Source organism: Zosterops lateralis (assembly GCF_965231275.1).
Source record: "Zosterops lateralis genome assembly, chromosome: 13".
In the NCBI taxonomy this organism is placed as follows: domain Eukaryota; kingdom Metazoa; phylum Chordata; class Aves; order Passeriformes; family Zosteropidae; genus Zosterops; species Zosterops lateralis.
Genome location: NC_139773.1, coordinates 2,285,545 through 2,407,440, shown reverse-complemented (window position 1 = coordinate 2,407,440; position 121,896 = coordinate 2,285,545). Strand labels below are relative to the sequence as shown.

Here is a 121,896-nt window from a genome sequence, read left to right as displayed (position 1 = left end):
TTCAGTTCCCCCAGCAGGGGACAAGCACAGACCATGGCTGGCCAAATTTCTGGGCTGATCTGGTTTTAACGATAAAAACAGAGTTGTAAATGTGGGCTGGGCACCAGAACTGTCCTGGTGCCTCACACTGCCCTGGGCTAAGGAGGAGGAGGGCTGGGGACTGCACCCCACTGCTCAGTCCTTTCTAGCTCTCTCAGAGCAATCACCCACGGACACTGAGACACTGAATTGACAGAGGGGATGTTAAAACGCTGCCTCTTCCCTCATCTCTCCTGTGCTTTGCACACACCATGGAGAGGGTGAAGCTTGGGGCCTTCTGCCTGGTGTGCTGGCAGAGCCAGGGCTTCTCCCACTGCCCACATGCCAAACTACAGAGGGACCACCCCTGCCCTCCCTGCCTTACAAGGGATTGCTCCTTGTTCCCACTGGACCACCAGTGGAGGAAGAAAAGGACAATCTGCAGCGAGGCCCCTCCATCTGCTGGTCACTTTCATCTTCCTCAGCTGGAGTCCGACCCAAACCTCAGGCCTTCCCAGCTCCTGCTGAGCACAGGGAGGGAGGGACACTTATGGTGTGCATTGGGCCACCCATGTCCCCAGCCCCAGGATGACGGCTGGGGCAAAGCTGAGGCCAACCAGGGCTGCTCCACAAACACCAGCTCCAGGCCTGACCCCACAGCCCCTTCTGTGTCAACCTGGGATCTTTGTCTCAACAGGAAAACCTTTTTTGGTGGCTTCTATGGCTGCTCATTCACTGTTCCAGCTCAGGCACACGCCCCGGCTGTGCGTTACCTCGTTGGATTAAATTTGCTCATATCCTTTTTTTCCTGTGTATTAAAATATTCTATAAAATCAAGTGACCAAAAATCTATAGCTCTAAGAATACCCGGTTATCTTCTTTTTTTTTCCTGTTGTTTTTCATGTGTTTTTTTTTTCTTTGTTTCTAAGCACAGTTAAACCTAAACAAAAGAAATGGAGGGAAAAAAAAAAAAAAAGCAGGAGTGGCGCAGGGGGGAAGAAAAGGAAAAAATTGCTCGGTGAACTCATCAGGAGCTGAAGGGCAGAGCTGGCACGGGCAGCTCCTCCAGGAGTCCTCACAAATTTGAGGGCAGTTTGGACCTGACAGGCTCCAGATCCCCCGTGAGCACTATGGACTCCTTGCGCCCGCCGGCCCCGAACACCAGCGGGTGCGGCAGAGAACCTGAGGACATCTGGCGCGGCAGAGTCACCCGCCCGGGAATGGAGCTGCAAGGCCTCCCCAGGAGTCCGCTCCCACCGCCGGGGAAAGGGGAGAAGCTGGAAACAGATTCTCTAGAGGAATGAGGAGAGCTGTGGTGGCCCAGCGTCTGAGCCAGCTCTTGGGGCAGAGAGGGCTGGGACGCAGAAATCAGCTTGATGTCCTGGTTGAGGCGGCCCGGTGGCACCGCACTGCGCACCGGCAGCGCCTGGGCCGGGGGGCTGGAGGGCTGCGGCAGCAGCAAAGAGCTGTGGGAGCCCGAGGCCCCCGCCGGGCCACTCTGGAAAGTTCTGGTGGCCACCGGGCTCTGAGTGGGAGGACTAAGGCCAGAAGGGGTGTAACAGGGAGAGGCGATGCCGGGCTGCTGGAGCGGGGAGGCAGAAGAGAAGGGAGGCCGCTCTTGGTGGAGCTGGGCTATCGTTCCAGTCAGAGATCCTAAAGCACTTGGATGTGTTTGGCACAGGCCCGAGGACGGCCCGCTTGAGGCCTGCACCAGCTGGCTGAGGCTGGAGGATGGAGAGTTGGAAGAAGGAGGGGGTTGGAAGTGGTTCATTGCCCCCAGGGTCCCACTGCCCGAGAGCTGCTGCGACTGTCCCCCCTGCAGTGGTCTCGTGGTGGGCTGGAACTGGTTCAGGAGACTGGGGGGCGAGTTTGATGAGAGCTGGGTGAGGGATGTCGATGGGGAGCTGGCTGTGGCTTGCTGGAAGTGCCCAAATCCACTGCTGGAGAGGGATGGCTGCTGCTGCTGTTGTTGCTGTTGCTGTTGCTGCTGCTGCTGCAGGGGCTGAGCCGCACCCAAGGGTGACCCAGAGGGTGCACTCTGCAGCTGGCTCAGCCCCACCGAGGAGGCGCTGCCCAGCCCCGGCTGGCCCGAGCCGCCCAGAGGCGACCCCACCTGGAACTGGCCCAGGCCGGCGGCGGCCGAGAAGCCGGCGAGCTGCTGGATGTGGAAGGACGAGGACGAGGGCGTCTCCGCGCCCGGCGTGTGCAGCTGGGACGGCGTGCTGGACGGGGAGCCCACGGCCGAGGGGCCGGCCGACGGGATCAGCGACTGGAACCGCTTGAGCTGGCGCGGGGTCTGGTTGGGCTGCTGGCCCAGCGAGCCCAGCACGGAGACGGGCGGCCTGAAGATGGCGGTGGGCAGGCGCGGGTGGTGCGTCAGGGCGATGGCCACCGAGGTGGTGGCGGCGGCGGCCTGCAGCGGGGCCTGGATCAGCGGCGTCCAGATCACCGGCGTGGGCGTGGAGGCGGCGGCCGCCGCGGCCTGCACGTTGTGCGCGCAGTGAGCCATCTCCCGGTCGTGCTGCACGATCTGCTGGATGATCTCGTTCTCCTGGTAGTTGAACACTCCCGAGTTGAGGTCGTGCTGCACTTTGTGCAGCAGGATGGAGTTCTTCTTGCCTGTAGGGGAAAGGGAGGACAGCAGGGGTCAGTGTGGGTGGCAGGGCGCTGTGGGGCTCCCTCAGAGTTCCTGCTCCTCTCCCCTGGAGCGCCTCCCCTGCCTGCCCTGCGCGGCCCTCGGGGGAGCCTCTGCCACAGCGGCACGACGGCACATTGAGACATGGATTTGTAGAGAATTTCAAATTCTCTGACTAAAAGCTCACATAGTCTTGTACACCTGTATGCCAACTCTGAGGTAAGGTGTGCTGAGTTAGAAATGAGAAGACATTGCTGAGAGAGAAATTGAACTAAAGACAAGTTTCAAACTTGCAAACAGAGCAGATATTCTGGAGAATTAGAGCTGTGAAAGATGCATTGTAGCAAGACCACGTGGGGTAAAATAATAAGTGATTTGTGTTAGAAGTATCAGCAGTGTTGTGTGGCAAAAGCTGATAGGCTGAAAAACATTTATAAGGAATTGTAACAAAGAAATAGTTTGGCTTCTGATAGAATGCCATTGAGTTTTCCATCTCTTGTGTCTCACCCTTCTACGAGATTGATAATGGAATAAAATTTTTAAAAACACCTCTCAGTTGCCCTGTCTCTGCAGAGCTCAGTTTTCCCAACAAACACCACACCTGCTCCTGTGGAACAATCAGCCTCAGCCCCCACAGAACTGTGTCCAGCAGGACACCTGTCCTTACACAGTAACAACACTTCTGGTGAGTGTGGCAGACTGGCAGCAAAAAGCTGATGGGTTTGGAAGATTCTCATTTGCCACCTGAGCCTCCATTAGAAAAAGAGAATAAAACCTCACAAATGCAAATCCAGTGAAGCCTTCAGCCACTCTCCTTCAGCTTCACCTTTTCCTCACCTGTCTCAGGTGCCTTGGTCACTTTGGAGTCAAACACAGGGGTTCACTTGAAAGGAAATTTCTCTCTGAGTCAGGACTTGATGACCTTGGAGTCTTTTCCAACCTGAATGATTCTGTGGTTCTGTTCTATGACTTAATGAGCTGGAAAAGCTCAGCTGGGCCAGGTAGGACCCTCAGGCATCCTGTAGCTCCGGTCTGTGCCCTTGGAAGCCCAACTTTAGGGAATGTTCCAGCTGGATTCCCAGCCTGCAGCCAGAGGTTAACTCAGCTCTTTGCCCTTGCAATGGGCTGGAAAATGTGGTGGAATGATTTGTCCAGCCTGGGAGTGCAGCTGGCACTGGAGGGATGCACTCCTGGGCTTAGGGACAGAGCCAGCCAGGGCAGGGCCTGGCACCAGAGGAATTTCCTTTTGATCCCACCCAGCCAGCTCTCAGATCTGTATGATCTGAAGCACATCTAGATGACATCCAGATGGTTGTTTGGTTTTTCTAGTGCATGATGTAGCTTTTAAATGTGCAGCAGATAAAAGACTTTAAGGACATACCTCTTACTCCAGCCAAATGGAAAATCAAACATCTGGCAGGAGAGAGCTGGAATGACACTGAAGAGAGACAGTGGCACCCTGGGCTCCTAAAAAGCCTCTCTGAGACAGCAGAGTCCTGGATATAACTCACTGAATTCCAAATCCATCACCAGAAAGAGGTGAAACAATTCTTGCACCAGTAAAGAGGAAAATGTGAAATAGGAGGGAGATTCCAGTCACCACCACCATGATGCTGGGAAGGTAAAATGTGTTTAGTTCTTGCTGCAAAGCATGGAAAGTACAGAAAACAGCCCCATGAAAAGCATCAGTGAGTAAGTACAGAACATTGAGAATAGAGGTGATTTCACAGCAGCTGAGGAGGGAGCTCAGGACAAAGGAAGCTGTTCCCAAACGCTCCCTTCCCTTGCAGGAGGAACCAGCAGACACGGATTTGAGCCAAGCCCATAAAAAAGGAAGGAGCAATCTGGCTGTAATTGCAGATACTGCAAGAACACACTGAGGGCTTTCCCTTCTCTTCCTTCTTTCAAATCAAGCCTTTGTCACCCCACAAAGGACAGGGGTGGCTCTGTGGGTAAAGCTGCAGTGGGCTGAGCTGCACTGAAATGCTGCCAGAGTTCTGATCCTGGATGTGTACCCGGGATGTGGCTGCTGTGGGGAATGGCATGGGATGCTCAATGCTCTGCTGTTTTACCTACTGCCAATCACTCCCTGCAAGGAAAAAGCAGAAAGGCTTTTGTTTCCCATTCAGAGCAAGATCCTAGCCCGGGAAGGATGTGATCCTGAAGGCAAACAGAGTCTGGAGCTGCTGAAGTCATTCCAGGGGCTGAAGGGTGTAGGAATGGGTGTAGGAATGGGTGTTTGTTGTGTGCTGGACTGGAACAGCTCTGGATACCCCCAAAGAGACAGATCCCAGCCCAGTCCTTCCCATGGCCAGGCACAGCAGGGGCAGCACCAGGGTCACCTTTCAACGGGGTTTGGCAGTGACTGGCACAGGAGGTCACTGAACACACACACACAGTCAGTCCCACCTGGATCTGCTAAAATCACAGAAAATGAGCTCCCAAAGAGCTGCTGAAACACACTCAGAGACACAGACTGTGGGCGAGGGCGAGGGCGAGGACGAGGGGGAGGGCAGGGGAGAGGAGAGGAGAGGAGAGGAGAGGAGAGGAGAGGAGAGGAGAGGAGAGGAGAGGAGAGGAGAGGAGAGGAGAGGAGAGGAGAGGAGAGGAGAGGAGAGGAGAGGAGAGGAGAGGAGAGGAGAGGAGAGGAGAGGAGAGGAGAGGAGAGGAGAGGAGAGGAGAGGAGAGGAGAGGAGAGGAACTGTCTGATACCCGCTGACAGGTGAGGGAGGTGCTGGCCAGCACTCTGGAATTCCAGAGGGATTCAGACTGCAGCATTCCAGAGTCACAGAGGGACTGGGACTGCAGCTTTGCAATACTGCCCTTCCTGGAGCTGAAGGGACAAATCCCAGCATGGGCAGTGTGCAGCTCCTGCAGCACTGCAAGGTCAGGCTGTGGCTGGGGACACAAAGCAGCCGGGGGACAAAGCTGCTGTCCCCAGATAAAATCGGGCTCAGGGAAGGGCCAGAGCACGGGAATGAGGAGCAGCTTTCCAAAGCTCCACAGCAGCTCTGTGCAGGTGTCACCACAGCTCATCCCACCCCTCTAGTGCCCTGTCAGCTGGCTGTGGCTCTGGGGGTGCTCTCTGGGCTGATTCCCAGGAGAAGCACGGGATAAACCACCCTGGATGTCTCCCAGGCTGAGCTCCCAGCTGCACTCAAGGAGCTCCAGAGCCCCCACTTTCCCTGGCGCAGCTGAACAGACCATGCTGAGGCTTTCCAAACGTGCCTGATATTTACTGGAAATGGTTTCATCCAAGCTCCTTAGGTTTGTGTCAAGCTGATGAAGTAATACCAGTAAAAACCTTGGAATGATTCTTTTTGTTGTTTTTTGAACCAGAACACTCCATTTTCCCTTTGAAATCACATTACACTTCACTGTTTTCCTGAGTCCAGCTTGCCTCTATTAACTGTTTCATTAGATCACATTTTTCTCTTCTGTTTTGCCAAGAAAATATCACATTTCTCCTCCAGAACACTGCAGAAGATTACTGAAAACATTCTTCCAGCCATGGAAGGGGTGAGGAATTTTTCAAAATCATTTTTCAAAATTGTAGCTGGTTGGCAAACTGAAAAATTAATTGACTTCTCCATTCTAATGAATTGCCTCATTTACACGATGTTTGTAAATGCCAATAGAAGCCCTGGGGGTTGGTTCTGGAGAAAATCCTGCTTCCCACCAGCCCCAGATGGGAAGAGGCCCAGAGCAGAGTCCTGCTGGCACAAACATTCCCTGGCAGGGCTGACTGAGGTGCTGGAGTGGGACAAGGAGTGGGACTGACTTTGCTTGGGCCAGGATTGGTGCTGGGATTATTCCTTCTCTTCATGGGATTGAGGAAACAGTTCCCAACCCCCTTCCCTGCTCTGGATTGTTTGTCCCAGCCCCTGCCCAGGAGGAGGGGGATGCAGCTGATGAGTTTGACTCTGGGGAGCCCCCTGAGATGAGATTGTGTCCCCAGCCATGCTCAGTGACCTGTAGGGAGTCAGTCCCTTGTTCCTGCTCAGCCACAGGGAAGCTTCATCAGCAGAAGGCCAAAGGGCTCCTGGTGCCCTGCAATCCAATCAGAGATGCTGAGTTTGTCCTCTGGGATGTTTATCCCACAGAAATTAAAGTTCTGGGCAGAATGAAGCCCTGAGATAAACAGTCCACCCAAAATCACTGCTAAAGGCTCCACACACACTCACTGAGACACCCCAGAGCAAAGGAACCATCTGCAGCCACCCTAGCCCCAGCCCCAGCTCCCCTCCCTGCCTTTAGAACATCCTCTGGGCTCTGAAAACTCCCCGTTTGCCTCACTGCAACAATGGGCTAAATATAGGGGGGAAAGGAAGATATTTAGAGCCTTGAAGATGTTCAGAGCAAAGCTCCTGGTGCTTTGAAGTGGAGTGAGGTATGTAAAATTATGGAAACTAAGCAAACAGATGTTGCTCCCCTAATTATGAACTGCAAAGTCAGATTTTCCTCAACTGTAGATAGCACACAAAAGAACAGGGAGAAAGGCTCATGTGATTTCACAAAAGGAGCCAGCACTCAACAATAATTCTTCTATCAAACAATCAAAATTAGCTTTCTGTTGTTAAAATTCTGCCCAGACACAGGGGAAATTAGCTGTGACTTTCCGTTCCTTTCTCCTTTCAGTTCTCTCTGAGCCCACTGGCTGCACTTTAAGAATTCAGGTCATTAAACTACTTTCCGAATTTGCATGTATTTGAAATAATCTCATTTTATTAGGCTGCCTTCTGCCCTGGCCTGCTGTCAGCGTGCTGCTCCCACCACACGGGTGCTTCTCTCAGGTCTGCACTGATCATTCCTGGCACCAAGGGCTGCATTTAGATCCTGGCTGCACATTCCAGCTCTGCCCTGGGGCTGTGCCTCCCTTGCCAAGGGTATCCTGAGCTGTGTCCTGCAGGAATTCAGCCCCAGAGGGACAATCCAGTGGTAGCTGCAGGCAGAGACCCTGCCCACGCTCCGTGTCTGGGTGTGCCGGGGCTGCTGCCCTGCCCAGGAGTTTCCTGGATGGGAGGAGCTGCTCCAGCTCCATGTGTGCAGGGAAATGAGCTGCAACAGGGAATTCAAAAGGATTCTTAACCCTCAGAGCATGGGCTCTTTCCCTCTTGGAAAAATGCATTCTGAGCTGCATTCCCAAATGCAGGTGAACCTGCACTGAGCTGCGTTCCCAAATGCAGGTGAACCTGCACTGACCTGTGTTCCCTGCTGTGGGAAGGTTTCTGCTCAGCATTAAGGAGCCCTCAGCAGAGGCAGCAGGATCAGCTCTAAGAGCACCCTCAGAACACTTCCCAACCCTGCTCTGGGAACTCGGAGTGACTTCCCTGAGAGCTGCCTGTGTAAATCCATGGAGGTGTGAGTTCTGACATCTGCCAGGGCAGCTCCCTCTGCATCCTGGCCTTGCCTTTCTCCTTGCTGCATCCTCTTGACTCTGGGGCTGCCTTTGAAATGGACAATTCCCTCTCTTCCCTAGTGGAAGCCTTCCCTCCCTCTACAGCTCAGGCCTGCCTCTGATTGCTTCCCCTCTTCCATTATCCCCAAAATACATGGTATCCCTGTGCACAGCCACATTGCTGCAGGTCCAATACACACTGAATGATGTTATCTGATGAGTCTCAGCACAGATAAATGATGCTCTTCCCTCCCACTCTTTACACAGAGCTTTGCAGGATGAAAAAAAAGAGGAATATCTAGAGCTGGGTAGGCTGTGACTCTCCATGGATGGGTGGCATTCCTAAGGCTGGGACACCCTCAGGGCTCCTGGCTCTCACTCATCACTGCAGACTGAAGCCAAGAGGTGCCTTCTCCTCGAGTGGTAGCAGTGCCCTGCCCAGAGCCCTGCTGGGCTGACAGCTGTGACAGGACACGCTCTGGGACACTCTGGACACACTGGCACTGTCTGCTGCTGCTCTGAAGTGTGGGCTGCCTGCAGACAGCTCCTGGAGTGCCTTCAAGGCAGGGAGAGGCCCCCAAGGAGAGAGGTGGCACTGGTGAGCATCTCCATCTTCATGTGATTAAAAAGAGGGTTGAAAATTATTTATAAAGGTGCTGGAATGGTAAAATGTTACCTGAACAGATGTTTTATCTGGATGCAGACAGCAAAGAGCTTTGTGGACAGCAAAGAGCAAGGTCAAGAGCAAGATCTCCTCAGCACCCCACATTGCTCCTTTTCCTGGGGTGTCTGTGGTTGTGTTTTCCTCTGCAGCCACAGGAGAAATGGCACCTCATATTCAGGTGAACAGGGCTGCCAGGTCCCCTTCATTAAGCTGATGTAATTTCCATTCCCCCATGGCTGGTGAATTACTGACCCCTTTCCTTAGGCTAACACAAAATACTCTGAGTCTGGGCCTTGGCTCCAAAGAAGAGGAAATTCAGATACTCAGTTCCTGCTCAAGTCCAAGCTCCCACCCTGTGCTAAGGAGGCCTTCCAGGTGTGATTCACCTGAGCCCTCTCAGGAGAGACCAACCACAGCCTGAGTGCCCTTTTCTGTCTGTGAGCAAACCCAGATCCCCACACTGTGGTGTTGAAGGGAGAGGGTTTCCAGACAGAGAAATGCACAAGTGGCACTTGAACTTTGATTCCTCACAGACAGTTCCATTTGTGGTTATTGGAGTGATGAGAGAGGACACCACAGGAGCACTGGTGCTCCCTCTCAGGACTGGGATAAGAAACCCCAGCTGTGCCAAGGGCTGGGAATTTGAAAGAAAGCTTTATGCCAAAGCACACACCCTCTACCACTGCACACCCGGGCCATGGGCACTTTCCTCCTTGCACCACTGGCTCAGCAGCCTCACATAAGAACTATTCCTGTATCTCTAGCTGTATTTATCTCCTGATGGCCAGATCATCCTGCTCCTCTCACCTGTGCAGATCTGTGGGGATTACTCACCTGTCCATTGAACAAACCTGGGACTTCATGTGGTTCAAGTGTAAAGCTGGTGCTGAGCACACATTGCTGGAGCTATTTGCATTCAGTGTCATCTATTCCCAAGGGAGCAGCCCCAAAACATCCTAGCTCCCTCTTTGTGAGCATCACTGTCCCTGCAGAAGGGATGAGGAACTGAGGCTGGGAGCAGCAGCAGCACAAGGACAAGCAGGAATCTGTGGCAGAGCTTGGCACTGCTCCCAGCTGCTCTCCTCCCTGGCTCACCTGGCCCAGGCCAGCCCTGCCTGGAGGCAGCACAGCCCAGGGGATTAGTCAGGACTAGACAAGCAGGGCTGCAAACCCAAGAGCATCTCAGCTGCACGAGTGTAGTCATGAGCTGCCACGCCAAGAGTTTGGGAACAGCTATTTTTGTGGTTTGTTTATAGACAAAGCTTTTAAAATGTTTACCACTGTAGTATGTTGGACAGACCCTCTCATTCTGCAATAATATCATAAATTATATTTAGAGGCTGGAATTGTGTTGTCTTGGGTTTTCTTTGGTTTTTTAGCATCTGCAGTGCCTGGAGGAAACTCAAGGCATCTTTAATCCTGACTTAACTGGGATCCTTGTATCAAAACATATTCAAGTGGCATTCAGAGTCTATGCATTTCAAACCACATGGCAAAAAATTCCCAAGGAAAATGAGAACAAGAACTTCCTCTGGCTCCTGGGAAGCTTTCAGCTCTCACCAGTGACTGTGCCGTGGGTGGGGAGGACCTGGTGAGGGGCATTTCTGGGGTGTATCACAGCACATGGAGCAGTGGGAAAGCATCATCCCCAGGCTCCTGCAGCCCTGAGTCTGACAGCATTCATCACCTGTGCTGGGCTCACTCTCAATGAACGTTTAAGTGGTGGTGTTTTACAAGTGCAAATACTTGTGGAAATCTAATTTTAAGCTCCAGTGGTCATTGAAAGCCAGCTTCAGAGGCAGGCAGGAAGAGAATGGTGTGAGTTACATAACGGGGCACGGCAAACTGGGGCGCTTCCCCAGCGCTGCCACACAGAGAATCACTCGCTGCAGAGAGCACACAGCACTGCAAACACTACACGCAGCTTCACACAGCCTGGGCAGCAACAGGGAACAGGGGCTGATTTCATCAGGGATAAAATGATCATTAATCAGTGATCAGCCCAGTTTCTCTGAGTGGCAGCCTTCCAGCCCTGGGGAGGCTCACGTGTGTGACATTCTGCAGGTTGAGGAGTTCTCAGAGCCTGGAGTTACTCAGACTTAAGCAGGGCCACAAATCTTTGTGGCATCCCAGGATCTGTCAAGTCATGGAGATTAATCCCTTCCTGCCCAATCTGGGATCAATTCCCAGTGAGAGCAGAAGTTCAAGGATACACCTCAGCTCTTTGCCCAGGGCTCTGTGTGCCTGACAGCTCCATGCACAGCCCACGTTCCTGCAGGAAGCCACAGGAGCACAGGCTGGGGGGCTCTGGCCCCTCTCCTCCCCTCCCCTCTGCCCACCCACTACTTCCAAACTGCTCAACCCTGCCGTGGGACTGCCTCATTCCACCTCAATCAACCAATCCTGCTCCTGTTGCTGCATGGGCTGAGCCCCTGCCTGCTCATTCTGCTACCCACACAGCTCACTCCACGCTTTCCAACCCCCTGAGTGGCCAGAAATCCCATCAACATCTCTCCATGGGACTGCATGGGCTGAGATTTTCCTCTCTGCTCCCTCAATGCACAGGGGGAATACTGGATGGATCTTATCCTGGTACCAGAACAGTGACTGGGCCTTTTGAATCATCTTCTGTACTCACTGTGGCCTAGATCTCCCAAGGACATTGTCACCCTGGGCCTCTCAAGGACACTGTCACCTGGGCAGAAGGGAGCCAGTGAATGCACCACTGACTTGGAAAGAGGCTTCCATTTGCTTCCTCCTTGTGCACAGATCCTGAACTGGATGGGACAGGAACAAAAATGCTCCTGCTTCTGTTCATCCCTGCTTTTCAACAACTGCTGTTCTTCAGTTTCAGTCCTCCAGAATGATTCCTGCACTTCCAGAGCATCTCAGCAGAATGCAGTAACCTTGAATTCCTTCAAAAGTCACAGAACTACTGCACTGCTCCTTCTGGATGGCGCACATTCCAGAGGAAGGGAAGAAATGCCTTATTTATAAAGACAGAGAATTCCATGGGATCTGCAAGCTCTGGGACCATGCCCAGAGCTCCCCTGGGCTCTGTGGGGCAATGACAACTGAGGAGAGCTGGGCACCACAAAGGGCTGTGGAGGAGCCCTGTCACAGGAGTGAAGATGTGGTCCCAGAGTCAAGAGGATCCAGCAAGGGAGAAAGGAGAGGACTGGATGCAAAGAGAGCTGCCCTGGCAGGTGTCAGAGTTAAGGGAGCAGGCAGCTCTGGAGGGTGACTGCCAGCGAAACCAGGGCACAGCAGGGCTTTCAGTGGCACAGGGACCAAGGCTGTGACAGGCCAGCAGAACAGCAGAAGGAAGGGGGGCCATGGCAGAGCCCTGCAGCAAAGGGCCTGTTGTTCCACTTGCTCTGTATCACCTTCTGACCTTCTGCTGACATTTGCAGCTGTCTGTGGAAGGGGAGTTCTCCCTGGGGAAGAAGCACGTGAGGTTCTCTGTGCTGGCTCAGAATTTTCCACGGATTTCAGTTAGATGTGCAGAGGACAGGAAACACAGGATGCTCTGCCCACCTGATCCCACGGGCCCAGAGAGCATCAGGCTGGAAAACTGAGCAGCACTGAGCACCCAGACCAGCAGAACTTTACATATAGCCCAGCTGGCCCATCCCTGCATTAATCTTACATTTTCTCTGTGGTTTGTACAGCCTCATTGAAATGACCCAAGTGTTGGGCCTAATGCCACTTCCACCAGGGCCTCATTTTAGCCTGGGCTTTGCCAAACCATGTCTTCAGCTCAGAGCCTTTTCCTCAGGGGTCACACTCTGATTTGCAGCAGGTAATCAGATGCACAGAATCAAATGTTCCTGGCAGGAAAAGCCCCAGAGGCACTGCACCCCTTGCTGGTGTACCAGCTTAGTCCTTACCCCCCTCACCTCATCACCCTCCTACCCTCTGCATTGTGCTCAGAGTTCCACTGAGCTCTCCATGTGGGAAGCAGTGGGAATGCAAGCACTGTAAAGGGATGGATAAGGAGATAAAGGAGTTAGACTGGAACTCCAAAATGTTCCTCAGCTCTGCAGCCTTCTTGCATGACCTTGCATCAGTTACTTCATCTCTCTCTGTTAAACACCTCTGGCTGTGACCAAAGAATATTATCCTGGTCTTTAACTGGGGAAGAGACACCTGGATGTTTGCAGCACAGGTTTTATCTCCCACAGGACAGGGAGCATCCTGGGGAGGGTTACACTGTGAGCTGTCACAATCACAGAATCCCAGAATAGTTTGGGTTGGAATGGACCTTAAAGGTGATCTAGTCCAGGCCCCCTGCCATGGGCAGGGACACCTTCCATTGTCACAGGCTGCTCCAAGCCCCAGGGTCCAACCTGGCCTTCGGCACTTCCAGGGATCCAGGGGCAGCCACAGCTGCTCTGGGCTACCCACCCTCACAGGGAAGGATTTCTCCCTAATATCCAACCTAAACTTACCTCCAGTAGGTTTAAATTGGGATCCTTGTGGGAGCTAAAGCTGGACAAGGAGGAGCAGGCTGGGATCTCCTTCACTTCCCACCTCCAGCACAGAACTGAGCACCAAGCCTAGAGAAGGGCTGCCAGGGCAGCAGGTAAGGAAGGAAACTCTCCCCCCTGTACTCACCAATCCTGTCCAGCCTGTCCAGAGCCACAGTCTCGAAGGCTCTCCTCATCATGGGGTATTCCTCCAGGACCTCATTGAAGTTGTCCACGGACAGGGAGTAGAGGCGGCAGTAGGTGTCGGCGCGCACACTGGCCGTACGCCGGCCACGGGTCAGCAGGCAGATCTCTGCAGGCAGAGAGAGGCTGAGACAGGGCATGGGCAGCACCACCACCACCCCCCTGCAACCCTCCCTGCCCTGCCCTCACAGCCTCCAGCACTGCTCTGCCCTCACAGCCTCCAGCCCTGCTCTGCCCTCACAGCCTCCCTCCAGCCTGCCCTCACACAGAAAATGCAGCTGGAGTTAACATTCTGTGTGTGGACCAATGTTTCAAAGAACCAAGGGCTCACTTAGGGCAGCTGCCACACTCAGCTGCCCCTCAGGAGTTCTGCTGCTCCAGTCAGGCAGACAAGGTTTGTTCTGGGGGATTATCAAAGGCAGCATTGTGTGTTCACATTGGAGGAGTTGTGTTTCTCCAGCTCCTTGTGGGCACTGGGAGCAGAAGGTCAAGCCGTGCTCGCATTGAAGCCAATTCTCTCTAGATTTGTAGAGAGGCTCTGTGCTGATCTGTGCCTTTGGTGCTTGGCTGTAATTTTGATCCCTGTACCTGGAACACAGTTGTCTTTCCACAGCTTTCAGAGGTTTTCATGCCTATGCCACAGGCACTGTCAGGGAAAGCCACATCAGTGGCACCTCCCAGCTCTGGGTGTATTTACACTGCTGTCATGCACTCCTCACTGCTCAACTGCTTACAGAACACAAAGCCCTGCATTCAACCACAGCTCCTTGAACACTCAACAGAGAGCTCCCAAATCCTGCTTTTCCTCTGCTTACACAGAGTCTGGGCAGCAGAGACAGGCCCTTCAGGACAGATGGTGTGAGCTGCAGAGTGACAGCACTCTGCTCCCTGTGTGTGTTGGGTGCCAATCCTCCTGCACCATTCCTTGGATTCATGCTGAGCCTACCCTGGTAGAGCAGCACCACAAGGTTATGAGTGTGTTCCTAGGCTGCTTTCCCAAGGAAATGATGCTTAAGAGACAGTGCCACATGTGTGAGGAGTTGTGATGGGATGTCATGGGCAAGTCCAATCCCATCTGTCAGTCAGGGTATCCTGACTCCAACCCTCCAGCTCCAAATGCCAGGCTGAAAAATCCCTGTATCCAAGTGAGGTGCAGACAGGTTGTTCCACATGAACCAGGAATTACAGGAGTGTGGGAAATGCATAATAGGAATTTTTAAGAGGAAAGGCCTCCCAAAAGGGAAGACAAGGCAGGTTTTCCTCTGCCTCCCCTCAGGAGATCATCAAAGGTGGTGCAGTCAGAGCCTGTCCTGCAATCTGCCTGTCTGGGGCTGAGCTCTGCACAGGCTCTGACAGGAGAGGGGGCTTTGTGTTTCTCATGAGAGCAATGCCCTAAATCCTTCCCAGCCTCCTGGTCCCACTGCTCCAGAGCTCTGCTGCTCATACATTTCACCTGCCTGCTGAACCCCAGAGCACTCTGCTGAGCCACAGGCAGGGCAGATGAGGGGCTGGTTTTCCCTCTGTGTTCATCCAGCCCCTTCTGTGGTAGAAGCCAGACAGCAGAAGGAATGTGCCTGCAGAACTAGAACAGGCCATTTTTTACCTTTAGGTTCTCAGCTTCACCCACCTGTCAGACAGAAATGAACCTGCAAGAAGCAAGTTTCCCTGCTGTTTTTTCCTGTTATTTCTGACCTGGGTTCTGCAGTGCCCACCAGTCACCTCCCCCTGCATCATCCCCTCTCTGGGAAGATGCCCAGAGATGGAGGAGGAGGTGCTGGGGGTCAGTCCCACATGGATCCAGGAATGCCGGAGTGTGGGAAATGGGTTTGCAGAGAATTCTCAAAGCCTTACAGAAGGCTCACATAGTCTTGTACATCTGTATGCAAATTTTGAGATAGAAAATGCTGACTTAGAAAGGCCATGGAATAGGACAGACATTGCTAAGAGAGAAATGGAACTGGAAAGAAGTTTCAAATTATGACCTTGCAAATAGTCCAGATATTTTGGAGAAATGGAACAATGAAAGGTGTATTGTAGGAAGATCCATGTGGGGTATTTTAAGAGATGATTGGCTTAACAGCATTAGCAGCATTGTGTGGCAAAATCTGATAGGCCAAAAAACGCTTTTAATGGATTGTAATTAGGAAATAGTTTGGCTCCTGGTTGTAACATCTGTACCATCTCACCCTTCTCATGAGACTGAAAATGGAATAAAAGTCTTTAAACCTCTCAAGACCCTGTTTCTGAGTCAGAAAAAGGCTTTTCCCAGCACCTGAGCATAGCAGTGGTGTGGCTGACTGTTACCCTAATTTTTTCAGCCTTCTGATGTTTACATTCTTGTACTGGAGTTTCTCACACATTGTAACATAAACCAAGTGGATTGTTTTCGCATTCCTCTCTGTGAGGGACTTCTGGTTTGACCAGTGGAGTCAGAGAGGTGTCAGCCTCATGGCCCAATCGCTGATCAAACCCCAAACCCTAAACTCAAAATAAACTTCCTTCTTTCTCATCTCACAACCTGACAGTGTGACTGTGATCTTTTTGTGTCTGTCTGGCAGCTGAGGGAGGCTGAATGAGCAGCACTCACCTCCAAAGTAGGAGCCGTCAGCCAGCTTGGTCTCCTTGTTGCCCTTGGTGAGCACACTGACCACGCCGTGCTGGATGAAGTACATCTTCTTGCCGATGGTGCCCTCCCTGATGATGTAGTCCCCGGGCTGGAACACCTCGAACTTCAGCTTGGTCAGCATGGAGGTCACAAAGTTGGGGTCGGCGTTGGCAAACAGGGGCATGGAGGCCACCAGCTTGCGGCAGTTGAAGTTGATGATTTCCTGACCACGTGTGGTGTGAGGGAGAGAGGAAGAGGAGGGACAGGGAGAGGAGAGGACACACATATGGTTAGTTGTGGGCCTGAGAGATTTTAGCCTGCTAGGAGCTGCAAACTTTTTCTCAAGGAAACGTTTCTCAAGAAAGCTTTTTCTCAAAACAATCTTGGCAAACAACTCCTCTTTCTCAAAACAATCTTTCTCCAGGTGGTGTTTTGCTGTTTCTCTGGTTTAACCAATGGCATTAGAGAGGTGTCGTTCCTATTCACCAACCATGTTGAGTCTGTATTGGAACACCTTATAAAAGGTAGTAAGAATTTGGAAAATAAAGCCTCTTTTTCTATACTTTTTGCCTTCTGCAATATTTGGAGTCTTTCATGTCCTACAGTGACAGTTAGTCAACACCTAATGAGCTGTGAAGATCCCCACCTGATGTGTGCATTTAAAGTGGGATAAAGTGGCTGTGCCTTGGTCTGGCTCCCCTGGTGCTGGCTCTGGATGCTCAGGGCATGGAGCAGAGCTGTAGCCACGCTCACTGCCTTCACCGTCTGCCTCCCCGCAGCAGGCACAACACCCAAGCCTCCAAATACAGCTCCAAATACACAAATACAGCATTTCTGTTTGTGCAGGAAACCCTGGGCTGTGAGGGAGCACAGCACTGGTGAAATGCTGTCTGACAAAGCCCAGGGCTCCTCTCTGGGCAGGTGTCAGAACTCACCTTGGCAGCCCCTCGTTCTCTGCTGCCCTTGTTTGTCAATGAGCTGTTAAACAGCACAAATGTGCTCAGGAGAAGAATGAGCCTGGGCAGATGGGAACAGTGTCAGGAGAGGAGGGAGAGGTGCTCACCACGCACTGGGTAGAGGCTGGAACACCAACTTGGCCGCAGAAAGCCTAGCTCAGCTACTCAGCTGTCACCTCCCCTGGGGCTCCGTGTCACTGCCGGGGGTGACAGCTCAGGAGCTGCTCTGTGCCCTGGCAGCTCCCACTCAGGACATGGTGCTGAGCCCATCACCCCAGCACAGCACTCCATGGGAATGGGATAACTGGAGCGGGAAGAAAGAGAGCTGGGGAAGCATCTGCCTCCCCCCACGGGGGTTTTCAGAGGGCTGCCCTTTGAGACTTCAACAAAACCGGTTTTAAATTCTGGCTGGCATTTGCTCAGCTCTTGTGTCCCCCATGGAGGGACATTGCTGGGGGACAAAGACAGAAGGCAGGCCCCTTCTGGAGCTGGTAGGTGACACACTGGTGACATACCAGGGACAACCTGGCTTCAGCTGGGAAGGAATGGGAGCTTCTCTGAAGGCTCCTTCTTCCTGTGACTCCCCCTCTTACAGCTGGTGGATGGGGCACGGACGAGGCCAGCACTCCATGCTGAGTTTTACCCAAACACAGGAGGTGGGAGCTCCCTGAGCCCTACCCCAGGAGCTGCACAGCTGCCAGAGGTGCTGGGAGTGTGCCCTGCCCGTTTTGTGCCCTCTTACCTCTCTCAGGGGCTCGCTCAGCTCTCCCAGGATGCTCTCCTCATCAAACATCTTGCCCTGGTAGCGGTGCTCGTAGTAGTCGTGGATGCGCTGCCGCATGTCGGCAGGCAGCTTGTGGAAGGACATGTACTGCTCCACCTGTTTGTACTGGGCACGAGACACAGGGACAGCAGTTACCATGACGTGCCACACACAGGGCTGCTCATGGCAGCATGAGCTGGCCCTGCTGCCTTCACCTCGAGCAGGGAAGGACTGTCCAATCCATGCAGATTACCCCGCTGCGTTCCCCAAACGTTTTAACTTTTAAACTCATCCTCAGCCATGTGCCCTGTGGAGACACCTGCTCATTTCCTGGGTGCTGAGCAGCCTGTGCTCCCCTCCACACAGCCCCAGCTGGCAGCAGGGCTGAGGAAGGAGTGTTCTCCCCAAACAGACTGGGCAGGATGGGAGCAGGAGAGTCCAAGTGTCCCCAAGGAAGGTTTTTACATGGCACATGGCAGGACAGTGGCCAGCTGGGCTCCAGAGCTGTCACAGAAGTGCAGCCCCAGGGCCTGTACCAGGGGAAGCACAGGACCTGCCCTGGCTGTGCCTCACAGCCAGAGGGACACACCTGGGATCAACATCCCGGTTATTTGGCTGAAGCTGCAGTGTCCAGCCTGCTGCTTCTCCCCTCTGTGCTCCTGCCTGCTCTGCCACGATGGAACCTTTGCTTTCCTAGGACTCTCTTCCTCTTTTCTTTGCTCCCCATGCACTCACCCTAATCCATCCACATTTTTACCTGATGGTTCCCATTACCATGGTGTCAGTTCCAGTGAAATACAAGTGCACACTCTGGCTGATGGCAGAGGAGCTTTGGGGATGAGAGATGATTTCTGTGAGTAAAGGACACCTCCCCAAGGGCCAGGGCTTTGCCAGGGTCCTGCTGCCCTGCAGGTGCTTCAGGCCAAGGTGTGTGCAGGGAATGCTCCTTTCACTGGTGGCAGTACAGCACACAACCCTTAGTGTGCACTGCACTAACTGCTGACAAAAGGGTTGTGCTGCTCCTTTCCTGGCCCTGTTTCCCCTCTTCTCCCTGACAAGTATGTCCCTGAACATCCCTTCAGTGCAGTCTGAGCTCTTGGAGAGGCTGATTGTGGAGCTGTGCTGGTTACAGCCCCGGGTACTGCTGCACGGACAGCCTGTGCTGGCACTGGCAGCTCCATCTGCACCACCCAGGAGAGGGCATCCCTCCAAGGAGCCAAGGTGGCAGAGGGGACACTCGGGGCTTCCTGGCATTCCCAAAGCACTGGAGATGTTTCTGATCCTTCCAGCCTGACCAAAGGCAGGGCAGTCACCACCTCCCTGCCCTTCATCACCTGTGTGGCTCAGGCTCTGCAGGGACTGGCTGTGACAGCACAGGATGTGCTGGGACCCCAGAGGAAATGAGGGAGGGAAAGGAAGTGGAAAACAGCAGTTCCCTTGTGGGCGACTCACCCAAAGAGAATTTTGGAGGTTATGGTGTTCCAAGTAGAAAGTTTCAGGGTTTTTTAGCTCATCTAACCATAGATGTCTCCTGTCAATGGAGAGGCACTTAAACCTGAGACACCCATGGGCCCTGGCAAAGCAGGCACAGGATATGTGGGACTCACTTTGGAAAGGGAAATCATTAAAGCTTCTGCTGACTCGGGTTTATTAAATTCATCTAAAATCCACCAAGAGCTCTGCTTGCTTTAATGCTGCATTTTTGTTGAATAAAATTTGCCAAAAATATCTCCTTACGCTCTCAGCTTTAGTGCAATGATTGAGCTGGAGCAGTGACCAGTGTCACCAGGTGCCTCTCCTCACCTGCTGCAGCCACCTGCCCCTGCTCCTGTCCCCTGTCCTCCACTGGCATTTGCTGTCCATCTTCAACTGCCCTTTGCTCCCTGGGAAAAAACATCCCCACGCTCCAAAAATCCACCAGCACGGGCTGCATGGGGTGACTGGGACTCTGCTTATTCGCCACTGAACGTGGATTTATGGCTTTGCAACAAAGAGCAATAAATTACTGCTCTGCAGTGTCCCCAGAGCTTGTCAGAGTCCCCTGCCACAGCTGTCCCCAGATAAGGCTCCCAGGGAAAACAGGACAAATTTACTTCCCCATGAATAAAGGTGCTGCTTCCGATTGCAAATGAGAATCAGGGTCATAAAAGCAAACTGTGAAATGAGGAACTATCATTCTCTGTCATGGTTAAGGAGAGAGAGATCTTGTGTCTCCTGCCTCTGCTGGTGCTCCCTCCTCTCACCCATGAGGGTTTTTGGGGGCCCTCAGCTCTCCCTTGTGCAGAGATGGAGTCAGAAATGAAAGCATCACCCCCTTCTTTCCATGTCTGAGAAAATAAAGATTCACTGGGGTTTTCCCCCTTTCCTTGGAGCTGCTGAAGGCCCCACTCTCCTGGGGTCAGGCAGGTGATGCCAGGCTCAGCTGGCCCACTCTAAAGCCACTTGGTGTCCCTTTGCTGCCTTCCAGCCTGGCCAGGCCTCCCCTGACAGCCCCTTCCCCTCCTCCTCCTCAGTGCTCAGCCTCCCACTTGTCTCCCTGTCCCCAGCCTGACCTGTGCTCAGAGCTTAGTGGCCTCTCTGAGTCCAACTAAAAACACTCATTTAGGAATTATTTAAATCTCTCTGAAGACAATTGAGCCCATTTAAATCCCAGCTCATTTTCTTAAGTCTGTTTTTCCTCAAATAGCCCTTGAAGGAGGTATTAATATATCAAAAGGAAGCCATTTAGCTGAGTATTTTTGCTTCTTATAGCTGGCCACTTTCCCTCCTCTCTCACCACTTCCCTTCTACCAAAGCTCAGATCACTCACAGCCCAAAGGGAATTAAATCTTTTTAACTCCTTCCATGCACTCAAGATCCATCAGGAACCCTCCTCTCTCTGGCAGGGATAAATTTCTGAACTGGCTCAACCCTTTCCTTGCCCCAGTTCTGAAGATGGAAACCACCAGGCACAGGGAGGGATTGTTGGGGTGTCCTGTGAGGGCTCCATGATCCCTGAGGGTCCCTTCCAACCCAGCACATTCTATGATTCTGGCACTGCTTGGATCCTTCCAGGATTAGGCTGAGATCACTGTGGCACTGTGTGTTTAATTCCAGTCACAAATCTCTCCATATCTGCAGCCCATGGAGGTCACCAGAGATGCACCTGTGGAAGGACAAGGAGGCTCCAGGGGAGCATTTCATCTCAGGGAAGGGTTGTGGTGCTCTGCCAGCAGGATATCCCTGGAGGAAAGGCTAAGAGCCACCTTGTCCAGATCCTCTCCAAGAGGATCAGTGCTCTACAGGGGAAAGATCAGCTCATGGCATTCACCACGTGGAGGGTTCTGGCAGGACACAGTGGAATCTTTGTTTTATTTTCCCTGATCTCTGATCAGGAGTCAAACAGTGCAGCTCCTCAGCATTCAGGAATCATCAGACCCAAGAAAATGCTGACTTTCTTTTCTCTCTTAAGTCATCCATATTGCCACCCTCAGGATCTATTCTATGCTACATCTTACTCCACATGGTCATCCTCATGGAGTCACAGGACTGCAGGAGGGGTTTAAGGGAAGAGCAGAAGTTCTGTGACAAAAATCTGGGAGCTACCTCCATTCTTCAAGAGCTTTCTGTGATGTCCTGGTTGGGAGCCTTTCCAAAGGCTGGATTAATTGATTCCTGTACCATGGCACTCGCTCATTTTGCCAGCAGGAAATGAGTTCTAAGTGTCATCTCCTGGAAAACCTGGAACAGTTTTTCCCTTACAAAAGGAGAAAATGTACCTTGGGGAATTCTCTTACCCAGAGTCAGATCTCTTGCTGTGGTACAGACAATTCCTGGAGCTTTTCTCCCACTTTGTGTCCAGCATTCCTTGCACTGGGAATGGCTGTGAGTTGCCTCCCCTGGCTGTGCATCAGCTCCTGCTCAGGCAGGGATTTTGGACAATCCCATTCCTGGGCAGGATCATTAATGAGCCTGATGAAACCCTTGTTTGCCTCTGACCATCTCTGCTGCTCAGGGCTCTGAGGAAAGCAGATCCAGGAGCTGGGGGACAAATCTGTATGAAATGCTGTGGGTGCTGAGCCTAATCCTGTACATCCCATAGGGAATGCAATATGGACAAACCTGCACATCATGGCTGTGGGAACTGCCTGATTTCCCTGGGACTGGCCCTGAAGGGAATGCCTGGCTGGGCTGGAGAGGTCCATCCTGCCATAGGCCAGCACAGGCCACTTTTGGCCATGGTCAATCCATCTTTGGGAATATCACAGGACACTGTGGAAATGTCAGGTCACTGGATCCACACATCCAGAATGGGACAGGGAAAAGGGAGCAGCAGTGCTCTCCCAGAAGAGCAGCAGGGGCGAGATGAGGTGAAATGTGCCCCCAAATGCTGGAGATGGGGACAGGGCAGCAGGGAGGGACCAGCACTGCTGGGAGCAGCAGGACAGGCAGCTCTGGGGAGGCTCTATGCTGCAGCATCAGCTCTTCATTTATTTCTGTATTTATGTACAGCTCGAGTGCCAGCATGAACTCCCAGACTGATAATGAAGTTGGAAACCCCTCCCTGGGATGGGAAGAGCTGCTGGGGCAGGGACATTCCCTTGCCATGACAACCCCAGCTGGCAGCAGGTGTCACCGTGGTGGTCACAGAATGACCTGTCTGCCTTCCAGGCCATGGATGGGGATGTCACAATCCCATTGTTTGTGTAGCTGTAACCCCATTGTTTGTGACATTGTTTTACAGCTTCAGAATGAGCCTTCTCTCAGCAATGGGTAAATCAGTTTAAGTCCACCAATGACATATTTTCCTGCCAGAGCAGGAACTACTTGACCCCAGCCTGGTTAAGGCAGTTTGCACCACAAGACATTCTGAAAAGAAACCCTTAGGTTTTCATGAAACAAACATTTCTGTTTTATAACCAACCCAGGAGTCTTTTAGGGAAAGGATTAAATAAACCTAAACCAACTGACAAAATTCTGACTTTCTGGCTGAGACGAACAGCCCATTACCTGTTTCTTACATTCTTTTTACTCTGCAAAGCAACCAGAGCCCCCTGATTGCAGAAAAGCAAAGCTGCCCCGGGGCAGTGCTGGGCCCCAGGGCATACCAGAGGCCACTGAAGGCCATCATTTATCAGCCTTGTTATCAACCTTGGCTGGTTTGATTGACAGGAACGTGGGACACAACACTGCTCAGGCCATCTCTCCCCAGAGGGAAGGAAAACCCAGTGCTGGCACGACAGGATGAAGGCAGGCTCTCCAAACTTTTTCCAATTAGGAAATTTGATTACATTTTGCATTTGATTAAGTGCTGCAAACACCTTTAATTTCGGGAGTGCTGCACTCCCTGCCCTCTCCTTCACACACATTACCCAAGGAGTGAGGGAGCTCTGCAGCTTCCCTGACCTCCACCACGGCTGCTGCCTCAGGAGGAGACTTCTGTGAGCTCAAGGAATGTGGGAACAGTCCCCGAGAACCTGCTGGTGACTAATCCTACGGGAATGTATCTGCCAATCCTGCCCACACTGGGGAAGGATGTGAAGTTTTCCCCCTTGCAGCTCCGTGGGCAAGGGGTGCTCATAAGCACAGGCATTTTCCATGGATTTGGGGTTTTGGGGACACCCAGGAACCTTCCATCCCAAAATAAACCCTTCATTTTCCATGGATTTGGGTTTTTTTGGCACTGTCCGAGTGCTGGATCCTAGGAAAGAGGGAATGAAACCTAAGATATAAATCTGTCCCTTTTCCATGGATTTGAGGTTTTTGGGACCCCCACCCCGAACTTTCCATCCCCAAATAAATCCCTTTATTTTCCATGGATTTGGGTTTTTTTGGGTGTTCCTGGTGCTGTCCAAGTGTCAAATTCTGGGAATGGGGGGCAATGGGACCCCCCCTGGGACCCCCTCCCCAAAATAAAATCATCCATTTTCCCTGGGTTTGGGGATTTTGGTGCCACACTGGTGGCATTATCCAGGAGCCCAGGTAGGATCTGTGACCTCAATTCCCTGCACAAGCTCTTGGGGAGGCAGCTGAGAGCAGCTCAAACCCCCAGAGGGCAGTGAGGACTCCTCTGCCCTGGGTCTGCTCCAGGTGTCTGGGGGAGGAAGATTCCAGTTCCTGCTCACTGCCAGTGCAGATCTGGGATTCCCATTGCCAGGGGCTGGACCTGCATCTGGGCACTCAGCAACACCTGAAAGCTTCTCCTCAAGTCAATTTGTCTAAATATCCTGAGGTTAATGAGACTCTGGAGCTCTGCAGCACGCTGGAGCTGGGAGTTCCACAGTTTCCTCATGGACCATAAAAAAGCCCAAATCACCCTTTAAACTTGTTTCCTATAAAACTCCAAGAATGAGCAGGGACTGCCTGAGCCCCAGGACAGCTCTCAGAGCAGTGGACAGGCTGAGACACTGTCTGGATTTCCCTCCAATAAATACTGCTCCAACATCCCCAAGAGGGATAGAACAATCCTGTTGTTTTATTTCAGCCTTTCCCCTGACTAAACTTTCCCTGGTTTCTCTTTGCTGAATTCAGGGCGCTGGCAGAAGGGCTGGAATGTTAAAGCTGCACAATGAAGTGCTTGGATGGGCAGAGCAGGGGATAAACTGTGGGCAGAAGGGCTGTGCAGGAGTGTGAGGAGCTGAGGGGTGATGTCAGTGCTCTCTCTGCAGGGTTTCTGAAGTGATTCTCTCCTCAGTGTTACCTGCTTGTCCCCCTGCAATGGTGCTGCAGCACGTGCTGTTCAGGATAATGACAAGGGAAAGTGCAAGTTCCTACCCAGAGTCAAGAGGTATTTTAAGAACAAGAGGCACTGGATGGACTGCTCAGGGAGGAGGAGGAGCGAGGAAGGAGTGTGGAGAGCAGATCCTGAGGGGAGATGAGGCTCTGGGAGGAGAGATTAGAGCTTTACTGCACTCTGCAGTGCTCCCAGCAGCAATCCCTGCCTCTCACAGCCCCTCCTCGGGGTGTACCTGGGGAGCTGAGCCTCCCTGCACCTGCTGGGATGGGAGAGTGAGCCCAGAGTGTCCCCGCCCTGCTCCAGGGAGCTGCAGTGAGCAGCACCAGCACCTCCCCTGCCCTCAAGGTTACAGAGCGCTGGGGAGGAGGAGAGGGTGTGCATGGTGACTTGACAGAAATACTAATCCAGTTGAGCTGCAGGATTAGGGAAAGAAATTAATAGAACCTGCAAAAAGCATGAAAATAACAGGAATATGTGGCTAGTTTGCTCCTCTCCTGGGCAGGGAAGAGTCTGCCTCTGATGTGAGCCACAGCTACACAGGCTGGGGGTAATTCTGTAGTCAGTGATGAAGTTAAGGCTTGGGCTGATCCATGAACCGCTGCAGAGGGTCTTGTAGCCCTGCTCCTGTCCTTGACCCCCTCCACCAGCACCTGCACCAGCTCTGGCACCCACTGGGCTCAAAAATAAGCTCCTTCAACCCACTAATGTGGCATAAAACTAACGTGGGAGAAGAAATTATCTCAGTGGGGGTCTGGGAAGCCAGCAAGGCATGCCCAGCTGAGCACAGTGGCAGGAGCTCAGGGTGTGTTGCTGGTCAGAGCTGTCACATCCAGTCAGTTACACTGCACAGCAGCACCTTGGGAAATGCCAGAAGCCCTCAGGAAGGACCTGGGGTGGTGTTGTCTCACATGCAGGGAACCACTGCCAGTCTTGGGTGCAAGGATACTGTGGAGTTAAACTCCACACTGAGGTTAAGAGAGATCAGCTCCTGATGCTGCCACTGACTCTGTGACCATGGGAAACTCTGATGGCACAGACAGATCCCTTCTCACTTTGTCTCTGGGGCTGGAGGTCCAACAGTCCCCTCAGAGAGCCCCATCCAAAGAGCTGTTCCCATCTGAAGGGAGGCCAGGGCCAGCCTTGCACCATGGCTGTGCTCTCTCCATGTGCTGGGAGTGCTCTGTGCCACAGGGAACTCTGCCCTCAGCACCTCCCTGGCCTGGAGGGGGCAATTCCCTCTGAATTCTCCATGGCTCCTGCCACCCCATGGATCCCATCCAGCTTCCCTGCCCTGCACAACCAGCACAGCATGAAGTGAGAGGCTCTGGAAGGAGATCTTGGCAGGACAGGGGTTGAAAGTCCCAGTGTTCAGAGAATCCAAGGCAGAGTGAGACAAGCCTGCTCCTGAAGCCAGCAGAGCTTGGCTTTTATTCCTCTTTTCCAAAGCCCTGCTTGTCCAAGGGAAGAACCAGTGGGTTGGCAGAGGTGTGGACAATCTGAAACCTCCCCAAAAACCAGCTCCTGGACCTTGTCCTGAGGGTCCCACACAGCAGAGCCTCCCAGGGCAGTTCCAGCTGTAACCTCTCCTGTTTGTGTCTGTGCTGTTCCTCTCCCTCACTGTATCCCTTTCCTTGGCCATTCCCAGCACAGCCCCTGCAGGCTGAGCTGTGCTGAGGGACAGACAGAGCCCACAGCATGCTCAGCAGAGGTCTCTCAATTGCTGCTGGCTTCTACCAATCGACCTCCAAACTTGTTGAGATTCTCTCTCTAATCTGCTTCACCAGACACTTTGTCCCAGGAGGACTGAACTAAATTGAGTTGCAGGGCTGCAAATCACGCAGCAGCCTCATTTTAATCATGGCTATTCAAGTGCTAAGGAATGCAGAAAGTAAATACATATTTGTTTTTAGGCCATCACTTGTCCCATTTGCCAGAGGAAAATGAACGTGCTCAATCCCTGAGGCTTTGATCCTCGGAGGATAACTTGGGAAATGAACCTGCCGTAGGAAATACAGCCTTGGTTCAATCCTCTCCCTGCTGCCTTTGTGTGTTAACCCTCTCACATCCCCACATTCTAACAAGGCTTTAACACTTCCACTGTCCCTGCCATGCCTGCACAGTCCCTGCTGGCTTCCTGGCAGCTGATTTCCCTGAGCCCTGACTGAAATCCAAGTGCCGGGCTCGAGCTGTGCCCTTGTGGGGAGCGCAGGCTGGAGGCAGAGCCCGGAGTGCCCAGTGCTGCAGGTGCACTCTTGGCTCAGCCAGGCTGGCCAGGTGGTTGGGTCTGCAGATCAGTCCTTGACTTCTGTGCTACTTCAAACACATTTGAATAAATACTCTGCATCCTGAGATTTGATCAGCCTGCATTCCCAGTGCTGCAGTGTCCTTCTCTTTGGCATGCCCTGCTCTCTGTTGGGATCAGCTCGGCTCAGCTGTAACACAGAGCTAAAACTCTGGATGCATCTCAGGCCTCCACACTCTTCTCCTGGGCATTCCCCCTCCTTTAGCTCTAGCTGTGGTTTGGGATCTTCCCTATGCTCCAAGCATGAGTCAGCCTCTGGTCTTCTTTGCTCTCCCTCTCTGCCCTGCTCTCGTCCCACTGTAATCCCTGTGTCTCAAACCTGTTCCAAGGTCATCCCACCTTCTCCCTGAACTTAAAATTCACCTGGTTGGTGCCTGCTGGTCACAGTTTCCCCACCTGAATCACAGCTTCCCTCTCACCTAAACTGCACCTGGCAGGATCAGAATAGGAGCAATTCCTCTTCTTAATCTCCATATCAAATGTACCCACAAGTCTCTGGCCATAAAACCTCCCCAGCCCCACCAACTGAGGGCAGCTGCTTTTTTTTGGATGCCCTGCCCAGCTCACAAATTCAGTGATTGTGGCAGTGGCAACCCGATCAGATGTGACATTTCTGGCTGTGCCCTCCATTCTGCAATCCAACAATGGTGCCATTAATTCCACAGCTACCTGGGGAGCCTGCTCTGAGCTCCTGAGCCTTCATCTGGGCTTTGGGGGTTGTTCTGCAGCTTCACTCAGGAGCACCGGAGTGAATAATCTGGATACTTTTAAAGAGAGCACTTGCTAAACAAAAGCTGAACATTCTGGAACGTTCACTTGGGGTTTGAAACAAGATGTGGGAAAGAAAGAAGTGGTGTACAATTTTAGGTACTGGTGACATTGGTAACGCTGGTGTACAAAGACAGGCAGACACAACAGCAATCATCTCCTTGCCCTGCTGTGAACTCATCCTGCTGCTGTTTCTTCCTGAGGGGTGTTGGAGTGGATGGATAAGGATGGATTGCCAGGAACAGCAGCCTTGGCCTCTCACACTGACAGTCCTGGACAGCACAGAGACCACCCTGAGCTCTCTCCAGTCAGCACAGAGATCACCCCAGGCTCCCTGCAGCCAGCACAGAGACCACCCCAGACTCCCACTGGACAGCACAGAGACCACCCCAGGCTCCCTGCTGACAGCACAGAGAGCACTGGGCTCCCTCTGGACAGCACAGAGACCACCCCAGCTTCCCTGCAGTCAGCACAGAGACCACCCCGGGCTCCCTCTGGACAGCACAGAGACCACCCCAGCTTCCCTGCAGTCAGCACAGAGACCACCCCGGGCTCCCTCTGGACAGCACAGAGACCACCCCAGTGTCCCTGCAGCCAGCACAGAGACCACCCCAGCCCAGCAAGGCTGTCCTTACCTTCTCCTGGTACTGGCGGCGCGAGGAGTCCAGGGACTGGATGAGGGCGGTGGCGTGGCCAATGAACATGGCGTAGCAGGTGGCCCCCACGATCATGCTGAGCATGGTGAGCCACACGTCTGACATGCCCACGGGCGCCTGCTGCCCGTAGCCGATGCACAGCATGTGGCTCATGGCCTTGAACAGGGCGTACGAGTACTGCTTCCCCCACGAGTCGTTCTGCAGGGACACAGGGCACAGCTTCAGCACGGGGACACGGCATGCTGGACAGGGATATGGGGCAGGAAGGCACCCCTGGTACTGCACACAAAAATCCCTGCTGGAGGCACCTTGACACACAAAGAATTTAGTTCTTTGGTGGCTTGGAGGGCTGGAGGGGTCTTTGAAAGATAGGAGAGCTATGGAGTCTCAATCCCCAAATCCCTCAGAGCCCTCATAACTCCCATGTCCCCCACTGAGACCCTACCCCTCAATGCCGTCAGAGCCCCCATAACTCCCATATCCCTCATTGACCCTATCCCTCAATGCCCCCATAGTCCCTATAACTCCCTCTCTGAGACCCTACACCTTGATGCCCTCCAAGCTCTCACTGCCCTACAAGCCCAGCTCACTCCATTTGGAAAAACAAGCCCAGATTCCTTGATCTGAGCTCAACACTTTGGCCCCGGTTTTTGGAGACTCCATGTGCCTTTTCCAGGCAGTCTGCCCCACTGGTGACCTGGGATAAACCAAGATGACGCACTGGGAGATTTTCACAATGACCCTCGTGTGGGAGAGGGAACTGAAGCAAATAATTTCCTCCCCTGGGAAATGGACTAAGTGAGAACTGTAAGAGAGAGCCTGAGCAAGGCTGCCAGCAGTGGGATCTGAGAGTGGGGAAAATCACTGCCCAGCAATTTGGGAAATGGCCAGGGTCTCCGCTCATTACCTGCAGAGATGAGAAGGGCAGAAAATGAAGTTGATAATGTCTGGACAGCAAGTCCTTCTCAGTGCAAAACTGGGCTTTTTTCAGAGAGCTGAGGAATTACAAATGATCTCATTTGAGAGCAGCAATGTCCTGCCAGGAGAGGTGTGCTGAGACACCTTGTGCTCTTCACTACAGCTCACACAGGCAGGACCTCAGCACTGACATCATGACACAGGGAAAAAAAAAAAAAACAGCACAAGTTTCCTAGTGATTCTGATCAGCCTGAGCTCATGGAACAGCTCGAGGTGCATTTGCCATCCTGTGGGTATTATCTGCCAGCGAGTTCTTGCTGTGAAACCCTGACGAGGAACTGCTCTGTCATCACACATGGCTCTTACAAGGATGTGAAAATGCCTCTGCTGGGTGACACTTGTGGCAGCACTGGGCATTCCTCAGCTGCTCTCTGTTCCTGGGAAGGGACCAAGGTTATGGATGAAGCTCTGCACACACATGTGTTGTGGCACCTTGGGAGGTCACTGCACAGGCCTGCTGGTGGCTTGTCAATAAACAAAGATTTTTCCTGTGGCCTCCATCCAGAGCACCATGGCCAGCAGTCCTGGGAGCTCTGGAGTTCACTGGACACCTCCTGGAGGTATCTCATCACAGTCAGGTGGTTGGCTGGTGACCTCTGCAAGCAGCTCTCAGTGCCACTGATGCCCATGGAAACTTTTCACTGATCTTATGGGGAGTAAGTGACAAAGTGACAGTGACAGAGCTGGCTGGGAGCTGCGGCACAGGGCTGGAACCTCTGCTGAGATCTGATGCTTGGTTAGGAGATAAGCACATGGACAAAGCCAGCTGATTGCATTACCTGGGCAGATTCAGTTTCATTATGCAACAAAGGCCTGATTCCCACTGCAACAAGAAGGGCAAAGCCTCACAAGTGACAGCAGAGCTGACACGGGAGCAGTGGCACAGCCACAGCCCAGGAGAGACTGCTCCTGCTCTCTGCCAGCACGGGCCTGTCTGAGCTCACCTTCCAACAGAGCAGGAACCTGGGAAACCCCCCCCTGGAGCCAAGAGAGAGGGGCAAGAGACAAAGTGGCCATTGGTGACTGCTGCTGGCTGTGCCCTTGGCTCGAGTGTGAGGAGCCAGAGGAGCAAAGGACAGGGCAGGACAGGGCAAAGGGAGATTGTCCCCTGGCCAGGGCACGGGAGGGATCAGGCCATGGGGTGAGGTGTGAGGCCAAAGCAGTGACCCCTCCTGCTCCTCTGCCTCCAGGCCTGTGCTGTGGCTCTGAGAAGTGGTGGGTGCATTTTGCACCTCCAGGTTTTGTGGCATTGTGCACACACACTTGTGCTCTGTGGGCCTCTCACACAGCTCCCACAGGCATCCTGCCCTTCCAGGAGCTTCCTTTCCACAGCCCTCCAGTCCTGGCAGCCTGAAGCCAGGGCCCTGCACTCAGGGCATGGAGCTGCTGTGACCTCCATCTATTGTCCCTCCTCCCGAGACAGCAGCAGGGAGCTGTGACACTCAGATCTCTGCAATCCCTGCAAAGGTGGGAGGCATATTCCCAGCAGTACTGGGGCACAGGGAGCAGTGCAGCTGCCCTGTCCCATCCCTTGTAGAATGAAATCCTTCCCCATTCCTCTCTGAGTGTTGCAGGAATGCTGCTGCCCTCGGGTTCAGTATGGCAGTAGTTTAACAGAGCAGCACATCTCCACCACAGACCTAAGAGCAGGAACAAAGGAAGCTGAGCTGCAATTCCAAAGGGAATCTGGGCAGACAGAGCAGTAACAGCTGAGCTAGAAAACTGGCAGCCAGGGTCTTTAGTGGCTGTGAACATCTGGGTACCAGGCAGGCTGGAGGTTTAAAAGCCATTCTTCCAGCGACTTGCTGCTCAGGGGTGCTGTTTACAAGGAAGCTTGCCACTGTTTTGTAGGAATTAGTCATCCAAAACTCTTTAACATCCAACATGCCGAGCCCCTGCAGCCTGCACAAACACTGCTGGCTCGCTGGGAATTGCACAGCTCCAAGTCCCAGCCCAATTCCCAGCAGCAGCAGCAACAGGGCTCCTCTGAGGACAGGCTGAGGGTGCCAGACGGAGGAGACAGCTCAGGGATGACAGACTAGGGGGCCAGAGCTGCAGGAAAACATGGAGCTTTCCAAACAAACCCCGAGCACTGATCTCTGCTGAGAGAGAACATCAAGGACTGTTCAGAGAGAGGCACTTCTGTGAAGGGGAAGCCTTTCACAGCAATTACCTTTAGGATACCAAGTGTGAAGAGCACTGGATGCTCTGTGATGATTCTTCACTTACAGGTCTCAGTACCTCTTTAGTTTTCAGGCTTTTTGTTTTCCACAGGCTGAGCAGACAGGTCAAGCCCACAGTGCTTTAGGCCAGCCTAGAAGAGGCTCCACATGCAGTGTGGACATGGGTTTATCAGCACCAGGTGCCTCATGCTGCCACAGCTCATTCTCACAAAAGCCATACCCTATCCAGTACCCAACTACATCAGTCTCCACAGATACTGGAGTGGCTAAAATGGCCCATTAGGGGAGGGAAATGAGCCCTTAAACTGCAGGGGGAAAATGACTCCTCGTTAAGCAAATCCCAAAGCAAGCAAAAGCAGAGTTACAGATCTGTGCCTACTCACAGTCAAGAGGGGGTTATCTCAGAGGCACAAAGAGACTTTGCAAAAGGGAGTGAAATGACTTTGAAGCAGTTTCTCAGACTGGTTTGTTTTTAACTGCCACACTGGCAGTGCTGGAAGGGCTTCTCTGGCATTAGAGTCTGGCCTGCTCAGATCCACCTTTGAATACTTGGAGATACTTCCCTGGAACACTTCAAAGGCACTGCTGGGTTCTGTAGTACCTTGCAGAGGCACCTGAAGGCAAACTGTGGTGTCTGACAGGGTATTTTGGATCTGGTGTACATGTGAGTGTGTCTGGTTGAATCCTCGCTGGAGAGGAGAAGTGAGATGAGTAAAGACACAGAGAAGTACTGGAAGTTCTTGGGATAGGGGCACAGTCCTGGGGAACAATGTTATGCCTGACTTACACCATTAACACTTGGAGAACTCAGGAACTGTCTCTGACTATCCCTGGACACCTCTGGAACTGCTGGGCTGGGAAAACAAACTTCCAGATCCGGTTTAAAGGATTGGAATAGCATGGGAATACATGGAGATGAGACAGGTCAAACTTCACCTTGGACAGAACCTGCCTGTTCTGGGCTTGTCTCCAAGGGAAGCCTTCACCTGACAGCAGGGATCTTCTCAGGGCTCTGAGTGCCCCTGTCCCAGTTGTCCCAGACAGCCTTTCCTGGGAGCCCTCCCAAGCACCCTGTGCTCCTGGAAATCCAGACTGGGGCACCCACATCTTGTCCAGACACCCACACCTTATCCAGGCACTCACATCTTGTCCAGACACCCACACCCTGCCTGGGGTCATGGTACCTGTACCCAGCCCTGTGTGAGGAGTGTTTTGTCTCCTTTCCAGCCCTGCTGCTGTCCCATCTCATGGTGTTCCCAGCTGGCCTCCCTGGACAGCCCCTGGGGGTGCCTGTCCCCATGCCTTCCCTGGAAAGATCAATATTAGCAGTTATGGGCCATTCTGCCCTGCCCACCCTGCTCTGGACTGGTTTTGGCCCCAGCTGGGGTGGGCACTTCCTGTGCCTGTCACCCTCAGCTCCAGGTTCCCACCCCACTGGATCAGCCCTGCTCCTGCTGCTCCTTTACAGAGCTTATAGAACATCCTGCAGAGATTCCTGTGCCTGCTGAGGGAGGGCAGGAGGGATGTGTCAGCCCAGAGGCTTGGGGAGAATTGGGAATCACAGCAGATCCATGCAGGATTGCTCTCTTGCACCCATTGCAGCCGTTCCTCTTCCCCCTTTCCATCAGCAACCCTCAGCGAGGTGCTGTGAGCAGGAGGGGCTGAGCCCCACGGGGATGTGCTGCCCTTGTTCTGGTGGAGGGGAGGCTGATCAGAGTTTGCAGGGCGAGTGGCTGCACTCAGGATCTCTGCCCTCCCTGCAGGGTTCACGGGCACAGCACCCAGGGGAGGAGGCCACATGTTCCCAGCAGCTTTCAGGGCTCAGCAGAGCTGGGCTCTCTGGGAGAGGAGCTGCCAGGCTGGCTCTGGGGGAGCAGCACACACTCTGCAGCTGACTCACCAGTGTTTCCCGTTTTTAATAAAGTGCACTGCGGGAAAGCTAATGCTGAAGCCCCTGGGAGTGGGGCTCAGCAATTAATACTGCAAACATCCTGCCCTGCTGCTTCAGGAGTCAGCAGACACCCACTGCTTCCAAGGCTGCTGAACATGGAGCACGAGGCATGTGGAAAACACCAGACTCGGGGATTTATCGAGGCCCTGAGATGGTTTTGGCAACACCAGACCCTTCGCAAATCCCCTGGATGAGGATCAAACCTTTAGGAAACAGATGGGAGGTGATGAATCTTCTTTCCCTGGAGCATGGAAATCAGGGCTAGTTTTAAGGAGTGCCAAGTGGTGGGAAACCCCAGAGCAGAGGAAGAGCAGCACCAGCACAGTCATGGACAAAGCCTCCAAAGCATCTGGACCTCAATTCCAGCTCCCCTTGGCTGTAGCAGCTTCAGAAGATTCCTTTTTTTCCCAGATTTGTGGCTCCTGTGTGTAATCAGGGCAGCCATGCACCAGGGATATTTATTTATCTCCTCAGAGCTCCAACCAGGCTGGTACAGAATGTCCCAAAATCCCTGGCACAGAGGCTAGCCTGGCCTCTTCCCTCCCAGCTGTGTCCATCACACAAAGCCATGCTGGAACCTTCCTTCCACAGCCTGGCACCAAAGCCTGACAAGAGCCTGGAGCTCCAGTTTCTTGTTTCCTGACTCTATGGCCTTTCTCAATACTCCCCTCTGGATTAGATGTAAATTGTTTCACTGATAATGCCATCCACATCCACTGCTGGTCCCAGTGACACACCTGAAAATCTTCTCAGGAGATTAAAGGACATTATTGGGAGAAAAAAACCTCTCTGGTTCCCAAAGAACTACTGCACTCTCTGTTAAATATTCTAACCCCGGGTTATTTTGTGGTTGGCTTATTGCTGCACAGCTTCTGGAGTGGAAGCCCCCTGAACTGTAGGTGAGGCATCTCTCCAGTTCTTCATCTCACTTTCCTGAGGCTCCATTTTCAGAGATAATGATTTTTTTTTTTTTCATTTCTTTTAAGTGGAAAAAAGAAAAAAAGCAAGTGATTTAGCTGCAGGGAAGAAGGAGAAAAAAAATCCCCCAAGGCAAGTTTAATTCCCAGCTTCAGAGGCTCTCAAGGCTGGGAAGACAAGGCTGCAGCATGAGGAAAGCTCTGCTCTGGATAGGAACTCCCTCCCCTGCCCTCCTGGAGCCTGCTGAGCCTTCCTGCCTCTGGAACTCATCCTTCCCTCTCTCCCTAGCCTTGCTGCTAAGATTTGCCTTGGCTAAATCTTTTTTTCTCCCTCTGTCCCATGTCCTGCCACTTTTGCAGACCCTTCCCCTTGACTACAGCTGGCAGCTTTAACTCCAGCTGGGACCTCTTCCCCGAGGGATGGATGGGGAGAGCCAGGAGCAACGAAACTGTAGTCCAAACCTGCTTCTCTGAAGCCTCCTGCAAGGGCTCCATGGCCAAGTCACCCCTGGGATGGAGCTGAGGCCACCTGCACCTCAGAGCTCCCTGGCATGAGGAGCTGAGCATCCTCTTGGCCCTGAGCCACACAATGGGGCCCCAATCTCTGACTGCTACTGCCACATAAATAATAAAAAGGCAGCAGGGGGAAGCCCAGGCAGCTGCTGCACAGGTTGTTGTTCTGCTGGAGATTAGCAGAGGGTTCCAGGCTCCAGAAGTGGCAGTCTGGCACCTTGCAGCAGCAGGAAGCAAACCATTATTGCAGAGAGGAGAAATGAATAAATAAACAGCAAACAGATGACTTTTCCATGGATGCTCACTCCTGCAGGCACGGGCAGCCTGTGCCCACAGCCCTACACGTGGGAGGCACGGCAGGCTGGCACATCTTTGATACATTTTACATTTGTTCTGTTCTGCCCCAGTGCCTGATTATTTCCTTTATTCAAGAAGAAATTGGCTGGGGGAATCTGGAGGTTAAGAGCTGCAGTAAGAGGCAATTTTTTAAGCTTTGTCAGTTTTTGCTGCTTAATCAACTGGACATTGTCCCTTTGAATAAAAGCTCCTGAATTCTCAGCAAGATGGTTAAAAGGTACCATGAATTCACCGTGCCTTTGCCATATGGTGTCAAACTCCCTCCCAGCAAGAGCAGGGCACAGCTTTGGATGGCACTGGGCAGTCTGGCTCCTCATCTCATGACCATGGCTCACTCTGGTGTGGGTGGGTGCTCACACCGACCCTTCCAGGGGGTTTGGTGCAAAGGGGCCAGCAATGGGAATTACGGACCAGTCCCAGACCTGTCTCTGGAACTCCAGATACTCAGATTCCAGCGGGAAGTAGTTTCCATGCCTGCTGCTTGCTGCTCGGTGCCAGGAGAGGGAGCCTGGCTCCTGCCTTCTGCAGGATCTGCCGGGGCTGGTCCTGCTCCCAGCCCCGGGGCTGTGTCCTTGTAGGATCTGCCTCCAAACCCTGGGACTGTGTCCCTGTTCTGGGTTTGTATCTCTGCAGGATCTTCCTCCAAACCCCGGGGCTGTGTCCCTGCAGGATCTGCCTCCAAACCCCGGGGCTGTGTCCCTGCCCTGGGACTGTGCCCCTGCAGGATCTGCCTCAGTGTCCACAGCTCTGGGAAGCAGTGGGATGGCCCCAAGGGATGTAAGGAGGAACAGGAAGCTGGGGGATGGCTGTGGGTGCTGCAGGGGTGTCACCCAGGGGCTGGGTTTAAACCATGGGCACCATGAGAGATGGGGTGGGGAGCACTGCACATGGGATGCTCCAGAGAGGAGACCCTGCCCACCATCTCTGAGCTGGTTATTTATAATTATTTATTATGAGCTCGTCAAAGGGGTGAAAAACACAACACCTGGTGAAGGCTCTCCTCATTGGCCTCACTCTTTGGAAAGAGGCAGTGGGAAGAAACAGGAGGAAAAGATAAAATAGGGAAGAAAGGAAGGAGCACAAGCAGGCCCAGGTGTTGTGTCCCAGCACTCACCACCATGCGGTTGAGGGACACCCAGCAGTCGTCGGGGAAGTCCTGCAGCATGGGCACCAGGAACTGCAGGCAGCCGTCCCAGTGGCACAGCAGCAGCATCATCCCGATGAGGTTGACGATCCTCACCACGGCGCTGGCCAGGTCGTAGGTCATGTGGAAGATCTGCGGGCCCATAGGAGCAGGTTAGATGGCAGCTCCCCCAAACAGCCCCCAGTGGAATTACACACAGTGTCAGTGTCCCCTGCTGAAGGGACAGAAAAGCTGCACCAGCTCAGGTCAGGCACTGTGTGTGAGCAGAACCAGCTGAAAAACAGCTTACAAACCAAAATACAAATTCATCATCAGTCACCCCTCCTGCCCTGCGACTTTGCCTTCTCATTTACCATTAAAAGGTAAATAACTCCTATAAAATAAGCTGGTTGCAAATATTTCTGGACCATCAGGCACTCCTCAGGAATCAACTCTATCATTCCATCTTTTAGCTGCAATGCCCTTCTTTGATTTCTGTTCTTGCTGGATATGTGTTCCACAGTGACCCATGGTGGCAGCTGCCTTTGTGCTGGATGTCAGCTGCAGTCTCTGCACGTCTCTAATGCAACAAGGAATGGCCTCCAACTCAGCAGAGGCTTCTGGAAGAGGATCTGATTCATCTCTTTCCTTGTGTTCCTTGTATTCTGCTGCTACACCCCTGCCCAGGTGGGCAAGGAAAAGAGAACTATGGCAGAGAGGGCTGGTTTTCCTCCCATGGAAAACAAAGCTGCAAACACAACTTTCTTACAGGCACAATGAAGAAAGACACAACCCCTGATCCAGGGGGTTCAAGTGCCTCACCTGGGCATCACCTTCCAAGGGACGTGAGTGTCAGGGAGGTTTGTGACACAGGGGACAGGCTGTGTGATGTGTGGCCAGATCCCTACACCTCCTGGCTGCTCCAACAGGATAATCCTGCTCCTCCCACCACCACCCATCGTGTGCCTGCCACCTTTGCCCACACCAGAGATCGGCTTCTCATCCCACAGGAAGGCAGGTCAATAACTAAAACAGCAGAACACTTTTGTTATCAGGCAAAGGAATCCCATTTTTCCAGCTGGGATTGCTGCTGTTGGAGCTGGCTGTCCAGCTGGAATGCCTGTTTCCACACCAGCCATCCCCACCTCAGGGTCACACACCCACAGCGATGCCCACGTGCCCAACCCGTGCCAGGAGGGAGCACAAAGGATGCTGGAATCCAGAGGATGAATGATTTGGATAACTGCTGCTAACTCCATTATTTCCCTGCATCCAGGCTGGAGCCCACACTGCCAGTGTGAGAAAGGCCATTTGAGTGATCTTTCAGGGCTGAAAAGAAGAATATCTCCAAAATCCAGCATGAAAGGCTGTTCTAGGAAATCCAGCTCTCGCTGCTGACTCAATAGGTCAGTATGAAAGCTGAACACATAATTCATACAGAATAATTCCTCCTGGCTTCCTCTTTTTTTCCTCCCCCTGCAGAAATGATCATTCTCATTTAGATAACCCAGAGCCAATCCATCCTGTTGGAATGAGAGCCCGGGGCTGTGCTTTTAATGAAGCTGGAGCAGCAGTTTGCAGAAGGATCTTTCTTTCCTGCCACCAGGGTTTTTCTGTGCTAATGACTTTTCCTCTCACACCTTCGGGTGTTTTTCAAAGAGCTCCAGCCCTGCTGTAACCCAGGGAACTCCAGCCAGGGGCAGGGAGAAGCCCTGTCAGATTGAGGAAGTGCCTTCTTTCCTGTGACAGATGAAAAGCAGGCAGCGAAGAGCCCGAGGGCATGGATGGCTCAGGGACCAGGTGATGGATATGGAGCTTCTGAGAGGAGCGTTGGGATCTGTCTCAGTCAGGGTAGGGCAGGGAACATTTATTTTGGTGCAGGCAGAGAGAGGAGAAGGGGGATTCAGCTCCTACTCTGCACCTGGGATCTGCACTGTGACACTGGATGGGAACATACCCCCTGAAGGGGACACACCTGTGCTGGGGCACTGAGGAGCTGCACCAAGGCTCAGGGATTCCCAGGAGAAATTGTGATTATGAACTGCAAATGTCTGAGCTGCAGGTGAGACAACTCCAGTTCCAAATGTCTCAGGAGTTGCCAGCTCCTGCCCACTCCTTGGAATACATTTGCATTCCCATGCAAGAGAAAAGCAGGAAGCAGTCCTGGTGCAGCACACGGGGATAACTGAAGGGCTGGGAACAAACACCTTCGACTGAGAAGATCCTACTGCCAAGAGGTGCTGGTGTGGCAGGGAATTCTGATCCAGTAAAGTAACTTCCTTGGCTCACCAGGGAGAGAAGGGCCAGGAACATTCCAGAAGAGCTGGTCCATGCACGAGCACAGGAACGTGAGTGAGAACTGCAGCTTCTCTGGTTTCCATCAGGAACACTGGGGACTTTGTGTCCTGTTGTAACATAACCCAGGCTGGGTCCCAGAGCACCACAGCTCCTTCCACCCCAGCACTGCCTGTGCTTCCTGCCTTTCTGCAGCCTGCACTGGGGAAAAGGAGCCAGCATGGATTCACATTTAAAGGATATTCTTGGATAGAGTGAAAATCCCTGGTTTTTGACAGACCAAAACAAGCTCTGGCTTCAGCATCTCTCCTACAAAATCAGCATTGTCCTTCCAGCCAAAGGACACCTTGCAATTCTTGTGGAAAGGACAGCTTGAGAAAGTGGGAGGACCAAAACTTCCCTCAAAAAGTGATTTCTGGTTATGTAAGAGCTCCATCTTGGAAACTCCACTTATACAGAAGGAGCTATCGGGATCCTATCAGAAGGAATCTGAAATCCTGTCAGCCCCAAATAACTGTGCAGCCTTCCTCCATCCTGGACTGCTCAGCATTCCTCCAACCCCAGCACCTGAGCTGGAGAGAATCAAGGACACCTTGGAGAAGTAGGGGGGGGGAGTGGGGGGGGGGGGAAGCTGTCTCTGGCAGTGCCTCCAATCAAGGCTGTGTGTTTAATTAGGAGTGCTGGTCTGTGCTGGCACAAGGCTTGGGTGCTGTCCAAACCATGGGCACCATAATCCTCCTGCTCCAACTGAAGCCACCACAATCCCTCTGCTCCAGCCTGACCACCACAATCCCTCTGCTCCACTGTGTAGCCATCACAACCCCTCTGCTCCACTGTGGAGCCATCACAACCCCTCTGCTCCACTGTGGAGCCATCACAATCCCTCTGCTCCACTGTGGAGCCATCACAACCCCTCTGCTCCACTCTGGAGCCACCACAATCCCTCTGTTCCACTGTGGAGCCACCACAATCCCTCTGCTCCACTCTGGAGCCACCACAATCCCTCTGCTCCACTGTGGAGCCATCACAATCCGTCTGCTCCACTGTGGAGCCATCACAACCCCTCTGCTCCACTCTGGGGCCACCACAATCCGTCTGCTCCACTGTGGAGCCATCACAATCCCTCTGCTCCACTCTGGAGCCACCACAATCCGTCTGCTCCACTGTGGAGCCATCACAACCCCTCTGCTCCACTCTGGGGCCACCACAATCCTTATGCTCTGGCTGGAGCCACCACAGTCCCTCTGCTCCAGGATGGGGCTCTGGGGCTGTGCTATCCATGGGGACATCCTGGGGCAGCTCTGGGCAGGGCAGCAGCTGCTCCAGGCACATCCTGCCAGGCCCAGCCCTCAGCACAGCCCCTGTCTCCAGCTCTGCTGGCACAGCTGGGCTGGGATCTGACTGCATATCCCTGCTCTGGAGGGATGTGCCTGGAATTTCACACCCTGGAGGTGCTGTGCCTGGAACCAAGGGGCTCTGGGAGCCCTGATGCACAGCACCCAAATGATCCTGGCTGAGGCAGGGCTTACTGCCATCCAGAGGGCTCCTGAACAGATTCTGCTCCACAGGAAAGCACTGAAACTGCTTGTTACCCTTCAGTGCCAACGTGGCAGGAATTCTGTAGCTCCACATCCTGCTGGTCCCGAGCCAGTGCTGGTGTCTGTGCCCACACCATGGTTAATATACAACTGTGATAAATCCCCTGGGGATAATCAAGGAGCTGTGACACTGCTCCAGCTTAATAGAAAGCAAAAGAATTTACTCTTCATTTTTGGCTTAAAAAACCCACAGACCTGAGAAGGAAATACAAATCTCAAAAGAGAATCAAAACAGTCTCATATGCTGTTGTGAGTGCTCCAGGGTCAGAGTTAAGGTTGTTCTGCTATGAGGAAAAATGTGTTTACTTACATTTAAGAAGAGTATTTGTGGGCTGTGGGGAAGAAAGTTGACATGTCTTCCAGTGTGCCTTTCTCTCCTTGCTTTTGAAGATAACAGAGGTAAAGATGCATTTTCCTCACAGAGGCATTAGCTGCCTTTTGAAACCTCAGTGTTAATCTCCCGATAGAATGGGATAGGTGGGTGCTGCGAAGAGCTTTTCTGAGCCTAAAATCCAGTTTAGCCAGATTACTGAGGGTGCCTGTGCTGAGGTACTGCAGCAGCAGCAGCTTTGGCTCTGGATCACCCAAAACCACTCATCCTGTTTAGTCCGAAGACCAGCCTGGACAAGGAGCTCATTGCAGCCAATGTGCAAAGTGAAGGCAGCACACTGAAAAACCAGTGCTTTGGGTGATTTGGGGATCAGGGCCAGTTCTTGTGGCAAATGTCACCTTCTCCACACCCAGGGTGAGCCCTGACACAACCCACATCAGGGAAGGGTTTGGGAGCCCTGATGTGCAGACACATCCTGAGAGGCTGCAGCGAGGAGAGACAAAGAACACAGAACTGGCAGGGTGGGCTTCCCCAGGAGGACAAACCTGCCCAGGCACACACAGAGCACTGGGGCATGGGAGCCCTGAGCCTGGCCAGGCACAGAGCCAGAAACAGGCACACAGAGCATCTCTGAGCACAGCCAGGGCATACAGAGCCAGCCATAAGAACAGCCAGGGCACATAGAGCAGCCCTGAGCACACAGAGCAGCTCTGAACACACACAGGGCACACAGATTCAGCCCTGAACACACACAGGCACACACAGCCAGCCCTGAGCACACAGAGCAGCCCTGAGCATACACAGGACACACAGAGCCAGCCCTGAGCCACTCTGAGCAATCAGGGCTGGCAGGGGAAGGGCAGCTCCCACAGGAATTCCACCTGTGGAGCGAACCCACCCCACTGGCACACATGGTGCTTCAGCAAGGCAAAGCAACACCTCAGCTGGTCCTTTCCCTCTCCTGATGCTGCTCTGGGACATGCATCATTCCCCGCTCCTTGCTCCTTCCTCACTCTCTCCAACTTCCTATTTATTCTCCCAGTGATGTCACGCTTAAGTTACATCAAAATATAATCCAGTTTGACTCCAAGAGGTTTCCTGTCCTGAGGAACTCCTCAGGTTTTGCTCTTTAGGGAGAATGGACACATTTTTACACTTTTTTTTTTTCTTTGAAGAAAAGACAAAATGCTGTTCCAGCCATGAAATTATACAAAGATAGAAACTCCAAATTTCCAAGGCAACTGTTGCTGCAAATAGGCTGAGCTGGGGCAGAAGAAGGATCAGGTTAAGAAACACAGTTGGGTTCATTGACACCTTGGGAGTAAGATCCCTTCAGAAGGAGCAAGCCTGGGTCAGGCAGCTCTGGGAACACAACTGGGTTTATCTTGGGAAGCAGGATGGATCCCTTTGGAAGGAGCAGCTGGGTCAGAGCTCTGGGAACACAGTTGGGTTCATTGACACCTTGGGAAGCGGGATGGATCCCTTCAGAAGGAGCAGGGCTGGGTCACACAGCTCTGGGAACACAGTTGGGTTCATTGACACCTTGGGAAGCGGGATGGATCCCTTCAGAAGGAGCAGGGCTGGGTCACACAGCTCTGGGAACACAGTTGGGTTCATTGACACCTTGGGAAAGGATCCCTTCAGAAGGAGCAGCGCTGGGTCAGGCAGCTCTGGGAACACAGCTGGGTTCATTGCCACCTTGGGAAGCAGGATGGATCCCTTTGGAAGGAGCAGGGCTGGGTCAGGCAGCTCTGAGCTGTGCCCATCCCAGCGTGCCTGGCAGGAGGATCCAGCTGGGATCCAGACTGTCTGGGCAGGGCTGGGAGCAGCACAGCAGATGGGCTGGAGCTGGGACGGGCTGTGGAGCACAGCTACATCTGCAGGCTGTGTGCACACTCCAGCACAGGCTGGGGCTGAGCCTCGCCTGCTTTCTGCTGTGCCAGCACCGACAGCCACAAGATCAAGTTTTAGACGAAGGCGAGAGTTTGGGGTTGATTCTCTTTTTCTGCTTGCTTTGCACCGAATGACATAAGCAATGTCAGCAGAGTTGCTGATGCTGCCTTGAGTCAGGGCCGTGATTCACCGGGGGAAGGGCCCGGGCCGTGCCGCCGGCAGGGGAGGGAGGGCGGGGAGCGCTCCAGCCCCAGGTGTTAGCACAGATAGCCAAGCGCATTTTACACTCCAAATACTATCAGCCTTTGTGCTGCCCTGGCACTTCTCCTCTGCAGCTCTCGGGGGGCTGTGCTGACATCCAGCTGCTGTGCTCCCAATCTCCAAGGAACACCGGAGCTCTGTTGCTCCAGAGGGGCCAACAGGGCACAGAACAGGGAAAAGCCTCTTGCACTGGAAGATGAGAGGAAAGTTTTCAGCCAAACCTCAGGCTGGCAGCTCTGATCTGCTCATGGAGTGTGTGTGAGCCAGGCCCAAGTGTGTGTGTGCAGGCAGGGCAGCACAGGCAGTGCTCCTGCCACAGCCCGGGGCTGGAAGGCTCTGTAAGGGACCATGCAAGCCTCCACCTCATCCTCAGATCGTTAAACTCTTCCCCAGGAAACTTGCTCCTGGCCACTGGAAGTTCTTCCCCTGGAGCTCAGGGAACAGAGAGAGAGAACAGCACAAAGCCTGTGCAAAAGGGAAAGGGGAAAAATGGCATTGCCTTCTCCCTCTCTGAGACCTGTGTCTACTGGAAAATATTTACAGCAGGGAAAGGTGAAATAGCAGGACTAATTAGCACTGAGAAGGCTGGCATGGCTGGCAGATGTTTATGGATATATATAAACCCCAAAGATCCTGCCACCACCGTGTGTTTTGCCTCTTGCACTCTCGGAGTTGAGGTTGTCATGACAGCAGCCCCCCTTCCTCTCCCCATGCCACCATTCCCAGCCTAGACTTTAATCTTCATCATTTTAAGAACTTTTGTCACCACGGCAACGTGACACAGACTTTTAAAAATATTTTCTAGCACAACTCAAACGACTGTCTTTGCTGCACGGTTCCCTTTAAACCTCCAGGAAAAAACATTTGGGGCTGGGTTGTGCTACCTCAGAACCAAGTGTGAGACTGCCCTGGGTGTGAGACAGCAGGAGCTGGTGGCACTCTCACCTCCAGGAACAGCAACACAAGCACTGGGGCCAGGGCTTTTTCCAGCAGCTCTGTGACTTTGGAGGAAGCTCTCCTTTGCTTTTCCATGGGGTTTATGTTCCCACACACCCCCACCAGCTCAGGTTTTCCACAAGATCTCCCAGTCCAGTTTGGAAAAGGGAAGGAAAACAAACCCCCAGAGCTGTAAACAGGTTGGGTGTCTCTTTCTCAAGGGGAATTAGATATCTTACCTGCTCAGGCTGCCTCTAATCTCTGAGGGCTCTTATCTGCATCTTTGGGAATTGTAGTCCTTCTGAGAGGCTTGCAATGAATCACTGCTGGAAATAGGTCATGGGCTTTTTTGGACGTTTAAGAATGACCACAGTCATCAGACAAAAGGTCTGCCTCGCTCAGGAGCTATACATAGATGTGCCCAGGGAAAGGAATATCCGGGATGCTGAGGGGAAAGGAGGTTTAAATCCCTGAGAAAGGGACAAGATACACAAGTGGTTGGAAACTGGGGCCCGCAGGCCTGGAAATGGCTCCAGAAGGGGCACGGAGAGGTGCAGAGTGGTCCCAGGTCTGTGCTGGCTCAGGGCAGGATTGTCCCTGGAGCAGCAGCATGGGCAGGTGATGGATGCCTGACCCAGGGGCTGTGGGTGAGGCTGCAGCCTCTGCCAGGAGGGCTCTGCTGGGCTCTGAGCAAAACCTACCTGGGCTGAGTGGGAAAACAGCCGGGAATGCACTGAGCTCCCAGGCTGAGAGTCAGTGCAGGCAGCTGGCCTGGAGCAGCACCCAGCAAACACTGCTGGGAGCACTGCCCAGGCTGTGCCAGTGCCTGGGGCAGTGCCAGCCTTGCCCCTTGTCCCCTGCTCAGGCAGTGCAGTGCCCAGGGCAGCGTCAGCCTTGCTCCCAATCCAGCTGTGCCAGTGCCCAGGGCAGTGCCAGCCTTGCCCCTTGTCCCTTGCTCAGGCAGTGCAGTGCCCAGGGCAGCGTCAGCCTTGCTCCCAATCCAGCTGTGCCAGTGCCCAGGGCAGTGCCAGCCTTGCTCCCAATCCAGCTGTGCCAGTGCCCAGGGCAGTGCCAGCCTTGCCCCTGGACCTGTTTCAGTGAGGACATTCTGAAGCTGTGCCAAGGAAGGGGATCCCAACCCTTTTCCTCCCAGCTCCCAAAGCTGGGCAGTGCCAGGCTCTTTGGAGTGACATGAAGTGACAGCTTCAGCACAGCCTGAAGGTCCCTGATCAGGAGGTAGAAGTTCAACACCAGTAAATTAAATCACTTCTTGTTTTAGAGCTGTTGTCTTGGAGCTCGTCTGATGCTCCCTGTGCAGCATTTGAGAGCGGATTCAGTGAACGTCTGGTGTGCCACAGGTGCCTCCCTGTCCCCATGCCAGAGCCTGACCTCAAACCAAGGACTGCCAGCTCTGTTTGTATCCATAAACACACCACAGGACGTGCCAGAGACACAGTCTCATCAACAGGACAGACTCCTAAATGAGAAAGGGAATTGTCTTCTCAAAGTTCTGACTGCCTGTAGAACAGCTCTTGTTCCCAATTTCAGAAAAAAATCAGCAGTGACCTTTGTTTCCTCATTCCTTTCAGTCCCACCTGATTTTTTTTGTTTAAAATTCAGAACAGATTTTTTAAAATCCAAGCTTGATCCCTAGAGATCCATACAATTAACAGCTGAGATTGAATATGAACTCATTAGGTCCCGCCCTGGAACTGCAAACTTGCTGAAGAACCAAAGAACTCCTGCAGTTTCCTCTTGATCAATTAACATTATTTCTTTAATGCTACCTACATTTCAAACAAGACAGCAAAGCACACACTTGTGATCCCTCTGCTAACTGAGTTTGGGTTTCTGTAGGAGCACAGGGAAGAAGAGAGGCAAAAATGCACTCCCCAAAAGGAGTTTGGGGAGTTTGTTTGTCTGTGAAAGGTTCTCTGTGCTGGGGCAGCGTGGGCAGGTGAGGCCCTGGCACAGCCCTGGGGTTTTATTGGATTATCTTCTGTCCCAAAGCAGGAGCTGTGGCTGCTCCAGCCTGGCACAGGATGCTCTGTGCTCTGCAGGGACACTGAGCAGTCTCACCTAACTCAATCCTGCTCTCTAATCCCATTACAACCCCGGCAACCAGGCACAACTTCCAGCCTGGGCTCCTGGGATGCTGCCAGGGGCTGGAAGGTGCAGGGAGGAAGCTCCTGGCAGGCCTGGAGCTGGGAATGTTTCCTGTGGCATGGGGCAGGGTGTGGGCACAGCTCAGGGGAGCAGGGGATGCTCAGCACCACGGCCTGGCTGTCACAGGGCTGAGCAAGGGGATCCATCTGGGCAGTCTCTGCTTTTCCTGCATTTCAGAAGAAAGGACTGGGGCACTTCCCACCCCAGGGCCAGAATCCCTGGCTGCAGCCCTGGAGGAATTGGGGAGAGCTGTGCTGTGAGCACAGGGAGCACAAACTCCAATGGCTTTGTCAGTGCTGGGTTTTTCCTAACTTGCTCTGACAGAGAACACCCAGCAAGGATTCAATCATCTCTGGGGGACCTCAGCAGTGACAATGTCCCTGCCCAGACTGACACAAATGTATTTTAATGCAGTGTCACACATCACAGGTGGCCCAGGACAAGTGACAGGGACACAAATGTCCTCTCACTCTGCTGGGGCAACAACAGCAATGCAACCTTTTCCTGCTGCACCTGAGAGGGGACAAATCCCACGGGAACAGCACCAGTGAGTCCTGAGGAACTGCACCTCCCACAACCTTGGGATGCACACCGGAGGCTGCTCCAATCCCAGCAGAAGAGCAAAGGGGGAAGTGCTGAGTGAATTCCTTATTTCCTTGACGAATCTAGGGCAGAGAAAACTGGTTGTTAACTAAGAAGCAGCCTAGATGATATTTATGAAAGTATGAGGGATTAATTCCTGCTGTGGTTGTACATAGATTTCATAGATTATATAAAAAATGTACTCGGGGACAACAAAGACATTGAAAAGCAGTATTTAAACTTTACCTAAAATATTCTAACCCCTCCATTAATATATGCTGGGCAGGAAGAGAGTCCCCAAAGGCTGCCATTTTAATTAGAAATCCAACAGGAAATGCTGCCTGATGACAGCTATCAGGGCAAGAATCCCAGGAGACACAGCCAGGGAGAAGGAGGAGATCTTTGAGGGGTGTAACACACAAAGATCCCAATAATCACAGAAAAAGCAAGAATAACAGCTGGGCAGGGGTGTTGTAGGGTCAGGCAGAATTCAAGGGTTATAAACCATCCCTGTGACTGCAGCTGTGACTCAGAGCCAGGACTGGGAAAGGGCAGAGTCCCCTCCAAATTTCCAAGATTTCTGTCCTTGAGCTCCTCTTCCAGCTGGGCCACCCTATTATTGTAGCAAAGCTATAGATCCCTCCCAAACCTACAATGTCCTCCCAAACCTACTGCTCCATCCCAAACCTCCAGCTCCATCCCAAACCTCCAGCTCCATCTCACACCTACAGCTCCATCCCAAACCTACAACTCCATCCCAAACCTACAACTCCATCCCAAACCTATAGCTTCATCCCAAACCTACAGCTCCCTGCCACCCCAAAAGCCCAAGCTGGAGGAAGTGCTTTGCAAAGGCCACAGCCCTCCACAGGCAGGTTTTCATCCTTTCCCCCAAATGAAATAAGAATTCTCTAGCATGTCTGTGTGTGCTGGAACAGACCCAGCCACAACCAGAGCACAGCAGGATGTTCCCACAAATGGGAATAAAATCCCAATCAAATCTTCTCTTCTGGCTGCACTATGTGAGCAAAAGCATTTATTGGAGTTTCTGTCCAAAAAGCACCTTGTGGGACAGAGTTACTGCACCAAAGCTGCTCCCTTCCACCCAGTCTTTGCTATTTTCCTTCTAAAATCCCTTTGCTGCTGCATCTCTTGGAGTTTTCCTTTTAACCCTGCTGGGAATGGGGTCCTGACTCACTCCTCTCCCGGCCTGACCTCCCCACCCACTGCAACCATGGAATAATTTCTGTCTCCCTGATAGTCCTGACACCTCCCAGGAGCCCCCAAAGTGCCCTTGGAAGGAGCTCCCTGTGAAAGGAGCTCCAGGAACCCCCAAAGTGTCCCTGGAAGGGGTTCCCTACAGAAGGAGCTCCCAGGAACCCCCCAAGTGCCCCTGGAAGGAGCTCCCATGGCTGAACAGCTGCTGTCTCAAGAAGCATTTCCTGGACTGCTTTGGGAATTTGCTGCCTTTTCAGTTTTATTGGCTGCCCCTATCTTTGCTGAATATAGCAGGAAAAATTAATACAGAACTCATCTTTTTCTAGCTGACTTACTGATTTACAGGGTGTTTTTTTTTTTCTTTTCATCTCTTCCCTTTAAAGGAAAGAATGCCAAGCTTTTCCTTTCTTCCAGGTTGTTCTCATCAGATTTCTCTGAATTCGCTTTACTCTCTGGTGTAGAAGTAGCCCAAGTAACTAAAATTGGAATATTTTTAGACTCAGGTAACCTACAATGGCCATTTATATTATTTTTAGTGCCTGTCTCCACCCTGTGCTCCCTCAATCCCTGTTCTCTTTTCATCCTCTCCAGCAGAGGAGCAGAAGGGAAGAAGTTATAGAGAAGCAGCTTCTATAGAGAAGCTCCACCACAACACACAAATGGAGCAACTTTGTGTACTCGTGTTTACTCTGCTTGGTTCTTGTTCAGGTTAAAGGAAACTCAGTCCTGTGGGAATTCAAAACCTGCTCACGGCACCTGTCCTGCCATGCCCTCTATGGTCTGGATCATTCTCCAACTTCAAGCCTTTTTAATTAATAATCCTAATCAAACCTTCTTTTCTCTCACATGGTGAGCAGAAAACATTTTATTGGTGTGAGCCCCCAGGCCAGCAGCAGAAAACTTTGCCCTCATCAGAAAAAAAAAAAAAAAAAAAAAAAAAAAAAAGGTAGCAGTATTGAGAAATGACCAGGGGGAATGAATTCCCCAAAGATGGCAGCACTGATTCTTCCTGACAGCCCCCAGACCCAGCCTCCCCCCTCAGCACCTCTAGGGGTTTATTCACAGATATTTTGGGGAGACAGGCTGTGCCCACGTGGCTGCACCTGCTCTGGAACACAGCAAAGGGCTCCACTGAGCCCTGGGGATGTGCAGCACACCCCCTTCCAGCCCTGGCACTGCCTGCAGCACTGGCTCACAGAGGCAGCACTGGATTTATCTCGGAGGGCTCAGGTCTCAGGGAATCATTCCTGGCTGCAGCAGCCCTGGATTTATTTGGGAGGGCTCAGGGAATGGCTCCTGGCTGCAGCACTGGCTCACAGAGGCAGCACTGGATTTATCTCGGAGGGCCCAGGGTCTCAGGGAATCATTCCTGGCTGCTGCAGCCCTGGATTTATTTGGGGGGGCTCAGGGAATGGCTCCTGGCTGCAGCACTGGCTCACAGAGGCAGCACTGGATTTATCTCGGAGGGCCCAGGGTCTCAGGGAATTGCTCCTAGCAGCAGCAGTGGATTTGGGAGGGCTCAGGGTCTCAGCAGCCTCAGTGCTGACCTCTCCAGACCCGTGAATGAGAGCTGTGCTAAGGAAAGCACTCTGCCCACTCACCATGGGAGTGCAGGTGTCCTGCCCGTGGCAGAGGGGTTAGACCTGGATGATCTTTAAGGTCCTGTCCAACACAAGCATTCTGTGATTCCATAATTCCATGAAGGCTGTGGGCTGCTCCATGTCTGGGTTTGTACTGGCACACAGTACAAACAAGATCCCACACAAACTGAGACTCCAGTAGAGGTTCACACCCACAGCAGGAATTGAGGAAGGCTGACACTGCCTTTTCTCCCCAGAAAGTCCTACTGGTGTGGTCAAAGTGCAGCAGGGCTGGATCTGTGCCCTTGAGAGCAAGCCCTGCTGGAAGAGGGATGGAGAAGGCACCAGTGCAGTGCTCCAGTGCTTTGCATTTCCCATAATGGGTGTCTTTTCCAAGAGCACTCTAAGCCAAAGTGGAATTATATATAATTCAGTGTCAGATGGTTATGAATGAATCCCTGACCCTGGAAAGCTTTGGCAAGGCAAGAAATGGGAGCAGCTGCACCCTATGGGATAAGGGAACCAGCAGGGCATGAGGGACACCTCGTAGGCAACATTAAATACTCCTTTGGGAAAGCTCTGGCAATGATTTCCTGTTTCAAATAACACCACCAAGTTCTTTCTTTGTACTTATGGCCCTCCACAAACGGAACCAGGACTGGAGTTCTGCCAGAGCAACACAGGGTGAGCAAGTTGGGCTGTTCCAAAAGCCAGAACTTCAGTGTTTCTCAGCAGCCTGTGAAGGCTCTGAACATCAAAAAATGTTAAACTGTGCATGGGGTGAGGAAAATGCAGAGCACTAAATTTGACCTCTTCAGATTTCCAGGCCTGGATGGGAGACCCCAGATGTGAGTCTGCCCTGACAGTTTAGGACTCAGAACCCTGAGATCCCAGCTCTGTATCCCATACCCTTGAAATGTCACAGAATGTAAGTTTGCCTTCTTCCATTAAACCTGGATTCACATCACCAGCATACTCCAGAGTTTAGTGTCCATGGTGGGTGAGACCTGGGCATTCAGTGAAGTTTCTCTTCATGACCACCTAGGAACTGGCGACTTCCTCCAGAGAATTTGCTCAGAAGCAGATGGATGGGTGTGGGACTCCCAAGGGCAGTAAACAAAATAATCTGAGGGATGAAATTGCACAGCCCCCAGTGGGAAGACTGCAAATGGAGTCAGGAACAGATGTCTGATATCCCAGTTATTGTTCTGGATCTCTCTAAACCAGCAGGACTCTCAAGCTCTGGAAGGACTGGAGTGGTGTTCAAATGTTTAATGAGTGATTGGTGTTTGAAGCTGAGCTTTGTAACTCCCTAGCACAAAGACAAGAGATTATCTGAACATCAGGATTTCATTATGTATTTCAGCTGTGCTCCAGATATCATGGAGAATATCATGGACTTCTGACAAGACAAAGAATTTGGTGATTGTCTCTTCTTCAGATCTGCTGGACGGTGAAAGGGAGGTGAGGAGGGAAGTGTTGAGAAACATAAGGGATGAGGTGAAGGAGCAGAATGTATTAGGATGCAATGAGAGAAAACCCTAAACTGAACCTCAAGGGAGAAAACTGTCTAGAAGGGTCTTTGCCCCCTCCCTGGCAGTGCCCAAGGCCAGGCTGGAGCAACCTGGAGAGTGGAAAGTGTCCCTGCCCATGGGAGGGGTGGCAGTGGATGGGTTTTAAGGTCCCTTCCAACCCAAACCAGTCTGGAATTCCATGATTCTGTGACAAGCAGCACCACCTTGCTAATGGAAAGGCAGGAGCCCATACTTGGGGCATTGGGAATCAGGCTGATGGGGAGCACAGGAGGCTCCTGGGGGCAGCTGATGCTGTTGTACACCACAACAACACAAACACTCCAACTTCAGAAGGCTGAAAATGACTCCTCTGTTGTTGGAATGTGTCTCCCTTTTTACACTATTCTACACAGACCAATTGGATTGGTGAAGCAAAGACAAACCTGTTCAATCACATTGGTCAGACCAGAGGGACAACAAGAAGTCCCTCCTAGGGAAAAAATGTAAACCAAGTTACAGTTACCAAAACATGTCTTTTGTTTACAGAAAATTCCCTGGGAAAGGACTTTCAGATAACCAAGATATCTCAGGCACAATACAGGGCTACAAGCAGCTGTGGCTGCACCTGGATCTGCCCAACCCAGCACGTCCTGGCTGTGACTCAGAGCAGTGACCTGGCAAAGTCACCAAGGGAAGGCTAGCAGTGACAGGCAGGGCCAGCACACAACTGAGGGTGGCCAGTCCGTGCTGTCCCCTGCAGCAGGGCCAGCAGGGCTGTGCTGAGGGCTCGGCCCCTCAGCAGGCACAGCATGTCCTGCTCTCAGCAGTGACCACGACTCCAGGAAGCAGCAGGATCTCTTCTGGCCATGCCGGGAAGCGGTGGCTGTGGGAGCTCAGCCTGGCACACCTGGCTCCCAGCAGGAAGCAGGGGAGGGCACAGCTTTGCGGTCCCACTCCCAGGAGGCTCCAACAGTGCTGCCCTTGCAGGGTGACCTCGCAGGCAGCCACCGGGGCTGCCACATTCCCAGGCTGCCAGCAGGAGTCAGGCACTACCCGCTCCCATGGGGTTGTCCCAGGCTCTGCCCCCGTCTGTTCCTGGCCCCGTGTCCTGTCACTTCTCTGCTGCCAGCGCTGGCATCTGAAGCTGGCAGCTGCCTCCCATCCATCAGCACATCCCCTGCTCCGTGCCAACTGTCAATGAAGCTGGCACAGGGGTGCAGCCTTCCCACCTTCCTGGCTCCACAGAGCACGGAAGCAGCAGCCTCAGGCAAGGAGCTGGGTGTTGGCCTGGAGGCACAGCGAGCTCTGCACCAGCTGCAAGCCAGAGATGGCAGCAGGAAGAAGTCCCTGTGTGGGGTGCTGATGTCCAGCCCTCCTGCTGAGGAAATGCCTTGGCTGGGATAAAATATTCTCCAGCCCTTTGAGCTTGGGCTTTCCACTTCAATCACTGGGGAAATAGAACCATAAGCAGCTTCTCCCCCCAACCATAGAACTCACCCCATAGAACAGCTTCTCCCCACTTCTCAAACAGCAGAGGGAGTTCTGGGGTGGTATCCAACAGCTCATGTCTCCCCTGGGAAGGAGGGAGCACGAGGGAGCACAGGCAGGCAAATTTTGTTCTCCAAATGACCAGAAAAATTGCTGGCTAATCAAAACAGGCACTGCTTCACTGATTGTAGCACCGGCTCCTCTCCCTTCCCAATCCCACATTAGCTGATCAGGGTCAACTGCTGGGCTCTGCAGCTCTTCCCCTCTGCCTGGAGAGCCTGCAGAGGAGGGAAGGGAGGGCTGGAGGAGCAGCCCATCCTGGGGAACCGCTCCTCAGAGCCCTCCAGTGCTGTCACCCTCAGGAGCTCCCCCTCTGCTCCTGGAGCCCAGGGTGTGCTGGCAGCCAGGAGCAGGAGGATGCAGGAGGGTGCAGGAGGGTGCAGGAGAGTGCAGGAGGGTGCAGGAGAATGCAGGAGGGTGCAGGAGGGTGCAGGGGGGTGCAGGAGGGTGCAGGGGGGTGCAGGATGCAGGAGGGTGCAGGAGGCCCTGGCTTTACACGAGGGGGTGAGATGTTTAAGGTCTGTGCTCTGTGATGCCACTGACACCCAAAGGGACACACATCAGCCTCGTTTTCTGCAGTGCTGGGGGAGCTCCAAAGGCAGCAGGGATCCCTGTGCCCTGGCCATGCAGCTGCACACGGGATGGGAGCAGGGTCCAGCGAGCTCCCACTTCCCAGCAGCAGATGGGAACTGCTGCCAGCAGCTGCAGGTCCCCAGTCAGCACTCCGTGCAGCACGGCCAGGCTGAAGGCTGCAGATAAGGGGAGAGTGCTCTGAGATAAGGCTCCTTCCAAAGGCAGGGGCTCCTGGAGGAGTTTGCTGTGTGCTGTGGCTCAGGGAGGGGAGGAGGGAGAGGCTAAAGGCCACAGGAACATGTTCCAGCCTGGCTCCAGACCTCACTGCCTGCATTCCCAGCACTCACAGCCAGCCAGGATGGAATTGAAGGGTTTTTTTCCATCTTCCCAAAGTGGGCTGTGTTCTTCCTTCCCTGCCAGTTGCTCAAATGACCTTGAAGAGGAAAAGGAGAGGGGCAGAAAGTCTGTGCATGAGAAGCATCATCCTGGTGTGCTTGTCCCTCATGTCCAGCAATGGGACTGCCATGGGACAAGAGAGGAGATCCGGGGAGGATCACTCCAGTTCCCTGGAGTGTAGCTGCACTCTTCCCACCACATTGTGGGGTGAACTGCTGGATGGACAACCCAAAAAACAGGACAAATATTGCTGCTTGGAATGTCTGACAACAGCCCCTAAAGAACAAACTATCCTATGCCAGGACAGACTGGGGGGTGCCACAGGCCTTCCCCAGCTCTCCCTTCCCCTGGCTCCTTTCACAGGAGTCCCCCTCATCCTGCTGCCCTCCCTTCCTGCATCTCTTTCCCACTCCAGAGCTGGACTGGCTCTGCCTTCTGCTCAACACAAAATACCAATGTGTCTTTCAAGTCTGGGGGGAAGAGAGCTAAAGTGGAAGTTCTTATCTGTCCTTCCCACAAGCCTGAGGTGATTTATCAGCTGAAGAGGCTCCTGGTGGGATGTCTGTGACTGCTGGCAGGGAACAGACCTGGGGAGGGAGCTCAGAGGGACAAGGCTCACCCCCAGTCCTGTGGGGAGGAACACTGGAGAAGGAACAACCACCCTGGATCACAGATTTTTTTCACTTGAATCATGATTTTTTTTCTCCTCTCTCCACCTGTATGCAAAGGACAGCCCTTGTCATCCTTCCTGTGTGTGCAAGAGTAGGTGGGAACAGAGAAGAAGGTGCTGGCTCCACTTTGCACCTCCCATGGGTGCTTCAGCACAGGACAGGGACATGGGGAGACTCAGGGAAGTGCTGGGCTCACAGGACACCCAGAGTTCAGATGCATTCATCTGCTCCAGAGGAACATCCCCTCCAGCTGGGCACGGGGCCTGACAGAAGCCTCTGGACTTTGGCTGCCCCAAGTTAGTGTAATTAACTGCACAATTCCAGCCTAATTCCCTGCAGCCTCAGCAAGAGGCACACAGTTGGGATAAAGTGTGATTAGTGGCTGTTTGGGTGATGCACACTGGAGAGGAGGCTAATCAGCCCTATTGCAGGGACAGCCTCTCCAAACTGGGCTGCACTGAGCAAATCAAGAGGAATTAACACCCGGCACTTTGCTGGGTGAAAAAAATATATAAATGAAGAAAAAAAACAAACACAGCTGCTGCGTCTTAACTGCTCTCTGCCCTCTCCAGGGACTTGAGGAAAAGCAGGCCTGTCAGTTACTTGCAGGGACATTATCCTCAGTGTTTCTCTCCCGTGGTTACAAGGAAGCACTGCTGCTGCTTGTTTGAGTGCTTGTCAGTGCCAGCACAGAGAGAGGCTCTCCCAGAGTTCAGCCTCTGGAGCAGAGCTCAGGTGATCCTAGGGGAGGGCAGACTCCAGCTGCTCCAAGGCATGCTGTCTTCAGCCATCTTCAGCTCCTGACTCACCCCTTACCTCCAGATCCCCCCTCAGACCAGCCTCCTGCTGCTCCAAGTCCATTTACACACACACAGACCCTGATTCTTCCTTGATGACCCATCCTGGCTGGATCTGAACCTCAGAAACATCCTCCCCAAATTTCTGCCTCTCTCCAGAGCTGCAGGCATTGGACTTGTAGAGAAACTACAATCCCATCCTCACTCTGCTCAAGTCCCCAGATGACCCCAAGCCCACGGGATACATCCCAGACTGATGAGCTGAGGTAAAGATAAAGATGTGAATGTCCCACCCTGGCTCTGGGCTCTGTTTCTAGCAGGGAGAGCAAAGAGTGTCCCCCAGCCCAGGGGCACCCTGCAGAGAGCTGTGTGGGTGTCACAGCTCGGTGGGGTGGCTCAGGGTGCCTGGTGGCTCCTTGGGGGTTCACTGAACTGCAGCTGATACCTGTGAGGTTGTTATTGCCTTCATTCCCTGGCAGGGAACATTGTGGCACTCCCAGGGCTGTGGCTCAGAAGGGAGCCAGAGAATTCTGGTGTTTCTGTTTTCAGATCACATCTCTCACTTTCTCTTTCCAGCTGTCACCAAAGGCAGAATGTTTCCCCTGACGAGGCCTTCCCTGATTCCTGGCTTCTCCCTCATAAATACTGGATGAGCAAATGGCAAAGATACCATCACCAGCAGCTCAGCAGGGACAGGGCTGTGCATGTGTCACTGACACACTCCCTGGGAGCTGCCACCCACACCAGGCAGGGCCAGGGGTTGGACAGTTCATGAAAAGCAGGGCAATTACCCTGCTCTCTTCAATTTTATGGCACAGTCCTGTTGGGGAGCTTCTGGACAGGAATTACCCAGCTCTGGCAGCTGCTGCTCTGCAGGATTTCTGGCTTGGCAAGGGAAGGAGACACAAGAGAGAACAAGTACCAAAATCCCCCTGACCATGTGGGAGCAGAGGGTGAGAGGCACTGGCATAACAGAGAACAGGGGCCAGGCACTTCTTGGAGTGAAAAACTGGGGGAAGATCAGCAGTGTTAGAATCCTTCCCAGCTGAAGTAGTGCTTGGATGAAATTGATGAAAAAGTGATTGTATTGAAGTTCTAAATGCACTTCCGAGTCCTTTTCCAAAAGGGAAATTTTTTTCATGCATTGCAAAGAGATTTCAGAAACATTTTCCATTCTAATGTGACTCTGGGAATGTGGAAATTGCCTCACTCTTTCCTCTAGCCCTTGGAGTATTCCTGCTTAAGCAAAAGTGGGAGAGGGAGGAGTTACAGCACAAAATGAAGCTTAAAAATATGCCTCCTTATGAGAGAAGCAAGAATAAAATGTCATCTCTTAGCCCTGAAAAAGTTACCACATTGATTTCTGCTTCATAAAAATGAGGTTAAGTTGAATGCATTAAGCTGGCAAACTGGATAATTGCATGTCCTGAAACTGTCTTCCAAACAGCTCTTTTCACAGCAGGGCTCAGAAAATAACTTCATCAATGAGGCTGCTGCCCATTAAACCCTCACACACCTCTCTGGGTCGGGCTCTTGTCCTTCCTGAGACAGATTTCTCCTTCCTTCACCTCAGGCTGGTGGGGAAAGCAAGGCTGTTTTCTTCCATTGCCAGGTTTCTGGCCAGGAGAAAAGTGGGTCAGGAGCAAAGCTGTCCTCAGGGCTGGGGGTTTCCAGCTCTGACTCCCCAAACACACACAAATGGCAAATTGGAGTGGGAGCCAGAGCTGCTCAGAGGCAAAGCTTGGCCTCTGACCAAATCTGAGGGGGTTTGGTGCCCTGTGGAAGAGCATCCCTTCCCTTTCTGCAGGGCTGGCACTGCCCTGTGCCCCTTCCCCTGCCCACAGCACAGCAGGATGCTCTGAGGGGACAGGAAGGAACTGCCTTCAGTGTCTCCTGGCAGAAAGCAGCTCTCCACTGCCACGCTTCTCAAAATCCCCTTCTCCTCCACCAAAGCCAATTTGATTTTTGTCCACGGTGCTATCTGGGCCAAGCTCCTGCCTCATTCACACAACTTAGAGATTTGGCACGTTCCTCTCCAGCCCTGCCTTGCTGAACACAACAAGTGAGGCAGGGAAATGCTGTTCTCTCTGGCTGTCTCATTAAAGTTTCCCACTTGATATGAATGCAATCAATAGTGCCTTCCTGGAAAAGGCTTTGAAGAGGAGCCATTAATTTGCACCCACTTGCCAGGGCTAATGTGCCTCAGACAAACTGGCCTCCAAGTCTGGGCTGAGGCTGGCAGAACACGACTCTGTGGGACAAAACCAGACTTGGCACTGGATCAGGAGCCCAAGTGGTAACAGGAATGCCCCTGTGGAAGGCTCAAAAGCTGCCTCAGCTGTCCCCAGCAGCAGCATTGTCTGTGTATCACAGATGATGTGCTGGCAGCAGGCTGTGTGGGCTGGGGGGCACAGACACACCCTGGGGGGCTCAGCTCCAGCTCCAGGGAGGGTGCAGCCCTTCCAGAGGCATCACAGTGCCTTTTCTACAGAGCACAGCCCTGCTGAGGGGTCACAGCCCTGCTGAGGGGTCAGTCTGTGCCCCACACGTTCCAGGGAGCAGGCACTGCCCTTGCTGCCCCTGAGCTCACAGCATCTGGATGGAGTTTAGAAGTTCCCTTAAACTTTGCCATTGGAATACAGGATTGTCAAGACCCTGTTACAGCTGCTGCCCCTCTGCTCAGCCCTGGAGGGCTGTGTCCAGCTCTGGGCTCCTCAGGACAAGAGGAACATGAAGCTTTGGAGGCTTTGGACATGAGGAAGGGCCTAGAGCACCTCCCTGCTGAGGAGGGGCTGAGGGGACTGGGGCTGCTCAGCCTGGAGAGGAGCCCCATCTGAGAGGGGCCTTCAGCCCTGCATGTCCCTGAGTGTCCCTGGGTGTCCCTGGGTGTCCCTGTGTGTTCCTGTGTGCAGGGAGAATCAGAGCAGGCCCAGACTCTGCTCCAGGCTCAGCAATGGCACCAGAGGAACAGTCAGGGACTGAGCCCAGCAATTTCCCTGCACAGGAGGTAGAAATTGTGCCCTGGGCAGTGCCCAGCCCTGAGCAGAGCCCAGAGAGGCCGTGGGGTCTCCTCCCTGGGGTTATCCCAGAGCCCCCAGACACAATCCTGTGCCTGGGTGGTGCCTTCCAGGCTGACCCACCCTGTGACAACTCCTCAGCTGTCCCCTGTGTGCCAGCCCCAGGGCAGGTTGGGCTCCTGCAGGGCTGCAGCTGGAACAAAGCCCATCAGTAAAGCCCCATCAAACCTTGGGAAGTGACAGTGACAGTGGCAGGAGTGGTCTGGTGCCAGGGTGCAGCACATCCCCTCTGTTATTGTAAGACAGCAGTGATAATGAAGCCTCCAAACACAATGGCCCGAGGCAAATGCCAGGCAGCTGGCACTGTGGGCACAGAGCTGAGGCAGCTGCTGCTGGCAGAGCACAGGGGTGTGAGCAAACCTACAGAGGCAGGGCCCCAGCTCTCCCGGGGATTAGGGATCATCAGGACATTAGGGATCATCCACAAGCCCAGCCCAGCAGGAAAGCCCAGACATGGGGACCCTGTGACCCCAAGACACAGCCTGGGCACAGAGGCCCTGTCATCCCACCCATCACCCCAGGTCAGTGGGGATTCACTGCAGAAGGGAGGCTTTAACCCCACTGCTGCTGTCACACCTCTGTGGTGACAACACACCAGGGCAAAACTATCCCTGAGACAGTCAACAGCTTTCATTGCCCTCAGACTGGCTCTGGACTCCTGTCCTACAGACAGCTCTGTGCCCTAATCCCAAACCCCAAACCAGGTATTCCTATAGACAGCTCTGTGCCCTAATCCCAAACCCCAAACCAGATATTCCTACAGACAGCTCTGTGCCCTAATCCCAAACCCCAAACCAGGTATTCCTACAGACAGACACACTGTGCCCTAATCCCAAACCTCAAACCAGGTATTCCTACAGACAGCTCTGTGCCCTAATCCCAAACCCCAAACCAGGTATTCCCTGCTCACACCCTGCTGTTGCCACAAGACACTTTAAGCACTGCCAGAAAGTGACTGTAGAAAAATTAAAAGCTTTTTTCTTTTCATGGCATCCTCTGTGGGTGCACAGCTATTCAAATATTTGCCTGGCTCCTTATAATTCATTAGAAGCCATTTTTGATGATATTCTCTTTGAAACTGTATTCCCAGTGCCCAGGTGGGGAGTTAGATTTGCATTAGAGCAGTTGAACTTCCTGCCACAGACCAACTCCTCCAAAAAAACTTTTCTGGGTGCCTTTCTCCTGGCAGAGGACAGGGGATAGAAAATTCAATGTACAGGAATAAAGAACATCATCTCCTTGTGTTGTCTGCTCTCCCCCCAAAAGGATGTTGTGCTGCACAAGTGACAACAGTTCCATGTGAAAGGCTGTGGTAAAATCCTGAAAAACCTCTGATAATATTCCAACAAGAGGGTTTTGCCATTTGTTTCAGGGCAGCCAGGATTTTCTATGAGAAGAAAAGATGTCTCAAATTTGGGGTCACTTTGTGCAGTGAGAATGAAAATTCCTGTAGCTTGCATTGTGGTTTTAATAGGCACATTAGAGACCAGTGCTTAATAAAGCTTCAGACATGAGGTAATGCAAATTTGGGAGGAAGCCCAGCCCCCAATGCCCGTCCTGGACACATTGCTGGTGTTTGTTGAGTCTGATTTTACCCCAGGCTGGCCAGAGGTTTAATGAGTTTCTCTCCTGGGCCTGCCTTGCTGTTTAAGGGGACAGAATTGCAAATCCTATCGATAAAGGATCTGCCTGAGCCCTGGACCCTGCTGTGCTGCCTGGGAACAGTCACTGCCTGGCTCCTCCCCTTCCCTCCTGGGATCCACTTATGGATTTGGCCTAACATTCCATCCCCCGGGCCACTGGCCACTTTATTGTAATTGAATTTAATTGAGTTTAGGAAAGGCTACCGCTAGGTCAGAAGAAACCAAGGGAATTAGCAAATCAAAAGGAGAATCAGTTGGGAGCCATATTCTCACAGCCACTGGAAGCTCTGTCCTGGTCCTTCCACACAGACCCTCCAGCTTGGGTCCATTTTATGAACAGCTGAATCTTCTGAAAAGTGACATCATCTCTTAGAGGGTCTGGTCTGTGCCCAGCTTTTACTGGGAAGTTGTTACTGGCACCTGAGAGAATCCATTCCCTCCCTCTTAAAGCTTCTCTGTAATATGGAAACTCGAGGGAAGTTTGCAAGGTTTCAATAACATAATAGCCTGAAAATCACCAAATTGTCCTTTGCTTCAGATTTCAGCTGCAAAAACCAAAAGATGTATTTTTCTTCCTGAAAAATATCTGAAAAAAAATCCTCACTTATGATGATATTATCATTGTGATATATATCAAACCCAGATAGCTCCTTTCCTTCCCATCATAATCCCTCCCACAGAGTCTGCAATCAAAACATTTTGGTTATCTTGGCCTATGTGCTATTTGGAAACCAATTTCTGGGAGCAGGATTGTGCTGTTGTCCCAATGAATGTTCACAAGTCAAAATAGTTTGATGTTAAATACAGATTACTGCACCCCAGCACCAACCATGGGGTAGATGTTGCGCATACAACAGGGAAAGCTCAGAAAATTGAGAGGTTTTTGACTCCCAATCTGACCTGGATGGTTCATCCTGTTGGAATTCATGGGTTCATGGTGTTTCTTTCTGCTGGGAGACCTTGGGATGAGATATGTAGGATGTTCATGTTTGGATCTCCTTTCCCAGGACAGCTCAGCAGCAGGGAGGCCCAACTCCCTAACCCTGGGACAGTGGGACAATGGGACAACTGACCCTGGGACAATGTGCTGCAGGCCCAGGAACCACTGACCAAGCAGCTGGAGCAGCTCAAAGGCTGAGATAAGGAGTTTCTCTGAGAGAGGACAAGGCCTGGCTGGAGTAGCCCTGTTTGCTCTGTCTCTCCTGGCCTGGGGAGCTCCCAGACAGACACTGGGGCTGGTGATAGGGATGTGAGGCAAGCCAGGACCCAGCCAGGTGAGTGCAGCTGCCTACATTGCAATCAAGCTCCCAACTGCAGGGGAGACACGGCAGACACTTCAAAAAGACTCTATTTATATTCTGCCCTTCTGGTAAATTCATTGGTGGGACCACTCATGCAAAATGCATCATGCAAATGAAACCGCTACATTTGGAATTAAGCTTATTTTCATACTCCAGTGAACACGAGTGCATTAGATTGTTATTCTTGCCTTTTGCCTTCTTTTTCTCTTCAGGTTGTTTGCCCAGCTGTATCCCCAGAGCACCTCTCTGGGATGTGGGGAGGATGGCAGAGGCAGCTCACAGCCAGGCCAGTGCAGGCACTTGCAGCCCCAGCTCGGGAGCCCACAGACTCCTGAGCAGCTGATGTGGAACTGATGAGTGCCTGGCTGCTTTACAGCACTGCAGCCCTCGAGAAGGCTGCTCCTGCTCACTGCAGCCTCAGTGATAAATTCATGCAGAGCATGGACAATTGCAGGGGAACGAAGGGAGAGGCTTCTGGCAGCTGGGGAAGTGCCTCCTTATCCCTGCTGAGGAGGGCACTGCCCCAGCTCTGTGCAGTGAGGGGACGCTCTGCACACACACAGTGGCACAGTGATCCCTCTCTGTCCATGCAGCTCGGTTAACTCTGCCCTGCACACACTCCCCTGGTGCACACACTACTCTCCAGAGGCCTAGTGTGTCCTGCTCACACCTCCTTTCCAGCTCATCTGGCCATAAGCAAACAGCTAAAGAGACACTGCCAGCTGATGAGGCATGGAGTGGGACAGGGGAGGAACCACAGAGATCAGACCAGCACCCCCTCCCCTTCTTTTGCTGTGCACAGCAACCTTTTGCACACCCAGAGTAAGTCTGGTGCAGCCCTGCTCTGCCCTGGCACACCCAGATCAGCACTGATGGGTGCAGGAAGGAAAGATGAATGTGGCCTTTCAGACAGGGATCATCTGTAGGCACTTCAGAGGAAGAGAGAGCTGCCAGTGTGGCTGCAGGGAGCACAACTCCCACGCAAGGATAAAGCAGCACTCCCCTTCCCTGTGTCCACGCTGCTTTGTGGCAGGCACTGCAGCAGTGACAGGGGATCAGCCCTTCCCTCTGCTCCCTCCCTGGTGTGGAAGGAGGAGAAGCTCCCGGTGTCAAACTCTCTCCAGGAACTGCAGCTTGGGCCGAGCCCTGTCTGACACAGGCAGTGGTGTTTGGTGTCTGGGCTCTGCAGTGCACAGCAGAGTCTGCATTGCAGTCCCAAACTGCAACCAGCCCCTGCCCTGCTCTGCCCTGGCTGCACTGCCTCACTCTGGGGAGCCTGTGCCCCAGCTGTGCTGTCCCAGGGCCCAGGACATCCCAGGAATGGCATTTGAGACAAGCAAGGAATGGCTGCTTGGTCAAACTAGGATAAGGGAGAGAGGGAAAAACACTGATCTGCTTTCGTCTCATCGTTTTTAAAACAAATTCAGTACAATCAACAGCAAATATCCTTCAGTCCTCTTCAAGCACCTCCTGGAAGGGAAGTCGAGGAGCAGGGGAAACAAGCAGGGAGCTGGGCTCTGCTGTGGGTGCCTGTGAATGTGGGTGAAGAGCCTGAGCCACCATCTCACCTTTGCTGAGGTGCTCAGATTAGAGGAGAGGGAAGCAAAGCAACCACGGGACAGGCCAACACACCTGGAGAGATTTCAGTGCCCTGCTCAGTCCCTGACTCACTGAGTCACCCCAGAAGGACACTTCTGCTTTATTCATCTCCACCTCTCTGTGCACTCCTGCCTGCACCATGAAGCATGAACACAGCAGTGAATTCTGAGAGCTGTGGCTGCCTCTTCCCAGCACCTGGCCAGCGCCTTGCCCAATGCCCTCAACGAGGCTCTGCTGTGCTCTAAGTGAAGCCCTCACAAATGATAACAGCGCAAGGATGAAGCCTGAGATTCGTGAAGCATGTCCCAGTGCTCTCGCTGTGAGTGTGGGCTGCTTGGAGGAGGGAAGGGCTCAGCTCTATCATGAATTAGTGTTGTGACAGCTCGCTGCAATCAAGCCATGACTTGCATGGCTGCTTCCCCTTCACATTCCCAGGAGCACGCTCTGCATTAGATCATGCTCTGCAGCAGGCTCTGCTCCAAAGCACAGCACAGAGTATGGGGACGAAGATGAAATTGCCCTGACCAGCTTTCCTTGTCCTGAAAATATGCCCCTGACATGTGGAGAGAGATGCAGGGAGCTTTCTTTCTGCTTTGGAGAGCATGGAGACAGGAGAAAAATAACTGATTTTTGAGCTACTTGCAAGGTTGTGGCTTCACCCACATTATTCTTGACAGCTCACCCTGCATCCTGGAATTCCCCCTGGGAGCAGCACAGGGTCCTGGGCTTGTGGGGATCTTGCTTTTCACCAGACCTTTGTCTGCAGATTGCTCCTCCTTCCTTTTTCCCTTAGCACAGTGTCAGAGAATATAGAAAGCAAGAGGGTTCTAACACATGCCCATGCTTATCTCTTTATTCAAGAGATAAGCACAGAGAAGCAGCAGATGGCAAACAGATGCCACAGGTTTTGCAAATCAGCTGTCTCCAGCCCTTTCCTCGGAGCTGTTCCTGGACCTTTGGGGGCTCTGAGAGGGCAAGCCCTCTCTGTCTTCCTGATTGCTCTGTTCACCAGCTACACAATTCCTGCAAGGGGCTCATCTGTGCCCTCCCTCCTGCCTGCCCACGCAGCATCTCCACAGCTCACATGGATGCTGATCCCGGAACCCACAGCACTGCCCCAACAACCTGCAGAATTCCCTTGGGAACCCGCTCCAACAAAGCCTTAGGGGAGGAAGGGGAAGGGGCACTGAAGGAAAGCCCTGTGGGGGAGCAGAGCAGGGCAGAGGCCGGGCTGTCTCACCTCCTCCCACTGGTGGATGTAGCGGATGAGGCGGGAGAGGCGCAGGAGGCGCAGCAGGCTCAGGATCTTGGTGAAGCGCACGATGCGCAGGGCCCGCGCCGTCTTGTACACCTCGGAGTCGATGCGAGTCTCCACGATCAGAAAGATGTAGTCCACAGGGATGGAGGAGATAAAATCCACCACAAACCAGCTCTTCAGGTACTTCATCTTGATCCTCTGCGGGTCCAGGATGATCTCGGTGTTGTCCTCCACCACGATGCCTGTCCGGAAGTTGAGGACAAGGTCGATGAGGAAGAAGGTGTCCGAAACCACATTGAAGACAATCCAAGGGGTGGTGTTCTCATCCTTGAAGAAAGTGATGCCCACAGGGATGATGATCAGGTTCCCTACCATCAGCAGCAGCATGGTCAGATCCCAGTAAAACCTGGACAGCAAGACAGAGACATGTGAGATCAGGCCCAGAGCAGGAGGTCGGGAAGCCCGGGTCAGCTGCACTGATGAACTCATCCATCTCTGCTGTCAGTCATCCCCCAGGCCCTGGGCTCTGCCTGAGCACACACACTGCACAAACTGCTAATTGACTAATTAATATCAGAGGAACACTCCTGCTCTGCCTTCAAGGGCTCACAAAGGAGCTGAGCAGGGCTGGGCATGCCTGCTCGAGCACTTTCCTGGGACCTGGGAGCTGCCTGGGGAGAGACTGACAAACCTGTGGTTACTGCAGGGACTGCTGGAGAATGAGAGGGTTTGGGAGGCCTCAGAGTGTGTGTCAATAAAGCCATTTGGGGTTAAACCATCAGGCTTTGCTCCTGCTGTCTGATCCTTCTTTAGAAGCAGCCAGCACTGACAGCTTTGGGATCAGGATGGAAATGAAGCCTGTGCTCTCATCTCCAGCCTTCAGTTGAGATTCCTGCCGAGCCTGGACTCCAGGAGTTTAGCCCATACTCTACAGGCTCCTGTGTTGTACAGAAACAATCAATAAAACCTTGGAGACACGTGCCTGGAAACACCTATTCCATTTCTAAGGACAGTAACACCAACACTTAACTCCTGTTCCATGAAGCACAGTCTCCAGGAAACGTATCTTCACTCCAGTAGCAGCTCAGTGTTATCCAGTGGACCTAACTGTAACCCTCAGTTTTGTTTTGAAGGCACACACAGTCTGAGTAGAACCCCTAATTTATTTGTGTGGGATTTTTAAAAGATTTTCCACAGATGCACAACCAGACAATGTGTCACAACTCCCCCAGAGTGAAGACTAAAACCCTTCCCAGTGTCAGAGCTGGCTGAGGAGCCTCATTGCCCAGCAGAGTGGTGCTCCAATCCCCTTCAAATGTGTCTCATGTAGATGCTGATGCACTGTGGGCTCACACTGCCAAGATTCCACCAGCCCCACATGGTGCACCATGGGTCAGCTACTCTAATATTGTTAGTTATTAATAAAATAATCACCACTTTGTCACAGGAGAGGAGCAATCACCTCAACAGCAGTGAGAGCATCAGTGTGACCCTGGATTGACACTGATTTATCAGAGGGAAGTGTTGGGCTGCTGAAGGACGTGCACATGCTGCTCCTCTGTCTAACCCTTTACAGCCAAAATCCCTGAAATGCTTCAGGAGAGCTGGATTTGCTTTAGAGGTCCTCAAGCTCTACCTTGCTTAGTGGCTCTTTGGCTGGAACCTGGACCAGGCTGAGCTGCTGCAGATCAGGACTTCCAAAGCAAGCCAACTACATGATTTGTTAAACCCTCAGCAGGGAAACCAAAAGGGCAGAATGTGTCTTAAAAGCTTTCTCTGTCTAGAGCCTCTCTCTCTTGGTAAGAACACTTTAAAGCACCTAAAAGCATCTTTAAGATTCCAGCCCTTGCCCATGTACAGACAGGGTCAGGAGCCAGCAGCACCCCACAATCACTCAGCAGAGGCTGAGGGGAACTGATTTTAGAATAAGCAAAGTTTCTCACTAACAAGCTTTCTAAAAACAACCTCAACTCTCTCTTCCTTGCTCTCAAGGTGCCGTGAGGGAAAGTGCCAGGAACCCTCCCCTCAGCCTGCAGGTACAGGGGTCCTGGCAGCACTCAGCAGTGGGATTTGTCCATCTGCCTCCAAGAGCAAGGCTATGGCACCCAGCAATATGCATTAATACAAATCCGTGTTGTGAGCTTCCTTAATAAGGGCCTGAGATGATGCTGCAGCTTTCCCAGGCAATTAATCTGGATAATCGCACAATAGCAGGAAGTCTGGAAGCAGTGTGTGCATTATTACCGAAAATAAATAACCTCCCAGCCATCTTTCATTTGCCTTAGGGAATACACAAGGAGATAGGCACAAAGAAAATGAGTTTTCTTAAGTTTCAAATTAATGGCATGAGCCTGGCACGGCCAGGTTTGCAGTGCTGGGAAGGGAAGTGCCTTTCTTTGGAGATCTTTGCATTTTTGTGCTTGTTTTTTAGGCTGGGTGGTGATTTCTACACTGGCTGTAACTGGGGACACTGCCAGCAGTGGCAGGATGGCTCCCAGTTTGAGGAAGATATTTTGCACACACATAAGGCCAGTGAAATGCGTATTCCTGACTGCAGCACCCCCTGCTAGCCCAGCATGTCCCTGTCTAGTGTGGTCAGCTGTCCTGCATCCTGACTTCCAGCAATTCCTGAGCTCCTCCAGCTCTTCCCTCCCAGCTGAGCTGCCCCTGGAGAAGCAGGGTGTGCAGGGTGGGCAGCAGAGTCAAGTGCTGAACCCCTTACAGCACAGCTCTCCTCAGGCCTGCACTGCTGACTCCAGATCATTGTCATGGCCCCTCAGTTCTGACCTTTAAAGCCAGCACTTTAAACCACAGAAGGGAAACTTCTGTATCCAGGGATCCCTCTAATGAAGGTGTCAGGGAGGAGACAACCTTGGGGCTCCATGAAGGAAGCAGAAAAAGCTGTAACACACCAAGAATTTGGCCAGCACACCAACTCCAGCACCTGCCTTTCCAGTGTGAACTGCCTGGGAGTTAAAATTCCCTTGTTAAGATTTGCAGAGCTCCTGCACATTTTCATTTCACCCACATAGGAAGCAGGATCTGCTCAGGCTGCCATCAGTGCATTTAGACTTAATTAGACTCTCTGGGCCCGCAACACCTCAGAGGTCTGATACCATCCAAGTGTCATTTTGCATTTGCTCCGAGAAACATCTTTTCCCTCCCTGTAAATTACTGGCCACAATGACTAACGGTGCATGTGATGTATGTAAGGGCAAGCACCAGCTATTAATAAACCATGTTTTCTGGATTTCTGTTGTTCCTTTCACCCAGGGATTCCACGGAGCTGACAGTGATGAAATTGGCTCCGCTGCACCCAGGAGAGGCAGAGTTATTATCCCTGCCTTGCACACAGAGGAGCCACATGGCAGAGTGAAGAGTGTGGGGTTTGTCCATGGAAGGCTGAGGCTAAGCAAGGACCTGAACCTGAGGTTTGAGTCTAACCAGATCTGAAGCCATTCGTATGGCTTGCAACAGAGATGCATCTCTGGGACGTCTCCCTCTGATACCCTGCCTTCTTCTCACTTCTCTTCCTGTTTCCAAAAGCCTACATAAAAAATTAATAAATATGAATGTATTGTTTTATTACAGTTGACTCAGTGCAACTGAACAGCTCAGAGCACAGGGAACAGGCAGCACTATATAAACCAGATGTCTTGTTCAAACACCCTTGGTTTTTATACCCCAGCCTACTCTCTACACAGTCCATGGATCTGAAAATCACATTTTAACATGCACTACTGCCTCGGATCTCTTAATTCCTGATATATTATTTAAACAGAACGTATCTGAGAATTATTGTGGCACAGACACTCCAGGAATATGTTCTCCTTAAGCACTGCTGTGTCACTCAGCTGATGTGACAGCCTGTACACACTGCAGGTATTGGTTTGTGGGCTTGGAATGCTGGACCATCTTTCTGCTCTGCCTAGAGCACACTGTGACAGCAGGCTGGGAATATTGCTTTTGGAAGGAATTTTTTACAGTTAAATGAAATTTCCTTTTTCAAGACCATTCCATGGTGCAGTGTGGGCAATTCTAGAGCATGAGCTCAGGAAGTGAGGAATTGGAGAGAAAGCAGTGAGTCCCAGAGGTGACAGACTCAGCAGCATCACTGGGCCACAACAGCACTGAAACCCTGTGCATTTGTGGCTTCTGAACTTCTGTTCTGGCTTCATAATGCTTGCACAGTCCAGAGAAAATGGACTTGAGCAGCTTCACCTCTAAATTAACAAAACTTTTTGGGTTTTTCAGCTCCTGCAGAAGGGCAGCCAGCTGTGAGCTGAAGCAAGGCGCTGCCTCCAAGTGAAGCACAAATAACAACACACCTGCCTGGCAGTGTCAGGGCCCAGGAGAGTCTCCCCAGCAGTGGAACTGAGCTCTCAGCCCGTGGCCAGCCCTACTGACCTCCCAAGAACAGCTCTTTAATGAGCACAGTTCGCTCAAACCATGCCCAAAGCCAAAGGCAGCCGCTGTCCCAAGGCTCGGTGCTGACTCCAGAAGCAGAGTGCCACCTACTGAGTCCCACACGGAATCTCCATCCCTGCCTGCTGGGGAGGAACTGCTCCTTAATTCCCTCTGAGCTGAAGGAAACCTGTGCCTGTATCCAGGGTGGCAGCTGCCTTTCCTCTCTCTGGTCTGCACTGGAGCAGGTGGCCTGGCAGGAAAGACGTTGTGCTGCAATTCCCAGGAGCACCGTGGGGCTGGAAATAGAACTCACCTTTTGGAAAGAGCATTAGCTCAAGAGGAGCTCAGGGTGGCTGGAGCCCCAGTGGGAGCAAAGTTTACTCCAGAAACAGCCATTCACAGAGACAGCTGAACACAGAGAGAGCAAGAAGGAAAGCAGGAGGAGATCCTTCCCTGCCTCTGGAAGCATTACTTCTCCCAGATAGGAGCAGGCTGTTTCTACCAGAGAATTACAGACTTTGCTCTGCCCCAGAGATAAAAGGAGGAACACAGTGATTCACTGCTCCTAAACACACTAAATGACATTTCACCAATCCAGCAATTCCCTTGTGGGAAGAATTAATTTATTTACAGGTTACTCAAAGACCTGTGCACTTGGAAGCCTCTTTGCCATGAATACTCACCAGAAAAAGAGTCAAGTGAGTTACAAAAATATTCTGAGTGCTGTTTAATGGGAAAGGACCCGGCTAAAGGGAAAGACAAACAGTTTTAATTCCTTCTGACCGATCTATGCAAATACTCTGCCATCCTGACTAAAGCCCCTGGGAGCACTGCTAATTAGCCATGCGTTCTGACAGCACAGGAGAGCCTGCTGGGTGCCAGCCTCCTCCAGAATTCCCTGGATGCCTGCTTCTCCTGGATGCCTGCATGTCCTGGCTTCCCCTGCTCCTGGAGCCAGGGACACCAAATCCAGCGGCACTGCCAGGCGTGGAAAACCAACAGTGGGGACCCGGGTGGCCGGGAAAGGGCTGCACCCACAGCTCCACCCCCAGGGATGCTCCAGCACCTCCTCGGGTGACAGCAGGGAACACTCCGTGGTCACCGAGGAGCTCCAGGGTGAGTGAGAAGGGACAGGATTCCCCCTGGGATTCAGTGCCCTGCCAGGAGCACAGGGCTGTGAGAGTGATGGGTGGAATGCTGACACAAGCAGTGAGTGATGGGGAGAGCTCCCAGCACACAGGAGGTGTGGGCCCGGCAGCACTTTGCATCTGGATTCCTTAAAGCTCCTGTGCTGTCCCTGACAGAGCTGCCATCCAATTCAGCTGGCAGTTTTACCCGAGGCAAGATATTCTCCAAGGTTTGCACTTCGCCTTTGACTTAGATTATCTTCAATCTACATAATTGCTCACCTAATCTCCTCTGAGCAGTGCCCAATTCCAAACCATGTTTCAAGTTTAGAACATATGCTCATATTATTACCTTAAAATATAATTACATGGATTTTGGTAAGTGGAAAATTAAGGAAGCTATTGCTTATGTAATACTTGGAGATGGCATTTGCAGTCCAAGCAAGGAAGTATTTTCATTGCTTCTCTATCATTAATTTTAAAATCTAACACTACATTATTAAACAATAATCAACACCCTACATTTTTCAAACTAATGTCCAAACATTAATTAATCTCAGCAGATATAATTAGGAAGGTATTATCATCCTATATTACAGATAGACTACGAGATACTAAAGATTAAAGAAATGTATTCAGAGGTACAAGTACCACCCAGTAAATGTGGTTGTCTAGACTCAGGAGAGGCTTCCAGCCATGTTATAATCTCTAATTTGATCAGTAGCAGCAGAGGGGAAATTTCTTCTCTTTTCTACTTTAAAAATATAAATATACACATTACTTAGAGGTATTTTTATTCCAGCAGTAATAGCTGACAATCTGCAAACACCACGTTTGAGGCACTGATGGATTTAAGCAATTATAAGCAGGTACATTGTGACTGCTGCCCTTTCTTTAACTCACAAAACACAGGGCACTCTACAAATCTGAGAGGCTGTCTCTCTGCTCTGCACCCCCTGCTGCCCCAGGCTTCCTGCAGAGATGGACACCTGGGTGACATCAGGGGACCTGGGCAGGCTGCAGAGGTGGCTCCGTGTGAGCCTCAGGAAACCTCATCAGCCAAGGCTGGAGCTGCACCTGGGTCAGGATAAGCCTCAGGATCAATCCAGGCTGGGGATGGAGGGATCCAGAGCAGCCCTAGGAGAAGGAACGGGGGGTGCTGGGGGTGGGAGCTGGAAATGGCCCAGTCCTGAATCCCCCCCTGCCCTGGGCTGAACCCCAGTGTGGGCAGCAGGGGAGGGGAGGATTCTGCCCCTCTGTCCCCTCAGGTGAGTCCCCACCTCCAGAGCTGCCCCAGCACAGGGAGGACCTGGAGCTGCTGGAGAGCCCAGAGGAGGCCATGGGGATGCTCCCAGACTGGACCCCCTCTGCTCTGGAGCCAGGCTGGGAGAGCTGGGGGTGCTCACCTGGAGAGGAGAAGGATCCAGGGAGAGCTCAGAGCCTCTGCCAGGGCCTGAAAGGGCTCCAGGAGAGCTGGAGAGGGACTGGGGACAAGGGATGGAGGGATAGGACAGGGAATGGCTTCACACTGCCATTGTGGCATTGCCAAGAGGGCAGGGTTAGATGGGATATTGGGAAGGAATTGTTCCCTGGGAGGGTGGGGAGGCCCTGGCACAGGGTGCCCAGAGCAGCTGTGGCTGCCCCTGGATTCCTGGCAGTGTCCCAGGCCAGGCTGGACACTGGGGCTTGGAGCAGCCTGGGACAGTGGAAGGTGTCCCTGCCCATGGCAGGGGTGGGACAGGATGACCTTTAAGCTCCTTTCTAACCCAAGCTGTTCTATGGATCCATGTGACAGTGAATTCTGCTGGAGAATTCTGAAGAACCGAGGACCAGGAAAGCAGAGCTGATGTCAGAGGCAATCCACCAAGCAGTGGGTTTGCCTGAACGAGGGAACAGCTCAGTCAGTGCTCAGGGCTCAGTGCCTTTTTCATCAAGTATTCCCTCAGGAGAGATGGCAACACCTTCCCCTTGTGTGGGCTCTGCAGGGAGAGAGAATAACCCACATGTGGGATACTCAGCACTGCCCAGGGAGCTGCCAGAGGAGCCCCCAGAAGCTGCTGGTGACTGTCGTTCACAGAAACTCCAGTCACCGAGACACAGACACTTCCCTGGCCTCCATCTCACTTTGAAAGAGGCTTTATGAATCAGCCAAGACGGACAGTCCTGACCTTCTGCGACTTTGCTGGAACATCTTCCCTGTGTTTGCTGCTTTCCTGCCTCAGGAAACCCAGCACTTGGCATTATCTTTGTGCTCAAGTGCACTAGTCATGAACCACACCCACATCAAGTGCCGTTCAAGCATGTGAAAAAACCGGTGGAGGGGATGCTGCCAGCCCTGCTCAGAAGTGTGTCCACTCCCAGTCAGGTGGGAAGTGAGGACGGGACTGAAGTGCCAGGACAGGACAGGACAGCAGCTGTGAGATGGATCCTCCAAGGGTGAGTGAACTCACATCCTAAGCTCAGTTTCAAGGACTGAGCAAACCATGTTTGCAGAAAGGCTCCTGGAGGCTGGAGTGCTGCTGCCTGCCTTGCATCTGTCCCGGGATAACAAGGGTCCATCCAATCTGCGAGGTCCTAACCCCAACTTAACCCTGCAAGGGGCTCCACAGGACCTGGATAAACATTTCCCAGGGTTTTATGTTCAATTTGATGAACCCCTGCTCCTAGTCCTGCCTCTGCAGACAAACTGGACCACCCAGAACTTGGTTCTGGACCACCCAGACCCAAGAAGCTCCTGCACTTCCATTCCCAACCAGGCTGAACCATACCCATAGCACAAGGCTCAGGGAAGTCCCAGTGGATTTGGCCCCCTGGAGTCAATGCCCACTGTCCTCAGCTCCTTCCTGCCTGCAGATCCCAGCCTAACAAATTAAAGCCTATCTTAAATCTATACTTAGAACCCAATCTTCCCAGAAAGGTAAAAATAAACAAGATTTCATTTCTCTCACAGAACCAGAGATAGCCACAAGAGACTCGGTTTGTTCCGGCTCTAAATTTGGAGCATGGAGGCCAATAGAGCACACATCCCATTTCCGACTAAAGCAGCATTATTAATATTTTCTCACTTGCTTGGACACAGCTATTAATATCTCATGGAGAATTCCCCTGCAAGGAGCTGCAGAAGCAGTGAAATTTTTATGGTACTACTCCTAGGAAAGCTTATCCCCTCTCTGTCCCAAGGCCCAAAGGAGCAGCATTTACACACTGAACCCGATTTATTGTTGCTCTCACAGCACCACCGAGGTGAGCATGGATATAAATTGTCCTGCAGTGGGAATTCACTGCAGCAGGGGCTGGAGACACCATGTGAGGATGGAATGGTGCAGATTCACTGGGAGGTTTACAGGATTCCTGGGGAAAGGAAGCAGGGCAGTTCAGCCACTGTCAGCCCCATGTCTGAAGGACTCCTGTCCCCACGGACAGTCAGACCATTTGGGGGTCTGCTAAGGGAAGGTTCCCTCCTCACCCATGCCCCTGCACAAGGCAGGTTTCACTCCATGGCTGGCTCACCAAACCCCACCAGAAGGAACCTCCCACCCCACACCTTCCATGGGCAGAGAATTCAGCACCACAGTTCTGTTTGTAGCATTGAGCCAAAGCTGCAGGGATAGCACAAAGCTGAGTTAACCTCTCTTCATGCCCCACCCTACTGCACTCATAAACATTTGTGGATTCCCCTCTCCCTGCCCACCTGCAGCTGAATCCCAGGGGTCTCCAAGGTGTTGGATGTGTATTGATTGCAGAGTTCCCAGAATACATTATGTATGAGCTGCCATGCTCAGGGCCTGGCAATTCAGCGTTGTTTGATCTCCTGAAATCTCCTGCTTGTATGAATATGGAAAAGTTCCTCTTTGTTTGCTGCCCATTGATCCAGACATTGACCCTTCTCCTGTGTGCATTTATCTCTGATGATTTAATAATGAAAAAGACCAATAAAGTGAGGAAGGGAAGGAAGCCCCTTCAGGGGGACCTATTGCCATGGAAACGTGCCATATGTTGCTGTTGTACAGAAGGGATGGATCAATAGGGGCTGCAGCCTCTAAGCCATCAGGAACATGTTGTGGAATGTGAAGGATTAAAGCCCAAAGACATGCATAAGTTGTGACATGATGAAGTTCAGGGCCTGGCCCACATCCACCATCCATGAGTCAAACCCCAGTGCTCGGCAGGCAGGGAGGGAGGATCTGCACCAGGGACCTCTGGGCTGTCTCAAACAGCAGCAGGACTGGGGAAGGGCTTGGTCTGTACACAAGGACAGGAAGGAAAATGATTGTCTATGGATGCTGTAGATATATCTCATATATATCACATTTATCACACATATATATAATATAATCACAGAATCAGAGTGGTTTAGGTTGTAGGGTCCTTAAAGCCCATCCAGTGCCACCCCCTGCCACACCTTCCACTAGCCCAGGGTCCTTCAAGCTGGCCTTGGGCACTTCCAGGGATCCAGGGGCAGCCACAGCTGCTCTGGGCACCCTGTGCCAGGGCCTCCCCACCCCCACAGGGAACAATTCCTGCCCAATACCCGATCTGACTCTGCCCTCTGGCAGTGGGAGCCATTCCCTGTGTCCTGTCCCTCCATCCCTTGTGCCCAGTCCCTCTCCAGCTCTCTTGTCAGCTCCTTCAGGCCCTGCAAGGCCACACTGAGGTCACCCCAAAGCCTCTCCTCTCCAGGTGAGCAATCCCAGCTCTCCCAGCAGAGCTGCTCCATCCCTCTGCTCATCCTGGAGCCTCCTCTGGCCTGGCTCCAGCAGCTCCAGGTCCTCCCTGTGCCGGGGCAGCTCTGCAGGTGGGGTGTCGCCTGAGGGGACAGAGGGGCTCAGCCCAGGGCAGGGGGCTCTGGGGATGTCTCTTAGTTCAGAGCTGCTCCAAGAGTGGCACAGGACACAAGACACCAACACCAGGGACCTTCCACACTCATCTCCTTGGGAAGTCACAGGGATGACAGGCTGGGTTCTAAACTATTTTGTGTTGACGTGTCTGTGTTGACATAATATGGGTTTATGTGAGCTGAGGATGTCACTCTCACCACTAGGAAGCCAAATTTACTAAAATTAAACACCGAAATAAGGCAGAGAAATGACATGAGTCACACAACAAGGTAGGAATCACAGTTTGGGGAGTGGGGGGTGTGGAGGGGACACTGCAGTGCTTTCTGTGAGCTGTTGGTTTGCCTTGCACTGACATATTTATGCCCTCGTACTCTGCAGTTGTCCCCAAGGAAGTGACAAACCCTGCTAAGTCATCTGCCAGCTGAGAACAAGACTTCCCACCACCCAAGAGGCTAAAAACATTCATCCTGGGCATTGCTGTGCCCCAGCTCCTCAGGGCTGGGACTCACAGCTCCAGGGTCCCCAGAGGAAAGTGGGATCCCCTAATGGCTTCCCACTGCCCAGGGCAGGGCTGGATGGGATACTGGGCAGGAATTGTTCCCTGGGAGGGCGGCCAGGCCCTGGCACAGGGTGCCCAGAGCAGCTGTGGCTGCCCCTGGATCCCTGGAAGTGTCCAAGGCCAGGCTGGATGGGCTTGGAGCACTCTGGGATGGTGGAAGGTATCTCTGCCCATGGCAGGGGGTGGGATGGGATGACCTTTAAGGCCCTTTCCAAGCCAGACTCTTCTGGAATTCTGTGATCATTCCAACATCCAGGCTCTCCTCGAGACTCCAGTGCCCAGGTTTGGGATCCCTGCCATAACCTCTGAATCCTGCAGCCCCAGGACTACCAACCTCACCGGTAACTCACCCAGGTACAATATCACTGTGTGTGCCCAGCTCTGGGGCCAGCCACATCAGCCACCCCACAAGGAAAGCCCAAAAAGCACCAGGAGTGCTCCCTGTGCCTGAGGATGGATCAAACCTGAAGCTGCTGTTCAGCTGCAGGATTTACTCCACCTCTGCTCCCAGGCCCACGTGCCCTCAGCCTCTCTCCAACTTCCAGAGTTCCCAGGACTTATGTCTGAGCCAGGCAAGAGCATCTGCCAGCCCTCAGCATTGTGCACACATTGCTGCTGTGTGAGCTCTGGGTACACCAGATGGGGCAGGGAGAAAAGTCACACCTCTTTTCCTGGGTCATGGCAGCACAGGAATGCCCAAAGCTGCCAGAAAGAGGGGACAGGAAGCAGCCTGGGCTTTTCCAATGGTCTGCTGGAATGATCATATCCAAAATTGCCTCCCTCTAAAGGCTCCAAACTTCCTAAAGCACATGTTCAGTGAGGACAGGGAAAGCCACAGTGACAGAAGGTGTTGGCTGCATGTGGCTGTCACCCCTGCCAAGGACAGCTCACCACAGCACAGGTGAAGAACTCCTGGAGGAGAAGAGTCACTCCCAGTCAAATCCTTCTGTTCCTGAGTGTGGCTTTGGGGTTAAAAACACTCTGGCAAACAGGGATGGCCAGATTTTTAGTGTGGATTTTATGCACTCAGTGAATATGGCTCAAGCCTTGGAGGCAGTGCCAAAAGAGCAATGTTTAAGGAGCATGGATTGGGTTGGATGGAGCACACACTGTGTTGTGTTTTGGACCTTCCTCATGCTCCACGTTACTTTCTGGGAATCCTCACTGGTTTACATCCTTGCTTTAGCCCTGGGGGGAAATGTCTGTGCTGGCACCACTGTTCCAGACAAGGTTCACACTCAGTGATGCCACAGCCTCTTTCCATAGGGAAGGAGTGGGGTGGAAGGAGTAATGCACCTGGAAAGGGAATGAGGCACTGTCTGTGTGTAGTTCAGCTTCCAACGCATAAAATGCTTCTCCTGCCCAGCTCTCCTGCTGCTCACATCAGACTCTTGTTTGTAATGAGTTATTCAGGCTGCAATGGAGCACAATGAATCCTCAAAAAGACTAATGCTGCTGGGATCTTGGGGCTATTCAGGTAGCCCAGACCCCAGACAAGAGATGAATCACCTTCTAAAAATGCAGCAGTTAAGGAAAAAAAAAAAAAAAGTCCAATTGCTTCTGATTATTTTCAGTCTCAGAAGAAACATACTGTACTGAGGCTGTGCTTACCTAAGGCATCCACGTGAATCCACTATCCCTCCCCCTGGAATGGCTGCTGAATTAATTACTGCCTGTACTGAAACACTGAGGAGCTCCCCAGAGACTGGCTCCCTTTTGACCTCAAAGCTTTTTGGGGCACGTGGCTGAGTCCCCCCACCAGCATCTGCCAGCTGGGGAAACTGAGGCACGGAGGGGCAGATATCCCAGGGAGCTTCACTCCCTCAACAGAACAGAGAGGAGAGACCAGGAATTCTGACATCCAGTCTAGTGTCCAAAGAGCACTCAGCTCTGAGCTTCAGGTCCTCCAAAGCCCAAACAGTTCCTGACGAACTGGTACTGTCCCTCCTGTTGGGCTGATTGAAATGAGGAAACCCAGCAGAAACTGAGAAGGAAAAGGAGCAGGACTTGGTGCACACTCTGGGAAAGCAGAATGAAAAACTCAGCCAGTGGACATGTAAAATACATATTCCCCAGAAAAGACAGTGTCACACATCTGCCCACAGTGGATGATTTGAATCACAATTAGACAAAATATAAAGATTTCAGTGGCCACATTCAGGACATTTTTCCTCCTGTGTGGCAGGAAATGTGCTACACACACCCATGGAAAGGAGCATGGGAGCCTGTGCTGGGGATCCAGGCCCTTCCACTCAGCACCTCCCTGCCCTTTGCCAAGACCTGGGGTGCTGCTGCATCTCTCCTCCTTTTTCCAGGACTCACTGCAAATTTTCTGACTTGTGGTGTGGTGGAGATTCCCAGGGGGTTCTCCTTTACAAAAGCTGCAGGGTTTGTGGCCCACAGAGTCCTCTCCAGCTATTTGTTCTCATCAAGAAACCTTCCAGAGCAAGCTGGAGCTGCAGCCTCTTCTCTCCTCAGCATCCCAAATCCCCACTAGGATATGGGGGTTCTGTAAACTTGCTGTGACTCTGCTGCTCCTCCAACACACAGAGCACCAGGGACAGGCAGACAAACAGTGATGGGCACCATGAAAAATGCTCAGATAAATCTTTTCCACTATGGGCTGGACTTGCCCTGCTCTATTTAAGTCAATGGAACAAAGCCATTGAGCCCTGCGGGAGCAAGTGCCAGCCCTAAATCATTTCTTTGATTAATTGTTCTTGGGAAGGAAGAATTCATTAAGCATTCCGCTCAGCAATTAGAAATAAATATATTTTTAGAATGAACAACCTGCCAGAAACAAGTTGTTTCAGAAATATATTCAGCTTGATGCATTTTCCATCAATACAGAATGAGGAGGCTCCAGCCTGCCAGAGGGACAGTCTGGGAAAGGGACACTGCAGGGACAGACAGGACAGGGCTGTCACTGAGGAGCTCCTTGTGATGTCTGCACCACTCAGGTTCAGTCTGCATGAGCAACCCAAGAGGAAATAAAAGAGTTTTTCTCTACATTCCTATTCCAGCCATAAGCTGAGAATATATCTCCCTGCTCTTTCACAGGAATATGACAAAGCTATTCCTACACACAGCTGGGGCAGAGCAGATATGAGAGTCATAAAACCCAATAAATAACAACACCCCCCTTGTATTTCCACTTTGGCATCAGGCTCAGACAAACTACAAGGGCAATGTGAAATAACAACCTCTGTAAGGAGTTTGGGACACATAATTGCCACAGCCTTTAGAGGTGAGACACGCTGACACAGTAAATGGTTACCACAGGCACAGCAGGACAGGAGCCTGATCCAAGGCACTGACAGCCAAACCCTGCCCTGGCCACTGAAGGTACACATGCCACTAAATGAACTGTAAGGATGTATTTTTAATTTTAAATCCATACTTCAAGGATTTGAAGGAACTCAGCACAGGTTCTGTTCATGCCTGAGCCCAGAGAACCACATGGAACTGGAGATGGGCACTTTGCCCTCCCCACCAACCTAAAAAAAAAAAAAAAAAATCTGCTTTTGGTCCTGAGTGCAGAAGGGGAAACCCTAAAATAACCTAAACATGCTGTAGGATCTGAGAGTCACAGCCACAAAAGACTATTCCAGGCTTTTAAGTTTTGTGCCTTAAAAGAAAAGACAAGTCTTATCCTTTGGTTGTGGTGCCTAGAGGCAAGTCTGTTCCCTGCCCTGTTTTGGGAATGTAGGATGGCAGCAGTGTCTCAATGAATTCCAGCTTTTCCAAGAAGAACACACTCTCAAAGGGCCCTCTTCCCTAAATCATGAAACATCCTTGTAGTTTTTCCTTCTGCACACACAGGACCCAACTTCAGGGCCACTGCAGCAGACACTGTCTCAGCCTTTGATTTCAGCAGGGATGTGCTGGGATATCACATAAATTGGCTGGGAACTTGTGCACTTCCATCATGATTACATGATTTCTATGGTTTTCTTTTTCTTTTAGTTAATCCAGTCCTTCTGCTGAAGCTCGGAGTAAGGCAAGAGCCAGGGTTTTGCTCTTGCTCTTTCATGCCAGTAGAAATGTCTGTGCTGTGCCTCAGCCCAGCTGGGAGCCCTGGCACTGGTAGGGAGGCTGAGGAAGAGGAGGAGGAAGATGGATCAGTGGTGAGAGCACCTGGGAAAAGCTCTCAAGTCACTGCAGTGACTCCAGTGGAGAACAGCAGAAGGTCTTTGACTGGAGGTCAGGGAAAGCAGGGAGCAGATCAGCTCTGCTCTCAAGTGCATCCAAATCCAGATTGGCTCATTGGATATTTAGATAGTAAATGAGAGGTCTCCTTCAGGAAAGGCATCCTTGAATCAGAAATAGCTGTTTTGTGGGCAAAGAGCAGAAAATTCAGGGCTCTGAACCACTTCCACTGTAGCAAGAGAGCCCCAGGCTGCCTGAATCCTCTCTTGAAGAGGCACTGCACAAACAGCAAGCTGGGAGTGCAATCTGGGATCAATGACAGCAGTGCAGCACCAGCAGGGCCCACCCAGTGCCAGCACAGGGCTCGGAGGTAATTTGGGGTTCCTGTGCAGGACACACGGCCTGAGGTGCCTCCAAGGAGAGACATTCATTCCCAGGGCCATTCTCCCCAAGGAATTTGGCTCCATATGAGCCTCTACTAATGAACCTCATTTCACAGGAATGATGATCAACCCTCGTGCATCCACAAAAACCCTGGTGTGTGAAGGAATGATCTCACCCAGCCCTGCAGCCAGGCTGAGCTGAAGGAAATGCAGCAAAGCCACTGCAGCTGCAGGGCAGGGGCTGAGCAAAGCTGGAGTATCTGAACTGCACTGCCCTTACCCACAGTGTCACCTGCCTGCCTGCAAAGGTCACCAGCTGTTCTGCCAAAGCCATGGGGTTTTATCATTTGGGAGTTTATATTACTACAAACTCCTTTATTGGAATACCCTCCCTTCCTCTCCCTGAGCCAGCCAGGGCCATACTTTGCCTAGGAAAAGGAAGTTTTCCAAGAGCTTGTGATGAATTCTCTGCCCTCCTCTTGTGCCTAGCTGTAGGAAAGCCATGCTCCTCTCTGAACCATACCACTAGAGGAAGAGCCAACCCTATTCTTTTTCCCTAACTCAGCTGCAGATCTTAGGATCCAGTTTGGGACAGGACAAAGTTTCCACTGACCTGTCCTAACTTCAAAGAGGTGCCCTTTCCCCAGAAAAATCTTGGACATGGGGGTGTGGAGAGAAAGCAAGGCTGGAAGCTTTGGGCCAGGCTAAGGAAATGGGAGGGCCTAACTCCTGGCACCTTGTTGAGCTCTTTCACAGCCTCTCTGCACCTCTTATCTAGGAGACTGGGCAGAAATGCTCCTGGTCTGCCATTCCTGAGAGAGTGTGTGTGATGATTGCACTGGAGGAAGTGGTTGAGAACAGCTCAGCCCTTTGAGAGCAATACGCCAGAGCAGCTGCCAGTCTCAGAGGGGTTTCATCCCTCACATCATACAGCAGTGTCTCCACAGATCTCATGGATCTCATTGTCTCCCATCCCCACAGACACACCAGCACCTCTGACATTTCCTCTTCACCTGCACAGAGGGTTATGCTGATGGGGGGACTGAGCTTTGGAGAAATCACACTGCTTTTTGTCCTGCTTTTACGCCTCAGCTATGGAAAACACAGGGCTGGAAACACTTTTGAGGGGGTTTAGGGTGGGAGAAAGAGCAAAGAGATGGTGGTGGTCTGGAAGGAGGAATGCCCATGCTGTGGTAGCAGGCAGAGGGATCTCTGAGGGGCTCAGCTCTGGCTTACACTGCTCCCAGCCCCAGCATTCCCAAGGCACTTTATTATCAGCTGCACCCCCGATGTTATACACTAATTTCCACAGCAGACTCATTCACACACACACACAACACACCCACCCACATGCAGCAATGGCTAGACAGACACAAAGCATGCAGCAGCCAATTATTTGGGGTGGGAACAGCTTGCATGAGCTCATGATGAAGCTTAGCCTTAATTCTGCTGAGCTGGAGAGGCTGGAGCTGTGCTCTGCTCTCCTGACTGACTGCGGAGCGCAGAGCAGGGCAGATGATGTCAAGGCAAATCTTTTTTTGTCTGCAGTGCAGATTTGGCTGTGTGAATTTACTTGCAAATGAGGCTTCCAGATCCCCTGTTGGAAGGCAGGAGTCCTAGGCCATACCCACAGCTGCCACTGTTAGCCCAAATTCCTGCTCGTGCCGCAGAAGGGGTTGCCTTGTTTGGGAGGCTTGGGCCCAAGTTCCCAGCAGGATCTGCAGGCAATGAGACGCCAGTGGGATTGACAGGAGGGGATGGGGAAGGATGCCTGTGCTGCAGACACAGCAGAGGAGCCCATCACAATGGGAATAAAGGAGGGGACACCCCAATAGAGCAGCTTTCCCTCAGTTTCACAAACTGAGCCCCAAAAGCTGTCCAGAAGCACTCAGGGGTTAGCCAGCAGCCATGGACACACGTGGAGTTTGACTGAAGCATGTCTGTGAGCCAGGTTTTTGTTCCATTCCCAGCTGTGGGAGAGTCTGGGATGTTCCAGCCACAGCACACACGGGGAATTGCCCTGACCAGGGTGCCATGGAGCACATTGGTGTGTGCACTGAAAGCCAACACATCACCTAAAGATCCACCAGCCCCTCAGCCTCAGGGATGTTTTCTAGAGCTGCCACCACAGCAGGGACAGGCACCTCGCAGCTCCTGTGCCAGACCTGCTATCTGGGACTGTTTACTGAAGTCAAGAGTCACACATTCCCAAAGAAAAGGGTAGCACACCCTGCAGTACACATGACTGCTGAGGGAAAGATGGAACATTTTCTTCTTAGAGCATCTCCAAACCCCATGCAGGGGCTGTACAATTCTCATTCATGGACATAAAAGGTAAAATCCATCTTGTCTGCCTCTCCATGCAAGCTTTTTTCCTATCTTTTCCCAGCCTAGTTCTAAACCTGCCAGACAATAGAGCACCATACATGGAACTGGAGAGTATTGGTAATCTCTTCCCTTATCAAGACAAAGGAACCAATGATTCAGAAATCCCCTATCAGTACATGGATCCACTGCTTTTTGGGGTCCTAATAAAAGAGACCAAATCTACAGCACTACACAGAAAAGGAGAATGCCAAGAAATCCTCATGAAACTGCCTGGTAGAGACCAACCCCACCTTTGATGGTATCTCCTCTGGCATCTGTTGTTACATTAAAATATAACAGAGCCCCTCACCATCTTCCTTGGCCCCTGGCAGCACCATCACCCCATTTTTTAAAGCTGGAGACATCAAGGCATGGAGAATTCAGTTCAGGATGGCTCCAACCTGCATGCCTGACATCCCTTCCAGCTTGTCCTTCTGTCTGCTAGGCACTGTTTGTCATTCCAAGTGCATCCACAGCTAAATGAGCACGATATGAGTGCTTTGTATGGGCATCAAGGAGAACAGACCATCATCTGCAGTCTAGACTGGTCCCTCCTCCTGCCCTCCCCACGATTCACAGGAAAATAGGGATGGAAAAATATATTGCTCTTGTTATTAATAGAAGTGTAACTTGTGCATGCATTAGTACTTTGAAGTGAAGGGGGAAAGGTCAAGCATCAAGAATTTGTGCTTAATGAAAGTGGGTTTGCTATTGTTAAAAAAGCTGCAAGGAGCCAGGCATCATTATCTCTTCTCTTATCTCCTGGGCTGTGGGGAGAGCTGGTGCAGGACATGGCAGGAGTGGGGTGGGCACTGCCCTGCTGTGCAGAGCTGGGGTGTCCCTGCTGCTCTCTGCACCTGGACACAGCGAGGGCCTCCTCTGCCCCCAGTGCCCCCCCGCGGCATCTGCCCTGCTGAGAGATGTCAGTGCTCAGCTGAGAGAGCCCCTTGCCCTCACATCACCGGGAAGGAAAGGATTTGTGGAGTCCTCCAGTCTCTGGAATGCAGCTGTTATCTCCTCCCAAGCGCTGACAAGTGCCAGACGTTGCTTTCCCACACCCAGCACATCCAAATGCATCTCCCCGGGTTTTCCAGGGTTTTCCATGCCCTCCCCGTGCTCAAGTGGGATGAGGACCACACTATAATATGCCCAGGTTGTGACCAGGAGCAGGAGAAGCAGAGTTCCTGTGCTCCCAGTGCCACTGGAGCTGAGCAGTTACTCCCTGCACAGCTCCTGATTGCCTGGCACTCACCAACCCCCGAGCACAGCTGTGACAACGAAAAACCAGGAGTGAGAGCTCCTGCACAGGAGTCAGCTGGCAACCTGCAGCTCCTCTCCTGCCTCTGAGCTCTGGAACAATGGATGCACACACAGACAACCTCTCCATCCAAAGAGGCCGCGAGTTAAATCCTTAATTAGCACATTTGGACGAGCCACCACAAATGAGATTAGCTCTTGTGCATCGCTGGGGAAGCTGCTGTGCCCCTGAAACGTCGAAGTGGTGGGCCCTCAAGCTGACCTTGGAATTCCCCCTTGGATGCTCATCTGCTTTGCTCTCACGGCACTGTCTTCCCCTGCTGCCTGCAGCATCTCCTCAGGAGATAAGAGCCTGGTTTTCCTCCAGCCTGGTGCTAACACCAGGCATAGGTGACCACATTTGATACTGCACACAATGAATAATTGCAGTTTGGAAAGGGACTTCCCAGCTAGCAAGGCATTCAGCATGGAGAAGGGACAGGAAAAGGTCTCTCTAAGAGCACCTTGCTAGCCCAGGACACATCTGCTCCCTCTGCTGTGTTTCTGGAGTCCTGAGTGCTGTGTCTGCTGACAAAGCTGGGGTTGGTGCTGTCAGCACTGCAGAGCTGCATGGAGCCAAGCTGCGTCCTTACCAAACCCCAGCCCACTCCAGGGCACCTGAGCACTCCTCACTGCTTGTCCTGGACAGCAGCTTGGATTCTGAACGTGCAGAGCTGCTCAGGCAAGAGCCCTTGTCCTGCCCTGCTGGCTCAGGAGTGAAAGGTTTACAGCCCAGGAGTGCTCAACTCCCTGGGGATGAGCTCTGCAGTGCTGCTGGGGGCGGAGGTCATCCAAACCTTTCAGAAAGGAACTTAAATCAACCCCATTCACCATAATGACTCTTCTGCAAGGGAAGCGAGGAGATCTCGTGAATCTCAGACATTGAAAAGGCAATGATGTCACCAGCTGGGGGCTGCCTGCCTTCAAAGATGGTAGTGGACACTGCACCTGCATGCACAGCCCCAGGAAAGCATGTGGGACACACACCTGTGGAGGAGGAGGACAGCACCTGGATCCTTCCACAGGGAAACAAGCCCATGTTTCGTTATACACCCAGCAAGGGATACCAAAGATCTGTCAGAGCTGGCGATGTTCTTAATTCTTCCTCCTGGCCTCGAGTTCTGGGAATGGTCCTATCCCTCCTCACAGCCTGGCCTGTGTTCAGCCACAGAGCTCGTGGCACAAACATTGCAGGGGCAAATCTCAAGTAGCCACTTCCCTGCAGCCTGACCTTTCCCTCACACTCAGCAGTGGAAATGGGCTTTTTGAAGTTCTCAAAAGGAGCTGGCACCTTGCTTTTTGAGTGACATTCATCTGTAGGTAAATTGATTTAATAGCTTGTTAGAGTGCCAATTAGAACCAACAATAACTCAATTGACCTATAACTGCCTTGGCACCACCACAGCTTTCAAAAATAAGAGAAAGGAGGAAATCTCTGCTCTGGCAGAGATGAGAGCTCAGATAGTTGGTTTTGAGAGCAAACTGAGGGATTCATGGGCTTGCTAATGAGATGCTCATAACACATCAGAAACAAAGACAAATTTCAATGGTTTCAAGCTAAAATGACACTATGTTATCTCCAGACAAAGATCATTCTTTTATCTGTATAATAAATGGATTTCAGTGCAGCAGCAGTGACTCTGGAGCAGAAAAAAACCTCATTGCTACAGAAAGCACTAGCACAGTTACCTAACCATAAAAACACTGGATTGAAACCCCAAGTTTACCTCCTCAAAATAGTGCTGCAAAGTCCTACACTGACTCTGTGGGGTTTACCTTCAGAAACCACATTTTTCCTTCAAATAAAATCTGTTTCCTTCTCCTGCAGTGGAGATTGTGCTTCCAGACAAATTCATCATGTTAAATGCTTAGGTCTGAGGATTGAGATCTTTCAAGTTTAAGAAATAGAAAATGGGTAGCTTTTGTCTAAACATTGGCCGTGTCCAAGGATAAGGATAATGTGGAAAGGTTTTATATTACTGGGAAAAATGATCCATTCTTAAGTCAGGAAGGGGATGGAGAAAGCTGAGATTGTTGAAAGAGTCGGAAGGACAACAGCAACTAAGAATATGCAGGAGGAGAAGGAACTGGAGAGACTCACCCAAAGAAAAAGCTGAAGGATAAGGATGGAGACTGGAACTGGACTGAGTAAATGCCAACCCAACACACTGGAACATGGCAAGAGTGAAGGGGAGAGGCATCACTGAAAACAAGGTGGAAATCAGTGATCAGATGAGAAAGAAGCTGGATATTGGCATCTAGGACTGGCTGGACAAGACACCTGCCACGAGGAGCCTGCAAAATGGAGATGGCACTGGTGGGATGAGAAACACAAACTTCAAGTGAGAGATGGGGAAGACAACAGGTTGGAGAGAGTGGGGCTGAAGGTGAGAAGGAGAAAACAAGCAGGGAGTTTGATAGAGGCAGAGTGTGTTTCCTTTGGGGCCTGGAGTAGCCCTGGAATGTGGTGCAGCATTCTTCCTTTGCTGTAGCTCTCTGCTACAGCCACTGCTTCACTCAGAGCAGAGGGCAGTGCAGCACAGCCTTGAACAGCTCCACACCTGCTAATGAACCCAGAGATATTATTGTGCCAAGGGAAGAGACTGAGTTGTTTTTAAAACCCTAACAACTGTACAAAACACTGCATTAAAAATCAGACTGCAAAGTCAAAAGCTCGGGGTAGGAAACAGCAGACAGGAGCTTGGCTGTGTTTTGTTACAGTCATGACATGGATCAAACCAGTGCTTCCCAGAGCATTCCTGCCTCCTCCAAGCTGGGAAGGCAGGCTTGGGACAGGAGGAGATTTTCTGTAGGAGCCCATTTCTTGCCCAGCCTGGCAGGTTTGCAGTGGCAGAGAGAAGGAACTGCAGGTGGGGTGTGATGGCCAGGGCAGGTGAGCAGAGCCCTGGAGCCTCCCCCTTTGCCAGAAAGCTCCCGCAGAAGTGTCAGGCAAGGAGCCCAATCCCCAACTGTGACTGCAACAATACTCTGAGATGATGATGGGAGAGAACACGATGTCATTGTTTACAGCAGTGATTATTTTTTGCTATAACAACAGACAACCCAACAAGCAGCAGAGGCTTGGGAAGAGGGTGGGAGGGATGGGCCCATTTCCCAGTCTGGCTGCTCACAGAGCCAGCATAAGAAATGGTCCAAACCAGAATGTGCCCAGTCCCCTCAAGGCACCCATGGCTCCTCATCAGCCCTTTTGAGTGCCAGGGATGGCCCATTCCCTGCAGAGCCCCCAGGGCAGAGCTCTGACCAAGGGGATGCTGTGTCAGGCCTCCTGCTCTGCACAACTGGGCCTCAGTTCCACCACACCCCGGTCAGGGATGGTTTTACCTCAATCCCCACCAGTCTGTGCCACCTCACTACAACCTGGGGATGATATTTCCAATTTCCTTGCTGTCAGGAAGTGAACTGAACATTTATTGTTAGCAAAGTGAATATTTTGTAAAGCCAGGAGAAAATTAACCTTTTTTTTTTTTCACATCAGGATGTGAATAAGATATAATAAATAAGATATTTTATCTTACAAGAAGAGATGGAGAAAATGTTAAATTGTTTTTCCCAAAGGAGCCATCCCTGAGTGTACTGAGGGAGGAGCTTCTGTGGAGAGATAATGTCTTCATCTGTTGGCAGAGATTGGTATGAAGGGCCTGGGTTAAGTTTATACAAAAATCTTAACCACAGCTTTGTTAAATCTCAATGCTTGCTCTACTATTTATTTATGTTATTTTATCTCATTTTCTCCATGTGAAAATACTGTAATATTAGTCCTGAAATACTTTACCATGGTGACCCCCTGAGGTGTTCCGGCTTTCCAGCTCAGGCATGTGAACATGTTTCCTACAAAAAGCTGTACTCCTTCATGGACTGTCTGGTGTGGGATTATTTATCCTCTGCCTCCTGACACGTGAGCTGGGGCACAAAGCCTGACCTGCCTATGGACCTGGGAAATATGGATGCAGGATTTCACTCCCTTAGGTCACGGTCACAAAGCCACGGTTCCTCTGCAGCCTGACTGAAAGTCAGCAGAGACCAAATCCACGTGTTCAGCAGAATCTGGATTATCCTCTGCATGATTCCTGTTGGGATCCCCTCGTTCTGCACCAGCAAAGTGCCCTGGGAATTGGCTGGGAAGTTCTCTGCAGCAAAGGCAGCGGGATCTGTCTCCAATCTCCATGTGCAGTGTCCCCCTGCTACCCCAGGGATACACCATCAGCACAAAGAGGAGGAGAGAGCCAAGCCTGGGAGCTGTCCCCTCCAAACCCAGCCTGTTGGATTCCAATGTCAGGCACAGGTCCTACCACCAAAGCCACTGCTCCCTGCCCTTTCCCTGAGCCAGAACTCCCTTGTGCTGCACATGCTGTTCCATGCTGGGCACTCGGAGCAAAGGGCAAGTCATGGACTCAGCCTTTGGGTGCTGGCAGGAGTGGAGGAAGGGCAGCACAAGGAACAGCACTTTGGGCAGGAGATGGAGAAAAGGACATTATTGGACTCTCCAAAAATTGTTTACCCTCCTAAAGCACGGGGAAAAGCTTCCCAGTGAGAACAGTGTGCACAGCCAGAGCAGTGCACAGAGAGGCACTGGAAATTGGGTCTGCTTAGGAGAGTGGGAAAGGTAAACATAGATCCCTCCCACTTCTGCTCCATCCCTCACTGCTACTGGGTTCAGTTCTTAGGACTATAATTAGTAAATCCCACTGATTGCCCCTGAGAAGGGAGGCTGAGGGACACTGCAGCACAAAGGGAAGCAATGATTTTGTTCTCTCCCCCTTATACTCACACCTGAGCACCTGGTTTTTGCTGCCACAGAAACCTCCCCAGGGTCCCAGCAGCCAGAGAGCTCCGGCAGAGGAAGCAAACCAAAGAAAGGATCTGTTTGCACACAAGTATTACAAGTAATGGAGACCAGTGCAAAGAAGAATTCTAAAATCTGTCGTTGGGTCTGTTATCGAGCAGAATGTTTGCCATTGTTTTCAAAGAGACAGCAGCTTCTCTTCACTGTGAGGAAGTTAATAGATTACTGGGCAGTGAATAATGTGCAGTTCTATTTACATCCACTGCTGGGACTATTTTGGGCCCTCAGATAGTGTATCTGTTCTCAGGTCTTTCTAAAAGCAGCACGCTACACTTTTTTTGCAAGCAATTCTGGGCAGCAGCTACAACCCATATGCTTCTGTCAGCTACAAACTAGACAGATCATTGTTTGTCTGGAATTTTTTTATTAAACCAATTGTACTGGATCAATGCTTCCTCTAAGCAATAAAATACAATTCTGTCTACCCGGTGGAAGAGCTTTCAAAGTCACAGATAAATCTTGATCTAGGAAATACGGTGTGGCTCTGCACTGATGTGCAATCAACCACAGATGCAAATGAACTCCAGCTGCCAGCACACACATCTGCACCTCAGAATGGGAGCCAGGACTCTTAATTTTCATTAGAAATTGCTAAGACACCTTTTAAGTGCTTCTAGAACCAGCCCACTGCATTAGTCAGGAGTACTCAGGGGCACCAAGCTTGATTTTTATAAAGGTCATTTGATGTCTTTTCTCCTCACAATGGACTAAAAGCAGAGATCAACAGAGCCTGAATCTATATTAATTTGTTTTACTCTTGGAGGGTCATAGATTTGCCACTGGAATTAGCCCTATTAGATGCTAAAATGATAATTTAATGAGACAATGATGAAAGGCTCTGTTCTATTCTAAATCAGGAACTCCTCTGGAAGCAGAGTGCGAAGGAGCAGCGACTCGGCGGAGTTGGAGAATCGCCCCAATGTCATTTCACAGCGGTGCACCGGCCTGGAGTGTTCCATGCAAACTTCCCAGCTCCAGCTGCTGGGAGCAGGCAGTCACGAGGGCTGGAGCCCCAGCACAACCCGCCTGGAGATGCTCCTCACTCACAGAGGGGAGGCAGCTGCCTCCAAAGGCACAGAAAACAAGCTCAGGGTCTGAACCTTCCTTCACTTGAAACTTGACCAGCAAACACTGCTGCACAGCCTTGGTGCCAGCCAAGGGCAGGATAATGGAGCCTCCAAAATCCTGAGGCTCCGGGATCTGCACCCGGCTGGAACACGGAGCAGTCAGGAATTGCACTGCGGAATTCCTCAAGCACACAACACCCTCTTTTGGGGCACGGATACAGCTCTCACAAATACTTTGATAAGATCTGCTCTTTGGTGCAATCTGCTGCATTCCAGAGGTCAAAAACCGTTAGCCATATTCATGGGAGTTGTTTCCAAGAGAGAAGGCTTTAGCTCGGGGCAAGAGGGAACAACACCAAGCCTGAAGAGAAGGTGGGAAGGCTCCCACTCTTCCCCTTCAAGACAGCCATTGTCCACAGATCACTTTCCATGGAAGCCCAGGCACGTTCTCTAAGCAGCATTCCTATCCAAACAGATCTGCTGCAGGTGACCTGGAAACAGGGGTGAACAAAGCCTGCCTGGAAATATCCCCCCTGAGCAGCCAGTGGTGCATCCAGCTCCTCCCAGCCTCAGCACATGGCTCCAGACACTCACCCCACTGCCCCGGCCCGGAGGGACAGCAGGGACACAGCCCAGGGGGACAGCAGGGACACGGCCAGTGCTGCTGGGCTGGGCTGCTACACCAGCTCCGAGGGAAACCAGCCCACCTGGAATGTGCCCCAAGGTACAGACACACAGCTCCCTGTGCCTGCCCAGCTCAGATTGCCAGCTTCCTCAGGGCAGGGTCTGTTATTAGCACCAGGAGTCACCATGCACCCACAGAGCTCTGCACGCACAAACAGCTCAGCACCAGCAGCTCTGTGGCATCATCTGGCTCGGGGAGCCAGGGCTTGCCAGCAGACTCCATTCCTTTGGGCAAGGCTAGGAATGGCCCCACAGCCAAGTGCCTCAGCAATGAATGAAAAGTTACCTCATTGTCTTATGGAATAAGCACTGGTTCTGTAGGAACCCTAAAATCCCAAACTCTTGGGACCATCTCACCTTGGGCAAGGTGGTTACCTCAGCTCCTGCTGCTCAAGTTTGCCAGGGTGGTTCTGTGTTGAGAACAGGCAAAGATATGGAAGGGAATAAACCCACTAGAGAGACAGAAGGATTTGGAAGCTGAACGCTGCTTTTTGCCTGACTCCAAATACAATGCAGACACTAAACCCCAGATTTCCTGAGGGTGCGACACGCAGAACATGCCTTGCTGGAATAACCCAAGAAAACACAGCAGGTAAACTCCAGACTCACAGCAAATACTGCAAATATAGCCAAGAGTATGAAACTGGATTTGTTCTTTTGAAAGCTCCTCAGTCTCACATTTCAGTGTTTGGGAGCTATTACATGGTCAGTCTCACTGGGAGGCAATTTTCCCCTGGTTCCAGTGTGGGACTGGGTAAGGCTGTGCTTGCAAGGACTCTGCATCATGCTGTAGCTGCTGGAAACCCTCCTAAGCTCAGTCAGCTGTGTGCTTGGGACACTTGAACGCACTGAATTTAAATGACAGTGCAGTCCTCCAACTCACAGAGCCTTCTAATAACATTTGTTAATCCAAGCAAATATCAAGGAATCTGGTCAGTGCCAGTGCTGAATCTGCTGAGTGTGTGGGCTGCTTGCTAAATCTCTAATAGCTGGTGTCGAGAGGTTTGTCATTCCTGCCTTTGGGAGGCCAAATCCACCCCAAAACTCCTTCCTGCAATTATCTCACCAACTGTATTTTTGGGATTGAGGCATGGTTCTTTGCAGAGTCCGTGAATTCAATAAAATCAAGTAGTGTGACAAAGACATATTTGAATAATAATCTTCTCCTGTGTGCTTTTAAATGTGAGATGTAAGCCCGTTGTAATTAAAGTTGAAGCAATAAACCTTAGCCATTGATTGCACTCAGTAATTAATTATTGATTGCAGTGCTTTACATACATATTGCAGAGGACAGTTCACCTGTGCAGCAGACGATACTTTGCTGAGAAATACCCAAACACAGCCCCTCTGCTATACAGGACTTTACAAAAACTGGCTCTAGGGTTTCCAAGTTTATTTCCTTATTAACCTCCATAGAAATGTTGCTGTGGAGTGAGAGCAAGCCATTACTTTGGCAAAGTCAGTGTTAACTATTCTCAATCCAAACTAATTTTGCAAATGAGGCTGTACAGATGCAAGAGAGGCTCCTTCTCTGTTAAGAACCTTGTTAATGAACGCTGCCATCCCTGCACATCCCAGTTCCTGACAAGCCAAGCTGCACTAAGACGCCTACACAGCAGCAACAGTAGCAACATCCCTGCCTAACTCTCGGGAAGGAGCAGGGAGAGGACTTGGAGGTGTGAAGCATCAATCAGGCAGAGCATCCATGGAGATGCACGACTAGTTAAGATCAGACATCACACTTTTAGTCTAGAGTTGTGCATCAGGTGGGAACAGTTTTTCGCCATTTACAACGAACTTAAAGAGAGCCTTTCCATTATAAAAAGCCAAAGACAATTGGTTTAAAAACAATTTAAAATTACTAAGAGTGTGGGGACACTAAAATTAAGGTGAGATGTAAATGAAACCTGCAGCTTGTTTGAGTGGAGCAGATCTTGGCTGTGTCCCCCAGCTCCTGTGGCTAGAAAATGACCCAGGAAAGTTCTGTCGGGGTGGGTGCCCTGTGCAGGAGGTGGCATGGGAAGGGGCAGGCCAGCTAGTTTGGAGTGAGCCGGGACAGGGGGGGTTGTACCTGAAGTCGCTGTAGGGGTGGATGATCCAGAACCCGGCAGACTTAACTCTTTCCTGCTCCCTCTCCACGGCCTTCTGGCTGCCAAACATCCTCAAGGAGAATTTGTTGACCCCCGGCTGGAGCATGGCCCCGAACTGCCTCTGCATGAAACCGGCCTGGCCAAGCCTCTGCTCCTCATCTGGGGTGATCTGGTCGCACCCTCCACCTCCCTCCACTTTGATGGAGGTGGAGGAGCAGGCCCGGGGGGGTGGCTGCTGGGGCTCCGGGGGGGAGGCGGGCGGTGGGGGCACAGGCAGCCCCTGCTCCAGCTCCCCGCTGCCGGGGGGGCTCTTGTCCTCCCCAGGAGAGGCCGGCTCCCCCTCGCCGCCGATGAGCCGCTTCTCCTCGGCCGCGTCGTGGAGGTGCCTGCTGGTGAGCGAGGACAGGCTCCCTTTGAAGCGGCGGCAGTCCCCGTTGGTGCTGGTCTTGGCGCCCTTGCCGCCGGCCTCCGTCTCCAGCAGGCCGGGGTCCCCCCCTCGGCCGGGGTCCCCCCCGAGGGCCCGGGTGCTCCCAGCAGAGGGCGAAGGCAGTGGCTTGAGCCTGATGCTTTTCCTGCGGGTGTCCTTGTCGCTGTCATCCTCCTCGTCCATGATCGACGCCTTGGGTCCGATCTGCTGGGGCAGGCTATAGAGCCTCTTGCGCATGGAGGGGGGCAGCTTGTCCATGGCCGCTGCTGCTGCTGCTGCTGCTCGGGGACAGGGAGAGACTCCTCCGGCTCTGCCCAGCGAGGGGAACCGGCACTGCCCCCAGGCCCCTACCCCTGGCTCACAGGGCACGGGAGACCAGAGACTGGCGTGTCATCTCCTTACCGGGCTGTGGTATCCACAGGCGCTGCATCAAAACACAGCCTCTGCATCCAGAAGGGAAGGGAAGGAGGGGAGAAAAAGAAAAAAAAAAAAAAAAAAAAAAAAAAAAAAGAAAAAAAAAAAAAAAAAAAAAAAAAAAGAGGGAAGGCAAAAAGCCCCCCCTTGTCCTCCGTTGTCCCGATTTGGCTACTTGCTGCTTGTCTCCCCTTGGTGAGTGTTACTGCAATCCCTGTCTGCTCAGATGCTGAGCACTGGGCAAGAAGTCTAGAGGAGAGCCACACACTTCTGGCTGGAAGGCGAGGGAGGGCGGCAGCGGCGGCAGCAGCCGCCTTGCCATGTTGGCTTCGAGATGCAAATGTGCCGTGGCTCCCGGCGGGCAGACATCATCCGGAAAGCGAAGCTCGAGCCGCAAACTCCTCAACCTGCCGGCCAATAACACAATGAACTGCAACCTGCAGCGGCCACCGCTTGCTTACATCACTGTCATCACTTATTCCTCATGCAGTCCCTGCTCCTGGGAATATTCATGAAGCGATCCCATTCTATTGGGTTGCCATAGGAGCGACTACAGCGCACAGGCTCTGCCTACCTGAGACAGCACCCGGGCTTCTTAAAGGGGCAACGCCCGGCAACCGCGGGGCTCTGCCGCCGCCACCGCCGAGGGCACCGCGCCCCGGGCGCTGCGGGCACCGCGCTGCGGGCACCGGGCCCCGGGCCCGCCCCGCCTCAGCGCCCGCGGCCGCCGCGCCGCCGCCGGCTTATCAAAAGCAGCATCGTAAACATGACAAAGTCAATAAATACGAGCGAGAATATTCCTTTTTCTTCTTGGATGCGGGCGCTCCCTGCTCCGCCCGGAGGTGTGGCTGCTGAGGGCAGGTTTGCTTGTGAAGGCAACGGGGGGTTTTGTGGGAAGGGGTGAACCCAAATCTAAAGGAAAACCAGCGGTTCACCTTGAAAATCTCACTTGCATGCAAAGCAGGGGCTCGGGAGTGCCTGTGCTCCCTAGCTGGAGTTTGCCTGCCGGGAACACGCTGCCTTTGCCCCCATCGGCAGCGTCCCGGAGGTTTGGAAAGACCCCTTTTCCCCGGCTGTCGGTACTATTGCTTTCCTGCGGGGTTGGCTCTGGAGAAGTCCTTCAAAAGCGAATAAATAAAAGCATCTGGGCGAGCTCCGGCGCTGGCCCGCGGGAGGCTGGGCTGGCAGCGTGGGCTGCGTGGGCTCTCCCCGCGGCGGGGGAACCCCACTTCCCTGGGGGCTCCTGAGTCAGCACTGCCCGCGGAGGCTGCTCCGGGAACAGCTCCGCCTGGGAATCCTGCTGCCCCTCACCGCTACCCACCGGCTACCGCCTCTAACAGAGGCCAAAGCACTGGGGGAACAATGGCTACAATCAGGCATTTCCCCACCTTTTGATATTTGAGAGGGTTTTCCTGGAGAAAAAGAGGGAGAGAGGTGGGAATCAGCTCTGCTCGTGTTTCTTTGGGAATGGCTGCTTATTCTGTATAATAAGCTCCTAGACTGATAAAGTGGTTCAAATCGTTCCTAGTGCCAAGCCTCTGAAACAAATGGAGTAAAATTAAGCATCTGTTTGGCCATATAAGAGATTTTGGTGTGTATTTGTGCAGAGATTCGGCATCTGAGGCTTTCTAGAATGTTTGTTGTTTCAGACATTGCAAATGCTACCTGCCAGGAGAAGGGAACCACGTGAACTGCGCAGGGAGGGAGGCTGAGCACAGGCAAGGGATGCCCGCGGCAGGCAGGGAGGAAATCCCCACCTCACCTCTGTGCTTCTGCTTTCGGGAGCAAAGATTTTCCTTTTCCCTCGCAGGAGCCACTGGCCAGAGGTGACCGTGCCGTGCAGAGCAGCAGGATGTTCCTGCAGCTCCAGGGCAAGGAAATGCTGCTCAGCAGTGACTTCACCAAGCACACACACAGCACATGCTTCCTCATCTTTGTTTGCCTCTCCCTTGCTCTCTCCCGAATCCTTTCTCCCATGTGTTCTACCTGCTCCTCTTCTCCTCCCACCTCCTGGCACAGCCAGACTGCCTGTGACTCATTCCAAATACTCTACAGTGCAAATATCATTTAATATTATTATTTTCATCACAATTTCTAATAGATCGAGCTTTGCTGGGGAAATAAATTTTGTTCTTCCAATGCTCCTGTAGATTAGATAATATGAACTAAGCCAGGGAGAGCACTAAAGGTCTTTTCCCTGTTTTTCTTCCCTCCTCCAGGCACTATGGATGCTGAGGTGTAAGCACTTCTGTGCCTCAGCTGCAATCAACTGCCTTCCAAAAGGATGTGTTTTGATTAATAAGGTGCACAACATCTGAAACTGATGCAGCTTCTTAAGCATAGTCCCTCGTGTTCCCAGGGAATGACAGAGCAGGAAAGGACATGCTCAAGGAACCAAGCTGTTTGTCCTCTCTCAGCTAGAGGTGTTCTGGCTGGCACTGAGAAAGTGCCCCACCATTCCCTGTCCTGGCTGGGATTGCTGTGCCTGATTTGGTGATGGGGTCAGGTTCTGCCTGATTTGGTGAGGGATCAGCTTCTCCCTGATTTGGTGATGGGATCAGGTTCTCTGTAATTTGGTGACGGGGTCAGGTTCTCTGTAATTTGGTGATAGGATCAGGTTCTGCCTGATTTGGTGATGGGATCAGGTTCTCTGTACTTTGGTGATGGGATCAAGGTCTCTGTATTTTGGTGATGGGGTCAGGTTCTCTCTGATTTGGTGATGAGGTCAGGCTCACTCCCAGCCCTGAGGCAGGGGGAGAACAGCACAGGGCACCCAGCAGAACTCTCCTCCATCCCTTGTGCAGGAGGACAGAAATGATGTGGAGCAGATGCTGAGCTGGGCTGTGGGCACACACTGCACCATTCCAGAGGGATGGATATATCCCTGTGCCTGGGAGCCTGGCACTGCCCAGCCCATGCATCACACATGGAATTCCTCATCTACAGCCCACAGCTACCTTTACATCTCTCTGCAATAAAGATGAATCCAAGGGAGCCCTGTGGGCTCGTGGAATCATCTAAAGTGCTAAATCCACAAGGTGCCTCCTTGTGCACCTCTGTCTCCATGTGTGGGTTCCTAAACACTTCTAAAAACTTGGCTCCAGCAGTTCCAGGTAACCAAACTCAGGAATTTCTTGACTCTTTAAAATGTAGTCACAATTTTGTGTCGAGAGAACTTCAAAGCAATGGTATTGTACTTGAGAGCCTTCCAAGAACTAAGTGTAGAGGATGGGAATTATCCTTGTCTAATGGTATGAAACCACTATCAGAGATGGAATTTATTGCCAACATTGTGGCAGTGCTTTCCATGGCAGCAAATGCACCTTGCGAGGCAGATTTCTAGCATATTTCACTGTCTGGTGTTTCACTGGCAGCACAGTTCCCTCAAAGGGGGGATGGAGAAGTCACCTGTTAGGAAAAGGCAGAATTGGTTTTGAGGAAAATTTTCTCCTTTATAACAATGTTTGTCAATACTGCTCCAAGAGACTTGGCACAGATACAAAGGAAATGGATTTAGTGGGGAGAATGCAGGTGAAGCAGCCAATGATTCATTTGTTTCTTAAGGAATTTTGCCAGCTCATATTCATATATATATTTATACATTTATAGATATATTTTATATATTTGTATCTTTTAATATATTTATATGTTTTTATATATTTATATACATATATATATATATGGTATTTTGATAAAAATCTGGTGCTACACTGCAAACGTGAAAAATCTCATTCCAAATGAGCTCAGGACTACAGAAGAATAGACTGAGAGCCGTAAGAACGGATATCCTGTGGCTCAGGGTACAGAGACAGCAGTGCAAGTTGGTCTTTTAGGCCCACCTTTGCTTGGGTGATAGTTCCCATCATCACCCCCGAACCTCTGGATTCTCAGGTAAAAAGCAGTCACGAAACATGTGTCAGGGCTTGGAAGAATGGGAACAAATCCTTTCAAAGCTGCCTATTGTTCCTAGCAGGCAGCAGGTAACTCATAATTGGCATTTGAAACTCATGAAATATTCAAGACTACAAACCAGGGAAATTCTACCTTGGAGTTTTGGTGGGAGAGGCCGCACTCGCTGCCTCTGCAGCTTCCATCATAGCTGGGAGATAATGAAGAAATAATCATGATAAATACACAAATCCTCACTCACTCTTGGCCCTATTCCTTACCCAGGTGTGCTGTCACACTGCACTCACTGAAATTCAGCCTGGGCTTCCCTCCTGCTCTCCCTGTTCCTTCCAGGTGCTGCGGAGTGGGGACTGGAACATACACCCAGGCTGATTTAAGGCCTAGAGGGCACCAGGCTGGCTAAAGGAACCAGCTGAGCAGGAGGAAGGGAGATCCATGCCTGGATGCTGGGATCTGGGCAGGGGACGGCCAGGGAGGATCACCCAGCACTGCTGTCAGGATGGAAGGAAGAAGAGCTGCTGTGGGTTTTGAGGCAGAACAGTTCAAAGTCCATCAGTGGGAGCTCAGAGACACTGAACAGATCCCCGGTGACGGCCGAGTGCGGAGCCTGGCACGGGTGGCAGCAGCGGGAGCCGAGATAGGAACAGGATGGAAAAGCTGCTACGAGGAAGTGCTTGGGAAGCAATATTAACTCCAGCTTCCAGGGGTAAATAAATAAATCCAGAGCAAGACTGCTCTCTTCACCCTTGTAACCAAGATCAAAATGTGAGTACTTGTCTACAGTGTGAGGGGGTTGCTGGGAATGTGCTGACAACTGTAGGCCTGGTTTCGTGCCTGAGATGTTTTGGTTTTCTGAAATTCTTTTCCCAGGGAACTTTCTGTAAACAGGAGAAATGTTTTTGTAAACTGTATCTATGTTTTCATTCCTTTTCCTAGGAGGGACTTCTTCTTGATGTCCCTCTGGTCTGACCAGTGTGATTGAAGAGGTTTGTCTTTTTATCACCAATTAGATTGGTCTGTGCAAAATAGTATATAAGGAAGACACATCCCAAAAATAAAGGAGTAATTTTCAGTCTTCTGAAGTTGGAGTTTGTGTCATTGTGGTGTAAAACAGCATCAGACAACCAACAAACTGCTTTGCCACCCAACTGCAAAACAGACATGTTATCCAAAAATTCATGTTGGTGGCCATGGAGAGAACTCCCAGGCTCTGCAGCAAATAAGCCTCTGAGATTTCCAAGATGTTTTGCAAAAGCTGGTAATCCTCACTGGAGCAAGCAGCTGAAAATTCCAGCTGAGTGGTTAGCATGAGCATCTTGTCACCTGAGCTTTAATATTCCCCTTGGAGAATAGGAACCTTCCTAGAAATAGGAAAACAGAGACAGGTAACCATGGCTGGAGCTGTAAGGAAGAGAAATTACAGAGCTCAGAGGAGCTGCTGAGATTAGAGCAGCTGCATGATTTAGTCACAATTAGCTTACAAAGTTCCATCTAAACTCTACCAATGAATTCCCCAATACTCACAGTGAAATGCTCACACTGAGCTCATATCTTGGACTTCAACAAAATGTGCTTTCCAAATATATATTCCATCAAATTTCCATTTAAAAACAGAGCACTAGCTTATTTTTCTCCCCTGATCTGGAGTTATTCAGAAGAGGGTTCAGACAGCATGGAAAGGTTTGCTCCAACTGGATCAGCTCAATGCTTATCAAAGGAGTCCTTCTCAAAATAGTGCCTTTCAGCATCATTTAATGAGCTGCAGCCTCCCAGACAATAATGGATCCCTCCCTGGAGCCTGTCCTGCTGATGTATCTGCTGTCTGCATCCACTGTGCTATTCTGGATGGTCAGGCAGTGCTGGACTGGATGGCAAATGTGCTCCTGCTCCCACAACTGCCATGGCAGCCTCCAGCTCTGGCAAGGCCAGACTCTGCTCTTGGTGAGCTGCATTCTGTCTGGGCTCATTTTAAATCTTTGTTTTTCTCAGAAGAAGTTAATCCAACTCAACATCACATTTCCAACCCAAAGTTTTACAGCCATAGCCCCCAGCTAGGCACTTGTACAGCTGTGATTTAGGAACTCATAATCCTCAGGGATGTACCTTAGCATTGCCTCCCTTCTTCCATTTGCTGAAGCCAGGCAGGAGATTGAAAATTTTGAAATAGGAGACTAATTAGAAACAAGATGCTCTGCAAGCAAAATGGCCATAAAAGCAATTCCCTGTGAGTGGAGTCTCCCATATCCAATGTGCAGGATTCAACACAAACCTTCTCCCCATAATTCACAGCATGTAGATTCTCCAGTGCCTGCTCATTTATTGATGCTGGTGCCATGAGCAGTAGCTTTGAGCAGAAGATTCTCAGAGATCCCTTCCAACCTAAATTACCCTCTAATTCTATAATGCTATGACTCAGGAGGAATTCTCTCTTTACTCCAGCCACCTACTTCCATAAATATGTAGGAAGATACTCACTTAGAGACAAAATCTCTCTGTCAAATTTGTTTTAAATTATCAAACAGGTTAAAATCTTAGTAGGGGAGAACTGACACAATGATGGATACCAGGCATGACTCTGCAAGATTCACTTTTTCAGGCAGGCAGCAAGAAGTCAGGATTTGGGAGAACAACCTCAAGGCATTTTCATTCTGACTCAATATCCCTGGACTTGTGAAAACAGCCAAGCAGCAAACCCCAGCTTGGTCAGCACATTTGAAGTAGAAGAGCTTCAAGCAGAAGTCTGTTGATCACCCCCTCATGGTGCCCACAGAGGGATTCTCAGGCGTTATCCCATACACCCATACCCCATCATTGTGCCCACAGATGGATGGTTCAGGAATTATCCTTCCCACTCCCTAACTTCAGTGGAGCAGAGCTTCACTGCCATAAAAACACAGCCAAGGGACACAGAGTATTTTTTTTCTGCCTGCATTTTTTTCTTACTGGCACAAGCACATCCTCTACAAACAAGCAAACAGGTTAAGCCAGCCTGAGTCCTTCTCTATCCCCATTATCCTGCAGGGAAAGGAGAATTTGTGCCACCACCAGGTGTGTGGCTCAGCAGCAGTGTCAGCAGTGTCCAGCCTCTCAGGAGCCAGGAGATAAGGAGAGGAAAAGGAAAAGGCTTTGCCTGATAAGGCTGCAAATAATTCTGAGATTAAAATAAAGGTTTATTCTTGTCTGGGTGTTGCTGTAGAGCCCCACCCTTGAGTGGCACTGCCTGTAGCCCACTCAGCACCAGAAAGGTCTCATGGTTATCCTAAATTTGAGGTTATTCCCTGCAGTTTGCTCCTGCCTGTGTCTACACATGGACATTTGTGCTTGTGCTGATCATGCTTTGCCTTCAATTCTGGATCAAAAATGTTCAATCTGAGCCTCTGTGTGTCATTTGTTGCTGTTGTTTAATTACAGGGTTTACAGAAAATCAAAGTCCAGCAGAGAACAGAATATGGCAGCAGAGGAAACAAGCTCATGGTCTCCAAATGCGAGCTGAGAGCTGCTCCTTTTTGCTTGTTTTGGTTCAGAGAAACCTTTGGTGAGAGGAGCTGAGTAGGGAAAAGACATAGAAGGGAGGATCCAAAGCAGAAGAGGAAGGCAGAGCTCCATAGGAACATGGGAAGAGGGCAGGGGGAGAATTGTCTGCTCTGCATGATGAAGTTGTACTGCAACACCAGTGTTAAGGAAAAGCTGAACTTCTATTATAGGCTGCTTTGTGGTCATTCTTCATCTCAACTATCTAAGCTGACATTCTGAACCCCTTATCTTTACCAAAAGGGAATTTCCTTCTTTTGAAAGATAAAGTAAAATCTGCTGGCTTTGTAAACAAGAAGGTTGTATGTGAAGAAGAGGAAAAAAAAAAAAGAGAAAATGTGGTTTTCCCTCTCTTTTAAATGCTCATTTAGGAAACAATGTATTACTCAAGTGGTTAATAATAAAATGAGATTTGGACTTCCTAATAAAGAAGGTGCTGGTGCTGTTCACTTGACAAAGACAAAATACCCAGCCATGTTTCCCTTCCTGGATGCCCCTGGCCTTGTGCTAATTCATTCTATCCTGCAGGCACCTCCCTGGTTCTCAGGCCAAGGACAAACTAAGATTTGCTCCTCCTGAGTGCCATCCTGGTTAAACATTGCCAAATTCTGGGATGCTCCCGGAGCTAAGCAGACAGAAGCAGAGTGCCCAGCCCTGCCCCCCATGCACTTTCCCAGAGCCCACCCAGGGACTCCCCACGGATTGATTTTCACAGCCTGTGCTTTCATTTGTTTTCAACACTCTGCTGACCTTTGTGTGAGGATTTAAACAAAGCTCTGCAGACCCTTGAGGCTGTTGCCTTGATAGTATCAGTTCATCTCTGCAATAAATTTGCCTTGTGTGTGTTTTTGTGCGGGGGAGGGATCCCCTCACCTGGCTCCTCTGTGGATACTGAAGCTTTTTTTTGGTGAAATCAATGAGAAACTGCAGCTGTTACTGCTCAGTGCAGCTGAGTGCAGGGGCAGGGCAACACCCAGCAGTTCTAGATGCTGCTTCCAGGGCTGTCTTCAGACAAGGCTGTGTCCCATGTGAATTGCAGAGACATTCCTGGAGCAGGACAGAAGACAGGCCTTCCTGATTTCCCCCTGAACCGTTAGCTGACAGAATCATATTCCCTCCTGTGCTCTCCTACTGCCTGATGGTGTCTTAAATCTTCTGTTCAATGGAGCAGCTTCACCGAGATGCTTCCTGTGGGACACCAGGCAAACAGGGAAGGGGCGTTTGCTTCACCAGCTGCAATTTAGGAGAATGAAAATGCTCCTGTTCTTGGGGTTTTTTAGGAAAAAAGCTTAAATGTTTCTGGCAGAGTTCTGGATGATGTGACAGCACATGAGCCCCACACGTGGCTGATGTGTGGTGGGACGATGGGGAGCAGCAATTTGTGGTTACCTGATTTTGGCAGCATTTCCCTCACAGCTCAGCTGCTCCCTGCTTGGCACACAGGCTGGCCAAGGTCCCTGGAGAGGCACCAGTGCACAGAGAGGTTCAGTGTCCCACTCTGGCCAGCCCCCAGCACCTACACACTGCACTTCCACCTTCTCTGGGGCTGGTAAAACCCTGCTGGAGGTGGCACAGGCCACGTGTCCACACAGTTTCCCAGGATATCTGTGTTCCCACTGTGCTGGCACAAAACATTGATTTCTGCTGGCTCTGTTTACATCCATATAGAGAGCAGCTGAGTGAAGCACACCCAGACACTGCCACCATCTCATCCTGGAGTGTTCCCACTCCCACTCTGGAGTGGGGACACCCCAGGGCACACTCCAGCCCAGAGGAAGCAATCCAGGTTAAACAACAACAAAGCCACCGCTGTCCCCCTTCAGAGCAACTTCATGTCACAGCAGACACTTGACAAGCTGTAATCAAAGTCTGTTCCAAGAATAATTGTGTACGTTATTAGCCATTCTGGGCTTGTTAATTCTTTGTTTTTCACCCTTCTGCAAAACCTTTTGCAAATCCTCATTTCAGTGAAGCAACAAACTTCCATTTCCTTGGATTTGCAGGCTCTGCATAATAGGATTAGGTGACAGGATTTCTTTGGAAATGTGTGGTGATGGAAACACCTCGTTCATGAGTAATGGGGGGAAAGCTCACAATTGTGTTGTTGCTTCTAGAAATTCAAACTTGTCAGGAGAGGGAAAGGGTTCAGAGCAGGTGTTTGCCCTTTCAGTAGTAGGGAATGCTTAACTTTCCTACCAGGGAAAAGACTGGAGTGGGATGGACAGAGAATGATCCTACCCATCTCCTTGGCTGGACCCTCACAAAGGTGGTTAAACTCTACCCAGGACTTGTGGGAGCAGGTGTTTGCACCAAATTCAAGATGAAGATCCTGCTTAGCGGAAAAGAACTGGAAGACAGACTTTAATAGAAAAGATCCTGGGAGCATAATCTTTTCTGGTTAAGCAAAAGGAAGTGTAAGTAATTATTTGATAATCATCTCTAAGTACCCACATGGAGAGGTGGAGACCTGAACACGGAGGACTCCTCACACAAGCAGATGGAGTTGCAAAGGAGACGCTGCCTGGAAGCTTCACGCCTCCGGGCCAGAATTAAGTTAATAATTTTTCATGTTGAGGGCAACTAACCTCTAGATTGACACGATGAAGTTCTCGTAGATTCTCTGTCACAGGAAATTTTAAGAAGAAGATTAGATTTTTTTCATAAAAGGTCTGCTTTAGCTAAGTCCCAGATACTAGATTGGAATCTGCAATCAATTTGGGTTTGTCCCAGCTTGTGTTGCAAAGGAAGCCAGAGTAAATGTTAATAATGTTCCTTTCTATATTAAATCCTGGAAAAGGGAAAGGCAAATGAGCAGGAATAGTGACTAGAATGCTCACACCCTTTTCTGAGTCACTTGGGAATAAGCTCTCCTGCTTACATCCAGCACAAACCCCTAAGGAGCTCCTCTGGCACTACTGTGGGGCTCCATCACTGACTTTTACCATCTCTTTCTTTTGTCTACCCATGTTAGCACCTTCCCTGGCCCTTTCTGGATGCTTAGTCTCCTCAAAAAATGGATTTGCCAAAGCCTTTTGAAAATTCCAGTGGACAGTATAAATCAGATCTCGTTATTCCATTTACTGATGACTCTTCAAAGATGTCCAAGAGGTTTGTAAATTCTCAGGACTCCTTTTGACCCTTCCCAAGTGAACCAAAGTAGATCCTTTCTGTCCAAGTTCCTGTCCTGTAGGAGGTTTGTGGTGCTCAGAATTCAGGATTCTGGGTCATCTATTTGACCACTCTTTGGGTCTGCTTCAAAGGAAGACTCCCAATGAATTCTTGGGGATTGTGTCTTTGCTTTTTGCAAGTATCTTGCTGGAAGCATGGCAGCGTGACCGGATGGTGAATCGAAACTGAAACCCATAAATGGTAAATTCTGTTGGTGCAAAATGTTTGTTTTCCTGGAGAAAATGAAAGCAAAATAATGAGATTTCCAGGCCTGGGTGATTATATTGCATGGATTTCCAAGTGCAGTGGAGTCAGCTTCAGCCTTCATGTTTTATTAATGCCTCGTAGCTCAGTAAAATGAGTAATAAACTGGCACTTTGGAGAACTGATGGAGCCGTTCCCAAGGCTGGATGACAAGTAACCATTCATTTACTGAGTTCCCTCCAGCAGTTTTGCAGGATACTTACAAAGAAAATCAAAGAGCCACTGAAATAACTACTTTGCACCAAAGGTGCTGCTTAGATAGGTCCACAAATTCACTTCAACACCTTCTGTCTGGTTTCTGTGTAGGGAAAATGAGGCACAATGGTTACCTTGGCCAGATTGCCACAACGAAATCAATGTTGGACTCAGGATTAAAAACCTGCAACAGTCTTGCTGTCACTTTCAAATCATTCCTCACCATTCTGTAGCAAAAAATCTCAATTAGTTTGAAGGGTTCTTTCCTCACAAATCCACTCTTTTATTCTAAATCCTCTTTATAAAGAGACCAAAGAGAGAGGATCTGAAATAGGAGAAAACAGACAGAAATGCTCTTAGATCTGTGTTTTCCTCCAGTGAGAACAGGAAATTCACAGATATTATCACTCCCATGTGTACTCCTGGGACAATTTTCCTCTCTACTAAAAATTAAACCAGGGAAACCATATGCCCTGCTTAAATTTTCTAAGCAAGGCTCATTTGTAGCATGTCAAGCTGGCAGCCTTTGTGACTGTTCAGTGAAGCAAGTTTTATTGCTACAGGAGGTGAAATAAAGAAGATGCTCACTAGAGAGAATCTAAAAGGTTTCACTAAGGCCTCTCAGCAAAGCAATGGTAGGAACTAAAATGCAGGATTTCCTGATTCCTGGTGCCATAATCAGCCCACTGGAACAAGCTATTCCTTTCCACTTGTGCTTATTCAATGCTGCCTCTTAAACTCAGAATCCAGCTGTTGCCACCGAGCTGAAAGCAGCTTTTGTAAAGCATTTCCCTAAATGCATTCCAAGGCAGGTTTGTTTGCACTAAATCTGATGAGCCAGCTGCCACTGGAAAGAGTCACTTCAGTGCCCAGCTGACAGCAATGTCCTGAGTGGGTGTCCCTGGCCAGAAGGGAAAGCCCAGGCTGCAGTTTCATCATTTGACAGCCTCATGTATTTTTCTGTGGCGGGTAAGGAAAGGGATGAGAGTGCATTATTCAGAGGACCTCCTGCACCTTCCACTCCTGTGCTGCAGATTCCATGCACTGGCCAGTAGATCATTAGGAAGTTTTCATAAGGCAAACAGAGCAAGTGGGATTAACAAAAAAAGGTAACAAGGTTTGTGGTCAGAAAAGGAGAAGGCTGTTCCAAGGTTGTTCTGCATTTCAGATCAATAACAATGAACACTCCAGGCAGAGTCAGCCAAGGGCTCTGAGCCTCCAGCAGCTCTCTCTGCCCCATCCACCTCTGTGCCCCATAAGCCTGAGGTAAGGAAATGGGGATCCTCCCAGCCTGGGGAGCCTCTGGAGAACTGAAACTCACTGCAGTCTGTGGGAATCATTATGTTGGGAGACAGTCCTTCTCTTCCTGCCCTTGGCAGAGGTCAGTCTGCAAATGCTGGGGGTGAGTGTGTGCTTCCCAGAAGGAATGGCAGCACATGCATGCCATGGATTTATGCTTGCAATTCAATAAGTCTGCCTGCTTGAATCCAACCCTAATTGTAGTATGTCTCACTGATGATTTAGAGCATTTGATTTACTGATCTGATTTTACTCTTCCTGCAATTTCACCTCTTTGAGCAGATCTTGCCAGCAGGTTTTCATTACCAAATAGGTGGGTTTTTTAAATAGCACAATTGCAAGTCATAATCATAAATATCAATCTTCATAACTCATCCAAGCACTCCATGTTCTTGTAATGTCGTGTGTCAGGATTCTGCTGCAGAGATAAAGCCCCATCCGTGCAGCTGCCAGCCTCTCATTCTTTTATTGATTCTGCACTAGTTGCTGTAATTGAGTTTTTATACTTACCTTGCTCTTCAGTGTATAAATGCCCATCAGAGACAGGAAAAGAGACAGCCCAGGGAGTTCCACGGCTCAGCTCTTCTCAGCAGAAGAGGGTGCTGTGCAACTCTGATTAAAATGGATACTTCGGCTACTGAGGCAGTTAAGCTGAGGATTGCCTGTCCAGGTATCAAACCATGGTACTCACACGTCAGCAGATGACTAGGAAAAAGTTTATATCCCTTATTTTCCACTGGATGGGATGAAGAAGAGAATAATCTGCAATTTTCCAGCACTGACTCATCTGTTCTGAGTTGTCTGTGTTAAAGCAAGCCTAAAGGGAACTTTTTGTTTAGTTTATAATCCAGGATACGCCACTGTTCTGAAATCTTTAAAATACAGATTCAATTTTCACTTAGTTTGGACTCAACTCTATTTATAGGTGCGTTTGCAGGTGTGAGTTTAAGGACTGCGTCCTCAGCTGCCAGGCAGCCGAGGAGCCTCTCTGGTATTACTTTTACTGCAATTGAACAGTGAGTTACCCACCCCAGCATGAAAGGCAGGGAGCTGGGCAAGGACTTGACTCTTCTTTAAAGGTTTCAGGAATGCAGCACAACGATTGCTCTAACACTCAAGAAACACTAAGCATACAGACGTATACTGCACTGAGCCATTCCAACCTGGAATTGGGAACCATTTCTGGGGTTGTGCAGCAACAAGGAGGTGTCAATGTGTGAGCTGGCTGGGAAGCACCAGAACGTTGTTGGACTTTCTGTACTTCTGCCACTAGAGAGCAGGAGAAGGTTCTCCAGGGTGAATAAGGAGCATGAGAGAAAATCACGCATCCAGAGTTACAGGTGGAAGTACTGACAGCAATTCACCACCCTGTGTTCCACTGGGAAAGCTAAGTCTGGGTTTTTTTCTAGCCTAGACACCACCCAAGGAGCAGAATATTCACTATTAAGGGTTGCACCCTGCCAAAATGTACCTAGAATAAAGGATACTACATTCATGTGCCTTGTGGTCTGTGATAATGATCCTGTAGGTATTTTTGCATCATTAGGAGAGACATCTCTCTGAACCATGAAAACTAATGCTGTGTTTTCAGCTTTTCCTGATGTTTTAGAAAATACAGGGTGAAACTACAGCCAAAACTACAACTTTACCAGTTGGCAGATGCTGAAAGTGATCTTCACCCTCCAGTTCTCTCCCTTTCCTTTTCTTTGCACTCACAAAACTTTCACAAACATTTTTATTTCCTAATCCAGAAAACCGAAGAGTTTTTTGTTTTGCTTCCTTAGTTGCCTGACAGATCAGAAGACTCCCTCAGGTTTTAAGAGGCAGTAAAAGCAGCAGAGTGTAGGAGGTGGCTGGGGAAGTGCAGCTCCCCTCTTTTAGCAGCGGTAACCTTTGGCTCGGGTTCATTGTGACACAGAGAATAGCAAGGTGAAGTAGAGATGCCAGAAAGGGACTCCTTACCAGGAAAGCTGTTGGGATGTTTTGAGCAAGAAGGGCTGGAAGCCCTGCAGAACAGTGTGTCCTGGGCTCTGCCTGGGCAGTATCAGATGGTACCTTCAGGGGAGGCTCAGCACTCTGGTTTCAGCTGCAAAAAAAGCACAGAGCGTCTGCGATCCACCTTCATCTCATCACGAGAGAAAGGACAAAGCGGTGAAGACACAGTGAAGGAAGATCCCAAAGAGAAACAATGGATGCAGGGTGTATTTCCCATCCACATCCTGTGCAGGGTCTGTGGGAGGTTGTTCTGCCTGCCAGTCACGTGCTCCTGCCTGTAAAACCTCCTGGAAGAGGATGCTGCCAGGGCTCTTACAAGGAAGCGTTGCCTGGGCCTGGAGGTTATGGTTGGACGTTTGCATCCAGCAGCCCTGTCAAAGCCATGCCACTGGCACAGGAGTGACACTGATCCGTTCAGGCAGAATTCCTGGCATTTTACACTCCAAGGAGTCTGTTCTGCTCTGTATTTTAGAGCACATGCACAAGTAAGGACAGGGGGACAAAGGTAGGCAGGTACCAAGTGGAGTTTCTCAGCCACTCTGAAGTCCATTCAAATTCCCTTCTGCTTTGTTCCTTCACAAAAGTAGCTTTTTCCACTGAAGTAATCTTCCCCACAGGTTGGATGTGCTGAAACCCAAGCCAGCACTTTTCTCCAGGGCGATAACCAGCTAAGGTTCCACTTTCTTCATTGACTGACCTAGTTAGGACACAGGCATGGCCTGCAGAGCTGCAGACACCTTCCTACAGCCTCTCTTCCTACTGCTGGAGAAGAAGGTGCATTTGCTTGCACACTTCAGCTGCAAACTTCCTTAAGTGGACTGCTGCAATCAAGGAACTAATTATCTCCATTATGGTAATGTGGTTCAGACAAAAATCCTGTTAGAAGTCCTCACTAAGAAGCCACAGTTTCTCAGTTTTAGAATGGGCAGGTAGAACCTTCTGATATGATCTCGGTTTACATATTTGTTTTAGACTCTTTTTCAGGTTAACTAAAGGAAATGCTTGGTAGGAATTAAGATAGAAAATAACAAAGGAAATTCAGATCTGTCATGGCTTTGAGAAACAAAGATGTGGAGTAGGAATCTGTCCCTAAACTTCATTAGTTGCCATGTTTTAAAGTTGAAAGCGTGTTCTTATTTAGTACAAAAGGTTATGTCATCTGCAACTTCCTCAGAGGGAAACTCTTCCAGAACGTATCTGGCTTGATGCTTATAAAACTCTTCTCCCACTTTTCAGCCTATATTTACTCGTGGTGCACTCATGGCCATGTACTCCTGTCCCAGTGTGTGTCAGCTCACACACAGAACCATGGAATGGTTTGAGTTGGGAGGGACCTTAAAGCCACCTCCTGCCATGGGCAGGGACACCTTCACTAGCCCAGGTTGCTCCAAGTCCCATCCAGCCTGGCCTTGGGCACTGCCAGAGATCCAGGGGCAGCCACAGCTGCTCTGGGCACCCTGTGCCAGGGCCCCAGGCTGAGCACAGCCCACACCTCACATCTGGGTGTCTTGGCAAACCTGCTGGGGGCTCACAGGATGCCACTGTCCCTGTCACTGACAAAGATGTTCAACAGCACCAGCCCCAGTCCGAACCCTGAGGACACCACTGGTCACTTGGACACTGAGCCATCGAGCACAACTCCTTGGGTGTGACCATCCAGGCAATCCCTCCCCACCATGTGTTCCACCCATCAAATCCATGTCTCTCCAGTTCAGAGACTGAGATCATGCAGGACACTGTCTGATGCTTTGCACAAGTCCAAGCAGATGATTCAGTTGTCCTTCCCTCACCCTTCAACATTATAATCCTGTCATAGAAGGTCACCAAATTTGTGAGGCATGCTGGCTGTCACAAATCCCCTCCTTATTTTCTATCTGTGCAGATCTGCTCCATCCTGCTGGGTCCTGAGGTGAGACTGCCTGGCCTGTAACTCCCCAGACATTCCTTATTTCCCTGATTAAAAATACATGTATTACATTACTGAAATTCCCTTGCTGCCAGCCTTGTCTTTAGCAGATTGACTGGGATTTAGTCCTGCTGCAAGTCTAATAACTTAGTGAGGGGTTATCACTCTGCTGTGCTTTTGTTTGTTCTGTTGTGATGGGCTTCATTACAATGATTGAGAGAATCTAAACCCAGCTAAACCCAGCCCCTGCTGTCTAGGCACTGCATAAAAAAGTCTCAAAGCTGCTGTTAGAGAGGGCTGATGTTCTAGAGGAAGGGTCAGGGAGCAAAGGGAGGCCAAGGGTGGGAAGGTGCTTCAGTCATGCTCACACAATCACAGTCACTTCAGTGGTGAAGGCAGGTGCAGGTGCAGGGCAGGGTGTCCTGAGCACCAAGCCAGGTCAGTGTACCCACAGTGAGTCTCTGCCGTGGCACTCTGAGACATCAACTCATCTTCCATTTCCACAGCTTCCCCCTGTCACTGCCTTTGTAACAGACCACAGCTAAACCAGCTCCAGTCTGAACACATCAGCTCACACAGTGCAGCAGGAACGTGTGTGGCTGCATTTGAGAATAACCCTGCTGTCCCTGCAGGGCTGCAGCTGCCCAGCTGGGGTGTGCCTGCACAGACTCAGCAGGGTGGAAGTGCTGCTGCTTGGGTTGCCAGGGGCAGCTCAGAGCAGGCACTCGAGATAGGGGCCCTTCCCCAGGCCTGTGGGTCTGGGGTGTGAGGGCAAAGGTTGATGCAGAGAGTAGCTGCCCAGAGTTCCCATCTTGTGTTCTCAGCTCTGGCTGTGACTCATTACCTGAATTCTGTTTAAACTGCTGTGCCTTAGGGGGCTCCTACCAGCACCTCTCTCCATCCTGATAAATAAGCCCACTGTCCTTTTTGAGAGTCCTGAATTTAAGGCCAATAGCTTCCCCACATCCTATGTACTGTATGTCACCCTAGGCAACACCTGGGGCCTTAGGAGAAACTGGCAGGAAGTTTTCACTAAAACACATCAGCAAAAGGGAAGAAAAAACAAAGGAATTCTGAGGAAGAATCTGCAGTGGCATCTGCATTAAAGAAGAAGGAAACAGTAACATTTCTTCTTTGCCACTGTGGTGAAATTGCATCTATAACTTGGTGTTCTGTCATGGGCTCCTTATTGACAGAGTTTGTAGCAGTTCAGAAAAAATGACACAAGTGATGAGGGAACTGAAAGGACTGACTTGTGAAGAAAGATAAAATTAACAATTAAATATGTACAGCTTGGCTCAGCAATGACTGGGGGCCCTGAAAACCACCTGCCAACAGCTGAAGGGTTTGAATACAGGAAGGGCAATCCAGTTTGTTCCAGAGTGCTGCCATGAGAAGGGAAAGGGAATGGAGTAAAGGCAGCAAGGCTGAAGCCCGGGAGTCTCCTGCCAGTGATGTATTGATGCTACTACATGAACTGTGCAGCTGAGAAGAGACATGTCCAAGACTTGTGGAAATAAAAGTCCAAAGCACAAATGCTGGAACAGCTCTGATATCCAGAACCGGAGCACTGGAAGGGAGAATGCTCTGAAGCCAGTGTAGAAGTCACTTCACCTACTGCAAGCTCCCTGAGCTGCGAAGAGGCACCAAGAGAAAGGAGGCAGCAGCCCCTGTGAACCCAGGCAGTGTCACCTAAGGAAGGTGGTGGCATCAGTAGAGGCTGTACCCACATGGAGAGACAGCAGCCCTGTGGGGCAGAGCTCACAGTGACACTGAGGAGAAGGATCTCCAGGAGAGGACACTTAAATGAGTCCCACTGTGCTGAGTTTTCATGAGCCTGTCCCTGAATGCAGCCGAGGAGCAGAGTCAAAACAGAGGGAGGCAACTTCTCTCCAAGTGCAGCTTTCAGCCTCACCCCTCAGTTTTCTTTTGCACAAGTATTTTCAGTCTCAGAGCAAACTGAAACTGGTCCAACACTTGCTAATTGCCTGGTATCCCACAGAGCTCTCACAAAACCAGGGACTAATCAGAGACCCAAGCAGAGGAGTGTGTGTGAAGCACAGCTACACCTGTAAAATTCCTGCAGGCAGCCTTCATAACTCTGCTAGAAGGCACAATATTGCCCTAATGCAGGAGAGAATTTCACCTTATATCTGTAAAACAGGGAGCATTACAATCCCCCACTTCCTCACAATATTATGAACTTGATAATCCATTTGCAAAAAAACCTCCAGAAGTCTCTGGATGAAAGAGCAAAGGCTGCTGCTTGTCCAGGTCTGCAGACAATCAGCATTATGTTGTGGACAAAGGGTAAAAAACTTCACCTTTCTATAAATTATTCTGCTGCCATTAACTGATCCCTCCCAAACCAAGAACAACCAGCCCAGTTTTTCCCAAATCCAGCTATTTATTCTTAGTTAGTAAAGGTCTATATCCAGTCATCCTGTACAAGCTGTAGACACACCAAAAGGAACAAGGGCTCAAGGGTCAGGGACAACTTTTCCCCAGAATCTTCTTAGACAGTCCTTTCCAGCAGATCTGATTTGCAAGCTGCTGGAAGATCAGCTCAGAGTATCTTTGGAAATTACAAAGTATTGAGTGCACACCTTGGAGAAAAAGCAAGGCAGATAAGATCGGGATATCAGTTTCAACTAAAACGTTGGGATTGTGCTTGAAAGAAATCAAATGCTTTTAAATTACCGAGCTTATCTCTTTGCCTTGTGTTTTTCCTGTGCCTTGAAGACGTCTGTGCTCAAAGCTTCTCCCTTTCTCTGGACAATGGGGGCTGCAAAGGAGCCTTTTCAGTGTGTCAGGTCAATAGTCCAAAGACTGAGAAGGATTTGTGCTATAGATAGTAACAGCATCAAAGAGGCCATTACATCTTCAGCACCAGTAATCCCCATTTTAAAAACTCCATTATCTGACTGGTTCTTCATTTGCTTGTCACGTAATCCTTGTTGTTGTGGTAACTCAGGAACGAGTGCTGGGAGCTTAACAGAGACAATGATGGAATTGCCTGTCCCTGGATTTAGTCAGGATGGTTATGGGCAAGATAGAAAGAAATCAGGGACTAATGGAGAGTTCAAAAATGTTAACTGAGCCAGGAACACAGTCTGGGAAGGTGCTGCTGCAATTCTGAAATACTTATCAGACTTTCTTGGGGACTGACCTTTTTTCTGATTTCCATGAATCATTCAAGATCAAATCCCTGACTCTATTTTTTAGAAAACCATTCAGTGTAAGTCATAAATAGTGAACAGGTCTGTTCTCTGGATCAGAGACTGCTGAATTTCTACAGAAATCAGTGTCTGCTCCTGGGATGATGGAAAATGGGTTCTTTTATTAACCAGAACAGCAATTATTTGTTAATATTTATATGCTCTTCTAGAAAATTAGATGTCTTGGGAGAACAAAAAGATGCAGCACCTCTCTGCTCCAGGGCTGCCAGCTGTAGTTCAGTTCAAACTGGTACAAAACTCAATGTACTGACCTCCACAGGAGTGTTTGGCTTCTTTTGGAGGACATGGGCTGTAACTCAGCCAGCTGCCTCCTCTCTGATCACTGAATTGAAGGCAGAAGGGGGACTCATTTCCCATCAAAACCAAATAGGAAGCCCAATAGGTCTGTAAACCCATCATGGCTTAGCTGGGGAAGAATCCCTTACTTTCAAAGACACTTCTCAGTAACCAAAAATGAGTCACAAAGAAGAGGCTGAGGATCAGAGTGATCATCCTTCTGATCTGGATGAGTTCATCAGCTGTATGAAAGACCATGCTGCCAAGTGCATCTATATCCTAAATGCAACTTCCCTCACCACAGCCCTCAGCAGCCCAGGAAAAAACAGGTTTCTGCAGGATTAGGGGAGATTATCACAAAGCTATCTTCCTAAGAACCTGCTAAAACAGGGAGCACAAAGAAGAACAGTAATGGCACTAAACATTGCCAGACCATCTTTAACTCTCAGGAATCTGATGCCAAGTCTGTTTTAAAACAGCGTTTGTAGAGACAATGCCTCAGGCAGCCCCAAGGCACAGGACCCATGACTAAACAGTACCAAATGACAAAATGTGGCTTCTTCCTTAACAAGCAACCTCTGTAGTGCTTCTCCTGTGCGGGACTGAAAGGGCTCAACCCTCAGATGGAGCATATGATTGAAATATGGACTTTTGGGCAACAGCCTAATATTTAGCCTTGAACTGGAGCAGAGTATCCTGGAGCAGAAGCCAAGCTGCCATGTCTAAAAGGATAGCTCAGGAGCTGTCCATGGAAAAGCCTGTAAAATATGAAGATGCTGAAAGTGGTTAGGAAATAAGGCAGCTATTTTGGGTTGCCTCAAAATTAAATAGTTAGGAATTAAAGAAGAAAAGATATCCCTATGTCAAGCTGCTGTATGTGTGAAGGAGGATAGGAACAAGATGTTTCCTTTAGAAAAGGCTCCCAGTCTTAGGTCAGTAAATCAGATGTGCTGGGGATGGATGCAAATTCTCCAGTGCTGCTTAATGAATGGCAGCTGGCACACATCAAGGGCTGAAGAGAGATGATAGCAGGAATCTCCTGCCCGGTGCGGAGGGAGGGGGCAGCATCATCCTTCACCGCCTCCACTGTCACCACAGCAAAGGTGTGACATCTCTTTCTGCCTGCAGTGCTCGGACACCGAGCAGCCTCAACGGGAGTGATTTATTACTGTGTGCTCTTCATTTATTCAGTGCTGTGAATTTGCAGGAAACAGCAGTTAAAGAAATGGGAAGATAAACCCGGATTTTAAATTGCTTTGGTGTGACACTTTAGCAAACAAGAGAACTGCTTTCCCATAAATTGCTTGTGATGGTCAGGCTGTGACTGGCTTTAGGAGACTCATGGCATTGGAATGAAGGAACAGCAGCCCAGCATTCCCAGTGCCAGGCAGGCTGCAGCAGGAGACCGAGAAGGGAGCACTCATCTTTTAATGACAGATCTCCTTTCAAGCTGTGGAGTCAGGATCCTCAGTCCTGCACCCAGTCCTGCCCTGAGCTCTCTTGTTTCCATGTTTGTTCCTGAGTTCTCTGACATTCCTGGATCTGTAGTGGTCACCAGCCTGTCCTGCTTTCCCAGCTGAGGCTGTGCCCACTGGGGAGGATGCTGCCCCTGCCTGTGCCTGGACTCCTCAGCTGCTGACCTGCCTTCCCCTGTGAACAGCCCTGCTCTTCCTGCTCCTTTAGCAATTCCACCTCCACGTGTGTGTGAGAGAGCTGGAATGCTTGGGGGTGGAATGGAAGAACCAATTCCATGATCACCTTCTTATTTGTAGTTCTCTCCTTTTCCATACATTGGTCATGGAATTCACTGTCAGTAACAAAATGAAATTAAGGTCTCAGGACTAACTGGGGTGGGGGATATGCTAAGGAGTGTTTCAGGAATTTGGGACAGAAAAAGCCACTGGAGAGTGGCAATGGCAACCAGAGCCTCAAGAACAAAGCCAGCTCACAATGCTCCACCTGCACAGAGCTAGAACCAATATCTGCACCTGATGACTGCACTGAGAGCACTAAATTTCAGGTCAGAGGATTTCAGGTCTGCTCCCAGACTAAAACTGCCTTGCCTATTAAGAACTGAATGAGCCATGGAAAGCAAACTTTCTCCCTTTTTAGAGCAGTGCAGGCAAGGATAGGACAAAGTTTTCTGCTTGAATAATTTGATAAATATGCAAAAGTCTGGAATTCTTCAGGGCTGTTAAATATTTATCATTATGAAAACCATACATTTTCAGTGGGAGTGTAATTTGAAAAGAAGGCACAAGCTTTTGGGCAGGTGAGTAATCTGAAGGATGCATGCCTCAGTTTCCCAGATTAAGCTTTTCATAACATAAGCACAAACTACTTCCAAGGGGATGTACCCCTGTCTAAAGATATTAAAGCATGAGTGGATGCATTGAAGTATGCTTCTATTCCATAGATGGATTTGCCTTCATGTCCTATTCAATTTAAAGTAATGAAATTATAAAATCTCAGTACAACAGAATGAAGAAAATGCTGCTCATGCTGCCGAGCTCACAGCAAATTGTACTCATGTCTCACTCAAGCATGTGAATTGCAATGATGCTCATTTCCCAGCAGTCTGCCTCCTAGGGAACTTAATAGACTTCTTCTTGCCCTTCTTCAAGAAGAGGATTTTAATATCCCAAACTTGCAAATAGGGTTATATGCAATTCCATGACTCCCCCAAGGTTACACCATCTCGGTTTGCAATCCAAGCACTAGACAGTTACTAAGCAAAGTAAATTTCAAGTGTAGCTCCCACACTGGGGAAGATGTCCAGGAACAAACCTGCCTTAAAGCCAGAGCAGACCTATCTGTGAGGATGATTTGTCACACACTCAGGGGCCCTTTGCTTGCCTTGCTCTTAAGTTTATCCAGAGAAAACGAAGGTCAGGATTCATGCACTGAACTCCAGGCACTTCCAGCTTCTAGAACTGCTGGATGGTCAATGGAGCCTGGATCAAACTTCAATTGTTCAAACACCCCACAGAAGAGCAGGATTGCCTGGAGCTCTAGATTACAGCGAAGGGATTGTGGCCCTTGGGCACTCAGCTCATCAGTGCAGTCAGAAATAAAGGACTTTTCCCCGGCAGTTCAGAATGGCACCAACTCAGAGCTCCTCGGCAGTCGCTGTCCCTCCCTGGCGTCAGTGGCAGCGCTTTACAGCAGAGGGACCCCGCGGCCCCAGCGGTGCCGGATGGCCGTGTCACATCCCGCAGGAATGTGCCGAGGTGGAGGTCGCAACTGGGGCAGGGACTGACACGGAAAGAGCCTTTCGAGCTCACTCACCCAACGCCCATTAAACAGCAGCGAGACACGCACATCTGTCCAAAGGCTTTTCTGCCTGCATTGTACAGGTTTTTGAGAGGTAGACGGATGCATGAGACCAGTGAATAAGTAGGACACTGGGAATGATTCAAAAATAGCAGCCCTCCCACTAATAGATCCTCTGCTCTGTACCTGAAGGGGAAACGGCCTGTTTGCTGAGCCTTTCTTCTTCTTGTTGTTGTTGCTACTACACAGAGCTCTGAAAATAGATCAGTAAACAGCTCTGGGGGAAAAGGTGTAATTGATGATGTCTTGGACAGAGGCACCCTGTTGATAATCAGACTGGGATAAAAAGGCTTTTCTACACCATATATTTTCACTTCCCCCCCACACACGCACCAAAGTGATGCTTTTGAGGTTCTTTTGAGTCTGTCTGAGGTATATATTAGCCATAGAGTATGTGAGATAGGACCACCCAGCCTTGACAATATTTTGTATACCCTCCTGGCCTGAGTCTGATACACATTTCCTTTTGTGCTCCTTTAATAGCAAATGCTGGTTTCACTAACTTGGTCTTTTAGTTCAAGCTGAACTTAGTATTGGTGGTCCAATGTTTTATCTTGTCAAAACCAAGATGGGGATATGGAAGCAGAACTCTCAAAGAGTCTCAAGTGTGTTGCTCATTAAACAGCAAACACATGAAAGACACAAACCCTTTTAAATAATGTCTGCCTAACAAGTCACTCAATGTTTTTCCACATCTACAAATATTATTTTTCACCACCCCCCAAAATAATAACACTAATCTATGATGCTTGCCTTGTACTCTCATTTTGGGAGATGCTACATTCAAAAAGGACCAAATACTTTGAGAATCAAAAGAAAGAAAAAGCTGGGATGTAACTATGTTGTTGGAGGAACTGTATTTAAACTGCTACATCTGACAAGCTCAGCCAGACAGGCAAACTTAAAATACATCAGATATCTCCACGTGCGCTGTTGCTTGCATGGGAGAAATGATCCAGATGGCAAAGGCAATTGGAATTCCTTATGCCACCACAGCATGTGGATCAATGGATTCTTCAAAATCTGATTTAATGGAAGATATTTTGGAGTGTCTGCACTGATGACACTGGGATGGATTCCTGGCTGTTTGCTCAGTGAGCCTGAGAGCAGAGCTAAGCCCATGAACCCAAAGCTGAGCACACTCTGGAAAAAAAAAAAATCACAAAAATGGCTCTCATCATTGCTGAGAGCAGGAAAAGAAGCCCATCCAATTCCAGATTCCACAATGACATTAATATAGCAAAAACACTCATTAATTAAGCTGTAAAGCTTCTACCTCCAGATCTCAGAAGCAGAAGGAATGATATAACCAATTCATATACAAAAGCAGAAATAAATAGAGCAGGCAGCTGCCTGGAATCCCATTAAATTCTAAAATAAGCACAACGCTGAAAATAACATTTAATTTTATGAACTTTTTATTTGGAAAAAATCTTACTTGATCAGTAAGATCTATCCAAATGAAAGGATGATTCTAGGTTTTCACACCACCAACAACAGAAACAATAACATAATTTAGTTGACTTAAGCATTTAAAGAGTTTAATTAGTGGCTTCTGAATAATTAGTGACCTGGAGGTTACATCCAGCACTTACATATATAAAATATTAAGAAGTATTTGAAATTCTAACCCCCTCAGCCTAATTCTTGACTACTGGAGGAAAGAAAACTCTCTGAACTAGTGCCTTTCCAATGGCTCTATGCACTGAGGTTTCTTTATGTGTATTAACAGTCAATAATTCTGAATTATTAATTCTGAATCTTAGTGTCATTCTTCTATTAACCATGAGACTTCTACTAGCATCCAATATCTTGATGGATATTCTCCTAAGGTGCTTGATGCTCCTAGAAAGCTGCAGCAGGGCTGATCAGTGAACCCCAGACCTACCACACACCTGAGACTTCTTATGGAAAGAAAATGTACAGGATCCTTCACAGAATTCTCTTTATGTTCTAGTCAGAAGGTGTCCAATCTATGCATGAGATGGCAGAAATAATCAATTTGTTTTTCTTACTTGAGACTCGTGCTCTGTCAAGCACCTTTGTATTATGACCATGGTAAGCTGCTTCCAAGGGAATGATATGGAGATTCCAAGGGGATAAAGCAGGCAGTCAGAAGGGTCCTGCAGTGACACAATCCTGCTGTAGGAGCCTGTGCTGGTGTCACTGTTTCTCCCATGGCACCAGGAAAGTGTCCCATAGCACCTTCCCCAAGGACACGCTGCTCCCTCCACCACAATGGCCCTGCCAGAACAGGAATGAGAGAGAAGCCTTTGTGAGTCATGGGCAGAGCTCTGCAACAGTTGCCACAGGAGCATTTCAGAACTTTGTAGAGAGGCAACAATTACTCTCCCAGGTTTTTAATAGCTGCAAATCTTTCCACTGCCTGCAGTGAGCTGAATGCAGCAACAGCAAGGTGAGTGCTGCCGAGGGGAGCTGTGTCAGTGCAGCATTAATGCACACTTAAATCTTAGGGAATTCAGTGGGAATGCTGCATCCATTACCTTGCACCAAAATACCTTTCAGAGTGCTTGGAGCACCATGAGTAATACCTGTCACTGATTTTTACGTCCTCTCAGTAGGGGGAAAGCATGTGCAGGTCAGCTGGAGCCAGCTCCACCTCCCAGGTTTGGTGTTAAATGTCAGGATGTTGCGCACCTCTCGCTGAGGCAGAAGGAGCCTCAGTCAGACCTGTCAAGGTCCCTGGCGCCTTTCCAGAGGGTAACAGTGATGAATGCATTGCTCATGAGCGATTTGTTTGACCAGACCTGGGTGCCTGCAGTCAGATCTAAGTCATTGACTCATCTCTTTCCACAATCAAGACAGGCACAGCTCCCCTGCTACTGAGAACACAGAGACTGGGGAGACTCAGGGAGGCTGCAGAGTTAATATTTTCCTCCAATAAATAAGTCTTCAGATTGTTTTAACCATGAAATGCACAAGTTTGCAGATGCTTCTCTGCAGCTTTTAATTACGAACACCCTGAGCTGCTTTTATGCAGCCTTGGGGTGGGTGTTCAGAATACAATGGGAGAGTGTTTGACATCTCTGTAATGGTTTTTTTCTGGGAATGGATGTGCCATTCACAAGGAAATCCTATTCAATAACCTTCTTGTGTCAGCACAGTCAGAATTAATCATGTCCTCCATTACACAGGGGAGAAGTTTCCATATCCCACAGGAATATGCTGCAGCCTGGGTAGAAATCCTCTCCCTGAGTTACTGATTGTTTTGACAAGTAGGGTCAAAGTGTGTCCTGCAATTACCCTGGGCTCTGAGCAGCTGCAGTGCTGCTGAGCTGAGGTGCGTATATATATTTTAATATGAGCAGTTCTGTACTTCAGCAGCAATGAAGCGCCTCACAGTCCTTGTTCTCTGGGTCTGACTGCACATCTGGAGCACACACAGCAGTTCCACAAAAAAACTGAGACCAAACACAGCAGCATTCTGCTGACTTCCCCACCTTGCTACTGCTGCACAGAGGTATTACAGGAGAAAACTCCTCCAGTCAGTTCCTATTGCTGGATAACACACTGGTCTGACAGCCTTCCCAGCAGAAAGCTAAGTAGAAATCATTTAAAACTCAATGAATGCATGTTTTCAGAGGCAGGATATGGAGTTACTGAGATTCTGACAGTGTTTCAAAGCAAGGAAAGGCTGTTGCAAATTGACTGAGTGGAATCAAAGTACCCCGTTGCCCACAACTGAATAAAAACTAGCACCTAAACTGCAAACATTTGTACAATACATGAGCCCAACATCTGCAGGTGCTTCTGCTTTCTTGGGAATGCACAGGGATTCTGTTTGGCAAAGCTGCACCACTGGCTTCTTTTACAACTAGAATATGGGGCAGAAATTACACTTCCCTATTCTCAAAACACAACAAGAACCAATAAGAAATCAGATTTCCAAGCAAATCTGTCATGGTAGAGTTGTTGTCAAAGTTGTTCTGGGAAAAAGGAATGGAAATTCCCTGAATCCAGCATTTAACACAGGTAAGAAAGAGAACAGAAATATCCACCTGCACCCACAGAGAAACACACAAAGAAAGTAAGTCAAATTAACTTCCTGGGGATCCTCAGATAGGAAAGCTTTGCCAATTCCTTGTGGGAATGAAACAAAGATTGCCAAAGTGATAAATAAGGATTTATCTGTTGGCACAATAGAGTGTGATTTAATACAGCAATATCCAAAGTCAAACATATAGAAAGAAAATACAGAAATACCTGAAGATTAGGGGATTGTACCCTGACAGCAGCCTTGAAAAGAACTGCCTGTGTGAGATCATGGGGCTTCTGTCACCATGGACTATAAGTAGCTGGGAAGTGAGGAAGAAGTGTGAGTATGTGGGAAAAAGACGTTTTAATTAAGAAAAAACCCAAAACAACTCTGTAAAATGCTACCCAAAACCCCCACCCCTTCCATGAACAGCTCAGGCTTCAGCAGTGTACTCCAGGCCACAAGCACTTGGGTGTGCTCACACTGCAACTGGTTGAACTGCCAGGCTGAACTCTGCCCATGCAGTCAGAGGTGTCCTCCCCTCCATCCTACTCCCCTTGCTGAGCTCAAGGACTGCCCTGTTGAGGCTGCTCAGCTCGGGCTGCTGAGAGCCAGGCCTGTATTAGTTAAAGCTGTGTGCTTGCTTTCCCACTTGGAAAAAGCAAAGTGGCTCTTGCCAAGCCCCTGTTCCCAGTGCTGCTAACAATCAGTGGCTTGCATGGCTCCAGACATATTCCTGCCTCGTGTGCCATGCTTTTGGCTAACAATATGTCAATTCAAGTTACAACTGCTCTGAGGAAAGAGCCTAAAAATAGAGGCCTTCCAGGTGGCTCAGCAGACGGATCATTTGCTATACATGGCAGAACAAGTTAGCCTTTTCAGACTGTGCTTTTAGAGTAAAAATACCCCAGTACATTATGGCAGGAGTCAGGACTAGCCTCAGACAAGAGGACCTCACTCAGGTGCCTGGCTGCAAGCAAACACTGGAGCTCTTCTGCTTCCTGCCAGGAACCTCCAGTGGGTTTGGCATGAGAGGGATGTGTTGCTCTGCCATGGCCTGTACCTCCCCTCAGCTCAGTGCTGTGAGGCTGTTATATTTTCCAGCACCTGCTTTCCCCTCTGAGGGTGCCAGGTAAGCATGGGTTGGCTAGGCAATAGCCATGTCCACCACACACAGCCCCAGATGTTCCTCACAACATGGACAGTGATTCCACCACCAGCAGGAAGAATCATTCCTATCCAACCCTAATTCAAAACTGCAGGTTTTTTTCTTGAATGCCTGTTAGACTCACATCTTTCTGCTTCAAGCCCAGCAGCTGCCACTTGTATGAAACCCTGCAGGGACAGTTGTCCCTGGGCACAGCAGTGCCTGACAGAGAAACTGCTCCATCCATCCTACTCTGCAGCCATCAGCCAGGGCTTCCCCAGATTCATGACTTCATTCAACAACTTTGGCATCACCTTCAAATCAACATGTTCCCAACACAGTGTGCATCCTCAGGAACCTGCATCCTGAACTGTACTCTTTTTCTTTTTTTCCTGGAGCTCTGAACTCTGGCATATGAATAAAAGCACTGACCAACAACAGCATTTTAGTACAGAGAATAGATTCCAACTAAACTGCTCCTCTGAGAGCATCCATTAAATATCTCAATACAATTGTAAAAATAAATTGTGCCCTGTCACTGCACAAAAGGAAGAAGAAAAATGAATATTGAACAGCCAGTGATCCAACCAGACATAGCTCCTGTCTGTCTCCCAGCCAAATTTATAATTACTTTTGCTATTTTATCAAGTTTCAAGCAGTGCACTTCAATGGAGGAAGGTAACAAGAACAATTTGGAAGTTAACATGGGTGTAATGAACTTTGTAAACTCTCATATAAGAAAAGTCATCAGCTGGAACCTGAGCACCCTGACTTGTTCCCTTTAACCAGCAAGGACTTGCCAGTGTCTTCTGGATCTTCACAGCTTCAGGGAGTGGTTTGAAGTGCTCAGACAGAGGAGCATTTTGTCTTCTATTTAACTCATTTTTGGACATTTCCTTCTGGAATTTTCTTCTCACCTCTGCAATAATACATGCATACACTTCAATAACAGTAAGTATCATGACCACAATTGCATACGACCCAGATGAAATATTAAAGCTATAACATTTTCTGAGATCTTCAGTTCTTAGTGTCATATCATTAACAGATATTCTCACCTTTGTTGTAAAAAACAGTTGTATTTCTATCCTCCAGACTCACAAACTGGAGTTCACACACTATGAGTGTCTAAGCTTGTGCCATCCCAGAACCAAAGAGGGGATGAAGTGCCTCATGAGCTAATGCTGATATGAAAATTGTCCATTGGTGCATGCAAAATGCAAGGTGGTCTTAGGGGAGCAAGAGAACTGCCTCCTGGTGCCAGTTCCAGAGGAACTTTGGGAAGGCTCAGGCTCCACATCATCTCATTCCCAGTTCACAACTCACAGTTATCCTGCAGTGCACACAGAATGAAAGAAGACATGACCCTGCTCAGGGATTACCAGTTGCAGAGGTCATGGCAATAGGATGAACCCTTAACACTCACCTGTCAATTCTCGATTGTTATTTTTTTTCCAGAGACCTTGGTCAGGAGAAAATATTATTCCTTTCCATATTTATGAACATATGATACAATACAGACACTGTGACATGCATTGTTTTATACGTGTTTC

The 121,896-nt window shown here is 50.6% G+C and overlaps 1 protein-coding gene across 1 annotated transcript; it reads right to left on the bottom strand.

Annotated features, from left to right (window-relative positions):
• Window positions 1-707: 707 nt before the first annotated feature.
• Window positions 708-92,512, bottom strand: HCN4 (hyperpolarization activated cyclic nucleotide gated potassium channel 4). The gene is made up of 8 exons (XM_083870561.1): window positions 91,225-92,512; window positions 63,395-63,818; window positions 36,167-36,328; window positions 28,133-28,351; window positions 17,692-17,838; window positions 15,976-16,216; window positions 13,333-13,497; window positions 708-2,637 (listed from the first exon to the last, which is right to left on the bottom strand). The coding sequence occupies exons 1-8, from the start codon at window positions 91,926-91,928 to the stop codon at window positions 1,094-1,096; spliced, it is 3,606 nt and encodes a 1,201-aa protein (XP_083726687.1). The 5' UTR covers window positions 91,929-92,512; the 3' UTR covers window positions 708-1,093.
• Window positions 92,513-121,896: the final 29,384 nt, after the last annotated feature.

Bases quoted from the DNA above. Each gene is read 5' to 3' on its own strand.
- HCN4 (XM_083870561.1), bottom strand. From the start codon at position 91,928: ATGGACAAGCTGCCCCCCTCCATGCGCAAGAGGCTCTATAGCCTGCCC. The intron at 63,819-91,224 runs GTACAACCCCCC...CTTGCTGTCCAG, and splicing joins CACCCCTACAGCGACTTCAG to GTTTTACTGGGATCTGACCA. The intron at 16,217-17,691 runs GTAAGAGGGCAC...ACACGTGGTCAG, and splicing joins TGAGCGAGCCCCTGAGAGAG to GAAATCATCAACTTCAACTG.